The sequence below is a fragment of the Dreissena polymorpha genome, chromosome 12 (genome assembly GCF_020536995.1).
Source record: "Dreissena polymorpha isolate Duluth1 chromosome 12, UMN_Dpol_1.0, whole genome shotgun sequence".
Classification (NCBI taxonomy): domain Eukaryota; kingdom Metazoa; phylum Mollusca; class Bivalvia; order Myida; family Dreissenidae; genus Dreissena; species Dreissena polymorpha.
In genome coordinates, this window is record NC_068366.1 from 4285505 (window position 1) to 4410000 (window position 124496).

Genomic DNA, 124496 nt, shown 5'->3' on the forward strand with positions numbered 1-124496 from the left:
TGATTAAAATTACTTGAAACATTGGTTAGTAACTTGTTGGTGCTTTTTTGGTGTATTATGGCATATGACTTAGGGCGTGTGTGCATGTTTATCTATTAAATGTATCATGTATGAAAAATTTAGGTTTTCATTTACGTAGTAGTTGTGTATTTTATTAAAGTGACGCATATTACATCGACAATCATTGGTATTTACAGCAATAATACAATCAATATTTTTATTAACAAATATGTTTACAAAAAAATTGTACTTCCCAGCCATATAAATGGCTTACGAGTCACTAAGTTGATATTTTATGGGTGTAGTCATAGAATCATATCAATATTGTGCAGGAACGATCACTATAATAAAAATCGTGATCTTGTTTAAAGTATAAACATTGATAGTTTAGATCAATAATTTCTATAAATTATTTACAAGTTGACTTACACTGATAGTATTGCAAGTCCATGTAAAACACCATCTGTTACTCTTGTGTTTTCAGATTCTAATTATCGACATAAATTTACATAAATGAATACATGCTATGTATGTACATTAACTGTGATCAAGTAGGCTTGATAATTCATTTTCCAAATTCGTAATACAATCATTTTCGGTTTATATTGGATGATTCATATTGAAAAGGTAAGTCTTCAATAGTTGGTTAAATTACATAATTGTTTTTATTCAAATCTATATATTTATAAGATAATGTTGTTTTCTTTTTTGGTTCAATCGAGCGAAGACATTCATGAGTTGTAGTCCATTTTCATCCTTTTTTAAAGTTTATGATCACACATTTCCCGTGGAGTTGTTTCCGAGTACATTTTGTCATCCAATTTTAGATCAAACTTCATTAAAATGTTTGTTTAATAATACAATCTTTCTTCAGCTCATTATCAAGTCAATTGTTCCAAGAATGTGTAATAATGGTCTTTGAATGATTTGAGATTGACATGTCATTCAATATTCACCAAAACGCAACCAACCTCTTTAATACGATATCCACGATATCCTAGTAATGCCTTCGATTTATCAAACATTTTCCTTTCAAACATTTTCATTGGAACAATCTGACATGGGCAAAAATACTAACAGTATCATTGTATTTGAACGGAAAATGTTTGGCAGAGTACATATAAACATTGTATAATATAAATAAGTCTATATGTAGTTTTATTATGTATTATTTTATATATATACTACAATTACTACTATTAAATTACCGTGATCATGACAGGCCTATGCCTTAATGTGGTGATACCGTACAGTTCGTAAAATGATGTTGCATTTTGGGACAATTAAAGTGGCCACCATCTTGTGTCCTCAGTTTTTGTTTCTGCTATTCAACGAAAGGTGAGTTAACGATTTGAAACCTCAAAATGGCACCAATGTGTCGCATGTTTTGTGAATACATATAATCATAGGCAACTAAACTGACCGGATATTCGACAGGTGTGCCGCTCCTAAAATTATTAAATTAATTTGATATATTTGGATGTTGTTTCTTTCGCCCGCAATGTTCTTTTGTCATCGCACCCAATTTTTTTTACAAAAAAGCTCCTTTTTTATTAATTTTGCTTAAGCCTAGATTTTGTCACTTCTGTTGGGCTGTTTTATTTGTTGGAAGATTGATTAAACACATGGGAGAATTAAGTCGTTTTTTTGTGTCTCAAAGTAAACGAAATATATGTTTTTCTTCTAGTTGCTCGATATATGTTTGTTTCAAATATGTTTTCAGATTAAAATCGTTGTACTGTGTATATGGAACTACGTTCAATGGGTTCATTTTATGGCAATTGGCAAGTTTGGTTGGTGGTATAAAGCAAGTAAAAAAACACGAAGTGCACACACACACGAACATGTCGAAATATTATTAATCTTTAAAAAGTCGTGTGATTATATTTAATTTGCTGAATATACTAATTGTGGTCGGTTTGCTCAGATTGTTTCCTAAGATATGTGTGGATAGGCCGACAGTTCTAACAGCTAACAGAAAGGCAGAACTCAAAATCTTCATACACTGACCTTCGCTTGTCATTCACGAGCTACAGTTGAAACTACACAATGACACAAGTCATGAATAGTTTATAACAATCGCAAACACAATTTATGGGCAATCACTGAGTTATATCACAATTGCATTACGAGGAAATAATAGGAAATATATAAAGATTGAATACACTCGTCAACAATGTTCAATTATTTATGGATGAATTCGTAGACTATTTGTTATCCTGCGTTTCCCACTCGTCTCTGGTTATATCAAAATATGAATCAAAATGATTTTAGTGTACTAGCAAGCTCGAACATATTTGTTGTTGCATTATCTATGTTTAAATAAACTATACATAGGCAAATGATAAAAGGAATACTGATAAAGTTGCCAGCAGGGATGATCAGGGGGTATTTAAGAGTAAGTAGTTTTGAAACAAGATCCAAGTTATTGTTTAACGTATATTTATAAATAGTATATTCCCCAAGCAGACTGCGATAATGGCATTAATATTAAGTGTTCATTTTATGATTATACCGCTCAATGTTCCCATTTTGAACGATTGCAGGATGTATGTCTACTAAAATGTATAGACGGAAGACAAACTGACTTCTTTTTGTGTTCTATATTATATAGTTCCTTAAAAATATTGTTTTATTTGATTGATTACAAGGAGGTACTAAAACAGTCACAGATAAAGCTAGAGACACAGAATAAAACGAGTTTTTTGTTTAAATATCTGTAAAGATAATCCTTTACTAGACTATTATATTAATGCAACAACGGCATTATATATATATATATATATATATATATATATATATATATATATATATATATATATATATATATTTATTTATTTATTTATATATATATATATATATATATATATATATATATATATATATATATATATATATATATATTTATTTATTTATTTATTTATTTATATATATATATCATATATATACTTCAAAATAAACACCCTTGAACATTTTTACATGATTTTGTCAAGCAACGACAAATTGCTAAATTAAAAACCAATTTCTTTCGTGTATAAATAAAACATTTTACATTTCAACAAATTCTCTCGGGGTATTCAAAACATTAATTATGCACTTTCATTACGCTTCAATAATCAAGTTCATTTTGAAGTCGCTTTATATATATTGCAAATCGATGTTTATGCCCATTTAAACCGCGATCGGAATTATTGCGCTTCGCCTCGTAAATTAGAGATGAACAATCTTTAGAGTAGATCTCTTAAAAGGCAGTTTTGTTGCTAATGTAGTATCAGTAATGTATTTTCTAGATTACTTTTAAAGAATGTGTTTTCATCAAGTTTTTCTTGTATTAAACGCTATATCTCATGGATCAAAACATTCCAGAAACGATTTCCGGCCCTAGCCATGGAACCTCTAAGCATTGGACTTCAGATTTTAAGTCTGGAGCATTACCAAACTAACCTATAGATATAATTAGTAGAACAGCATATAAATATCATTATATATTTTGAGTCCCGTTGGAAAATATTGGTTAGATCTTAACATTTTTAATCTGTTCATGTAATGAATGAACCTTAACATTCTTAAGTGTTTTTATGAAGTTTCATACTTATCAGCAGCAAAGATAGACCATGATATATAATAATCGGCCATTAAATGAATTGTCTTCAAGTTAAATAAAACAATAAATCAAGTTATTCACAGAAGTCAGTGAAAACGTATAAATGTATGTCTGGGTATGTACATATTCATACATAAATACTTTAATCAAAACATACTTTAAAGTACTTCAACGCAAGTCGCCGTGGTGTAATGAAAACGGTGTCCGGGAGGTCACATGTTCGATCCCCACCGTGCGTTCTTTAGATCTCCCCCGAAGACACCAAGCACTGAGTCGAGGCCCAGGAAACGGACTCGAGAGCATTTATATAAGCCTTAGGCTTTCGATGCAATCGAGCTAAAATAAATAGGTTTAAACAAAATACTTTAATCAAACACAAATCATTCACATCTTGTAATATTAAAAATAGGAATTGCGAGCACAATATTAAGAAGTATAACATATATAATGGATAACAAGTTAAAGCAACGACAAAAAGACAAATCAATTAATGACCAGAACCTGGTCAATGAAGGATTGAGATGAGCATGTATGGTGTATATGGCAGTAAAAGATTATCAATGCACATGGCGGCAATAATCAATCAGTTTATTTTTAAGTCTTGGAAAGAGAACCTTGGAAAAACGGAGCAGTAGAACATTTATAAATTACAACTGGTTAATTAGATCAAACTATAAAGACGCTTTGAAGTTATGTTACAGGTATCTTATTGGTTACAATAAAACACAATTTAATATGAACAAGTATTATTTCCAGAAGTTCTCGAACAGTTAAATGACTAATTGTTTGTTCTCCTTATGAATCGTTGTTTCATACTGATAATAATGATATGGTTATACGAATTTTATAAATTTACATTCTACCTGACTAATTATATTATATACCATAGTAAAACTCATAGCAAAACCTTGTAATGTCTTGCCAAGGACTACCGGTACTCTTCTATTAGACACTAACCTGTGTATCAAAATACTTGTTATGACCTCAGCTATTTCAAATAAATGCCTCTCTCCATTAGGATTGAAAGCATTCAAATGCAACGCGAACCAAAAACTTCAAAATTCCCTTATGTCACAAAGGCATTATGTATTCATTAGTTCAAGTTGCATTTGAATGCCTTCAATCCGAAATGTCTTCAATGCGAATCGGGTCGTAATTCTCACAAAACATGTGAACAAAGCGAAACAATACCTAAAATAATGGAGACATAACAAATATGTATGCTTTTCTTACTCTAAACGTTCTCTGAGTTGCCTATTTTTACTTAATATATTTATTAATGAGTTTATTATAATATCTTAGGTCATATAATATAGAAAATGAGTAGACATTAATTTTGTTTAACAGTTGGTTCAATGTTACCACCTTGCATCTTGGAAAAATGAAAATATTTAAATTTCTCATGTATTAACTCATGTCGATTTCAAATGTTAGTTCTTAACTTTTTTTAAAACAAGGTCAACTTTGCTGAACGCCTCAAACAAAAATATTGCCAATATAACTTGGACTTACTGCTAATCATGAATTTTATTGAGCTTGTTCGATTGAACATAAATGACATTGTATATATTTGTGTGATATACAAATTTAAATATCAGTGTTCTTTTGAATAATAACTTATAACGACACATTTGAAAACCATACGAGATCTAGCTGTATTTGTTAGTTACCATTATATTATTATTATATGGTTATCTATACCAATGTTGGCATTATAATTTTCATAATACAACTATACCGGTTTCCGATTGTGCTTAGACCGAGCAAAAAGTGGGTAAAACAAGCTATATTGCAAAAATTTACAGGGGCTGATAGTAAGTCTCTTGTATATTGTTATAAACATACTATCGCAAATGTTCTGTTTCTGGCGTTTCGCTAGTAGAAAGCAGAAAATACTTTCATTTACTTTGGCCATGGCGTTACAAAGAAAATGAAAATACAGAATTAAGTTCGCAAAATAAACAAAACTTCGTTAAACATAAGGATTTTCGTGAATCAAGCAGAGCATGGGAAAAGGTTTTTACACAAAACGGTATGGTCTGAATGTGTGCATATGCATTTACGAATCGATTGCATTATCACAATTATAATTATCTAATGAATAATTCGCATTGTTTAGTACAATCACTTCTTACCCTTAGCCGTGATTGTGTCGTAGAGTAAAAAAAATAATCGCATAAAATCTAGACTATATTTATTTATTTTAATCTGAGGGTTTAAATATAAATTCAAATACATTTCACTTGTCAAAGGGCAGTAGCACAAACCGTTTAACCAAAACCTTGTATAGATAATAAAGGTCACAGTTTTCATCCAATCTTTATGAATTTTGGTCAGAATGGTCATCTTGATGAAATCTGGGTTGGGATTGTATTTGGGTCATCTGGGGTCTAACACTAGGTCACTAGGTCAAATAATAGATAAACCTTGTGTAGACAATAGAGGTTCCCCGCCCTTTCTAAATCAGGCCAATGGTATTGACCTGCTGGTATTCTTTATTTTTAAACATTTTTTTAAGAGAGTATGACGTTAGTCCACAATTTACATTTCTCAGTGTCTTAATATAACCATATTTTATGGCAGTTCTTATTATAAGAAATGACGAGGCTGCCCAGTAACCTGATATTGTTGGCTGCATTGCACCCTCTCTCTTCCCCTTTGACACCCCACCCTTTCCCCTTCAAACTCGAAGAGCCATGTCGGACTGGAGTGCACGGTGCAGGGCCTTATACCTTGCATAACCCTTATTTAGCCCTATTCAGGGTAATACCGTATTATTGTAGATTTTGTTAATATTGCTATTTTTCCATCATAGCAATTTTTGTACCTTAAAATACATTAAATCTTGTTAAAATTGCTATTTTTTATAGCAAATTTCCTAATATTTGTGTGAAACTGCTATTTTATAAAGCAAATTGCTTTAACATTTTCTTTCTATTGCTATTTCTACATCATAGCAAACTTTGTATTACATTAATCCTTGTTAAAATTGCTATTTTATATAGTAAATTCCTTATTTTATGTTAAATTGCTATTTTGAATGGCAAATTGCCTCGGTTCTGTGTTTAATTGCTATTTTACGTAGCAGATAAGGTACTTCAGTACTATTTCCTCTATTGTTATCTCCAATATATTAATAATATTGGTTGGATAAGACCTTTTTGTTGGTTTTTTCCTGCATTTAGGTAATATCTGGTCTTTTTACCAATTTTATATCATGCTTTAAAAATTTCCTTCAATTGTATTCAAACTATTTTTCATCTACCGTGCACTCCCTCTGGTCTTGGGGAAACAACCGTTGTAGACCTCATCCCCACAATTACCTCCCTTAGTTCAACCTAGGGCCATCACCCCTGCTGGCTGTTTCCCTATTCACTCCAGCCTACACTTCCAAATCTCTTCTTCTTTCAACCTTCCAGGGTGGCAACTTGTATTATGTATATATAAATGCATATAGTACTGAACATATTGTAAATAATGTACTGTTTGTACCAATTTAGTTGTTTTGTCTCCTTTTTAACTGTAAAGCACATTGTTTTACTCATGATTTTTATGTGGCCCTATAAAGGTGACAGGTTGGCGACACGGAAGTTATTACCCTTATTATATAAGGGTTTTTACAAATTTCACTTTTAAATATTGTTTTAACGCCACTCTGGGGGGACTTCTCTTCTCCATAGCCCAATCCTCTTTAAGTCCCATGCAGACAGGGTCTTATGTTGGAGCATTACGGCTATATTCCTTGTCTGCAAGTGTTTAATATTGAGCCACATACATAGATATATACACAATTACAATTACAATTCTCCATATAACTGCATGTCTACATGGAAATGCTCTTTTCATATGAGAGCTATTCAACCAGGCTCTAACTTTCCTACTAATTAATGTTGTAAATAGTCATATTTTCCCACTGCCTAGATCTTGTTGTATGACATTAAATTTAAACCTTAAATATACACCTAATTTTGATACTTTATTATGTATGTAAATACATAGTGGCAATGTTAAACCACTTTGTGATCTGAAAAATCCTTAAATATTTTTTTATTATTATTTGTTTTTGTTTTACAAACTTATTACACATCCGTGTATTCCTTTTCTTTTCTATAAACATTATATCAAAAGTAATCCTATTTGGATTTTGACATTTAAAACACAGATCACAACGTTTCAAGACTCCAACAACCCATTGCAGTAAATACTGAACAATGGGTCTAGTAATGATGATACCACATATAATAAATAGTATGTATTTTCACCATCAATACTTATAAAAAATGGGCTATTCCTCTCCTCTCTATTTTCAACACAAACAACATACATATAATAATATAAAAATAACAATTATATTAATATAACATCTTCATTGTGGTTTAATAACATATACCAATCATATTAAATTCAAATAGATACAAGTATTAATGGATGTATTTATTCCTTCTTGTTTCATACCTTCCCTAATGAAATTCTGATTTGTTTTTATTTTAAAAGTGCAAAAGAGCAGACGCCATACAATATGATTGGTTGTCTCTTTCACGTCTGTGCGGGAGCGGACGCCATTTCAAAGTCGTTCTTTGTGTGAATTTTACATCTCAAAACGGATTGACCTACTTGCGTATAATAACACTTATGGCCGGCGACACGAATTACCTAAATCTACCCAAATCTACAGAAACCTTCCCAAATCTACTAAAATCTACATAAGTCTTTGTAAAAAGAATTATCTTGCATCATGTTTGTGTGATGGGTACTAGGTGAATATTTGATTAGGTTCCATTTACTGTCCATATTCAACAATTGTCTAAATGGTAGACATTAACAGATATAAGTTTCATAATTACAATTTTAAATAATATGTAAACAATATAAGATATTATAAGAGTTCTTAGCAGATCACAGGCTTAAAGCAGTTTTATGCTTTGTCGAAGCAACTAACCCTCAATGTATTTTAGTAACGGTGTGTTGTTCGAATTCTTAAAGGGTAATTTTCTTGATTGTTTTATAAAAGAATGTCAAACGAAAATAAAAACCCCAACCATATGGAGCTAAACATATTTAAACTTAACTTAATAACAGTTACATTTAGTAACTTTATATGCAGACTATTTATAAATGGTCAGTTATGGCTCTGTCCGTAATTGTCATCTACCGCACGGGAATGATACGGGGATACAAGTTTTTCCGAAAAGTAAACATTCTTTCAACCTTTTACGTCATAATTAAGCAATTAACAGAGCATGAAAAATGTGAAAATCATCAAAAAGTAAGTAAAATATTGAATGTACTTTTATTCAGTGTCAACACCGTTCTTCCATTTTTTTTGCTATTTCCACTTCCTGTTTTTTTATGATTTTCCAATATTATGTATTCTTAGATGCCACAAAATAATGTGTGCGTAATGTGTTTTTGAGACAAGTAGGATGCTGTTAGTGGATGATCAAATGTCTGAATGGCATCACCGTTACAGTCCACACCGTCACTCTGAATGAGTAACGGTGATGACAACTTCGTAACGATGTGCACAAATATATACACACATTATTTTGTGAATAAACTTCGTTTTCATATCGCCGATTGTTTTTCAAACAACATCGCAAATTTTACATGGAATTTATCAGACAAAAATGGAGAATTAATACAATTGGAATCAGTTCTGTCAGAATTCCCGAATGTCATCAACGTTACGTTTCACACCGTTACGCTGAATGAGAAACGGTGTTGACAACATCGTAACGGTGTGGAGAAATTTATACAAACAATATTATGCGAATAAAGTTCGTATTCATATCGCCGATTGTCTTTCAAACAACATCACAAATTTTAAATGGAACTTATCTGACATACTTTCTAGTAAAAAACACGATGCGAATAAACAAGAATATGAAAGTATAAGATAATCTGTCCACACCGTTACAAATGTGACAACACCGTTACGCCGCATAAAAAGAAGACTTTTATATACATTAAGTTTCAACAAAAACTGCAAACGTGTTTTAACATCATAAAGTCTTCAACAAGGTGTCCAATCAAAGAAGAATTTAGTATATAAACATGTACCCAAATATTTGATAGAAATTCTTAAAGTTGTTAAACGTAATTAAAATGTGTAGTTACACCGTTACGCACTTAATGTTCTGATAAAGTCACTGACGATTTTGAATTGATGTAATAGCCACTCATGATCACTTCATACTATGAAACAACGCCAAAAAATCATTTAAATTAAGTTGAAATAAAATAATATTATCAAACAAGTAGTCATGTCCGTAACGGTGTTCTCTTCACAGCTTTTGACGTGCGTCAAATAAGCAATCGCGATCTGGGTCACATTAGGTCGTGCCAAGCTTAGATTGACGTCCGTCTGACATGTACCTAACTGATAAACGGTCTGTCGACACTGCTTTACTAATTGTGTTTTTGAATATATTTTTTTTTATTTAGAATGGAACCAAATCAAATATTCACCCTAGTACTATTGTTTTGTGTTACGCTTCATCTTTACACGAGACAATGTGTAAGTTTCTAATAATGGGTAGATCTGGGAAGATTTGGGTGGATTTAGGTAATTCGTGTCGCCCTTGTAAAATAAGATTACAGTGTTAGTAGTGCGCATTGATCTGAGCTTCACTGAACTAAGGTTATCACTGTTTGAACGTATTCATTATTGCAAATCAAGGTTAAAGTAATTTTATTGAATATTGGTTTTAAATCTTACCCAAACGCTCTTAGTGAACTTTGATTATGCGATGGTGTTAAGGAATTTGTATTTTTTTATTAGCGCCACCTCAATGTATTTTTTGGAAGGTGATTGGTCACGAAGATCCGTGTACATTTTTAGACACATGTATCTGTAACGCGTGCTAAATAAAAATGAATTTTACAAGAACAAAATCGTGAGAGTATATTGTCGCCTATTTGTCCACTTGCATATCCATCACACCTTCTTTTCAGGGCTAAAATTACCTATGGATAAGACCACGGCGTTTCAATTTAATGATTTGTTTAATATTTAAAGGATCGTGACATTTTCATAATTCAATGAATAAAACAAGCGCCTTCCTGTATAATATATGTCGTTTTTAATTGGTAGACCAGACAGCGATAGTATTTTCTTAAAAAAATATTTTTGATCATTCTGTAAAAAATAAGTTTTATGTTGATTATTTATTCATGATTCGATACATGGGAAAAAGAATCTGGTTCTGCATGGTAATTTTGCATCATTCTGAAAGAAGCGTTTACTACTCATAGAGGCAGGAAGAAAGTGGAACAATTAAATATAAATCCATTAGAACAAAAGATGAAAAGGTTCTTATTTATCTTCTTTGGGACCATTTTTCCAATGTTTGTTTTGTTTCTCTTTTGTGTCGTTGATGTCGATAATGAAGGCCAATAAATATATAATGTAGTTAAAGTTGGCTCCAATTAAACGAGCATGGTCGTTTGATGGTTAAAATATTGCGAATGCGTAACTAAGGCTTATACGGATGCGTAGTAGTTGTTATGCTATGCATCTAAAGAGTATATTGAGATCATTTCAGTGTGCCAACCCAATTAAACTATACGAATCTTGGCTTTATTGCACTTTTTTAGATTGATATTCGTTATATGCGTTATATATAATTGTCCCAAAAATAGTGTATTCAATATACTGAAACTGCCAGTTTATATTTATTCCTGTTTCGGCTATGTCATTGTATTTGTCGAATCTGACACGAAACGCAAATTGCTAGTGTCCTATTATCTGGGCGTAGGTACATTATGTTTTGTAAAGATTTATCAAATTATTTTAAATAGCGCACGTAGGATGCAAAAAGGTGTGTGCTTGTTATTTGCTGTGCGGTTCCACTTACCGATTTTTTTAAATGCCCAAAACACTAGCGTAAATGTAATTACCCAACTTTTGAAATAAACTTATCAACTCATATATTGTATAAAATTGCATCAACTTTTCACATACATTCTAAAGGAAATATTACATGTGGGTGCAATCATTTCCTCTTAAATGTTAAGTTTATAATTATAACAATGTTCATTATTGTTTAAAATATTTATATATATAAGATTGTTTAAGTTTTTTAAAACCTTCTTTAAAATATCATTCAAAGTTATTGTTTTTTTCTAACGAGGCTTTGTTTTCTGGCAAATTTTTTTCTATTGAAAAGCTTGCATGGAAACTCCTTGCGTGCTCAGCGTTCCGATATTTGCACAAACAAAAAGTCATTTTGAAATAGCATATATATTTATTATTTTGCGCTGTTAAATAATGCTCAACATTCAACAGTTTTGCGCCATAACGAAACGTAAAATATAAAAAAAAAAATCCAGGGTTTTGTATGCTGGATTTAATTCAGAAATAATTAACTGCCATTCAAATTGTATAGGATGTATTGATGAAATTTGGTAACGTCCTCGTAAACAGTTTACCTGCTACGTGTTGCCGGTATTGCACGCCTCTGCATGTGTGCTCTGTTTACTATCCATACATTGTAAAGGCCTGTAAATCAAGCATTACGGTACGTGCACAAACACATAACATGTCTCGAAAACCGAAACTATGTTTACATGCTATTGAATAATAAATTAGATTTTACCTTTCGATAAACACCCATTACCCTTTCCCGGATCTCTCAGCTTTCTACAAATCATATGACACGATAAATTAACAATTTAGGGATATAATAGCTGTATTTAAATACGGATTTTGACTGTGGATGCATATAGACTAAACCATATGCGATTGCAAACATGTTCATGTCTAATATGATGTGCCATACTAAAAAATTGACCAGTTGCTGAACATAATGTTGTGTTTTTATTGTAAATAAAGGCGGACTTGTTGCATCCTTTGACGTACTTACGAATTGCAAATAAAACTGGAAGAACAATGTGCCGTTGAAATATTGCGGAATATTTGTGCGGTAAATACAACATATGTATTCAGATGTATAAGGCTAATCGCTCTCATTAATCCATTTATGCCTTGCGCCTAGAACAAAGGCCTTGGCAAACAGCGTAGACCCAGATTAGACGCCGCATGATGCGGCGTCTCATTAGGGTCTGCGCTATTTGCTTAAATGAATTTTTGTAATAAATATCATAAATATAGAAATAAATATAATCGACATTCCTAATTTTGGAAATGAATTGATCCAATTTAGAAGGATGGGAGAGTCCACTAGGCATAAATGGGTTAATCTGGCTTATAGTGTTGTCCCTACTTGAAACGTATTTTGGAAATGTTTAGAGGAACAAGGTTTTATTTTCTTCTAGTGATAAAATTATTAATGTTTGTGATAGTCAAATAAAATTTAAACTACAAACAGACCTTTATTGTACGAAGCGATTTTTATGCTTTCCAAACATGTACTTTGAATTATTAGCCGTTGCGTAACAATGCAATATTTTGGCGATGTTTTCACACTGCTTATGTTTTTGCGGGCGTTAAATGAAATTAAATAATGTACTTGGATCAAGGATGTTTACTTCTTAACTATCTCATCGAGTAACAAGTATATAGTGTTAAATCGTAGCGCTAAACACGGCGAAGTTTTTCTGTTTACCACGCTTAATCGATATAAGATGTTTAAGAGTTAAAACGTTAAATGCAATTCAAAATGCATAGCCATACAATGCTTGCGAATTAACTTTCATGTTTGGCGGTAGGCTGCTCCTTATTGGCAAGTGTCCAAATCGTACGTGCTTCGGAACAGATAAACAGAACCTATTCAGATTCAGGTTACTCCTGTAGTCGTTAAACTTTAGAATTGTAATTCAATCACATGCTATAAATGGACAATAACTCGCTGGCGTATTATTAATGACATGCCTTTTAATTTAGAAACGTACTTCTAGTCTTTGTTCACATAATCAGAAATGAGCTGGCGCATACAAGGGAAACATTATACTCAAGGATAAAATATTACTTGGCTTTGTAATTAAACGTAAACAAAATCCAAACTTTGTTTATTGGAAGGACATTAGTGAACACAATTCAACCGCACCTATAATGCAAAATATATCTGTTTAAACAGCTTGTATAAGTTGACAATACATAAATAACACATTAGGAGAGAGTAAAACGTCCTATTCTACCTCTAAAGGTACACAAACATGTGTTTTTAATAAATATCAAAGTCTTCTGTATTTAATAGTAATGTTAAAACAGGAGTATTACTGAGATGGTGCCTACATACATGTAGATTGCATGTGTGGGTTTAAGTAGAGTATACACTCGAGACAATGTGTAATTTCCTAATAATGGGTAGATTTGGGAAGATTTAGGTAGATTTGGGTAATTCGTGTCGCCCAGTTTTATCAAGTCTCTCATGGGCGAAGCCATTGTTGTAGAAAGTGATCATTTCACATCGAATATATCCTTCGAATTCCATCCATTGTTGTCATTAGCGGAGATTTAGTGAATAAAAATTCATATCATAAATGACAGCTTCTAAATAGCGAAACAGGCCAATTTATGCAGTAAGAAAGTTTTGACTCGAGACTCTCATGGGGGCGGCCATTGTTGAATGTTGAAACACGAACGACAACTCTGCTAGGAGAATGTTATCAATGAAAATCAACGAGGTCGAGGTATTTCGATTAGAAAAATCGAGTTATCTCAATTGGACTGGCTCGGTCTTGTACATAGGTCGCCATTGTGAAGAATTTTTTATGGTTATCATACCTTAGACGATGCTGTTCCAGCATCGTCAATTATTCAATTCTATATATTTATTAAATAAATGTTTCTTGTTGGTTCAATCGAGCGCATACATTCATGAATTGTAGTCTCTTTTTCTCTTTGTTTTGAAGTTTATCATCACACATTTCCCGTCCAAACATTTCGTACATTTTGTCATCCAATTTTGACCAAACTTCATCGAAATGCTTGTATAATAATACAATTTTTCTTTAGCTTAATAGCAAGTCAATTTTTCCAAGAATTTCTTATAATGGTCTTTGAATAATTTGAGATTGACATGTCATTCAATATTCACCGAACGCCAATTAACATACTATAATATGATATCCATGATATCATTGTAATCCTGTTTGATTTGTCTTTTAAACATTTTCATTTAAACAATCTGACGCGGGCAAAAAGAAACACAGTATCATTGTATTTGAACGGAACATGTTTGTCAGAGTACATATATACATTTGAGATATAGATAAGTCTATATGTACTTTTATTATGTATTATTCATAACTCACATACATATTTCCTAATTTACCGTGATCATGACAGGCCTATGCCTAAATGTGGTGAGACGGTACAGTTTGTAAAATTATGTTGCGTTCTTTAAATTTTTAAGTTGCCACCATCTTGTGTCCTTCGATTTGTGTATCTGATTTTCAACGAAATGTGAGTTTATGATTTCTAACATCATAAGGACACCCACGTGTCGAATGTTTTGTGAATACTTTTAATCTTAGGCGACTGAACTGACCAGATGTTCGACAGTTTTGCCGCTTCTAAATTATTTAACGAAATTGTATATTTGCATGTGTTTTCGCCCGCAATGTTCTTTTTTCCTCGAACCCATTTTTTTACACAAAAAAGCTTTTTCTCTATTCATTTTGCTTAAGTCTACATTTTGTCACTACTGGTGTGATGCTTATTTTTTGTTGGAAGATTAATTCAACAAAATTGCAGAATTAAGTGGTTTAAATGAAATATAAGTCGGTTAAAAATAATTGTGCAGATTAATATCGGTGTACTGTGGATATGGAACTACGTTCATTGGGTTCATTGTATCACAATTGGCACTTTGGTTGGTGGCATAAAGCAAGTGAAAAAATGAAGTGCAAACAAACGAAAATGTCAAAATAGTACTAATCCTTAAAGACTCGGGTGATTTTATTTAATTTACTGAAGATAGTAATTGTGTTCGGTCTGCTCAAATTGTTTCCTAAGATTTTAGTGGATAGGCCTTTAGTTCTAACAGCTAACATAAAGGAAGAAGAAATCTCACTGTGCACTTCGCTAGTCATTTCACGAGTGACAGTCGAAACTACACATTGACACAAGTCATGAATAGTTTATAACAATCGCAAACGCAATTTATGTGCAATCACTGGGTAATATCATAATTGTTTTACGAGGACATAATAGGCAACATATAAAGATTTGAATATACTTGTCAAAAACGTTTAATTATTTATGAACGAATACGTATTTGTTATTCTGCGTTTTCCACTCGTCTCTGATTATATCAAAATATGAACCAAAATGAATGATTTTAGTGTACTAGCACGCTCGAACATATTTGTTGTTGCATTATCTATGTTAAAATAAACTTTACAAAGATAAATGATAAAAGGAATACTGGTATAGTTACCAGCAGGGATGATCAGGGGGTACTTAAGGGTTAGTTGTTTTGAAACAATATCCAAATTATTGTTTAACGTATATTTAAAAAGAGTAAATTGTACCCTCAAGCGTACTACGATAATAGCAATAATATTAAGTGTTCATTTTATGATTATACCGTTAAACGTTCCCTTTTTCAACGGTTGCAGGATGTATTTCTACTCAATTGAACAGACGGAGGACAAACTAACTTCTTTTTGTGGTGTATATTATTTTTAGTTCCTTAAAACATGTTGTTTTATTTGATTGATTACAACGACATACTAAAAAAGTTACATGTATAGCTAGAGACACTATTAACATGTGAAATCAATCGAGGAATAAAACGAGTGTTTTGTTTAAATATCTGTACAGTTTATCATTTACTAGATTATTATATTAATGCAAAAAACGCTTAATATATTTATGTTGTTCCTTTTCTTATTCCTTTGTTTAACACAAGAAACTGAAAAGTTTATGTGTAAAAAAATATGTTCTGTTCTGTTCTATATTGCTTCGTGAAACGGTTGTCATTGCTGTTGTTGTTGTTTTGTATATAGAACAATCAGAAAGCTTCCTGTGAAATGAGTTAAGAATGCGTGCTTCTAAGATTCACTTCTAAATAAACACCCTTTACTGTTTTGTCACGCAACGGCAAATTGCTGAATTAAAGCGAATTTCTATCGTGTATAAATTACACAAAAATACATTTAAACAAATTCTCTCGGGGGTTTCACAACATTAATTTTTGTTTTCAATACGCTTCAATAAACACGTTCCTTTTGAAAACGATTTATTTTTAAACCGACGCTTATGTCCTTTAAAACCGCGATGGGAGATATAGCGCTTCGCTTCATAAATTCGAAATGAGATCTCTTAAAAGGCAGTTTTATTGCTCATGTATTATCAGTAATGTAAATCTAAATTACTTGTAAAGCATGAACTTTCATAATAATTTTTTGTATTAAACATGGATAAAAACATATCAGAAACGATGTCCGGCCCTAGCCATGGAACCTCTTGGCATTGGACTTCAGATTTTAAGTCTGGAGCTTTACCAAAATAGCTTTAACAAATAATTAGTAGAACAACATATAAATATCATTGTATATTTTTAGGAGAAACGATTGGTTTAATCTTAACATGTTTACATCTTTTTGTGGCATGAATGCTCCTAAACATTCTTAAGTGTTTTTATGAAGTTTCATACTTGATCAGCATCAAAGACCATGATATCCGTTATGAAATTAATTGTCTTCATACAAAAAAATAAGAAATCGAATAAATCACAGCAGTCCGTTTAAACATATTAATGTATTTATGGGTATGCACATGTTCATAAATATATACTTAAATCATACACAAAACATCAACATCTTGCAGTTATAAAAAATAGGCGTTGTGAGCACAATATTTGGTATAACATATATAATGGACAACACGTTATAGTAACGAAATAAGAGACAAATCAATTAATTGACCTGATACTGGACTATCAAATATCAAGATGTGCAGTTATGGTGCACTATGGCAGTAAATGATTAACAACGAACATGGCTGCAGTAATCAATCATCAATCTGTTTATTTCAAAGTCTTGGACAACTAACCTTAAACAACGGAGCAGTAGAGCATTTATAAATTACCGCTGGTCAATTAGATAAAGGCGCTCTGCATTTATGTCATACATATCTAATTGGTAACAATAAAACACAATTTAATATGAAACAATATTATATCCAGAAGTCCTGAGACAATTAAATGACTAATTGTATTTTCACCTGGTTAATCCTTGCTAATTATCTTGTATACAATAGTAAGAATCGTCATTGCCAAGGACTACTCTTCTAGTTGACACTGCCAACAATCATGTATACACGAGATCACAGCAAAGATGAACCGAGAGCGTTCTCTCTTAATTAACATGTATATGTTCATATGTAATGACTTGTGTATCGAAACACTCGTTATGACCTAAGCTATTTCAAATAAATGCCTCTCTCGATTAGGATTGAAAGCATTTTAAATGCAGCGCAAACCAAAAACTTCATAATTCCCGTATGTCGTAATGGTATTATGTTTTCATTAGTTCAAGTTGCATTTGAATGCCTTCAATCCGAAATGTCTTCAGTGCGAATCGAGTCGTAATTCTCACAGAACATGTGAGCGAAGCGAAACAATTCCTAAAATAATGAAGAAATAACAAATATAAATGCAATCGTACTCTTAACTTTCTCTGAGTTGCCTATTTTTACTAAATATATTTATAAATGAGTTTATTTTAATATCTTACGTCTTATAATATAAAAAAATGAGTAGATATTAATTTTGGTGGCCAGTTGGTTTAATGTTGCCACCTTGCATATTGGTTATTATGTTATTATGTTATTATTAAATATTATTGAAATACATTTACAAATATCTTGCAGTTTTTGCCGATATCTGAAGGTATAAGAATCAGTCCTTGAATACGTCTGAAATCGGTGACACAATTTCACGTTGTGTGAAAAATAACCATTAACAATGAATGCAGTAGATACCGAATTTTTTAACAAGAACACAGGCTTATTAAATCAAGTTTTCCGATGTACTTCGCATTGCCATAAGCATCATAAAAATCTGTCTATTATGCACAAGTTGAAATTCTTTAGAAAATGTTTTTTTAAAGTTATTTGAAATAAAACACCGCGTACCGTCTTGTATACATCAATTAAGGTTAAAAGAGGGAACCCCATAAAGTCACGTGATCCTGCACCCTGGTAACGGCTGGATATGTTGTAATACTAGGGTGGTGTTATGTTGGCGACCTACACGCCGGTTATCAGCTACCATTAATCAGAACCGGTCAGTACCAAGTGTAGTTTTGTATAGTTTTGGAATGCTAGGGGAAGAATTGAATCTTGAGTTTTAGGAACATATAGGTCATAGAGTAACATACTATAATATGCATTTACATGTTCATTTCAGGTGCCAGTTACATTTTCCTTCAGGCGCTATCTGAGTAGTTATCACCAGGCAACATGAAGCAGGCACATCTTCTACTTGTCGGCTTGGCAGTCCTGGTGTTTTTCGGTGCAGCTTACATTTATGGTCTCGATAAACAGACGCTCTCGCCCGTTGAAATATTTTGGGTAAATTACAACATAACAGAATAAAGAGTGATTTATTCATACATCTATTTAAGCCCATTTCCTTATTCAATCTCTTTGTATCTTATGAACATATTCGATCTAAACACCGATTTTTCTCATACGATGATGATTCTAGTAAATGTATATATTGTTTTTGGTTTCGTTAAATTATCGATTTTAAATTCATGAGTGATCAGAAAAATTCAAGTTTGGATGAGTTGCTCAGAAACGAGTTAAAATCTTGTTTTCTATGATAACGATTGCATAAACATCGATTATCTATCGATACTAACACATTTTCTTTCTATTTCATTGTTTCCCCGTGTGTTTACATAAGATAAAACGAAAGAGTTATGCTAAAAATCTTCGCTGTTATGATTTCGTCATGACATAAAAAGGCATCATTTTACAGTGAAACAGTTTAAATTATAAAGACGTTAAACGTTTATATGTCATGGTTTGAAAGAGTGAACCTCAGGTCAGATATAACCCTATAAACTGGCGGAAAGCATAATAACTATTAATAATAATCCAGAGAATTATTATTAAGTTTTTAAATTCTCCCGAACTAACTTTTTAGTCTTTTTGAACATTTCGATAACAATTGTAAACACTTTATATCTATGATTATATGGAAAACTACTATTCATAGTCTTATGAAATATAAACAAACATATTAATCGCTGATGAATAAATATCTAGAATAAAATGAATGTACTAATAAAACATTAACAAAAAAAGTTGTATAAAACCAAGCAATAAACAGATCAAACATGAATAATGGTACACGTAATTGGTAAATGTTTTCAATATTATCCACGCTATTTATTGTGTTGTAGTTTTTTCATTCCAACAAATTATTGGGGCTGTCAGTATGTCGATTTAACTGATTAAGTTCCTCAAACATCAGATACGACTGTTGGCTTCCATTGTCGATAAGTTAAGGAATGCTTTTAAACTGTGATGATTTTAGATGCAGAAAGATAAACAGAATGCATTACCCAAAGCAGAGGAATCACGTGACTACATGATCCCGAGTGACGTCGAGCTGAAGAACATGTCTAATACGCAATGGAAGCAGATATATTGGAAGTATGCTCGTTATTTTCAAGTTGATTAGTTACAATAATTACTTATGTCTATTACAATCCTGTCGATCTGGGTTGAGTTAGTTTGTATGTTCTGGAAAAAAGTCAGAACAGGTGCAAGAAAAATGAACACTGCTTCTGTTGAAATTGTTTCCCAAACACTATATATAATTAGTATAACATTTAAAATTGTGTATTGTTCTTATTATATTGTCCGTATTAAGCTTACCCCTTCCCTGATGTTTCTTTTCGGAAACAAGTAGCATTGTAAAAGTTATACGATGGTTCGTTGCTTGATTAAAATCGTATTTAGCCCCTGCATTCATGCATTTCCACTTTAAGGATTGTGAACGCATAAAGTCATTATCACTTTAAGGATTGTGAACGCATAAAGTCATTACCACTTTAAGGATTGTGAACGCATAAAGTCATTATCACTTTAAGGATTGTGAACGCATAAAGTCATTATCACTTTAAGGATTGTGAACGCATAAAGTCATTATCACTTTAAGGATTATGAACGCATAAAGTCATTATCACTTTAAGGATTGTGAACGCATAAAGTCATTATCACTTTAAGGATTGTGAACGCATAAAGTCATTATCACTTCGATTTAAGGAGGAAAGCAAACAGACAGCCAACTACGGCGTAGAAACGTGCATACAAGGTTGTAGTAGATAGTCATAAGAAACGTTAAGGCCGATGTAAGTACAGCAAACAGACAGCCAACGACGGCGTAGAAACGTGCATACAAGGTTGTAGTAGATAGTGATAAGAAACGTTAAGACCGTTGTAAGTACAGCTAACAGACAGCCACCGACGGCGTAGAAACGTGCATACAAGGTTGTAGTAGATAGTCATAAGAAACGTTAAGACCGTTGTAAGTACAGCTAACAGACAGCCAACGACGGCGTAGACACGTGCATACAAGGTTGTAGTAGATAGTCATAAGAAACGTTAAGACCGGTGTAAGTACTCCGAGGAACCTGTAAGGTCTCCAGGAGATGAGGCATATTTTGCTCTCTTGTCCGCTACTTCTTGTATTGCCCTCCATTGAATGTTCTCGTTTTGTAGGTATATAAACCGCCTTCAGACGCTGTGCAAGGACGTGGTCCGGGTGGGGAAGCTGAAGGACGGGGAAAAAGAGATATGTGCTGACGAACGCTACAGGCCGAGAGCTCCATGCATCATATACTCGTTCGGGTGGGTGCACATTATTTTAATTTTACAAACATACGCTAATAAGGTTATAGCACAGAAGGGTGTAAATTTAATAATCATGTGTGGTGTCGACTCATAGAGTATCGTAATTCAAGCGGATGAACAATTATAATGTTCCTTCACGGATGGATGTACATTAATACTCTGGAAGATTGTATAGTGTGTATACATTCAGATGTGTGCATATTATACTCGTTTGGCAGTGTGTACATTAGCATAAACACTCATTCTAATTAGTGCAGCATTTGCGTATGGTATATGCATAAACAAATGTACAATTTAATCTTCAAGAAAACGAAAACAACTTATAATGATATCAAAGTATAAACACACGAAATTCTTAAATAGGCGAGCGCAAATCAGGACGTTCATTATGACACATTATATATATTCATTCGATCTGATATTAAACAAACATATATCAGAATATTTGCATGAAAAGGAGTTCAACATAATAGTATGATGCAATTCATATTCTCAATAAATGTCAATTCTATTTCAGCATAAACAATGACTTCTCGTTTGACCACGAAGCAGTAAAAATGTTTGGATGCGATGTGTTCTGCTTTGATCCGAGGTAAGAATGAGTATTTGTTTAGGGATAAGGCACTGAATACTCAACGCAACATTGTATATATATGTATATATACTGTAAAGGAGATAAACATGCACCTTACACGGCTTGCATTATGTAACGAATTCTCCAAACTAATCAAACATTAAAATACAACTATTGGTTACATTATAGTATATTAATAAAGAATGATATTCATTTAACAAAATATTTGCAATTACATGGCTTTTAACTGAGCGAGTGCGTGATGATACAACATTGTAAATATATATATTTGACTCGAGTTATCCCCTCGCAATAATTTTATTAACTGACCCGTATCACTGAATAGTTGTCAATTACGCGTAACTTAACGTGACTTGTTCACAGATTATTGTATTCACAATGATCTCTTAATTGCTGTATGACATGGATATATTACTTAAACCATTTGAAAAATCTGGAAGTTTCATTTGAGTACTATTTAATTTTAGTTTTTATTTAGGAGCTTTGTAAATTATAATTATGAACATTAATAAGCTCGTTTAAAACATCAAATTTAAAAACGGTTATAACTGTAGCATAATAAACCGTTATTTAAATACAATCACTTTGTTTAATGGAAACAACACATTCAGTATCTCATGTTTTGTTGGCAGCATGAAGATGGAGTCGAAACGCATTTCAGACCATGTCTGGTTTTACAATTGGGGACTTTCTGGAGAGAATACGGTCGACAAGCAAGGCTGGAAGATGAAAACTCTGAGAACCATTAGAAATGATCTCGGACACTCGAATGTAAACAACATCTTATCGGCAAAGTGTAAACTAACATACATGTATACTGAAGTTAATCATTGTGTTGGTTGTGTATGCACTACGGAAAATGTCAACAAAAACATACAAACAAGATAAACAGCAGCAACTTAAATCACATAATGCGCATTAACGAGATATCGTCTGTTTACAATAACTCTTTAGAAACTAAATGGTTATTATATGTTAATTTGTATTTTAGAATTTAGTTGTCTGAAGTTAAAATAAAAACAAATAAACTTGACAAAATTATACATCTCCAATAGCAAAAGATTTATTCATTTAATATTATTCGTATACGTTTTATCTGAAATTTACTGTGACACAGAGACGACGTCCACTGTTCGTCAACTATTTTCTTCCTAAGAAAAAGCGATTTGAGAAAACGAGATTTTAAGTCGAGAGTACGATATTCTTATTTAAAGGATTCAATATAAAATAATTGCCAGTAATAAAAAAAAACAGTATTTTCTAATAATATCTTTACTATTTAATGAGAATCAACTTAATGATTGTTCTTTATTTAATTATTAGTAAGTTAACACATGATTTTTGTTTTGCATAGAAAACAATTGACATCCTAAAAATGGACATAGAGACGTTTGAATGGAATTCCATGCTGCAAATGATTCCCGCAGGAGACCTCGATGACGTCAGACAGTTTGCTGTTGAGGCACACTTCATGCATGGTAACATTCCAGGAAACTCGCAGTTATCTGCCCTTAGACAACTGTATGACAGAGGTTTTCGGATATTCATGAGGGACAGAAACCTATATTTTGGGATAGAAGGGTCTATGACAACATTGAATGAGATTTCATTGATCAACGTTCTCTACAGTTAGGAGACTTGAAGCATGGTAATAAAAATAAGTTGAATTATGGTGTTTTGTTATTTGTTTTTTTATATCATATACATTTAGACACTCATATTCATATTGTTTCTAACAATATTGTTTCTAACAAACGATTTACAATATCGTGTGTATATTGTTTTATTCTGAAATATGTGTTAAATTTATTATAATTGTGTTGGCGGGAAAACCGTTTTTTTTTAAATAAACAATGCCACTTGGTAATCATTATCGAGTTTATATTAAGTATTTTTAGCACGACACGAAATATTTAAGTGACGTATATCATGTATTAATCGTATATCATGTTTTATTGTTTAAAGCTGTTTTTAATATCGACACTTTTGTCCAGTTTCTTTGTTTTCATTTTTACCGCCTTCATTCATAAAAATCATTATTATTGTAATGAACAGAACAGAAAAAATATTGTATTCACTTAAGCATATTTTAAGCTCAACTTGATCCATATTATAATACATCAATACATGCGTGAAAAAAAAGAGTAATTAAGATAATAATTCACTATGCTTGAGAGTGGCCTGTGTTCATTTAAACAATGAATTGAGGATAATCAAGCGGTCGAACACGCTGTCCCGCGTGATAACGCCAGATAACACAAGGCCGCGAGATAACACGTTATCGCCCGTCGTCTTGCCTTGATGAATTCAATGTTGTGCAGTGTTCTAGTGTGATATTTTAAGTAAAATGCAATACAACCAATATATTATTTTAAGTGTTATCAAACCTTGTAAAACACGAGGATTAGTTGCCCAAAGGCAGTATATCTACTCCTCGAAGTAAATCCGAACAAACAAAACTAACATACGACTGCAAGAACCAGATCGATCTCTGATATAAGGGTACGATATTTGCACATTTCACTCTGTGTATCTATTTTGTACATTTTATTTTAATATTTAGCGTGAAAAAATACACAGATAAATGTGTCTTTTTTAGCTCTAACTTTGAGTTTGACATTGACCTCTAACCAATTGACATGTAAATTGAGGGTTATATACTTGCTTATAGTAGTGCAATTTTTTAGAAGATGAATACCACTTTATTATGGATTGTACATTATATACTGATGCAAAAAAAGCTAATTTAAAACTATGTTATTACGTAAGACCAAATATGTTAAAGTGTATAGATTTACTGACCGCTTAAAATAGTGATATTGTGAAGAATTTAGCTATGTTTATTTATAAGGCATGGTCAATAAGAAATACTTATAATACATATTACGATTAGGGTATGATTTTAGTATATATTTATGCAACGCCTCTCGCTGTATATTGTCTTCTCTAAAATACCCACTACTTTTTTTTTGACGATGTAACGGTTTTTTGTTTTTTTTTTAATTTGAATGACCTGTGACTTTGTTTTATGAACATTGTATTGACATTTCATGTAAACTCATGGGCTTATTGTCAACTGTATTATCAAATAAACTGTAAACTGTACTCGCTTATGGTAGTGATCAAATGCACAATATTACATAGCATCCATCAACTTGTATATATGATTAGATGCTGCCTGGAAAGGCACAACATGACCATGAGGGTGATCTTGGCCTTAGTACGACAAACAGGGGTCTTGTGCGTGACATACCATCGATCGATATTGAACAAGGTTTTCCAACATGTTTGAAATCCAATTTCCATTGCATCGAACAGAACAATTATCATTGGTTGAGATGAACTTCAATCTAGAATATTACTGCTTTTTCAAAGTGCTTGATATCATACATTTTTTATGAACATGTTAACATCTTCTATACATTATTGTACATCTCCAGTCATTAATAACACAATATGACAAAGGTGGACAGAGGTGGAGAATAATGAATGCAATTTAATGTGACGCAATGAGACTAATTATTCGATAGTTTCCGTATAATGAGTTCCAATTGTTCCGTGTATAACTCTAGAGAGCCAGTAATGCAGAGATGTGATATTTCATCCTTGCAGCTGATTTCTTCCCTTTCAATGTAAAAAAAAATATACAAATAGTTATAGACTTTACTTGATCTATATATAAATGAAGAGTTTGGTTGAATCTTGTAAGGAAGGTAGGGCATTTTCCTCCTCTCAAGTGGTTCTTTTATCATTCATCTGTGATGGGAAAGTAAAGATCAGTAACTTTTAAAAAGTTGAGAAATTTGCCAAATCTTAAAATTCCTGGGAGCGTATAGCCATGCGTAAGCAGTACTTTTGCAGCGAACCTCAACATCGGTTCCATCGACTTTCTTTTCAAATGTATGACCAAAAAATACTTCAAATCGTGTATTTCATTAGCATCTATTTACATGCTATGAAATGCAGTTTATGCTGTTAGCTGTTCTGTCCAATTAACCTTTTTGTAAAGTGAGGCTTTAACAAAAAGGTGAAACAATATCATTCGACATGCACATGATGTAAATTTGTTTAATTTCTAACCAACTTATGATGCTCAAGCCGCCAATAGCATCGTACACACAGGCCAAAATGTTTCAATTTGTCGTATCCTTCAACATATTTGTTTCCCTTAGCTCTGTTTATGCTTCTTTTCAGCCGGTTAACCTTCTGATAGTAATTTCATCAGGGTCGTAATGTGTATCTTTTTATATCGGGATGCTTAATATATGTTTTTAGTTTTAAACCTTTCCATATAAACGATAACCAATCTACTGACAGGTTTTTTGCGTTCATTTTAGATGTAGTTGATAACAATATGGTATGATGTGTACCCGTTTCGACGTCGTAATTTGTTATTGTTAAGTACTATCGTCAGCTGGCAAAACACTATTGTGATGTTATCATCTTTCACACACAACAAGAGAACTATAAAGGATTCGTAAATCATCATTCAACAGTATGTTCTTGCTTCTATAGGTATAGTGTTTTATATATATTATATGTTGTCACTCCTTTAACAGGGTTAATCTGATGAATCCAGATGCACAACCATAAACAATACAATGTGATAACATTTGTCAAACATATCTGAAAATATGCAAGGAAACTACATGTCTGCGTCAGATTATCCAATTGTTCAACATCATAGATCAGACCATGTTCCAACAGCATAGATCAGACCATGTTCCAACAGCATAGATCAGACCATGTTCCAACTGCATAGATCAGACCATGTTCCAACAGCATAGATCAGATCATGTTCCAACAGCATAGATCAGACCATGTCCCAACATCATAGATCATACTATGTTCACGGGCCAATATCATAGATAAGACCATGTTCACGGGCCAACATCATAGATCAGACCATGTTCACGGGCCAACATCATAGATCAGACCATGTTCACGGGCCAACATCATAGATTAGACCATGTTCACGGGCCAACATCATAGATCAGACCATGTCCACGGTCCAACATCATAGATAAGACCATGTGTACGGGCTTCGTGGCTGATCATGCCGTTTCAATATTGTAGGATTTTGTGTGGCAACGATACATTTGCCATCTTGAGTAGATAATCAAACATCGTATTGCATACTTACGTTTTATATGTGCACACTTTAGAGGTTTGCGTTTGCACATAAAGAAGAAATAATAACACATTATGTGACACCCATGCTTATTATTTATCAAGTAAAATAAAGGTAATAAATTACTTACGCTAACTTAAAGAGCATTGTCATTTTCGTTATTGTCCGTCATTGGTATGCTATGATGCCGCAATTTTTGCATTTTATCGCATTAAAAGAACGACATGTTCACTTAGTCATGAGACCTTTCTCATAACACAAAATAGCTAACCAAAACACGCAAGTATCTGTAAATAGGCCTCCGTAGATTGTGTACATTTACCGGGTCAGTTAAATCAGTGAATATTTAATGGGTCTGATGCGTTCTGCTATACATAGGGACATGGACAATAAAATAAAAATGAACCACGGATTGATCAAGTGACAATCACCATAAAATGGTGTGCATTGTTTTACTGTAATATTTTAAGTAAAATGCAATACAACCAATACATTATTTTATGTAGTATCAGACCTTGTAAAATATGAGTATATTCCCAGAGCAGTATATCTACTCCTCGAAGTAAATCCTAACAAATAAAACTAATCATACGACTGCAAGAACTAGATCGATCTCTGATATAAGGGCACGATATTTGCACATTACACTCTGTATGAATATTTGTACATTTTATTTGGAAATTTCGCAAGAAAAATAACACAGGTAGTTTTTAATTTTTAACTTTTAAACTTTGAGGGTGACATTGACATTAAACCAATTTACATATATATTGAGGGTGATATACTTGCTTATGGTAGTGCCATGTTTTAGAAATGACTACCAATTTGTTATGGATTGTTCATTATATACAGATGTAAGGAAAATTATTTAAAACCATGTTATTACTTAAGACCAAATATGTTAAAAGTTTATAGATTTTTAGACCGCTCAAAATAGTAATATTGTACAAAAAATATCTATGTATATTGATAAAGCATGGGAAATAAGACATACTTATAAAACATAGTACGATTCTGGCATGATTTAGTGTAAATATTTATGCACAACATCTCGCTGTATAATGTCTTCTCTAAAATACCCAATATTATTATTTTAACAATGAAACGATTTATTTTTTATGATCAAATTTGAATGACCTGTGACTTTGTTTTATGTATATTGTATTGACATTTCATGTTTAATCATGGGCTTTTTGTAAACTGTATTATCAAATAAACTGTAAACTGTGCTCGCGTACGTCAGTGATCAAATATTACATAGCATCCATCAACTTGCTTGTATGCTTAGATGCAGCCTGGATTGTAATGTGTAACCAGGGTATTCCGTTATTAATTGACCAGAAACTGTTCTATCAAGGATTGAGATGAGGATGTATGGTGTATATGGCAGTAAATGATGATCAATGCAAATGGCGGCAATAATCAATCAATTTATTTTAAAGTCTTAGACAACCAACCTCGGAAAAACGGAGCAGTAGTGTATTTATATATTACCACTGGTTAATTAGATAAAACTATGAAGTCGCTTTGCAGTTATGTTATACCTATCGTATTTTCTACGATAAAACACAATTTATTATGAACACATATTATTTCCAGATGTTCTGGAACAGTTAAATGATTAATTATTTGTTCCCCTTATGAATCGATGTTTCATACTGATAATAATGCTATGGTTATACGAATTTTATAAATGTACATTCTACCTGGCTAAATTATATTATATACAATAGTAAGAATCGTCATAGCATAGCTTTGTAATGTCTTGCCAATGAGTACTCTTCGAGTTGACACTGCTTACAATCTTGTGTACATGAGATCACAGCAAAGATAAACTAAAAACTTTCTCTCTAGATATACTATATATGTTCATATGTAATGACTTGTTTATCGAAACACTCGTTATGATGTCAGCTATTTCAAATAAATGCCTCTCTCGAATAGGATTGAAAGCATTCAAATGCATCGCAAATCCAACACTTCATAATTCCCCTACGTCATAATGGCATTATGTATTCATTAGTTCGCGTTGCATTTGAATGACTGCTAATCGAAATGTCTTCAATCCGATTCGAGTTGTAATGCTCACAGAACATGTGAACAAAGCGAAAAATGCCTCAAATAATGGGGAAATAACTAATATATTCAAAGTTGCAACTTTGCATCTTGGTAAAATGAAAATAGTTATATTTCTCAAGTATGAACTCATGTCGATTTCAAATGTTAGTTCTTAACTTGATAAAAAAAAGCAAGGTCAACTTTGCTGAACGCCGCAAACAAATATATTGCCAATATAACTTGGACTGACTGCTAATCATGAATTTTATTGAGCTTGTGCGATTGAACATAAATGACATTGTATATATTTGTGTGATATACAAATTTAAATATCAGTGTTCTTTTGAATAATAACTTATAACGACACATTTGAAAACCAAACGAGATCTAGCTGTATATGTTAGTTACCATTATATTATTATTATATGGTTATCTAAACCAATGTTGGCATTATGATTTTCATAATACAACTATACCGGTGTCCGATTGTGCTTAGACCGAACAAAAAGTGGGTAAAACAAGCTATATTGCAAAAATTTACAGGGGCTGATAGTAAGTCTCTTGTATATTGTTAAAAACATACTATCGCAAATGTTCTGTTTCTGGCGATTCGCTAGTAGAAAGCAGAAAATACTTTTATTTGCATTGGCCATGGCGTTACTACGAAAATGAAAATACAGAATTAAGTTCGCAAAATAAAAAAAAATTCGTTAAACATAAGGATTTTCGTGAATCTAGCAGAGCACGGGAAAAGGTTTTTAAACAAAACGACATGGTCTGAATGTGTGCATATGCATTTACGAATCGATTGCATTATCACAATTATATCTAATGTATAATTCGCATTGTTTAGTACAATCACTTCTTACCCTTAGCCGTGATTGTTTCGTAGAGTAAAAAAAATAATCGCATAAAATCTAGACTATATTTATTTATTTTAATCTGAGGGTTAAAATATAAATGTAAATACATTTCACTGTCAAAGGGAAGTTACACAAACCGTTTAACCACATGCATGTTTTACTAACATTATAGTTATCTAACCCTGGTTCGTGATCCACTTGCACGAGTATTTCAAAAGTTACCATTGTTGACGTATTTCTTATGTTTTGGAGGAAATAATATGAACATGATATGGAAAATGTCAATAAAAAAATGATGATTGTGATGGTGCTGACGTTGACCATGATCATGATGTACTATGAAATGAAAATTTTGATAAGGAATATTCTAGATACTAGCTATATTAGAAAACAAGAAATACATTTGATATGAATGGCAAAAATCAATTGTTGCTATGAGTGTTTAAGAGCACCATTTTCGCCTTAATTTCTGAATATCTTTTTGTGTTTGTTTAAGCTCTGAAGTAATGCAGACATTAATATAAGAATCATTAGGGGTTTCGGTAATCAGATGCCAGCTTTTACATTAAGCCAGGTTAAAATTCCGATAACTACCAACTACTGTTCTTTACCCCAGCACCTCGGGCATTGCTTGTCAGAGTGAGAAAATAAATATCCTTTGTTAATAAAGACAACAATGACAAAATGATCTGTTGCTACCCTTCATTTTCTTATATTAAAACCATCAAAATGTAAATTTGCACAAAAGCTTACTGCATGAACACTTCTAGTCCATATAAACGGACTCCCAGAGCCTTTGATCATTTTTAATGTGGCGGCTCTGGGAGTCCATATGTACCCCTTCATAAACACAGGTGCAATTCAGCGCAGCGAATCCGTGCGCTTCACTAAACAGACGTCGTTCGAGACAGATTGAGATAAATAATGAATAAACTTCATTAACATGTTAAATTTACCCTCATGAACAAAGTCCTGGTTATGGTATTACGTGTTGTCCATTGTTATGCCTCTGGTTACTTGTAAGAAATGTTTGTCCCAGCAAGTAGTCGGTATAGTCTTTGATCACAAAGTGACTGTAATCTTTTTATTCCCAGGAGGCGAACTAAGATGGCGGATAGATTTTAGCTGTTGTTAGCCCGATGTGGTGGAACATTCTAGCAAGCCACTTAAAAATCATTGACAATGAGGACTGTTTTAGATCAAGACTTAAAACTCATTTGTTCAATGTTTTTCACGAATGACCAATGTGCAGTGTTTGCGAAGCGCAATATAATATTTTTACAATAATTTTTGCGCTATATAAGTGACATGTATTTGTATTTGTATAATGGCAACCTACGGACATTATCCTTTGCATGCACCCTAAAAAATACGACAATGTTTTAACACACTATTCTCGTTGACATTTTATGTTGAAATTTGAAACAGTGTATTCTGTGTCAAATATTTGACATCGTTATCGACTAAGGCTACATCACATAACAAGATGTGCAAAAAATTGGTGTAGTGCGACCTTAAAAACCGATAACGACGCTTTAAGTCGGCAACATGTGACAGTGTACCAATATGGTGGAAAGATAGTACAAACGATAAACGAGGTCAATTAAAAGCAATTATTTCTTGCTTTAATGGTACCATTTGCATGAGTTTGTGGTAAAGACAGGTAAACGTTGATAACTTTTCGCAGTTTCAGGGTTCCTTAGCCCTTGCATTGGTGATCAAAATGTGCACCTTTGGAATAGACGACGCATTGCAACTCTCAGCAACCCTTTGAGTTATACAGCTTAGAGTTTAAGTATTGCAACTAACCTACGTACAGCTCGAAGGGTCAGTTGCTGGGAGTTGGATAATTGCAACTAATCACATTCTATGTTGAAATTCTTTTCAGACTGGCCTGTGTGTCATTGGCGGAATCAGCATTATCTACATTGCAAGAAGTGTTCTAGTTTTAATAATTAAAAAACCTTGTTAACTCTCTACAAGTCTCTGAATCTGCATACATAACAATTAAAGTTTAAGACGTGTAAAATACCAGAATTCAAATCTGAAAAATATTTCATGTTTTTGTTTTACTTAGGTCTTAGAGTCCTACAATATCGAAAACCTATGGCTGAAATTTTACTGAATACATTCAGTAATAGTTTTGTCTACGGGAAGGAATTGTTGCTGTGGATGATCGTAAAGAAACTAGGTTTTGGTAGAAATATAACTCTTGTCCTTTTTTTACTATGAATTATACAGTCGTAACATTTGTTTTCTTTTCAACTTCTTTTTAACGGCTATACGAAGGAATGTCTTTCAAATTTCCATAGTATAATGGCCTTCGTATGTAGATGATCATAAAGAAATGAATTTCGGTAGATTTCCCCTTCTCAATATTTTTAAATAAATGATGTGTTTTGATAAAATAGATACTACACTGAATAAAATATTATTTATTAAGTTTGTTTATATTCAAACAACATAATATAATTCTACTCCTGCACACAAATAATGCTCTGGTTAGGCGAAACTAAACAAACGTCTGATGAGACAAGTATAATAGATTACATCAAATGTGGGAGGCATTGACAATGTAATAAATATGCAGAGTTGACAAGTTTTGTCGGGAGGATGGTATGATAAGAGTTAAAACTATCGGGTCAGAGTCTCCAATGTGATTGTGAATTAACGGCATAATAAAAGAAGAGTTTAATTTCTCTTAGAGATCTGCTTACTTTCCATCAACCGAACTTTGTGCCACTCCTTATAAATTAAAGTATTGCACGAGTCCGTTTCCTTGGTGTCTACGGGGGAGATCTTAAGAACGCTCCCACAGTGGGGATCGACCCCGTGACCTCCCGACATGAAAACAATCTAATATTTATTGTAATATTTAAATAAAAGTGTATTCTTAATCGAGCCGAATGATTAAGATTTACACTTCAAGAAAATAAACAATATCAAGGTTTTTAAGTATGCGACTGATGAATTCATAACATAAAACAGTAACAAAACGCCACATGTATACTATACTAATGTGTTATACATATACTTAAAGAGATCTTTTCACGCTTTGGTAAATTGACAAAATTGAAAAAAGTTGTTTCAGATTCATAAGTTTTCGTTTTAGCTATGATATTTGTGAGGAAACAGTAATACTGAACATTACCCATGCTCTATTATAGCCATTATATGCATCTTTTGACGCTTTTAAAACCTAAAAATTATAAAGCGTTGCAACGCGAAACGATTGAATAATTTGGAGAGTTCTGTTTTTGTCGTTAAATGTTGTGGAACTACGAAGATTGCTTATATAAGGTATAAAATACGTCACAATGTGTACTCGGCGGAATAGCTCAGTCGGCTAAAGCGTTTTTACTTCAGGACTCTGGCAGGACTCCAGGGGTCACTGGTTCGAAACCTGCTCCGGGCAATGTTCTTTTCCTTTTTTAATTTTTTTCTTGATTTTTTACTGGTGCTTTTACGATCCAATGTTTACATTTATCAATATAAAGCATTTAATGAATAAGTTAAAAAAAATGCCAAAATCTGTGAAAAGGCCCCTTTAACATGAATGAACTGTAACAGCAACATGCATGTAACGTTCAACGTATCTTATCAATGCTTTAATTAAAATGGTATGGCATCGACATTTATTATAAAATGATTGTATAAATACATCATTCACAACAAAAATGGCTTATATTAATGGATAAACATTATAATTGCTTTATATATGGAATAAATTGCTCCTACGTTTCAAATATGAGGCTACTAAATACTATGCTAATCTTCTGGGGTGATATTTTACAAGGTTAACAAATTTATCACAGTCTCTCATGTTCATAAATTCATCACTTGTGAGAATTTCACTAAGATAACATAGTCTTTTATCCTGGTATAAGGGACACTTCAATACAAAGTGCATTTCATCTTCAACTGAAGCAGTGTTACATAGTTTACAGAGTCTCTGTTCTGGCGCCTCACCAACATACCGCCCGGTTTCTATGCGGAAGTGGCAGCATACCACATCTGAGCTGTGCGAGAAGAGACCGCTCATTTCGCTTTAAATTCAGATACGATTCCTTTTCAAAGTCAGTCTTAAATTGGATGTACGTTCGTAATTTGGAAACCTGAGTTACTGGTAAGCACCAGTCAGTTTTATGAAGTTCAGTGATGGATTGTTTGGCTTCTTCTATATTTATTAGTTGACGGCTAGTGAACTAATAATTTAATCCAATTTTTGTCATAATATCTTTAACTTCACTACACCAGTTATTTTGACAACGGATGTAGTCCATATTGAATACTTGTTTGGTGATTCTATTGTCATCGAGTAGCACGAGTCTATTCCACATTCTTAACATGTTTAACCATCTTCTATAGTTGGTCGGGATTCAGCCAATATCACCGGTAATTGCGAGTATGGGCGCAAATCTGTGTACGCCCAGATAGTATCTGATCGCACGATGCTGTACGTTGTCAATTGCTTGGTATTTCCTATAACCCCAAACGCCCGAACAGTAATCCATTATTGGCACAACGCAGGATTCAAACAATTTTTGGAGTGTATTTAACCCGAATTCTTTAAGGTCTCGTAGTTTTACTATTATCTTGCCAAGGGCTCTTCCGGCGCTTTTTCCTAGAATATCCGCATTTATTGAAAAGTCACCTCTGCAATGGAATGTCACGCCTAGATATTTGTAGCTATCCACCAGTTGTAAAATGTTTTCACCTATTTTAAATGAAACGTCGGTACATGCTGCACGGCTTCTGCGGAAGTGAATGCATTTCGATGTTTCAGTATTTATGAGCACGCGCCAACGTCTACACCAGTCACGTAACGTGTCTAGGATGCGTTGTATGTCATTTTCTGTCTTTGCTTTACAAACAATATCATCGGCATATAATAATAATGACACCTTTTTCCCGTCTAGTTCAAGGTCAATGTCAAGGTCATTCACCTCTTTAATGAGGTCATTGGCGAATATTGAAAACAGCGTCGGCGACGACGTATCACCCTGGTTCACTCCGGTCTGGCACGTGAACCAGTCCGTTAACTTGTTATTGACGCGGACACTAGCCGTCGAATGTTGGTAAATGTTTTTAATTGACGTATATATTTTGCCATCAATGCCGTTTAGTAGCAGTTTGTAACGAAGCATGTCAATGCCGATGAAGTCGAAGCATTTACGCAAGTCATTGAAAGCCGTAAATACCGTCGTATTATTACGTATGATGCCGTTAAGTGAAAAAACGTGGTCTTCGCATGAACGATTACGCCGGAACCCGTTCTGCTCGTCTTCAATGATTTCATTTTCGTCCATATACCGTGTCAATCGTTTATTAATGAATCCGGTATAAAGTTTGCTCACACAGGATAGCAGACTTACTCCTCAGTAGTGCAAAGGAATCCGCGGATCAGATAACGGGTCCTTAAAGATAGGACAAATAATTGACTTTCTCCAAACAGAGGGAATGATGCCAGTGTCGAAAATTAGTTGAAACAGTTCTTTCAGCGTAGCGATAATTGCGGGGCATTTCAGCACAAAGTATGGTATTTCATCATAGCCGCAGGCGGAACGGGATTTAGCTTTGATTACTATGTCGTTTATCTCATTTAACGTGATATTACCGTTAAGGACGTCCGGCGTGTACAAGGGGTCATTTATGTTGTTTTCTATTAGTGTTTTGTGAATTTTTGCTCGGTTATAATGTTCACTATTAAATTCACTATTGTCCGTGCCGTTGTATAAACTTTCAAAGTCTCGCTTCCATTTTCCAAGAACTGCATCTTCGTCACGCACAACGTTACCATTATCATCGATAATTTCACAGGGGATTGTTTTATCACTTCGGGGGCCAAGCTTGTTAATCTTATCCAAAACCTCATTTGGGTTACTTGTTGATATAGATTCTATTTCATCCGCTTTTGCCTTTCTTTACGCGCGTTCTGCTTGATGTAAAGATTTGTCGAAATTGTCCCGTGCATGTATGTATTCTTGTCTCAATGTCGTTTTGACTCGCTGATTATCGCTGCATCTTAAAAAATCACGTTCCCGTTGACGTAATAATTTCGGATAGAGTGTCATTCCAGTACGGTTTCCTGGTTTTTATAGCGTTTACTAGTCGATCGCGATTCATATTTTGGTAATGTTCTGTTCATTTCGTCGGTTATTGCTTCACATAGGTTGCTATATATGGTATCCATCTCGTTTTGTATTTCTCGGCAAGTTTCAATTCTTGTGACACAGTCAATAATAGATCTATCCCGGAAAAGCACGAGTTTAGAAAAACCCACTAATCACCCCGGTACAAACAACGCTGGTCCATTAAATCAACCAATGATAGCTTACTTTAAATTATAACGGTTGATATGGTTTGTGATTTTGAAAGGATTATAAATGGGTCATGTTTATTTGTACCAGAAGATTAGTGGGTTTTTCCAAAACGTTGCTTTTTCCGGGATACATATATTGCCAATCTCGCGATATCGCTATCCATGAAATCATCTGGAACGGTTCTCACTTTGTACCGTTGTCGTCTGACCTCCTGACAAGCAGACGAATGATGACCCTCATTGTTTGGATACACTGTGTGGAATTCCGTTATAATTGCTGAGTGATCAGGTAACCGTGATCTTTCACCCAGTAGCCCTTGTAATCCGCAATTATCTACAATATCTTGCATTGGAATAACTTTAAATGAAATGCACTTTGTGAATTGGTCGTGCGGACCACAGATATAATCTACTACCGCTCTACATCGCCGGGAAATTGATGAACTGTATTATGTTTTATATTCCATTACATTTTATGACAAACATAAATTATTTATCATCTAACCATTTAGAATAAAAACAAACACATTTGTTTAGGTGTCATGACAAGCAGGGTATTTGTATCTGACAGGGCTTTCTACACATAAATGCAAGAAAAAAATCTTCTCGCGATCGTATGTGTTCAATGAGCAACATATATCGACCCAAATGGCACCGCTCAGTTGAAGAGTCTCGAGACGTCAGTAAACGTTGCGACATCCTTCTCATATATTTAAGAACTGAACCGATACTAAATCCATTATGTAGAACACGTCGTTATACGTATCATTAAACATGCTCATGCGTTACATGTGAATAATTGAATATTATTAATACCCATCACACGTCAAGCCTAAACTCAAAATCATACAATTGCACAATTTAACTACACAATTCAAAATCACAAGCCCAACCAAGGATGCCACGGCCCTAACAACCGCCCGTCCGCCGTCGATGCCCAAAGCCCACCGAGGACGCCCCCTATGCCCATCCACAACGCCTATTTGCGAAAAGTACATAAAGTGAAGCATTAGTTTTGATAAAAGCAGCTGCGATAATTACAAGATTTATTCATTACCATCAATTAAGAGAAGTGCACATGACTTCACGTACACCCCAAACAATAATCGGTGGTAACGAACGATTCAGGTGTAACCGCGAGCGGGATACGCAACCCTACTGCTCATTGTTCCTATTTCTTTTAATGGCAGGGGGACATATGAGGACCCATGGCTCAAGACCGGTGTCTAGGTGCCTTCATCACCTCCTGAACCCTCTAATTTTAGAGAAATCTACAAATAATCACCTGTTACTATATCGTAAACGTTAAGTATTCTTTTTAGAAAACCATGTAAATCTAATGGTAAAATGTCCGGAACCAATGCCCCTTTCTATCTCAAGTCAGTCATCCGTCTGCTCTCATAAAAATCACTGAAACAGATAAAACATAATATTAACATCAACACACAAACAGAGCATAACTAAATAAAACGATTTAAATCAAGTCTTCGCTCTACCCTGCTTGCCTGTCGAATGACTAAACCTACAAATCTGTGCACGAGGAAATCATGGTTTCCGCACCATTGGACATATATCACCTTCAAAAACCTGTATAACCAGTTTATTCATTCACACAACGATAATAAATACATTCAATAATTTAGATGGTTTTCATGTCGTATGCGGTGAGGCGTTAAATGTGATAAACATATTCGATTGGCGGTAGGAAATTGTTGCAAAACAGTACTTTCACACCCGGATGAAACAACATTTGTTACTCTTGTGTTATGACATTGTTATTATTTACGCACAATATAGCATTTACATAAATGATTTGATTGTGTGTGTGTACGTTTACTGTGATCCAGAAGGCTTGATAATTCATTTTCCAAATTCGGAATACATTCATTTTCATTTTATATTGGATGATTCATATTTAAAAGGTAAGTCGTCAATAGATGGTTTAATTACATAAAAACAATTATTCAAATCTATATATTTATAAAATACTTTTTTCTTTGTTGGTTCAATCGAGCGTAGACATTCATGAGTTGTAGTCCATTTTCCCCTTTGTTTTGAAGTTTATCATCACACATTTCCCGTGGAGTTGTTTCCAATCATTTAGTATCGATGGAAATCATTATGGGTGCGCTACCTTAACGCCGTTAACGTATGTAATTGATTTTGTCAGGAATGTAAAAACTGTTACAAAACATCACTTTGTTTTAAAAAGTAATCGAAAGCTTGAAAGTGCATGTTTATCGATAGGATACTGCAAACATCCGCTTTGATTAAAATTACCTCAAACCTTAAAGTAAATTTTCGTGTCCTTTTTGACGATGCTGGAACAGCAGCGTCCAAGGTTTGATAACCAGTAAAAAAAATCTTCACAATTGCGAACTATGTAAAAGACCGAGCCAGTCCGATTGAGATAACTCGATTTTTCAGTTAATTCCCTTGGCATTCGCCACTGCGTAGGAGATTGCTCGTTGATTTTCATTGATAACATTCTCCTAGCAGAGTTGTCGTTCGTGTTGATAAAGGTAAATATTAATAGAACAGCATATCCTGGGGAAACAGATTCAATAAGTGTATCAGAACGTTAATTTCAAATTAGTAATTTTACATCCATTTTATTTTTATGGACCAATGAAACAACTATATATTTTCTCTATTTTGTTTGATATTTGTTCTCGATTAAGTAAATAAATTGCGAATAAAAACATGTAAAATTAACTTTTTACGTGATCACAAAACTAAAGAATGCGAACGATTTCGAACCTGCAAATTGTAAACGCTGCACTGCTGTGATATATATAGATAAAACAACACGTCTTCGCGTAATTGTCTGTCAAGCTAGCGCAGTGGTAAAGACGTTCGCTTTTTCACCTTTACGACACCGGTTCGATTCCCGCTCCCGGCGAAATGTTATATTTTGTATGTTTTGTGGTCACCATTCCTGACAGGTTTTTTTGCCGGAAAATCTCATCCCCCCGCAGCATTTGACCATATAAAAAATTAAAAAGTATTTCAGTACAAAACAAATAGCTGGAAATTGCAGCTATCATTCAAAATTCGTCCCAACTGTCGTCAATCTAATCGTATTAGGTAGGAGTGCTGGACACACTCCGGGTCCAAACATTATGCAGCCTCAGCGCGGAGGTAGCTCATTACCTTGGAAAAACACAAATACACACACTGGGTGCAGCCTAGGCGCGTATAGACTCAAACAAGGCAACAAACTCAAGTGCGGGCACAATCATTTACAATTTACATATTGAATACGATATTCTAACAGAAATCACACAACCACCTAAATGTACATACCATGTTTGATATTTCGTTCGATTGTTAGATTTCAGCATATACATGTATAAGGTCCTTTCGCTATTAGTTAAGGTTCATGTAGAGGCTTCATTTTGAAAAATGTGGGACCCCAAGCATTGAACTCAAATTTGACTAAAGGAAGAGTGCCACATTGAAAATGTATACATATATGCTTTAAAGGATGTTTTTCCTTCAAACTGCTACCAATTTTGTACATCAACATATCAAACCATCCACAAAATCAATCAAAATACAAAGCGATTTTAACACTAAAATATACATTATTTTCAAAAATCTGAATCATGTTTATTTCACGTATTTCGGCGGAAAATTATATAACTAGTGAATAATATCGACATTGACGAGGGCAAGTTACGCTTAAATAGTAAAAAAAGTTTACATATCTAGAAATATCAAAACTCGAACACATGTCATTTCATCACCATGGGGGCAGCCATTTGTAAATTCATAACATAGAAAGAAACATGCTAAAAACTAACTCATCGCCTAATTGACATTCCTAACGGTTGACGATGACAAATGCATTGGATTGTAATCTTTCCGTTGATGTTTGCAAACTGCACGATCAGACCTCATAAACACTCAAAAGAATAACTATGTAAGAAGCATTTCACCAATATTTACAATTGTTGTCGAATCACCATACTTATATTATTGCGCATAAAATAGTACGCTTACAGACTGACAGAAAGATCGATACGTAACTCCGTTAAATTCATCACGGTATACTATTCTATTGATAATATATAATAACACATCGCTTTAACAATCTAAAAGGAGAAATAATTGTTTTAAACAAAGTTTTTAATAACGAAAGTGAAAACAACGGAAGTTAGATGGATATTCTGTGAGATGCACTTCGGCTCCAGAAAAAACAATACAAATAAACTAAAAAAGACGTGTGGGGGACAATTTTCAGCTGGAAAATATTTGAAATAAGGTAAGTGATGATATCTCTACGTGGTCATTTCTGTAATTGAGTGCGATCTCTTGCTGATTAATGTTAATAGTTGTTTTACTTGTTGCGAACCAACTGTCAAAATATGTTTGTGTTTTCTCAGGTATGTGTATACACATACCCGGTTTTCTCACTACTGCACGTGGTTTCGACCGATTTGTTTTACACGTTTTTCTACGGAGCACAGCGAGGGCCACGCTTTCAAAATGGGTAGAAGTAATCGAAATATAAAATCAATCGGTTTGCCAATTTCTTTATAATTCTTTACAATTTTATATGTCGTCTGCAATATATTTCAATTTTAGATGGTTTAAATTTGCAATTTGGTTGAGAGGTAAATAACAAAATTGTTAAGCCTTTGAAAAAGAATTGTGACTCTTACTATCCACCATCCCTGGATTTTTAAAAAGTAGTTACGTTTTAGTTATTTTTAGAACTTTGTTTAGGAAATTTATCCAAAATAGGCAGTTGAATAAAAACTCATTTGTTGTTTTATGACAATAATTTTCTGTGAAATGTTGCTAACTTGACCTTGTATATGTATATAGCTTTGTATTTATTCAACTTAAGGTAGTGCATATCCTTCCTAACTTTAGATTGAGATTTTGTAAATTAGTGTAAAAATGTATTGGTTTTAAACCAAAATATGAATAAAGCACACAAATATTGAATGTCAAAAATGTGTTTATGTTATTCTATCCGTCTTTAGATTTAAAATGATATATAGTTTGACCATATTGTACCACATTGAATGAAGAAAAACCAAAGCGAATTTTTAATTAATTTTATCCCTCCCATGAACCTTAACTTATCCATATGTTCGTGGGCGAACTCGGATAGTCAAGTGCTCATACGATTGAGCTCACATGGTCCGGCTATGTGCTCATACCTACTTTCGAGAATCATCATGAATGTATTGTCATACTTAATGAACAAGAATGTGACACGCCTCCCAGTTTCGCTCAATGGGTCAAGTTACCCACGGGTACTACTTCCCCGTACCCCTAAACTTTTTTTCGTACCAAAAATGTTTCGTACGCAAATTTTTTCGTACAAAATTTTTTTTCGTTCCCAAAATGTTCGTACCCAAATTTTTTATCGTACCCAAATGTTCGTATCAACATACACAATTGTGGTGATACAGATAAACTTAAATTGATGTTTTATATCCATCCTCTTCAAAAGCATCGTCACACCAGTACTGCCAGTACTTTGATTTGGTGAATTAGGCATATGACTGAGGGCGTGTGTGCATGTTTATCTATTATATGTATCATGAATGAATGAATTGGAAGGTTTTCATTTAGGTAGTAGTTGTATATTTTATTAAAGTGACGCATAGTACATCGACAATCATTGGTATTTACAGCAACACTACGATCAATATTATTAAAAACATATATTTACAAAACAAGTTACTTTCCAGCCATATAAATGGCTTACGAGTCACTAAGTTGACATGATACGGGTGTAGTCGTAAACCATATCAATATAGTGCAGGAAAGATCAAGATAATAAAAAGAGTGAAATTGTTTAAAGTATAGACATGGATAGTTTAGATCAATAACTTATGTTAATTATTTACAAGTGGACTTGTAATCATAGTATTGCAAGTTCATGTAAAAATAAGTAATACCATTACACTGGTAGTATAATTTACATATTGATGTGTTTTTTATGTCTTTCGGATATACGTTTGTGGCGAGTAGGGCTGTAACGATACACTCTAATATTCGAATTACTCGAATACGGCTGTGGACGTATCGTATTCGTTATTCGCCACCTCCTGAAACGAATATTTGATGAATACAAACAACGTGGTTCCGAGTTTGAAAGTTTAATCCTCTTTTCTTACCTTACACATGAAGGTTCATACAATAAACCCCTATATTTAAATGATGTTATCCTTATTCCTGCGTTTTTCATCATGTTTACCCCACCCACTATGTAACACAGTGTGATTATCAACAAAAATGGCGGGCACCGGTTGAATATTTACGACATTGAATTGAAAAATCTTTCGATGGTAGTTTACTGTTTATTTAGGTAAATACGAGTGATTTGATGCTCAAACATACACATAAAGGATAAGCAGATGGAATTTCTTTTGTGTTTATCTTTACGACAATGATTGTGCAGTTTATCAACAAACATGGAGCCTAGCAAAGAGAATGCTATTGATTTCGTTGACCCGCCTGCCAAATACACATCGTTTACTAAAACAATTTTATTGGTACTAGTCATGTTTTCAAAACTGTGTTCAAAGTTTAAGCAGTTCTATTCAATGTTTTGTTATTTCAAAGTGTTATATTTCATATTTTCAGTATGCAATGATACTCAAGTAATCAAATTAACAAAAACATGTACTCATAGTTTCATACTATATAATGTCACGTATAGTTGTCAGTATTACTTTTGTTCATTGAAATTCATATCCACTAATAAATATTCGTATTCGCCATCCTGTATTCGTGATACGTATCGTATTCATCCCCTGTTGTATTCGTTACAGCCCTAGGCTGGCGAGGCGTGAAATTCGATAAACATATTAACGTAATGCTCGTCGATTTGTGGTAACATCTTGTTTCAAAACAGTACTTTCACGTCCGGGTGAAACACCATTTGTTACTCTTGTGTTATGACATTGTAATTATTGACGCATAATATTGTTTTTACTTAAATAAATACATTTTATGTGTGTACGTTTACTGTGATCCAGTAGGCTTAATAATTCATTTTTCAAATAAATTCGGAATACATTCATTTTCAGGTTATAGTGGATGTTAACAATGTTTTACTATAGCAATATAAGGAAATATGCCCCACCCCCTGGCAGCCATGTTTTTCAACCAATTGTAACCATTTTCGAACTGATCCAAGATATCATTGAGACTTATATTCTGGCCAAATTTTATGAAGATTGGAATTTAAACGTGGCATCCACAGAGTTAACAAGGCAAATGTTGACGGCGCACGACGGCCATAAAGCGATCACAAAAGCTCACCATGAGCACGTTGTGTGATTACACTCAATGCAATCATATTTTTCTCACAGGCTTTGCCATTGACCTTTATAGTATGGATGGCTTTGTTATTATTTATTGCTATCATGTACCTGCAATATTGTGTGTATGTTAACAATACACAAAGCATATGACATAAATAGATTAATTGAGCTTATAATAATCTGGTTACTATAGCCAGGTCATTTAAGGACTTAAAAAACATTTTTGTTGTCCTGATTTCATGAAGACTTGAGATATTTATGAACATAGAGTTTCAAGATATGGGATTATCCACAAATAAAAAATATTTTTAATCTGTGTTATGCAGGCTCTTTTTACATGACTGTCAAAGTGAAATTTCCATGTGAAAAGGATGTCAATTTTTGTCATTCAACCATTGTGTATAAAGAACGGTTCTGCATATAATGTGCCATTTTGATAGGAGATGACCATGGTGACAGAGAAAAGGGATATGCATTTGAGATCTGGTCAGGACTCCATATAAAAGTGGCTATATTTAAAAATGTTTAATTACCACATGACCACGGACTCTAGTTCTCCGTGACATGACTAAGGTTCTAAATTAATCTAGTATGAACATTTGAACTATATCTTTTTAAAACAATTAAACAATAATATCTGATGTACAAATTTAATCTACCAATGTGTTTAGATACTACTTAACATATATTTGACCGTATTGAATGTAGGAACTAGTTAAAATATCCATTAGAAAAAGAGATCAGGATATGAAATATTCATTGCCTGAAGCAAAGACCCTGGAGCTATGTTTTATATCTTTAAACACACTGATTAAAGAAGTAAAACAATACATTGATACAACGGTGGTAAAATCATCCCCTCTGAACAATATGGTGCATAATTATGTATCATATCTTTTTATCTGGATCTGGGTAGGTACACAGCAGGATGTTTAGGTGTGCGCGCTGCGGGAGAGATATAGGAGTTACTTATATTTTGGATTTAATTTAATTCACTGAAATTCATCACTGAAGTTACAGTATGATCTCATTTGATATAGATCCACATGATTGTATCAAGAAAAATATATTAAAAAATTATCAGTATTAATTCACTGTCTGGATTTCAGTATCATTAAAATGATTTCAGTAAAGTCTATCATTCATATGCATCAATTTTGTATATATCAATATAAGTATACTACATGAAAACATGTTTGAAACAAGGGCTGTTTGTAAAACATGCATGCCCCCATATGGTCTGTCAGTTGTTGTGGTAGCCATTGTGTGAATAAATTTTTTGGCACTGAGACCTTGACCTTTGACCTAGTGACCTGAAAATCAACAGGGGTCATCTGCGAGTCATGATCAATGTACCTATGAAGTTTCATGATCATAGGCGTAAGCTTTCTTGTGTCATCATTCGGAAACCATTTTACTGTGTCAAGTAACCGTGACCTTTGACCTAGTGACCTGAAAGTCAATAGGGGTCATCTGCGAGTCATGATAAATGTACCTAAGAAGTTTCATGATCATAGGCGTAAGCATTCTTGAGTTATCATCCGGAAACTATTTTTCAAAGTTGAGTCACTGTGACCTTGACCTTTGACCTAGTAACCTGAAAATCATAAGGGGTCATCTGCGAGTCATGATCAATATACCTATGAAGTTTCATGATCCTAGGCATAAATGTTGTTGAGGTATCATCCGGAAATCATTTTACTATTTCGGGTCACCGTGACGTTGACCTTTGACCTAGTGACCTGAAATTCAATAGGGATCATCTGTGAGTCATGATCAATGTATCTATAAAGTTTCATGATCCTAGGCAAAAGCTTGGGTTATCATCCGGAAACTATTTAACTATATCGGATCACCGTGACCTTGACATTTGACCTAGTGACCTAAAAAGGGGTCATCTGTGAGTTATGATCAATGTATCTATGAAGTTTCATGATCCTAGGCATAAGCGTTCTTGAGTTATCATCCGGAAACTATTTTACTATTTCGGGTCACTGTGACCTTGACCTCTGACCTAGTGACCTGAAAATCAATAGGGTTCATCTGCGAGTCATGATCAATGAACCTAAGAAGTTTCATGATCCTAGGCATAAGCGTTCTTGAGTTATCATCCGGAAACCGTTTACTATTTCGGGTCAACGTGACCTTTGACGTAGTGACCTGAAAATAAATGGTGGTCATCTGCGAGTCATGATCAATGTACACATGAAATTTCATGATCCTAGGCATAAACGTTCTTGAGTTATCATCAGGAAACCATTTTACTATTTCGGGTCACCGTGACCTTTCTCTTTGACCTAGTGACCTCAAAATCAACATGGGTCATCTGCGACCCATGATCAATGTACCTATGAAGTTTCATGATCCTAGGCATAAGCATTATTGAGTTATCATCCGGAAACCATCTGGTGGACGGACATACGGACCGACATGTGCAAAACAATAGACCCTCTCTTATTCGAAGGGGGGGGGCATAATAATACTGTAGCATGAACCAACAAGGGAGGCAACTTGTTATGTCACAATTTGGCAGTGTATAAAAAGTGGTACTTAATTATCTCGCTAAACATGGGTCTAAATTACGTTTAAAAGCTATTTTCTGATTGGATGAAACAGTCCGAAATCATCCAATGAATAAAGTCGAGATATTTATCTTGCGGAACATCGTCGCTGTTCTTCGAAAACCGCGTAAGTCAAATTTGGCGCAAAATGTTATTTGTTTTTATAAGAATGGGGGGTTCGCGGGTCATTTTCTGCGAAAATACTGGATTTCATATCCAAATGGAAGGCATAGTTATGAGCACGTGAGAAAATCCTGTTCACTCATTTGTGCACTAATTGTTTCTGTAAAAACTGCGTAAGTCAATGTTTCCGACTTTAAAAAAAAAGAAACATTTTTTAAATATTTTTTAAAGTTTTAAAATATGTTAATTTAGATAGTCTAAATTAAAATGGTTTTTTTTGCCTATTGAAAAGTTGTAAAAATTGACCTACGCGGTTTTCGAAGAACAGCGACGACATGCAATAGCATGCCGCATGCAAGCTATTTATAAAGTAAATATCGTAAATCAAAAAGGTTCTTATGTTTTTTTTTTTCGCGGTCATAGACAGTGTTCCTGACTGAAAACGATACAATATTACTTTTAAATCATTTATGCATTAGTTTTAAGCAAGAAAGAGGTAGAATATTAGTGTAAAACATAGTTTTGTTTATTTAAACTTGTGTCTGCTACAATTTAACGAGTGGTTACGCAAATTACCGATTGTACAGATGTATCGACAGACATATGCAAAACGAAAGAAAAGCTTGCATATTTCAAGTTTATCAGTCTTGAAATTACCTATTAATCAAATGAGAATCGAAATTATTAAAATATAAACCAGTTATGTTCATTAACACCAAAATCTTTGGGCACAACCATCATATTTTTGGAAACCGCGACATATTGTTTTTCGGAAACCGACGATCGGCAATTTTCATAACCATATGTAAAATTTCATCACTGACAAGTTTCGTTTCTAATGTTTTTCTCAAATATTCTACCACAAAATTATTGTATACCATTACACAAATGAATGACAAGTAATAATTCCTTGATTTTGGGGAGGGACACTGTCTATAAATGCTTATAAAAACGCATTAAGGCTAAACTTAAGTGCATAAAATATTGAAAAATAAATCATAACTCAAGTGTAGGCAAGTGTTCGTTTTATCCGATATATTCATTCATCCACATTGCTCAGACACTCAATAATATTGGAAATTATGACGAATATCTGATAAAACTTGCATTATTTATTTTTGTCTTTAAACTTCCATTTCATAAATGTTTTTTTTTTATAGACGTCGTCAATTATAAATTGTATATAGATTTCTCTAATGTTTGAAGAACATTTAGGCAAATATTTCTCATGTAAGATAAAATGCAAATAATTAATAAAATATTCCCTTTTAATCAGTATGTTGGTTTGTCGGTCAATAACAATATCACTTTGAACAGTGAATTATTTAAAAGTTATAACAAATATTAAATGTTCTCCGAACAAATGATTCATAACACATATAACAGATTGATAGGAAGATATGAACAAATCAAGGTTGCTAGGTTGCCCGCCTAGAATGGTCCTGTAAGTATGGAAGTACTTGATATATAAATTTATTAGCATGTCGGTGTTGTAAAGACATAAAATATTTTATGAATGTCTCAAAGTGTAGAATTATTTTGCATTTAGTAAAAGAAAGGCAACATATAACCCTTAAGTGGCTGACAAGAACTTGTGGCTTAATACAACTAAAAAGAGGCATTATGCTTCTTAAAAATAAAAGTAAACATCATTATATATAAATTTTCTGATCAAAAGTGTTATTTTTAGTGAATTGGCGAAATACATTTTCAAGAATAAACAATATAATTATAAAGGTTTTGGCGAAGTGCATCATAATATTATCATAGTACCAGTTTTGGTCTAAAATCCAGTAACATATTTTTAATTTCATAACCCCTTGTTGCAAAAAAAATCATGAAAAATAGAATTTTCAGAGTAACCTGTTAAAATAAAATAAAATAAATGCTTTATTAGACCCTAGATATTATTTTTGCAATCATTTTTCATCAATTACAAATGTTTGAAAAAAAATATTGTTTCACGCTATTCATTCTACCAATTTTTTGTCAGAAAATTAATCACATTTTTTAAAAATGCGTTACCCCTTGTTGCCAAAAAATTCATAAAAATATATTTTTCAAAGATATCCATAAAAAAAAAAGCAAATGCCTTCTTAAACCTTAAATATTTTTCCTTCAAGCATTTTACATTAATTATTTATGTTTGAAATAAATCATTGGTTCATGCAAAATACTGTTTGATATACTGTAAATAATGTAACTACACATCCAACTAGTGAGTCCATCAAACTGTTGCAACCGAAACACCTGGTGTGCCAAGGCACCAGCCGAAGTCAAATGCCTTCTGACTTAGTGCATTTTACTATTTATATTTGTATGCATTTGTATGTGTTTGAAAAAATGTATAATCTTAAATGACATCTTCAGACCATGCATGTCCTAGATTTCGAAATCCAGGCCCTGGTCTGACACATTGGTAAAATAAACGTTAAACTGTTACCAGGCTTCTGAATTAAATTAGCCAGGTCACAGGAAAATAGCAGTCTAATCAGTATCCAATTAAACTATATGTCATTGTCCGAAAACAGCTCTTAAGCAAACAGCTTTCAAGAAACTGCAGGCTGAACTGGATCTAAACTGACCACAATCGCCTTTATGTCTCTTTTACTGGGATACAGACACAGTTCATTTAACTTTAAAGGGATCTTTTCACGTTTTGGTAAATTGACAAAAATTGAAAAAAGTTGTATCGGATTCGCAAATTTTTGTTTTAGTTATGTTATTTTTATGAAACAGTATTACTGAACATTTACCATGGTCTAATATAGCCATTATATGCATCTTTCAACGATTTAAAAATTATAAAGCGTTGCAACGCGAAACGATTGAATAATTTGGAGAGTTATGTTGTTGTTGTTTAATTGTGTGAAACTACGAAGATTGCTTATATTAGGTATAAAATACGTCAACCATCTATACTTGGCAGAATAGTCGAGCAGGCTAATGCGTTTTTACTCCAGGACTAAGGGGGTCACTGGTTCAAGCCCTGCTGCGGACTACTTTTTTTAAGAATTTTAATATGGATTTTTAACTGGATCTGTTAAGATCCAATGTTTACATTTATCAATATAAAGCATTTAATGACTAACTTCAAAACATGTCAAAATCTGCGAAAAGGCCCCTTTAACATAATATCTACTCCTATGAATATGAGGTCGATATACATGGACTTAACGGTAAATTACGTCTAATTATTTGGACTATAATGATATCAACTACTTAAATAGAAAGAAAAAAGAATTCATACAAACAAGTAATTTGAGTTAAGAGTTTGTAATTAATGTTGTATTTCAGGACAGCTTGGTGATATGCAAATCCCATATGACATGTTGATATCGGGTATCATAGCCATTAAAAAAGTCGCAAAATGCTCGAAAAAAAATATTATAAAGCAAAATGTGACTTAAATTGATAACTAAAAATACCAGTATCATCAGTATGCCAGTTTTGCCTTGTCAAGCTGTCGAGATCCGGAAAGTGCTTCATTCACATCGAATATATCCTTCGAATTCCATTTATTGTTGCATTACTAAATAGCGAAACAAGCCGATTTAAGCTGTAATAAAGTTTTGACACGAGTTTTATCGGCGACACAAATTACCCAAATCTACCCAAATCTACCGAAGCCTTCCCAAATCTACCAAAATCTACATACGTCTTTGTAAAAGGAATATCTTGCATCGTGTTTGTGTGATGGGTACTATTGTTTTGTTTTATGCTTCATCTTTACACGAGGCAATGTGTAATTTCCTAATAATGGGTAGATCTGGGAAGATTTGGGTAGATTTAGGTAATTCGTGTCCCCCTTGTAAAATAAGATTACAGTGTTAGGGAATGCTATCGTACAGCAATGTAATGTCCACCTATAACCGATGCATACTTTGGGAATTATAAATTACATATTTGTTTACCTATATTCACTATCGTAACGGCGGTTAAATTATAATGCACAAGACTCAATAGAGATAAGGGTTGATCGTCTCATCAAATTATTGTCTGCACTCACTCATGGAGCAGTGTTGCTCTGCTCAAACACCGAAAGCGCTCGCGTGCCGCCAGGTGTTCTGAGCCTCGAAACATAAACTTCTCTCTATTCAACGCTAACCTTATATATAATTTCTGAAACGGATACTGTGTAGGCCACTGTCTGCGATATTTTCTACAAAGAAACTTAAACTCAACAAAATATTTGCTTTGTCAACGATTAAAGTAATTTTCTTTAAGTTGTGTTTGTACGTATTTCGTTTTACCTTGCAGTCACAGATAAGCCGTGAAAGTGAAAGCACTTATTTCCAATGTTGTCCTTTGGTTTTTGCTGAAGAGAAAGAAGCAGAAGAGACAGTAGTATGATACAAGGAATCCGGGTGCGATACCCTAGCTCTTTGCAAATAGATCCCTTGGTTCTTTTACGTACTCAGTGTATAGCACCGATACACGCGAGAATTACATGGGTTTCATACCAGTACAACTCTAGTTGGGTGGAAAACACTTGAAGCATTTCTGAAATTCCCAGTGCCCCGGCTGGATATTGAACCGGGGACCTCTGGAATGTTATACAGAGTGTTACCACTCGACCACCGCACCACCCTAGTTGTGGGTGGCAAGTAGTGCGTATTGATCTGGGCTTCACTGAACTGAGGATATCACTGTTTGAACGTATTCATTATTGCAAATCAAGGTAAAAGTAATTGTATTGAATATTGGTTTTAAATCTTACCCAAACGCTCGTAGTGAACTTTGATTATGCGATGTTGCTATGGAATTTGTATTTTTTTTATAAGTGCCACCTCAAATGTATTTTTTGGAAGTTGATTGGTCGCGAAGATCCGTCAATATTTTTAAACACATGTATCTGTAACGCGTGCTAAATAAAAATGAATTTTACAAGAACAAAATCGTGAGAGTATATTGTCGCCTATTTGTCCACTGGCATATCCATCACACCTTTTTTTCAGGGCTTAATTTATCTATGGATAAGACCACGGCGTTTTAATTTAATGATTTGTTTAATATTTAAAGGGTCGTGACATTTTCATAATTCAATGAATAACACAAGCGCCTTCCTGTTTAATATATGTCGTTTTTAATTGGTAGACCAGACAGCGATAGTATTGTCTTTAAAACAAAATATTTCTGATCATTCTGTAAAAAATAAGTTTTATGTAGATTATTGATTCATGGTTCGATACATGGGAAAAAGAATATGGTTCTGCATGGTAATTTTGCATCATTCTGAAAGAAGCGTTTACTACTCATTGAGGCAGGAAGAAAGTGAAACAATTAAATATAAATCCATAAGAAAAGAACATGAAAAGGTTATTTATTTAATATCTTTGGGACCATTTTTCCAATGTTTGTTTTGTTTCTCTTTTGTGTCGTTGATGTAGATAATGAAGGCCAATAAATATATAATGTAGTTAAAGTTGGCTCCCATTAAACGAGCATGGCCGTTTGATGGTTAAAAAATATGCGAATGCATAACTAAGGTTTAAACGGATGCGTAGTAGTTGTTATGCTATGTATCTATATAGTATATAGAGATCATTTCAGTGTGCCAACCCAATTATGTGTTTTTTGAGTTGTGTTATCAAGTCTCTCATGGGCGAAGCCATAGTTGTAGAAAGTGATACATTCACATCGAGTATATCCTTCGAATTCCATCCATTGTTGTCATTAGCGGAGATTTAGTGAATAAAAATTCATATATCATAAATGACACCTTCTAAAAAGCGAAACAAGCAGTAAGAAGGTTTTGACTCGAGACTCTCATGGGGGCGGCCATTGTTGAAACACGAACGACAACTCTGCTAGGAGAATGTTATCAATGAAAATCAACGAGGTCGAGGTATTTAAATTAGAAAAATAAATTATCTCAATTGGACTGGCTCGGTCTTTTACATAGGTCGCCATTGTGAAGAATTTTTACCATACCTTAGACGATGCTGTTTCAGCATCGTCAATTATTCAATTCCATATATTTATTAAATAAATGTTTCTTTGTTGGTTCAATCGAGCGCATACATTCATGAGTTGTAGTCTCTTTTTCCCTTTGTTTTGAAGTTTATCATCACATATTTCCCGTCCAATCATTTAGTACATTTTGTCATCCAATTTTGACCAAACTTCATCGAAATGCTTGGATAATAATACAATTTTTCTTTAGCTTAATAGCAAGTCAATTTTTCCAAGAATTTCTAATAATGGTCTTTGAATAATTTGAGATTGACATGTCATTCAATATTCACCGAACGCCAATTAACATACTATAATATGATATCCATGATATCATTGTAATCCTGTTTGATTTGTCTTTTAAACATTTTCATTTAAACAATCTGACGCGGGCAAAAAGAAACACAGTATCATTGTATTTGAACGGAAAATGTTTGTCAGAGTACATTTATACATTTGAGATATAGATAAGTCTATATGTACTTTTATTATGTATTATTCATAACTCACATACATATTTCCTTATTTACCGTGATCATGGCAGGCCTATGCCTAAATGTGGTGAGACGGTACAGTTTGTAAAATTATGTTGCGTTCTTGAAATTTTTAAGTTGCCACCATCTTGTGTCCTTCTAAGTTGCCACCATCTTGTGTCCTTCTAAGTTTCCACCATCTTGTGTCCTTCTAAGTTTCCACCATCTTGTGTCCTTCTAAGTTTCCACCATCTTGTGTCCTTCGATTTGTGTAACTGATATTCAACGAAAGGTGCAAACAAACGAAAATGTCAAAATATTTCTAATCCTTAAAGACTCGGGTGATTTTATTTAATTTGCTGAAGATAGTAATTGTGTTCGGTCTGCTCAAATTGTTTCCTAAGATTTTAGTGGATTGGCCTTTAGTTCTAACAGCTAACATAAAGGAAGAAGAAATCTGACTATGCACTTCGCTAGTCATTTCACGAGTGACAGTCGAAACTACACATTGACACAAGTCATGAATAGTTTATAACAATCGCAAACGCAATTTATGTGCAATCACTGGGTAATATCATAATTGTTTTACGAGGCATAATAGGCAACATATAAAGATTTGAATATACTTGTCAAAAACGTTTAATTATTTATGAACGAATACGTATTTGTTATTCTGCGTTTTCCACTCGTCTCTGATTATATCAAAATATGAACCAAAATGAATGATTTTAGTGTACTAGCACGCTCGAACATATTTGTTGTTGCATTATCTATGTTAAAATAAACTTTACAAAGATAAATGATAAAAGGAATACTGATATAGTTACCAGCAGGGATGATCAGGGGGTACTTAAGGGTTAGTTGTTTTGAAACAATATCCAAATTATTGTTTAACGTATATCTAAAAAGAGTAAATTGTACCCTCAAGCGTACTGCGATAATAGCAATAATATTAAGTGTTCATTTTATGATTATACCGTTAAACGTTCCCTTTTTCAACGGTTGCAGGATGTATTTCTACTCAATTGAACAGACGGAAGACAAACTTACTTCTTTTTGTGGTGTATATTATTTTTAGTTCCTTAAAACATGTTGTTTTATTTGATTGATTACAACGACATACTAAAAAAGTTACATGTATAGCTAGAGACACTATTAACATGTGAAATCAATCGAGGAATAAAACGAGTGTTTTGTTTAAATATCTGTACAGATAATCATTTACTAGATTATTATATTAATGCAAAAACCGCTTAATATATTTATGTTGTTCCTTTTCTTATTCCTTTGTTTAACACAAGAAACTGTCAAGTTTATGTGTAAAAAAATTATGTTCTGTTCTGTTCTATGTTGCTTCGTGAAACGGTTGTCATTGCTGTTGTTGTTGTTTTGTATATAGAACAATCAGAAAGCTTCCTGTGAAATGAGTTAAGAATGCATGCTTCTAAGATTCACTTCTAAATAAACACCCTTGAACATTTTTACTGTTTTGTCACGCAACGGCAAATTGCTGAATTAAAGCGAATTTCTTTCGAGTATAAATTACACAAAAATACATTTAAACAAATTCTCTCGGGGGTTTCAAAACATTAATTTTTGCTTTCAATACGCTTCAATAAACACGTTCCTTTTGAAAACGATTAATTTTTATTGCAAACCGACGCTTATGCCCATTAAAACCGCGATGGGAGATATTGCGCTTCGCCTCATAAATTCGAAATGAAATCTCTTTAAAGGCAGTTTTATTGCTAATGTATTATCAGTAATGTATATCTAAATTACTTGTAAAGCATGATTTTTCATAATAATTTTTTGTATTAAACATGGATAATAACATATCAGAAACGATGCCCGGCCCTAGCCATGGAACCTCTAAGCATTGGACTTCAGATTTTAAGTCTGGAGCTTTACCAAAATAGCTTATACATATAATTAGTTGAGCAACATATAAATATCATTGTATATTTTTAGGAGCAATTGAAACAATTGGTTAAATCTTAACATGTTTACATCTTTTTGTGGCATGAATGCTCCTAAACATTCTTAAGTGTTTTTATGAAGTTTTATACTTGATCAGCATCAAAGAAAGACCATGATATCCGTTATGAAATTAATTGTCTTCATACAAAAAAAAATAAGAAATCGAATTAATCACAGCAGTAATTTTAAACATATTAATGTATTTATGGGTATGCACATGTTCATAAATATATATTTAAATCATACACAAAACATCAACATCTTGCAATTATAAAAAAATTGGCGTTGTGAGCACAATATTTGGTATAACATATATAATGGACAACACGTGATAGTAACGAAATAAGAGACAAATCAATTAATTGACCTGATACTGGTATATCAAGTATCGAGATGTGCAGTTATGGTGCACTATGGCAGTAAATGATGAACAACGCACATGGCTGCAGTAATCAATCATCAATCTGTTTATTTCAAAGTCTTGGACAACTAACCTTAAACAACGGAGCAGTAGAGTATTTATAAATCAACACTGGTCAATTAGATAAAGGCGCTCTGCATTTATGTTATACATATCTTATTGGTTACAATAAAACACAATTTAATATGAAACACTATTATATCCATAAGTTCTGAGACAATTAAATGACTAATTGTATTTTCACCTGGTTAATCCTGGCTAATTATCTTGTATACAATAGTAAGAATCGTCATAGCAAAGCGTTGTAATGTGTTGCCAAGGATTACTCTTCTAGCTGACACTGCCAACAATCATGTATACACGAGATCACAGCAAAGATGAACTGAGAGCGTTCTCTCTAGATATACTTGTATATGTTCATATGTAGTGTATCGCAACACTCGTTATGACCTAAGCTATTTCAAATAAATGCCTCTCTCGATTAGGATTGAAAGCATTTTAAATGCAGCGCAAACCAAAATCTTCATAATTTCCGTATGTCATAATGGCATTATGTTTTCATTAGTTCAATATAAAGAAGTGAAACTCCAGCTGCTGGAGCAGTATTGAATTTTCATTAAAAACAATTAGTTGGTCCTTTATTTAAGGCAAGTGACCGATTGCCCAAACAGTACAAAACAGCACAATACAGCACAATACAAACCAACATAAACACAAAATATGAATAAAGCTGGGGTCACCGCCTTGGAACGGTCAATGCAAAGCAAGTTGCATTTGAATGCCTTCACTCCGAAATGTCTTCAGTGCGAATCGAGTCGTAATTCTCACAGAACATGTGACAAAAGCGAAAAAATACCTAAAATAATGAAGAAATAACAAATATATATGCTTTTCGTACTCTTAACTTTCTCTGAGTTGCCTATTTTTACTAAATTTATTTATAAATGAGTTTATTTAAATATCTTAGGTCATATAATCTAGAAAATGAGTAGACATTAATTGTGTTTGCCAGTTGGTTTAATGTTGCCACCTTGCATATTGGTTATTATGTTATTATGTTATTATTAAATGTTATTGAAATACATGTATAAATATCTTGCAGTTTGTGCCGATATCTGAAGGTATAAGAATCAGTCCTTGAATACGTCTGAAATCGTTGACACAATTTCGCGTTGCGTGAGAAAATAACCATTAACAATGAATGCAGTAGATACCGAATTTTTTAACAAGAACATAGGCTTATTAAATCAAGTGTTCCGATGTATTTCACATTGCCATAAGCATCATTAAAAATTGTCTATTATGCACAAGTTGAAATTCTTAAGAAAAATATTTTTTTAAGTTATTTGAAATAAAACACCACGTACCGTCTTGTATACATCAATTAAGATTAAAAGGGGGAACCCCATAAAGTCACGTGAGCCTGCACCCTGGTAACGGCTGTATATGTTGTCATACTAGGGTGGTGTTATGTTGGCGACCTACACGCCGGTTATCAGCTACCATTAATCAGAACCGGTCAGTACCAAGTGTAGTTTTGTATAGTTTTGGAATGCTAGAGGAAGAATTTTATCTTGAGTTTTAGAAACATATAGGTCATAGAGTAACATACTATAATATGCATTTACATGTTCATTTCAGGTGCTAGTTACATTTGACTTCAGGCGCTATCTGAGTGGTTATCACCAGGCAACATGAAGCAGGCACATCTTCTACTTGTCGGCATGGCAGTCCTGGTGTTTTTCGGCGCAGCTTACATTTATGGTCTCGATAAACAGACGCTCACGCCCGTTGAAATATTTTGGGTAAATAAAATACAACATAACAGAATAAAGAGTGATTTATTCATACATCTATTAAAGCCCATTTCCTTATTCAATCTCTTTGTATCTTATGAACATATTAGATCTAAAAACCGATTTTTCTCATACGATGACGATTCTAGTTAATGTATGTATTGTTTTTTGGTTTCGTTAATTTATCGATTTTAAATTCATGAGTGATCAGAAAAATTCAAGTTTGGATGAGTTGCTCAGAAACGAGTTTAAATCTTGTTTTCTATGATAACGATTGCATAAACATCGATTATCTATCGATACTAACACATTTTCTTTCTATTTCATTGTTTCCCCGTTTGTTTACATAAGATAAAACGAAAGAGTTATTCTAGAAATCTTCGCTGTTATGATTACGTCATGACATAAAAAGGCATCATTTTACAGTGAAACCGTTTAAATTATAAAGACGTTAAATTTTTACATGTCATGGTTTGAAAGAGTGAGCCTCAAGTCAGATATAATCCTATAAACTGGCGGAAAGCATAATATAACTATTAATAATAATTCACTTTCAGAGAATTATTATTAAGTTTTTCAATTCTCTCGCACTAACTTTTTAGTCTTTTTGAACATTTCGATAACAATTTTAAACACTCTATATCTATGATTATATGGAAAACTACTATTCATAGTCTTAGGAAATATAAAAAAACATATTAATCGCTGATGAATAAAAATCTAGAATAAAACCAATGTACTAATAAAACATTAACAAAAAAAGTTGTATAAAACTAAGCAATAAACAAATCAAACATGAATTATGGTACACGTAACTGGTAAATGTTTTGCATATTATCCACGCTATTTATTGTGTTGTAGTTTTTTCATTCCAACAAATTATTGGCGCTGTCAGTATGTCGATTTAACTGATTAAGTTCCTCAAACATCAGATACGACTGTTGGCTTCCATTGTCGATAAGTTAAGGAATGCTTTTAAACTGTGATGATTTTAGATGCAGAAAGATTAACAGAATGCATTACCCAAAGCAGATGAATCACGTGACTACATGATCCCGAATGACGTCGAGCTGAAGAACATGTCCAATACGCAATGGAAGCAGATATATTGGAAGTATGTTCGTTATTTTCAAGTTGATTAGTAACAATAATTACTTATGTCCATTACAATCCTGTCGATCTGGGTTGAGTTGAGTTGAGTTCTGGAAAAAAGTCTGAACAGGTGCAAGAAAAATGAACACTGCTTCTGTTGAAATCGTTTCCCAAACACCCTATATATAATTAGTATTGCTTTTTAAATTGTGTATTGTTCTTATTATATTGTCCGTATTTAGCTAACCCCTTCCCTGATGTTTCTTTTCGGAAACAAGCATTGTAAAAGTTATATGATGGTTCGTTGCTTGATTAGAATCGTATTTCGCCCCTGCACTCATGCATTTCCACTTTAAGGATTGTGAACGCATAAAGTCATTATCACTTCGATTTAAGGAGGAAAGCAAACAGACAGCCAACGACGGCGTAGAAACGTGCATACAAGGTTGTAGTAGATAGTCATAAGAAACGTTAAGACCGGTGTAAGTACAGTAAACAGACAGCCAACGACGGCGAAAGAAACGTGCATACAAGGTTGTAGTAGATAGTCATAAGAAACGTTAAGACCGGTGTAAGTACGCCGAGGAACCTGTAAGGTCTCCAGGAGACGTAGGCATATTTTGCTCTCTTGTCCGCTACTTCTTGTATTGCCCTCCATTGAATGTTCTCGTTTTGCAGGTATATAAACCGCCTTCAGACGCTGTGCAAGGACGTGGTCCGGGTAGTGAAGCTGAAGGACGGGGGAAAAGAGATATGTGCTGACGAACGCTACAGGCCGAGAGCTCCATGCATCATATACTCGTTCGGGTGGGTGCACATTATTTTAATTTTACAAACATACGCTAATAAGGTTATAGCACAGAAGGGTGTAAATTTAATAATCATGTGTGGTGTCGACTCATAGAGTATCGTAATTCAAGCGGATGCACAATTATAATGTTCCTTCGCGGATGGATGTACATTAATACTCTGGAAGATTGAATAGTGTGTATACATTCAGATGTGTGCATATTATACTCGTTTGGCAGTGTGTACATTAGCATAAACACTCATTCTAATTAGTGCAGCATTTGCGTATGGTATATGCATAAACAAATTGACAATTTAATCTTCAAGAAAACGAAAACAACTTATAATGATATCAAAGTATAAACACACGAAATTCTTAAATAGGCGAGCGCAAATAAGAACGTTCTTTATGACACATTATATATATTCATTCGATCTGATATTAAACAAACATATATCAGAATATTTGCATGAAAACGAGTTCAGCATAATAGTATGATGCAGTTAATATTCTCAATAAATGTCAATTCTATTTCAGCATAAACAATGACTTATCGTTTGACAACGAAGCAGTAAAAATGTTTGGATGCGATGTATTCTGCTTTGATCCGAGGTAAGAATGAGTACTTGTTTAGGGATAAGGCACTGAATACTCAACGCAACATTGTATGTATATACTGTAAAGGAGATAAACATGCACCTTAACCGACATGCATTATGTAACGAATTCTCCAAACTAATCAAACATTAAAATACAACTATTGGTTACATTATGGTATATTAATAAAGAATGATGCTCATTAAAAATATTTGCTATTACATGGCTTTTAACTGACCGAGTGCGTGATGATACAACATTGTAAATATATATATATATTTGACTCGAGTTATCCCCTCGCCCAAAATTTATTAACTGACCCGTATCACTGAACACTTGTCAATTACGCGTAACTTAACGTGACTTGTTCACAGATTATTGTATTCACAATGATCTCTCAATTGATTTATGACATGGATATATTACTTAAACCATTTGAAAAATATGGAAGTTTCATTTGAGTACTATTTAATTTATGTTTTTATTTAGGATCTTTGTAAATTATAATTATGAACATGAATAAGCACGTTTAAAACATGAAATTTAAAAACGGTTATAAATGTAGCATTATAAACCCTTATTTAAATACAATTACTTTGTTTAATGGAAACAACACATTCTGTATCTCATGTTTTGTTGGCAGCATGAAGATGGAGTCGAAACGCATTTCAGACCATGTCTGGTTTTACAATTGGGGACTTTCTGGAGAGAATACGGTCGACAAGCAAGGCTGGAAGATGAAAACTCTGAGAACCATTAGAAATGATCTCGGACACTCGAATGTAAACAACATCTTATCGTCAAAGTGTAAACTAACATACATGTATTCTGAAGTTAATCATTGTGTTGGTTGTGTATGCACTACGGAAAATGTAAACAAAAACATACAAACAAGATAAACAGCAGCAACACAAAACACATAATGCGCATAAACGAGAAATCGTCTGTTTACAATTACTCTTTAGAAACTAAATTTTTATTATATGTAAATTTGTATCTCGGAAGTTAGTTGTCTGAAGTTAAAATAAAAAAAAATAAACTTGACAAAATTATACTTCTCCAATAGCAAAAGATTTATTCATTTAATATTATTCGTATACGTTTTATCTGAAATTTACTGTGGCACAGAGACGACGTCCACTGTTCGTCAACTATTTTCTTCCTAAGAAAAAGCGATTTGAGAAAACGAGATTTTAAGTCGAGAGAACGGTATTCTTATTTAAAAGATTCAAAATAATTGCCAGTAATAAAATACTAGTAATTTCTAATAATATCTTTACTATTCAATGAGAATCAACTAATGATTGTTCTTTATTTAATTATTACTAAGTTGACACATGATTTTTGTTTTGCATAGAAAACGATTGACATCTTAAAGATGGACATAGAGACGTTTGAATGGAATTCCATGCTGCAAATGATTCCCGCAGGAGACCTCGATGACGTCAGACAGTTTGCTGTTGAGACACACTTCATGCATGGTAAAATTCCAGGAAACTTGCAGTTATCAGCCCTTAGACAACTGTATGACAGAGGCTTTCGGATATTCATGAGGGACAGAAACATAATTGCCGGGATAGAAGGGTCTATGACAAAATTGAATGAGATTTCATTGATCAACGTTCTCTACAGTTTGGAGACGTGAAGCACGGTAATAAAAATAAGTTTTATTGGGGTGTTGTGTTATTTGTGTTTTGATATCATATACATTTAGACACTCATATTCATATTGTTTCTAACAATTTTGTTTCTAACAAACAATTTACAATATCGTGTGTATATTGTTTTATTGTAAAATATTTATAAAATTTGTTATAATTGTGTTGGTGGGAAAAACGTTTTTTTAAATAAACAATGCCACTTGGTAATCATTATCGAGTTTATATTAAGTGTTTTTAGCATGACAGGAAATATTTAAGTGACGTATATCATGTATTAATCGTATATCATGTTTTATTGTTTAAAGCTGTTTTCAATATCGACACTTTTTTCCAATTTTTTTTGTTTCCTTTTTACTGCCTTCATTCATAAAAATCATTATTATTTTAATGGACAGAACAGAAAAAATATATTGTATTGTGTCCCGCGTGATAACGCCAGATAACACAGGGCCGCGAGATAACACGTGATCGCTCGTCGTCTTGTCTCGATGCATTCAAACTTTCGTTAATGATATATCTCTGATATAAATGAAATTACCTTTTTAATCTCTTATTACATTATATTATTGTAATATCTTTCGTATTTTATGTGTATTTGTTTGCAGTTGTGTACTAAAATGGGTTAAAAAAAGTAATTGTTTGTAATAAATATTGTGGTTTGTATGGGTAATTTGTTTTTTATTAAGTAGGAATATGCATGAACAAATTTTTTTAACATATTACATTAATACTACAGAGTGAGTAACAACCCAGCGCAAAGAGCTATTTTGGGTTCATGACTAGTGTGAGTGGAGAGTGTATAAGCTCAAAGCGAATTCAGATCACGACAGTTCAACACTTCTGGCGCGGATATACATAGGGACATTGACATAGGAACTAAAAATGGTTCACGGATTGATCAAGTGACAATCACCATAAAATGTTGTGCAGTGTTTTAATGTGATATTTTAAGTAAAATGCAATACAACCAATATATAATTTTAAGTGTTATCAAACCTTAAAAAACATGAAGATTAGATGCCCAAAGGCAGTATATCTACTCCTCGAAGTAAATCCAAACAAATAAAACTAACATACGACTGCAAGAACTAGATCGATCTCTGATATAAGGGCATGATATTTGCACATTTCACTCTGTGTATCTATTTTGTACATTTTATTTTTATATTTAGCGTGAAAAAATACACAGGTAGTTGTGTCATTTTTAGCTTTTAAACTTTGAGTTTGACATTGACCTCTAACCAATTGACATGTAAATTGAGGGTTATATACTTAAGAAATAGTAAACTCCACTGAGGTTCCTATGGCATTATAGTGACCAGCCAGGCAGCCACAAACCGTATATGGACCGAAGACGTAGACTGAGGTCCATATGCAGTTTGTGGCTGCCTGGCTGGTCACTATAATGCCATTGAGATCGAAGTGGAGTTTACTATTTCTTATATTACACCGAAGAGTTTCCCCTTTACCAGTGTACAATGTTGTACGATTGTTTATGTTTTAAAATATAAACTGAAGATTTTCGCAGGAATAATAACGTCATTTTGATAAAAAAATGACGCCATTTTACAGTTAAACAGTGCAAATTTAGTGGTGTGTAACCCTGAACGGTCCATATACAAATATAGTGACCGGTCCATATACTTTTAGGTTCCTCTATGGCATTTTACATACTGAAACCGGTCATATATATATAGAAGGACCAATATCTCTGAGGTGTAATATTTGCTTATAGTAGTGCATTTTTTTAGAAGATTAATACCACTTTGTAATGGACTTTACATTATATACTGATGAAAGAAAAGCTCATTTAAAACCATGTTATTACGTAAGAGCAAATATGTTAAAGTGTATAGATTAATTGAGCGCTCAAAATAGTAATATTGTAAAGAATTATGCTTTGTTTAGTTATAAAGCATGGTAAATAAGAAATACTTATAATACATATTACGATTAGGGTATGATTTTAGTATATATTTATGCAACGCCTCTCGCTGTATATTGTCTTCTCTAAAACACCCACTATTTTTGTTTTGACGATGTAACGGTTTTTTGTTGTTTTTTTTTAATTTGAATGACCTGTGTCTTCGTTTTATGAACATTGTATTGACATTTCATGTATACTCATGGGCTTATTGTCAACTGTATTATTAAATAAACTGTAAACTATAAACTGTACACGCTTATGGTAGTGATCAAATGCACAATATTACATAGCATCCATCAACTTGTATATACGATTAGATGCTGCCTGGAAAGGCACAACAAGACCACGAGAGTGATCTTGGCTTTAGTGCGACAAACAGGGGTCTTGTGCGTGACATACCATCGATCGATATTGAACAAGGTTTTCCAAGATGTTTGAAATCCAATTTCCATTGCATCGAACAGAACAATTATCATTGGTTGAGATGAACTTCGATCTAGAACATTACTGCTTTTTCAAAGTGCTTGATGTCATATATATTTTATGAACATGTAAACATCCTCTATACATTATTGTACATCTCCATATAACAGTCATTAATAACACAATGTGACAAAGGTGGACAGAGGTGGAGGATAATTAATGCAATTTAATGTGACGCAATGAGACTAAGTATTCGATAGTTTCCGTATAATGAGTTCTAATTGTTCCGTGTATAACTCTAGACAGCCAGTAATGCAGAGATGTGATAGTTCATCCTTGCAGCTGATTTCTTCCCTTTCAATGTAAAAAAAAATTATACAAATAGTTATAGACTTTACCTGATCTATATATAAATGAAGAGTTTGGTTGAACCTTGTAAGGGAGGTAGGGCATTTTCCTCCTCTCAAGTGGTTCTTAAATCATTCATCTGTGATGGGAAAGTAAAGATCAGTAACTTTTAAAAAGTTGAGAAATTTGCCAAATCTTAAAATTCCTGAGAGCGTATAGCCATGCGTTAGCAGTACTTTTGCAGCGAATCTCAACATCGGTTTCATCGACTTTCTTTTTAAATGTATGACCAAAAAAAACTTCAAGAAAAGGCACATCAAATCGAGTATTCCATTTGCATCTATTTACATGCTATGAAATGCAGTTTATGCTGTTAGCTGTTCTATCCAATTAACCTTTTTGTAAAGTGAGGCTTTAACAAAAAAGTGAAACAATATCATTCGACATGCACATGATGTAATTCGTCATACTGCGGGGTTGTTATAAATTTGTTTAATTTCTAACCAACTTATGCTGCTGAAGCCGCCAATAGCACCGTACACACAGGCCAAAAGGTTTCAATTTGTCGTATCCTTCAACATATTTGTTTCCCTTAGCTCTGTTTATGCTTCTTTTCAGCCGGTTAACCTTCTGATAGTAATTTCATCATGGTCACAATGTGTTTTTTTTTTATATCGGGATGCTTAATATATGTTTTTAGTTTTAAACCTTTCCATATGAACGATAACCAATCTACTGACAGGTTTTTTACGTTCACTTTAGATGAAGTTGATAACAATATGGTATGATGTGTGCCCGTTTCGACGTCGTAATTTGTAATTGTTAAGTACTATCGTCAGCTGGCAAAACACTATTGTGATGTTATCTTTCACACACAACAAGAGAACTATTGAGGATTCGTAAATCATCATACAACAGTATAGTGTTATATATATATTATATGTTGTCACTCCTTTAGCAGCGTAAATCTGATGAATCCAGATGCACAACAATAAACAATACAATGTGATCATATTTGTCAAACATATCTGAAAATATGCAAGGAAACTACATGTCTGCGTCAGATTATCCAATTGTTCAACATCATAGATCAGACCATGTTCCAACAGCATAGATCAGACCATGTTCAAATATCATAGATCAAACCATGTTCCAACATCATAGATCATACCATGTTCATGGGCCAACATCATAGATCAGACCATGTTCACGGTCCAACATCATAGATCAGACCATGTTCACGGTCCACCTTCATAGATCAGACCATGTTCACCGGCCAACATCATAGATCAGACCATGTTCACGGTCCAACATCATAGATCAGACCGTGTTCACGGGCTTCGTGGCTGATCATGCCGTTTCAATATTGTAGGATTTTGTGTGGCAACGATACATGTGCTATCTTGAGCAGATAATCAAACATCGTATTGCATACTAACGTTTTATATGTGCACACTTTACAGGTTTGCGTTTGCACATAAAGAAGAAATAATAACAAATTATGTGACGCCCATGCTTAATATTTATCAAGTAAAATAAAGGTAATAAATTACTTACGCTAACTTAAAGAGCATTGTCATTTTCGTTATTGTCCGTCATTGGTATGCTATGATGCCGCAATTTTTGCATTTTATCGCATTAAAAGAACGACATGTTAACTTAGTCATGAGACCTTTCTCATAACGCAAAATAGCTAACCAAAACACGCAAGTATCTGTAAATAGGCTTCCGTAGATTTTGTACATTTACCGGGGTCAGTTAAATCAGTGAATATTTGATGGGTCTTATGCGTTCTGCTATACCTAGGGACATGGACATAGAAAATAAAAATGAACCACGGATTGATCAAGTGACAATCACCATAAAATGGTGTGCATTGTTTTACTGTAATATTTTAACTAAAATGCAATACAACCAATACATTATTTTAAGTAGTACTAGACCTTGTAAAATATTATTAGATTCCCAGAGCAGTATATCTACTCCTCGAAGTAAATCCTAACAAATAAAACTAACATACGACTGCAAGAACTAGATCAATCTCTGATATAAGGGCACGATATTTGCACATTACACTCTGTATGAATATTTTGTACATTTTATTTGGAAATTTCGCAAGAAAAAAAAACACAGGTAGTTGTGTCATTTTAAGCTTTTAAACTTTGAGTGTGACATTGACATTTAACCAATTTACATATATATTGAGGGTGATATACTTGCTTATGGTAGTGCCATGTTTTAGAAATGACTACCAATTTGTAATGGATTGTACATTATATACAGATGTAAGGAAAATTATTTAAAACCATGTTATTACTTAAGACCAAATATGTTAAAAGTTTATAGATTTATAGACCGCTCAAAATAGTAATATTGTAAAAAAAATATCTATGTATATTGATAAAGCATGGGAAATACGACATACTTATAATACATAGTACGATTCTGGCATGATTAAGTGTATATATTTATGCACCGCATCTCGCTGTATAATGTCTTCTCTAAAATACCCAATATTTTTATTTTGACAATGAACCGATTTATTTTTTATGTCCAAATTGGAATGACCTGTGACTTTGTTTTATGTACATTGTATTGACATTTCATGTATAATCATGGGCTTTTTGTATACTGTATTATCAAATAAACTGTAAACTGTACTCGCTAACGTTAGTGATCAAATATAACATAGCATCCATCAACTTGCTTGTATGCTTAGATGCAGCCTGGATTTTAATGTGTAACCACGGTATTCCGTAATTAATTGAACAGAAACTGTTCTATCAAGGATTGAGATGAGCATGTATGGTGTATATGGCAGTAAATGATGATCAATGCACATGGCGGCAATAATCAATCAATTTATTTTAAAGTCTTGGACAACCAACCTTGGAAAACGGAGCTGTAGAGTATTTATATATTACCACTGGTTAATTAGATAAAACTATGAAGACGCTTTGCAGTTATGTTATACCTATCGTATTGGCAACGATAAAACACAATTTAATATGAACACATATTATTTTCAGATGTTCTGGAACAGTTAAATAATTTATTATTTGTTCCCCTTATGATTCGATGTTTCATACTGATAATACTGCTATGGTTATATCTACCTGGCTAAATTATATTATATACATAGAGAATAATAGGTTAGTGTTGATTATAGATCAGGTTTATCATGCAAGGCTTAGAAAACAAAAAGCACGAGCCTTGGCGAGTGCTTTTTCGTTTTCGTGCCGAGCATGATAAACCTGATCTATAATCAACACTAACCTATTATTCTATTTATCCCACTTTTTATTCAGTAAGCCTTTTTATTTTAACAAAATTAGTTTTCATGAGTGTTTGTCGTACTTTGATAATGACTGTAGTGTAACCAAGGTCAGTGTATTACTCCGCGTTCCAAAAATAACCGCTGATCAAATTGTCATTTAAAAAAATCAGAATATCGTTCTGTGACAAAGAGTCGTGCGTTACTAATAACAATTTTATTCAGATTGAATTGCAAATCTAAAAGTTTTATAACATTAATATAACATTTAGTTGTTATATACAAGGAACTACATTTGTATACAACGTAGCCTAACACCACACACAATTCACTTTCGATGTTCAAACTATCAACTAGAACACGAGGTGCAAAACATTGCTTATTTGTTGTAATATGTTGTTATTGCGTGACGAAATAACAATAACAACTTGGATTTAATCTAATTATTCACATTAAAATTTTGAATGTGGAAAGTGGCACCAAAGAATTGTGAGGCAAAGTTGTTCGAACGAGAGAAAAACATTTGCTGGTGAAGTGACTGGGTGGGACGAACATCAAGATCAACTTGTTCAACGGTAGACGGTGGCTGTGTAGGCTGCATTTCGACCATAGTTTCTGTGCATGAAGGTTAACAAGAGGAAGCTGTTTGGTTGTTACATTTACTGGACTGAGCAAGAATGTTGGAACACTTTTGCAGCTGTTCAACAGATATGGTGGAATAATTGGTTATGAACTGGACATTTTTGTGCCCTGTTATGGCCATGATTTCAGTGGGTGGAATGTTTGCATTTCGAAGTTTTTGGACCAGGAATTTGCGAACTGAGTGGTTGGTTATTCTCTTGTGCTCGGGAAAGCCGGCGTCTTTTGCCATGGCCTTCAGCATATGACCCAGCGTGTGACACCCAATTGTTGACGCAAGAACCACTGGGATGCAGTGTCAATTGTGCGTGTTGCCAGGTAGAAAGGGTGCTGATCTGAAGAAAAATTAGATGGACGCATATTCGAGTACAGCTTGTAAATTAACACGGGATTTCTTGGTCCAGAAGTGCCGTACATCTTGGGAGACACTTTTCTTATGTCAGCGATGTTCTCCCCTGTGCGCGTTTTCGTTTGCCGCTCGTTCAACTCGAGATACTCGACACCATTCGAGTCTACACGGAGGCGGACGTCTCCCCACCTAACATAATACAAGAATCTTAATTTAATGTCAGATATGAACAGTAATAAAATACAGCATTTAAGTTGAAGCGGATGTACTTTGTGAATTGGGTGAAAAAATAATATGAAAACTTGATACATATTTTGTGTGTTTGTGTGTTAATAATGTTTCTAACCGCAAATTGTATTGCTCCGTTGTTCCTAGCAAGCCAAAAGGAAGGCAGTTGTTCAACCAGATTGTATTAACAAGGCCTTCGGAGACTCGGTGCCAAGGATCCCCTTCTCCCAGAGCAGATCGATGTCGGTATCACTCAGCGGATGGGCCTCCCTAGGACGGTTTCCCATACCCTAAATTGGTGATTTATATTTATTATACTGTTTCATTTAACTGTTCGACTATATTTTTTAATTTAAATTTATTTTTTTAGTATTCTATCTTTCGTAGGCTTACAGTATTACTTTTAATGTGACTTTTCGACTTTTATTTATTAATTGCAACTTTATGTCGACAGGGTATTAGTTTCGTACAGACTACACTTGGGATTTTTTCCCAATTTTGTCATAAATGATACGTTTTCTGTTGAATATGTTATTTAGCCAAATTTCTTTTAGTTATAACCGTTCATCTAAATTTTACCTGTTTCTTAAGACTTTTTTTCTTTGCATTGTAGGTGTCCCTTGTGAGTGCAAATTGGGCTCCAGTCCCTGTCATGACTGAACATCCATAGCGATGTCGTTTCAGGTACCTGTCAACACTAGCAATGATGCCACGGAGTGAGCTTGGTTCAAAATCTGTGCCATTTGACTTTTTAAGGGACAACAGGAAAGTGGCCAAATACTCATCAAGAAGAGTTGGTTCTATGTGGTGGATTTCTTTTGATTCAGCTTTTGACATTAGAAACCTTTTAAATTTGTTTATGTCAGACAAGGTCTTCGCTACAGTCTTTTTATTTTCATTTTGGACAATGAAATCACCAACATCAGTGAGGTTAACATCTAAGAACTCTTTATTCTCATGCAGATCTAAAGTTGGGGGGGAAGACATTGCTACTGGATGGTGCGTTACTACTGGGGCTGGTTTCATTCTCAATGGTCAATTCAATTTCATTTGTGAACAAAATAGATGGATCAAACCCATATTGTTCCTGAAACTGGCTTAGTATTAATTCCATTTCAGTTGCTTGTTGCTCATGTTCATTATTTAATTCATCCCAAGTTAATGAGAAATTAACTTTGTCAAATTTGTCAGACATTTTGAGGGGTTTACAATTTCGCAGACGATTGTGTTCTATAGTCAAAGGGGAGCAACTCGAACTGACTCCGTCAAAGGGGAGCAACAACAACAGAACCTATTTGCAACATAGATAAATTTACCTAATACTAGAAGTTTAGTGACAATAAATGACAACAAACACGTTTTTTCTACTTGCATTTGTTTTAATGTCATTAAGATTGACAAACATTTGAGATTGTTTTTATTATTGATGCACTTGGCAAATACAGGTGACGAGGTGCGTGGGAAAAAGTAGTCTCGGTTCGGCAGTTGATGACGTCATTTCGTGCCATTGATTATAGCCTTGCCGTTGATTATAGATGAAATTTAATAAACGGGGCTTTAATCAACCGAATTCGCTGTAAAGTGGGATAAAATGGTTAGAATCGTCATAGCATAGCTTTGTAATGTCTTGCCAATGAGTACTCTTCTAGTTGACACTGCTAACAATCTTGTGTACATGAGATCACAGCAAAGATAAACTAAAAACTTTCTCTCTAGATATACATGTATATGTTCATATGTAATGACTTGTTTATAGAAACACTCGTTATGACGTCAGCTATTTCAAATAAATGCCTCTCTCGAATAGGATTGAAAGCATTCAAATGCATCGCAAATCCAAAACTGCATAATTCCCCTACGTTATAATGGCATTATGTATTCATTAGTTCGCGTTGCATTTGAATGACTGCTAACCGAAATGTCTTCAATCCGATTCGAGTTGTAATGCTCACAGAACATGTGAACAAAGCGAAAAAATGCCTCAAATAATGGGGAAATAACTAATATATTCAATGTTGCAACCTTGCATCTTGGTAAAATGAAAATAGTTAAATTTCTCAAGTATGAACTCATGTCGATTTCAAATGTTAGTTCTTAACTTGATAGAAAAACAACGTCAACGTTGCTTAACGCCTCAAACAAAAATATTGCCAGTATAACTTGGACTGACAGCTAATCATGAATTTTATTGAGCTTGTGCGATTGAACATAAATGACATTGTATATATTTGTGTGATATACAAATGTAAATAGCAGTGTTCTTTTGACTTATAACTTATAACGACACATTTGAAAACCATACGAGATCTAGCTGTATATGTTAGTTGCCATTATATTATTATTATATGGTTATCTATACCAATGTTGGCATTATGATTTTCATAATACAACTATACCGGTTTCCGATTGTGCTTAGCCCGAACAAAAAGTGGGTAAAACAAGCTATATTGCAAAAATTTACAGGGGCTGATAGTATCTTGTATATTGTTATAAACATACTATCGCAAATGTTCTGTTTCTGGCGATTCGCTAGTAGAAAGCAGAAAATACTTTTATTTACTTTGGCCATGGCGTTTCTAAGAAAATGAAAATACAGAATTAAGTTCGCAAAATAAACAAAAATTCGTTAAACATAAGGATGTTCGTGAATCTAGCATAGCACGGGAAAAGGTTTTTAAACAAAACGGCATGGTCTGAATGTGTGCATATGCATTTACGAATCGATTGCATTATCACTATTATAGCTAATGAATAATTCGCATTGTTTAGTTCAATCACTTCTTACCCTTAGCCGCGATTGTGTCGTAGAGTAAACAAAAATAATCGCATAAAATCTCGACTATATTTATTTATTTTAATCTGAGGGTTTAAATATAAATTTAAATACATTTCACTGGTCAAAGGGAAGTAACACAAACCGTTTAACCACATGCATGTTTTACTAACATTAGAGTTACCTAACCCTGGTTCATGATCCACTTGCACGAATATTTCAAAATTAACCATTGTTGACGTATTTCTTATGTTTTGGAGGAAATTATATGAACATGATATGGAAAATGTCAATAAAAAAATGATGAGTGTGATGGTGCTGACGTTGACCATGATCATGATGTACTATGAAATGAAAATTTTGATAAGGAATATTCTAGAAACTAGCTATATTAAAAAACAAGAAATGCATTTGATATGAATGGCAAAAATCAATTGTTGCTATGAGTGTTTAAGAGCACCATTTTCGCCTTAATTTCTGAATATCTTTTTGTGTTTGTTTAAGCTCTGGAGTAATGCAGACATTAATATAAGACACACTAGGGGTTTCGGTAATCAGATGCCAGCTTTTACATTAAGCCAGGTTAAAATTCCGATAAATACCAACTACAGGTCTTTACCCCAGTACCTCGGGCATTGCCTGTCAGAGTGAGAAAATAAATATCCTTTGTTAAAAAAAAAGACAACAATGACAAAATGATATGTTGCTACCCTTCATTTCTTATATTAAAACCATCAAAATGTAAATTTGCACAAAAGCTTACTGCATAAACACTTCTAGTTCATATAAACGGACTCCCAGAGCCTTTGATAATTTTTAATGTGGCGGCTCTGGGAGTCCATGTGTACCCCTTCATAAACACAGGTGCAGTTCAGCGCAGCGAATCCGTGCGCTTCACTAAACAGACGTCGTTCGAGACAGATTGAGAAAAATAATGAGTAAACTTTATAAACATGTTAAATTTACCCTCATGTACAAAGTCCTGGTTATGGTAGTACGTGTTGTCTATTGTTATGCCCCTGGTTACTTGCAAGAAATGTTTGTCCCAGCAAGTAATCGGTATAGACTTCGATCACAAAGTGACTGTAATCTTTTTATTCCCAGGAGGCGAACTAAGATGGCGGATAGATTTTAGCTGTTGTTAGCCCGAAGTGGTGGAACATTCTACCAAGCCACTTAAAAATCATTGACAATGAGGACTGTTTTAGATCAAGACTTAAAACTCATTTGTTCAATGTTTTTTACGGATGACCAATGTGCAGTGTTTGCGAAGCGCAATATAATATTTTATCAATAATTTTTGCGCTTTATAAGTGACATGTATTTGTATTTGTATAATGGCAACCTACGGACATTATCCTTTGCATGCACCCTAAAAAATACGACAATGTTTTAACACACTATCCTCGTTGACATTTTATGTTGAAATTTGAAACAGTGTATTCGGTGTCGAATAATTGACATCGTTATCGACTTAGGCTACATCACATAACAAGATGTGCAAAATATTTGTGTAGTGCGACCTAAAAAACCGATAACGACGCTTTAAGTCGGCAACATGTGACAGTGTACCAATATGGTTGATAGATAGTACAAACGATAAACGAAGTCAATAAAAAGCAATTATTTCTTGTTGTAATGGTACCAGATGTGCATGAGTTTGTGGTTAAGACAGGTAAACGTTGATATCTTTTCGCAGTTTCAGTGTTCCTTAGCCCTTGCATTGGTGATCAAATTTTGCACCTTTGGAATAGACGACGCATTGCAACTCTGCAACACTTTTAGCTATAAAGCTTAGAGTTGAAGTATTGCAACTAACCTACGAACAGCTCTAAGGGTCAGTTGCTGGGAGTTGGATAATTGCAACTAATCATAATCTATGTTGAAATTCTTTTCAGACTTGCCTGTATGTGATTGGCGGAATCAGCATTATCCACATTGCAAGAAGTGTTCTAGTTGCAATAATTCAAAAACAGTGTGATAACTCTCTACAAGTCGCATGTACAGTCCATTCTTCACCAAACTTGGAAAGGTAATTTGTTCTAATGATATCTCGTCTAAATTTCAAAAACTGTTCCGGTTCCTTGAAAACATGGCCATCAGGGGGGAGGACTAATTGCCACATTTATTAGCCAATCTTCATTAAATTTGGTCAGGAAATTTGTCCCAATCAACTCTGGGCTATGTGAACTAAAAAGGTCACTTGATTAAATTTAAAAAAAGCATGTTTATACCATAGAAGTCATTTTCATTATTGCCTAGTCTTCATGAACATCGGTAAGAACAGTTGTTCTAACGATATCTCAGCCGAGTTCAAAAATAACAATAGGTAAAGAAATTAAATATTTATGTTTCATATAGTGCTTACGTTATTTTGGTCTCCTTCCTTTTGTTCCTTAGATCTCAGGTAAGCGCCTTAGGACCCATGGCCTTCTTAATGGGATACTAACAGTAAAAAAAAACATGAAATATTTTTTTCAGATTTGAATTCTGGTATTTTACACGTCTTAAACTTAAACTGTAATGTATGCAGATTCAGAGATGTATGTTTTGTTTCAAAGGTCATATGAAAAATTAACTTACGGGATGTTTTCATATTATAATACCATATAAATATTGTTCAAATCTATATCTTGTTAGGTTTAAAATTGCAAACTTTTCCCTTACATGCCCTTGTATTTCAAGATAGAATACTTTCCTTCCCAGAGGAAAGAGGTCTGAGTTTAAATCCCAGTGGTGGCTTCAGAGGATGATTTATTTTTTGAAAAATGAGTATATTTGCTCAACTTTGTCCATAACTTAACCAAATAACTCTGAAAATTTCTTTAAAAGAATAAAGTTTCTAAAAATTCAATTATGCAAGAAACTTTATAATTTGAGGGTATAAGACAGCAAACTTGGAATGGACATCCATTTAAGTTTTTTTAAAGTTAATACAACGATAAATGCATACAGGAACACATATTTGAATGAATAGGAATTGAAATAGTTTTGTCAATAAACTACAGTCACAGTACTAAATATGCAACAAACATAGGACATAGTCAATTAAATACTAATTGACTATTTAAAATAATTGTTTAAGCACGGTTTGTTTATCAGAGATTTATGCACATGCGGTTTTATGCGAAATTTGGAATTTTTCTCGTTTGACTAAGCAGTATGTGCTTTGGAGCTGGAATCACGTAGTGTTGGAAAGCTGGTGTTTCACGTCCAGACGGTCCTTGCTTCCGGAAAGCTGAAAATTGTACATCATCTCCCCACTCATTCCATCCCGCGAAACCCTTAAGGTGTCGCAATTTTAGTTAAATTAATAAGAATTAAATTTCCTTCTGAGAATAAGGCTATCGCTGTGTTATGCTTTGAAACAGCAGAATGGTCGGGTAAATAATGTCAAAACATTGTGTTGTTTAGTTAGATAAAAAAAATCCATGAATAATACCTTGCTCGCTTTCCAGCGATAATTGTTTTCCCATTTTTCTAGCGGGACAATAAAACAATCTGTAATATATATTGGTCTGTAGCCAATTGTATAAATCTGGATAAATCTGGTTAAATCTTATCCAGCGGATAACTTGTGGTTATCTTCAATATTATGATATCTTTTTTGAAGATAACCAAAAGTTATCCGCCGTATAAGAGATATCCAGATTTACAATTGGCTACTGGTAATTAAATATGGAATTTAGATTTTACGAATATGTATCATTGTTTTGATAAATATTCACTACATTGTAAAATTGTAAAAAGATTGCACATAAACCATGTCCACAGTAAGCTTATATATATTCCGTTTCAGAATAAATAAATGAACGTCATGATAACAATTTTATTAGAAATAAAAGTTCACATATAAAAATGGAACTTTAGATCCGATGTTACTTATACTTTAATACTTAGTAGGAAAACCACCGGCAAAATAATTTCACGTGTGACCCTGAACCAATACACTACATCATTATTCCATTCATTACAAAACATTGTCGCCAGAGACAGTTTCCTTATAGTTCAACCTTTGACCGGGTTTCAAAATGAGCCCACATAATTTCTGTCAGTGATGGACTTCGTAAATAAATTATTTAATTCCTAAAAACATGGTCACCAGGGACTGTTTTTGGTAACATTATATACGTAAACCAAAGAAAGAAGTCCGTTACTGCATCCAACCACTTTGCATCTCCAGATTCTGCATTCGCAAGCAAAATAGCTCCGATCGGATGATAAATGCGCCACAAAAAAACACCGTGACGAAGTACATCGGTATGGTCCGTTGCAAAAAACGACCAATCAGAAGATGTCAAACCTATCGTAATTTTTTTTATTTTTTTTATCACCAGGGACTGATTTTTGAATAGGCACGGAGATAGCGGCGATGAAAATCTGCTTGAAATAAACCACTGAATGTATGTATAAGCAATTTTACACATTTTTTCTTTGGTTAACCTATACCAATGCCCTACAAAAATATATTTAAGCATACCAAACCATTGTGGCAGTCGTAAGTCGCGGAACGCAAACGTCAAGGGGTTCGGAATTTCTCCTTTTATGGCAAAGAAAACCTAGATTTTTTTTAAAGCAAACACAATATCTCGTTCAGTCTTTATTTCATTTAAACAATGTCTTCATGTTTGTTAAACATCTCTTAATAAAAAATCATATAATTTATTTACTCATAAAATATGTAACAGTAGTGTTGTGTTTCCTTTCTTTAGAATAATTTTTCGATAGAAGACGACGATTGTGTGGTCTACTTCAATTCCGTCTCCGCTTCCTTCACGCTTTGCAGAAGTCACATTCGGCCCCGCAAATATCACAAATCTCTGATCCTCGTATGGCTGCAGGCACATAGAACTCCGTCACTTGTTTGGCTGAAAGAAAATATCAGCGGCGTTCTGGAAAAACTGAACTTAATGCAAATGCGTTACGTGTCGTCTCACATAAGCTTTTGGAGTCCGCACAGGCTATTCACGGACGACATTTCCCGCTTTTATGGAATTTTTCGTTTAAAGAAAGTTTCTTTCTAAGCGAAAACCCATTTTAGGCGGAAAGTGTCGTCTCTGATTAGCCCGCGCGGGCTACATGGGCTAATATGGGATGACACTTTACGCACATCCATTTAGCCTAGTTTTCGAGAAAGAGGCTCAATTTAAGCATTTGTCAGTGTTAAATAATAAAACACTGCTGAAAATTCCAAATAATTAACGATAAATCACTGGACAAACTACCTTACGGAATTCAATATGCTTAGTGATCTGTTCTTATATAGCTTCTTTGTTACTCTAATCAAAATAAATTATACGTAAACATCCTTTTTCTAATATACTCATTATTAAAGCGATTACTAGCTTTGTGTTTAATATTTTTATTTCACGCGTTTCGATAGTATAGCGCGAAATATTTGTCTTACGCGAAACGTTACTGTTTTACAGTAATAAAATGATGGTCAGTCTTGCACGAGGATCTCAAACATACGATTATGTTGTGTAGAGTTCATTCTACCAGGCGTCTTCAGACAGTGCGGACCGGTTTTCATTTAATTGCATGTGCTAATACAAATTGTTGTTTTTTTTGTTGTGTTTGTATATGTTTTGATTTTTATATGAAACCAGACACGTGAATGAGGCTCGACATTCGTATTGTGTTCCGACAATTGGAAAACGAGCACATGTTTCCAGCGATAACCGTCTCTGGTTTTTCCTGGCCGGTCGGTTTCACATTTTGTAGTCATAATCTTGCCATTTATGTATTCAATGTTGAATTCGGCTGCACAGTGTCCCGTCAATTAACGTCTTGTCTGGTATTGCAAACACGAGTTTGTTGTTTTTTTAAGGCGAAACAGAAGTGTAGTAAAGACCAAATAAGTTTACGTAGCCAGTCGCCAGACTAAGCAAGTAGTTCACGTTTTCGTGTCAGGGAAATAATCTTAGTTGTATTCGACACTTACTTAATCAAATTGCATCAAAAAGGGTGAAAGACAAAATATAAACACAACACATGATGGTGTTGCCATAACTTTGGCTATAGTGTTCTTTATATATTCATTAATAGTCGATATATATAGCATATTTGAATACACATACCTGGATTATAATAATCGAATATTCTAACGGGAACCGGCTGAACCCCGGCAACCATCCCGGACCTGTGGAAGGTCAAGGTCGAGCACGTGTCTTGCGAGGAAATCTGGAACGTTGATAACATTCATTGATAATAAACCTTTTAATGACAAATATATGTGATTTGCCTTTAAGTGACAAATATGTGTGATTTGCATTGTAATGACAAATATTTGTGATTTGCCTTTGAATAACAAATGTTTGTGATTTGCCTTTTAAAGACAATTATGTGTGATTTGCCTTTTAATGACAAATGTTTGTGATTTGCCTTTAAATGACAAATGTTTGTGATTTGCCTTTTAATGACAAATGTTTGTGATTTGCCTCTTAATGAAAAATGCTTGTGATTTGCCTTTAAATGACAAGTATGTGTGATTTGCCTTCTAATGACAAATGTGCGTGATTTGCCTTTTAATGACAAATATATGTGAAACTTGATTTTTACACATACATATATATACAAACCACAAACTACGTAACGCGATTATTAACAGTATGTCGAAAATAAAAAAACTAAATCGCGATTTGCAAATATTATAAAACAATTTCTCGCCTATGGGTATGGCTTTTCTTTTTACAATATAACTAATTTCCTTACAGCTGTATGTAAAATTACCTCATCGAAGTACAAAACGACCTTTCTTGACTCTAATTCTAGCCGCTTATGCACCGGTACAGACACCACACTGACCACATCCGGGTAGAAACCGGAAGGAGTTCCCACCTCCATTACGGCCATCGAACTTTTCCCATTCTCGAGCCATCTGGAGTGAGAGCATTTCATGTTTCAATTTTATAAAGGACATATTCTGACTAGGGTTACCGTACTTAAATATTTGCTGTCATTCTGGTATTTTGGTGCATACACGTAATTATCAATTTAAAATAATAATGTGAAACCATTCATTTTCGTCGGCATGAAATTACGTGGGTTTCCTAAAAATGACGTTTTCATTAACATGTAAATTTGTGGATTTCTGATTTTTGAAAACAAAAATATAAGGATTTTGCGTCGATGATTTTCCGCTGTGTTTGTGTTAAATTCGTGTATCGGTCAACCTACGAAATCGACGAAAATAGAGGCCCACGAATAATAATGAATTTTATAGTAAATTGGCAAAGCATGAAGAGGTATGTATATTTCCCGAAGACCAAAAGTACTGGCTCAGTATCCAGAAAGAGCATAATAAGTGAGGATAAACTTAAGTAGATACAAACTTTCTGTTATATCTTATGTTAGAACATGGCTGAGTAACGTATATGTATAAGCATTTTTGTTCATTAAAATGTTTACAAAAGACGTTTGCTATGTTACCGTTTTATTCACATAAAAAAATTGCCATTTACATAAAAAAAAGGTTTTTAAATAAAAGAAAAACACAATTATGGTTCGGTTAGTGCGGCGGTATCGAAGCAATGGCATTATTTCCGGGACATTGATAAGCTTCAACTTTTAAATCAGATTCAATTGGATTAAATACAAATAGAAATAACATAACATATTAATATGAAATTAAATACACTTTCGCAAGAAGCTCGTCAACACGTCAAAACTAAATATACATGTTCATAACAGTACTGATTTCATTTTTTATTTAGTTGTTGTTATATTTTCATATGCGAAAGAGAAACTTCTCTCAAAAGTGAAACCTTCCCATGACATAAAAAACAACACATCCAAATATTCACTTACTTGGAGCATGCACGAATTTCAAACTCGTTAAGCGTTTCCCTTGGAAGTGACACTATGAGCTCAAAACTTTGCTTTTGATCGTCATCGTCGATATTGTAGGAAACTTCCACCTGCAGTTAAACCAACATTTGAGCCGCCTTCTGGGACAATGGGGTTAAATGGATGTGCGTAAAGTGTCCGCACAGGCTAATCAGGGATGATACTTTCCGCCTTAACTTTATTTTAGCTTAGAAGTGACTTCCTTTAAACAAAAAATACAATAAAAGCGGAAAGTGTCGTCCCTGATTAGCCTACATGGACGGCAAAGGCTAATCTGGGACGACACTTTACGCACATGCATTTAGCCACGTTTTCATAGAGCGAGGCTCATTTATTTGAACACTTTTACACACGCACTTACCAGGTAAGCATACACCACGGGACATATTTAAGATAAATATCAAGCATTCTGAGATACCCAATATAGTTTTACACTTAGAAACATGGGGGCACATTTTCACGGGATAAAATCGAACAAGCCACGAACCTGAACGAGGGCCATTCCTTGTCCATTTGCAGTTATGGTCACTTCTCCAACATCCTTTGGTAACTGGCAACACACCATACACACATTAGGAACATATCTAACATTATGATTACAAATGATATTGGGTTTTATTGAGTTTGTTGTTTTGCTCATTTTTTTAAGGTTGAGCTACAAATATTTAATTATACAATTGTACACGTGCAGTTACGTGTTAACATTAACTATTGTGGTTTGTGGGAACACCACAAGTGTTGAGTCAGACTGCCTGGTCATGGTTAATAATTTTTTTTATAGAATCACATACTCTGAGTACCGGTAATATCGATGGTAAAAATTAAGCATACCTTTTACTACAAAGCTACCAAAAGTCCAAAAGGTAGTCTTAATAGCGAGGTTTCTGTATCATGAATAACTCGATGAATGTTTTCCTAAAAGTACGTCTTTGTTATCAATGTCACAACGGAGGTAAAAAAAAATAGGGAAACTCTATTGTGTTGTTTGAAAAAAAAGCTATGCCCGTATTGTTTGCTGCTTAGAAATGTTCATGATCTTGCACCAACAGTAATGGTTTCTACAACCAATTAGATAAGTCAACAGTCAATCGCGTAAACCTAACATAATATGGTGGTAATCACACAATAAGATCCCTTGCCCGTAGTGCGCTTTCAGCCATGGCTTATCTCTTTCAGTGCTGGAACCGAATTTTGAAGGCCATTGCAAACAGTTTGGATCCAGATGAGACGCCACAGAACGTGGCGTCTCATCAGAATCCAAACTGTTTGCTATTCTGATAGTATTCTTTGAAAAAATCGAAAAAAATGCTAATTTTAGAAATTCAGCAGACGACATTTTAGCAGACGACAAATTTCCCAGCATGCAAAGGATTAAACTCACCTCACGCGTTTGCAGAACTCGAGCGTTCAAGGTGGTTATTGACAGGGTCTCGCTCACACCTGTACCCACAATGTTGACATTTAAGTTGAATGAATCTGAGAAGACCAGAGCGGCCATTTCAGCAAAGGCTTGCAGAGCGACGACAGTGTCCTGCAAAAAAAGACGTACTTTAAAGTGTTTGTAGATTGTGCAGACTGCACAGGACAATCTGGGACAACACTTTACGCACATGCATTAAGACCTATTTTCTCAGAATGAGGCTCAGGTTCCAGATCGCTAAAGTATCGTCTCTGATTAGCTTTCACAGTTCGCATTGGCTAATCAGGGACACCACTTTCCACTTTTCACTGGATTTCGTTTAGAAAAAATAAATCCTTTAAACGAACAAAAATCCATAAAAACGGAAATGCATTGAGCTCAGTTTTCTCATAAAGAGGCTCAAATACTGAAGGTGTTAGCAAGCCGTCACAAATAAAACATGAACTGCGTAAATATGTTCATTCATTCGAGGAAAACGATCTAACGTGCATTAATCGTATGTATGACTGCAACATATTAGTAAAGACGGTGTTACCATTTGATGTTAATCTGATGTTTCACTGGCAGAAAGAATGTATTGTATATTAACAAAGGGCAAATGCTCCCCTTCTTTTAATTTTATCAATGGTGTTATTTAATCTCCACAAGAGGGACAGTGTTTATGGCAAAATTCACGCAAAATTAATGAACGGTCTTGAATGAAGTCGACGCGGTTGTAAATAAGCCAATTAGTTATCATTCGATGTTGGTGGTAATCAATACCATTTCTTCAATCCACGATGTTCTGGTGGACTTAATTATTAGGAGATTGAGATGACTGGGGAGCTTTCGAGAATATCATTGAGCCTCGCTCCGTGAAAGGGGGGTTTAATTCATGTGCGTAAAGTGTGGACCGATATTAGCCTGTTCATTCCGCACGGGCTAATCAGGGACGACACTTTCCGCCTAATCTGGCTTTTCGTCATGAACAGGCTTCCTCCAAACGAAAAATACAATATACGCGGAAAGTTTCGTCCCTGATTAGCCTGTGCAGACTACACAGGCTAATCTGGGACGACACTTTACGCACATGCATAACACCCCCTTTTCATAGAATGAAATTCCCTTGTATTAACTTTTACACAGGAGACGTTGCCTCGCCAACATTAAGTTGACAGCGATCTTAATTGTATTAATATAATAAACTATTTGTTTTGATTACAAAGTCCTCCATCATAGGTTCAATATTGACAGCTATGAAGTCACACAATACCACTTTATACTAACCTGCGTCGACGAGAAGCCACCTTCGGCGTTCCGTTGTGCGGTGATCCACTTGAGTACCGGAAGTCCGTTCTGTCGGTCGGTCTTGATGGCCAGCGACAGCAGGACGTACGACGTGAGCTCTACATCTACCGCAGCGCCCTTCCGGTTCTCCCAGGGCTTCGCACTTCCGGTCGTAGTGGTAATCACCCGTTCCCAGTGTTTCGTACCCGCTAGAAAAACATTAAAAACCACATATATTGACCATGTATGTTTACGCCATTTGGATTGCTCTTATTAGTTTTTTTCACAAAAACAATTGTAAATATTCGGAAAATATTGGAAAAAATACTACTCGTAGGGTTACCAAACATAACACAATAAATAATGACATAACAAATAATATGTTTGAATCGTGTCATGCGAAAATAACTATTATGCCATATTCGCGAAGTCTGATCATGAGCTACCCTGAGCTTACGAGACCACGAAACTCTGCGTGACGTTGCGGACAGTGTATCTTCTGACCCGACTGCTCGAATGCGCAGAGTGGTCCGGCTGTACTCTGGTCGCATGTGGCAAAAATACACATTTTTGCATGACGCGGTTCAGTTGATAAGGGTTTTACCATCAACGATTGCTTTAGATTCTAGTTTGGCCAGAAGCTGATCCGCCTTCAGACGTGCAGCCAACTGTAAGGCGTACAACACCAGAGCCTGTTCGTACGTGTCTGTCAGTGCGTCAGCCTTCCCTTCCAGATACGCCAATGCCTTGTCCTTGGAGGCGGAAATGACGTCAGCCACCTTTCAAGTATCATTCAGAGTTCAACAAATTAGACTTACCTTTTTACATTCAACAAATGTTCCCAACATAATACTCGTTATGACATTGAGATTCAAAACATTTATCATAACAACAAAACAATATGAGCAAATTCGTAACGTGGTCATACCAACAAACCAGGTTTTCATTGTTTTCCAAAAACAACTACAATGTATTTTCTTAAATTACATTAACTGTAAGATCCCACGCTAGATTTGCACGTAATATACAACCACATACACTTACAGCACACTACCTGAATTTATTAAGCGAAATCCCTTTTTATGAAAAGTGACCTTCACCGCAACAGAAAGTAACACTCCATGCATGCTTTTTATTTCCAAAAATTTCACCACGATCATTAAATGCAAACACCATTTATTTACCAGATATCTATTGTTTGACGCAGCCGAAACGTGAAAGCTCTACTTTTATCCCATCATCAGACGTGCATTGTCGAAATAAACCACTGTGGAATAAATTTTCCTCTATTTCAGCAGTGCTGAAATAAAGCTGTCACGCGCGGCGAAGAATGTTCATATTACTCGGAATCAACTAAAAAGTAATCATTTTTAGTAAAATCGAATCAGATTCAACAAAACAAACAATTTGATACCAAGATGTAAATATTTTTAACACAAAGTGCAACTCAAAAAGCAAATAAACATTATTTACAAATATTAAGTGCGCGTAATCGTGACGTCATTATTAACACGTCATACGACACAATGCAAGTTGTTTCACGCTAAAGATGCAGTTGTTTAGTGTCTTTTTTTTCAATATTTCTTAAAAATCGGGGACGAAGAGGTATGATAAACAGAAAAACAGGTTAGTTACTGATCTTTTTGTAATGTATGAGGCTCGACACGATTTAAATTATGAAACAATGTTTGCTTAAAATATCTTTGGGATTTTCCGTCTAGTTCGATTTTCCTATTCTATTTTTAAAGAAATAATTTACGACTAAGAAAATTGATGGGATAAATCGAATACTAGGTCGGTGCCGAATAAAGCAAAGTTTATCTTGCTCGGCACGAAAATCTGAACCACTCGCCGAGGCTCGTGGTTCAGATTTTCTAAGCCTCGCAAAATAAACTTTGCTTTATTCGGCACCGACCTAGTATTCTCTATTTATCCCATCATCAGACGTGCATTGTCGAAATAAACCACAGTGGAATAAATTTACCTTTATTTCAGCAGTGCTGAAATATAGCTGTCACGCGCGGCGAAGAATGTTCATATTACTCGGAATCAACTATAAAGTAATCATTTTTAGTAAAATCGAATCAGATTTAACAAAACAAACAATTTGATACCAAGATGTAATATAGTTTTTACAGATAATGCAACTCAAAAAGCAAATAAACATTATTTACAAATATTAAGTGCGCGTACTCGTGACGTCATTATTAAGACGTCATACGACACAATGCATGTTGTTTCACGCTAAAGATGCAGTTGTTTAGTGTCTTTTTTTCATTATTTCTTAAAAATCGGGGACGTAGAGGTATGATAAACGAAAAACAGGTTGGTTACTGATCTTTTTGTAATGTATTAGGCTCGACACGATTAAAATAATGAAACAATGTTTGCTTAAAATATCTTTGGGATTTTCCGTCTAGTTCGATTTTCCTATTCTATGTTTAAAGAAATAATTTACGACTAAGAAAATTGATGGGATAAATCGAATACTAGGTCGGTGCCGAATAAAGCAAAGTTTATCTTGCTCGGCACGAAAATCTGAACCACTCGCCAAGGCTCGTGGTTCAGATTTTCTAAGCCTCGCAAAATAAACTTTGCTTTATTCGGCACCGACCTAGTATTCTCTATAATGTACATATGAGCCGCGCTCTATGAAAACCGGGTTTAATGCATGTGCGTGATTATCGTCCCATATTAGCATCTGCAGTCCGTAAAGGCTTAGGAGGGACCACACGTTCCGCCTCGACTGGATTTTACATAATAAGAGACTTCCTTTTAAAGAACAATGCCATAAAACCGGCAAGTGTCGTCACTGATAAGTCTGTGAAAAATGCACAGGCTGATCTCGGACGACACTTAACGAACACATATTAAGACCTTTTTTCACAGAGCGCGGCTAAAATACAGTTTAGTGCCCACCTGTTGCGCGGATCGCGCCTCTAACATAGCGGTCACGACATACGCAGTCAACGTGACGTCACCACCGGCGGAACCGCCCTGAAATAGACAGCGTGGTTTCTTAAATTGAGTCTCGTTCTGGGAAAACTTCGCTCAATACATGCGCGTGCAGTGTCGTCCCAGATTAGCATGTGCAGTCCACACAGGCTAATCTGGGTCGACTTTGCTAATTTTTACTTAATGCGTATTGAACATCAAATATTTATTATGATGACATCTTTCAATTTTAAATAAAATCGCTTTTCATAATTAGAGGAAGTTCGCTCAACAAACATAAAGCAATTTTTGCGGATCGACCGACCGACATCGCAACCAACCCACGGACCGACCGACCGAAAACGTGGCTCCTGCATTCCACAGTTCAAACTTCATTTGAACGACGTGTCGGTCAATCACACGCAATACTAACCTGCATGTCCTTATGGATTACGAGACCGGGCTCAGCGAAGGATCCATCCGGGCGCTGTTGGGCTACCAACCACGTTACGGACTTGGAGATGACGGCGTCGTCAATAAAAATGTAGGGTTTCGCTTGGACGAACGACTTGACGACAAACGCCGTGAGCCAAGTGCTTCCGGATTTGTCACTCTCCCCGAACGCGCTGAAGGAGCCGTCAGAATGGCGGTAGGTGAGCTCACGTTGATAGCCTGAAGTCGTAAATCAAATGAGTGGCGTTTTATGAAAACTGGCCTTAATGCATGTGCGTAAAGTACCGTCCTAAATAAGCATATGCAGTCCGAACAGTATAATAAGGGACGACACTTTCCGCTTTATTGGAATTTTTCTGTCAAAAGAAGTCTCTTCCAACGAAAATCCAGTCTATGAGGAAAGAGTCGTCCCTAATTAGCCTGTGCGGACTGCAGGGGCTCATCTGGGACGACACTTTACGCACATGCATTAAGTTCAATTTTCCCAGAACGCGGCTCAGGTAATGATGTCCATTAGAGAGACCTATTCAAAGACTGAAATATTGATCATCACTAAAAATAAATCATTTTCATGCTTGATATTATTATGAATTCATACATTATTTGATAGGAGAGTATTCGTAGCCTTTCAAAATGGCGATTGTATCACAATTGTTTCTTTTAATTAGTTTTTTAGAAATACAAACATGATTGAACACCGCAACCACCTCTTAAGCATATCACGCATCAATTTTAAAGACTATTCTATGTTCTAGGGATACACTGAACATGCTGAGGTAATTAATACAAAGTGTTCATACCCTGCTCCATAAATTCCTTAGCCTTGTTCATAACAGCTGTGTCAAGATTATTCGTTGCTTGGAGATACTTGACAATAAAAATGTTGGGCGCGAAATTCAGCATGTTTTGTTCCCCACATCCAGTGGGTAGTCTGATGAGTTTGTCCAGTCCGTTGATGCTGGGGCCCATAAGGTCACCAACCGCCGTGACCTTAACCCTTCCAGAGCCGGGCACAGTTCGGAGTGGATACTCCACGTTGGTTTTCTTGGTCTGGGTCCCTTCAGTTTTCAGGTCTATCACGAACGGGACATTGTATTCTCGCGGTGAACCTTCGGCCTGTGTGTGCGAAAAATGCTAGTGAACAAAATAGAGTAAACATACGAAAATATAAATGAGCCGCGCTTTGGGAAAACTGGGCTTAATGCATGTGTGGAAAGTGACATCCCAGATTAGCCTGTGCAGTTCGCACGGGCTAATCAGTGAAGACACTTTGCGCTTTTAATGTTTTTTTCGTTTAAAGGAAGTCTCTTTTTTAGCAAAAATCCAGTCAAGGCGGAAAGTGTCGCTCCTGATTAACATGTGCGGACGGCACAGACTAATCTGGGACGACACTTTACGCACACGCATTAAGCTTCGGTTTCCCAAAATGAGACTCAATTATAATCTGACGACGACTTATTATATGTCAAACCGGCAAAAAATAACTGAGGTTAAAACATAACTATAATTGTTATCTTCGTTTGATATCCATATTTTCTTTTGATAACGGTACAATTTAGTATTATCGTTAATTTTCAACAGCGGATAACGCTTTCCTTCATATATAAAATGCTAGCAACGTGTGGATTGTTTTCACCCTACCTCCACAAGAAGGAATTGTTTTCACCCTACCTTCACAAGAAGGAATTGTTTTTACCCTACTTACACAAGAAAGATTTGTTTCTACCCAACCTCCACAAGAAGGGATTGTTTCTCCCTACCTACACAAGAAGTGATTGTTTTTACTCTACCTACAGGTTACAGTATACTAAATAACCATTTCAGGCTGTACTCTCTAAAAAAATATCATAGTTGATTCGAAGGCATGTTGTACACTTCAAACTATTGTTCTGGCTTAATCTTTTGGAGAAAATAGTAGGACGTGAATAGGTGCTCACTACTAAATCCCTGAAATATGATAAACGTAGATACTATAGAAAAACAATGCACTGAAAAAGGTTACATTCCACTAAAAAACGGCCGGAAAAAAAGTTGCAAAAACAGTCGATTTTGACTTTTGACAAGTTCTTTCTTGGTTTCGTACATGACATATCTTTTTTATTGCACAAATCGACTCCGCTTAGAATGGCCTTTAAGAAAATGTATGGTTATGGGGGTCTCTATGTGCAAAATGTTGCATTTATTTTCGCTTAAAGATGTCGCTTTAACATTGAATTATATAGGGAAAGAATTAAGTATATTGTGACCTACACAAGAAGGGATTGTTTTTACCATACCTCCACAAGAAGTTTCTTGACCACGTGATCGGCCATCATGGTGGTCTGGGCTCGCACAGAGATGTCGATGAGACCGAGTTTCGTTGGAATTATGGGGAAATACAAGGCAGCCACCTCGTCTGGTTTTGCCTGAAATTAATTATTCGTTTGTTTGTCTTAATCATCCGTTTAACAGTATTTCTGTCATATAATGGTTGTCGGTCAACATCTAAGAAGTTTTGGGGCCGAGGCCCAAGTGAAATCACGCACGCCGCGCATTGACAGTTAGGCGCTCTGACCAATAAGCTATAGCGAAATACATATGTGCCGTGCTCTTTGAAAACGTGGCTTAATGCATATGCTTTAAGTGTCGTTTCTGATTAGCCTGTGCAATCCGCACGGGCTAATAAGGGACGACATTTTCGACCTAAACTGGATTTTCGATTAAACAAAAAAATCCATAAAAGCGGAAAAAGACGATACTTTACAAAAACTAGCATTTAGATCTGTTTTCACTAAGCGAGGCTCATATGTAATTAATGCATATGTGATAGACATTACTCTCTACACATAACCAGTACGATACTCTTTAAATGAAAAGGCGGCCGATGATAATCATAATGATGATGCCGACGAGGGGGGTGACATATTTCATTAATAGTGCTAAATCGTGAACAAAAATTAATACATGAAAATGTCCATAAATCACAGTAATGCCTCTGGTTTTATGACGATGATGATGATGATGATGATGGTGGTGGTGGTTGTGGTGATGGTGGAGGTTGTGGTGGAGGTGGTGGTGGTGATGATGATGGTGATGGTGGTGGTGATTGTGATGATGATGATGAGGAGGAGGAGGAGGATGCGGATGAGGATGAGGATGATGATGATGATGATGATGATGATGATGATGATGATGATGATGATGATGATGATGATGATGATGATGATGATGATGATGGTGATGATGATGATGATGATCATGATGATCATGATCATGATGATCATGATGATGATGATCATGATCATGATGATCATGATGATGATGATGATCATGATGATGATGATGATGATGAAAATGCTGCTGCTGCTGATGATGATTATGATGACGATGATGATGCTCATGATATTGTTTTCAGATTTTTTACCGTGATGACCCGGGTTTGATCCTGAGAGACTGTAGTCTGGCTTGTACCGGAAACCACGAGGTTGTCGAACTCTTTACTCCTCTCTAGGGTGACGTAACTCTGAATTAAATCCAAAGAACGTTAAACTCTAGCATAATTATATAGACAATCCCAGAATCAATTAATTGACCGCCGCCATATTGGCTATCACGTGACCTGCTACTGAAAACGGTACTGAAGAATTTGGCAGATTACAGCGTAATCATAGTGTACACCCGCTTTATTCCAATAAATAGTACTTAATGACTTCGCACAGTAGGATTGAAAACAATTGAAACATGAAATCAAGTGTCGATTTGTTAAACATCGTTAAGCAATATAAGTTAAATAAGAAATATACACGATAGATTTTTAAATATGTGTCTCTGCAACAATATTCAGTGACAACACGTAATGTTTAATGACAAGTTTGCTTTTTAAGCATACCTTTCAGTAATACCTTTGTATAAAATTTAATGATTCCTTTATGGAATAAAATTATTCAATGAAAATTATAAAGTTTATAGAAATATTATAAGTCTGAAGAAAACGTTGTGATCTTAGCGTAAATAGTGCCGAAAATATTATTTGACGAAACTTTGAAAGATTTCAGACCGAGGTTGAAAAATTTATTGAAAGGTAAATATCTGCCTTTGTTTAAGCCTGTTTTATTTCTTATAAATTTAATAACATCTAAATTCACGATAAACATGTTCAACATGAGAAATATGGAGCCTTAAATAAACTTGAATAGTTCCAATTGTGTTCTGTTGATTTCCTCAAATTGGGTCTTAAATAAATTTTCGTAATACAGTAAATTTACGTTAAAAAATAAAAACACGAAAAAAATAAGTGATTTTACTTCGTTTATAACGGATGATTGATGTCAGTAAGATAAAGGTCTTGAAAAAACAACACATCAGCGATAAAAGAGCGAACGAATCCGTTAAATGGGAGGCGATGTCCCAAGTGTGGATTAAAAGCGTTTATATGGGTATGCCCGTGACACCACATGTCTGCACATGTGTATATACCGTAATTAAGATAACATATCACGTGTCGCCTTTAAATAACATGTTAAATGACAATCAAGACCTTATTCTTGCCAGGGACCTTTACAAAAAGGTCCCTGTGTTCATGAGTTTTATTACTCTTAAATGAATGCAGACAAACCTTATTTCTACTAATTACGTAATACCTTATCTTAAAAAAACACGAACGATTATTTGACTATCTGATCGATAACAGAGACTATTTAAATCTGCAAATGTATTCGATAAAATCGTTTCGCCTTCTTGTTTTGTTCAGGGACCTATACAAACATATATGTCCCTGTGTTTTTCTTCAGTACCGTTTTGGAGGCGCGCGCGAGTATTCAGAGGCGGGTAATCCGGGAGGTATCGATTTCTGGGATTGTCGTGATAATACACGTTTTCGAGGGCATGATCATCTGCGGGAGCTCGAAGGAACGGATTTTTCGAGCGCCCGCAGATGATCATGTCCGAGAAAATGTGTATTTTCGCTATTATTTCATAAACAAATCACACATACCAAAATAAATTAAAATAACATTGAAAATAGTATGTCTTGTTCATTCGACATCGACAAAATAATTCGATTTTTTTAATATGACGTCATACGGTTCAGGGTTGTGTTTTACATATTCCTCACTCGGTCATCATCAGAAATGACGAGGCTTTACCTTCGGATAGGCAGTTTTGGATTTAAAATGTGTTTAAACAGTGGATTAATGCACATTTGAAATGCATCCGCGCAAAGTAAGAAATGAGGAATTATTTTGGAATTTAACTGGTCGTGACGTATATATAAATCGTTAAAATATGTCATTGTTTTCTTAGATGTTTCTTTCGTACAGTCTATCTTATTTCGTTCCAACTAAATTTTCTAAAAATTAATATTGCCAACATATTGTCACTGAAGTATTTTAAGCATACAGCAGGAACGTTGAAAGTACATAAACACTTACATTTACAGCATAGTCTTTTGAAAGTGTTGAGTAAATAACCTTAACTTCAATGACGTTTCCAATAAAAGAAAGCTGTTGTCAAAAGAGTGCAGATGGTATAATTTGAAAAGTGGATTGAAATATTCATTGCCTATATCCCTGCATGCATAAGGAAACTGGTGCTTATTCAGTTCCCCATTTATGCTTAGAAAGTCGTCGAAGGCTGGAGTTATTATTAAAACAAAGTTCATAATGACTTCATTGAATCCACTAAGGGAAGTAACCGCGCGTTGACCAGTTTATGGATATGAATCGCCTTGTTAATACACGATTTCTCCCGTTCAAGCCCACCTTTTGCCAAGTTTCTGCACCCCGCCAGAGGGCATTATAGATGAGGTTTATGCAATAATGACAATTGTTCCCCTCTTCGTTAATAATATAACGCTTTATAACAACAACAACGCTTGTTTCTCTTTGATGTTTTCAATACTATTTAAATGATAGAAGGGTTTAGCTTACTAATTATTTTCTATATATCACTAAATATAAAGTAAATAACATAAACTGCAATCGCAGTTTCCGAATTGAAAAGATATTACGTCTTTCGTGTTTTATCACATAAATTGCATGATCCAAGTTATAAACCAAAATTGAAGGTACACATAACAAAAACAAACGCAACTCTTACAGTGACAGTATTATCATATTTAAGTGTTTGAGTTATTGTGTCATTGTATTTTCATGAATAGTCATGTGGCATTTGACGTCTCCACAAATTAAGGGGCATGTCGATAGGGGGCTAAGACAGGCGTCAGAGAAATAGGCCTAGTTCTATATGTATTGTTAACCAATTGTTTCCATTTTTGAATGCACATTATATCGCAGATGGCACACTTACGGCCTGCTGTAGTGGACTGTAGTTATGAATGTTGACCTGTAGGATGATTTTCTCTCCTCGGATCACGGAGTACGGCAGATTGACGGACACGAAAAACGGCAGAGAAACTTGAAGCTACAAATGACCAAGCGCACAAGGTAAGTATTGTTAGAGCAAACAGAAACGACGTCAAACGAATTGTTTTTGCACTATAATATGAGCCGGATTCTGAAAAAAACTGGGCTTAACGCATGTTCGTAAAGTGTCGTCCCATATTACCCGTGCAGTCTACACAGGCTAATCAGGGACGACTCGTTCCGTTTTTATGAAATTGTTCGTTTAAAGGATGTCTCTTCTAAACGAAAGTCCAGTCTAGGCGAAAAGTGTCGTCCGTGATTAGCCTGTGCAAACTGCACAGGCTAAACTGTGATGACACTTTACGCACAAGCGTTAAGCCCAGTTTTCCAAACACGATGCTCATATAAATTTACAATCGGCTCACCTGTGCAAACTGCTCCGAGATACCAAGCCCTGACTGTGGATGCACAGCGAACGCTGTATTTATAATGGACTCACCTGCGCAGACTGCTTCAAGATACCTAGCCCTGTCTGTGGATGCACGGCAAACGCTGTATTTACAATGGACTCACCTGCGCAGACTACACCAAGATATCCATCCCGGTCTGTGGGTGCACGGCGAACGCTGTATTTACATGGACTCACCTGTGCAGACTGCTCCGAGATATCCATCCCGGTCTGTGGGTGCACGGCGAACGCTGTATTTACAATGGACTCACCTGCGCAGACTACACCAAGATATCCAACCCGGTCTGTGGTTGCACGGCGAACGCTGTATTTACAATGGACTCACCTGTGCAGACTGCTCCGAGATACCCATCCCGGTCTGTTGTTGCACGGTGAACGCTGTATTTACAATGGACTCACCTGTACAGACTGCTCCGAGATACCCAGTCCTGTCGACGGGTGCACGGTGAACGTTGTATTTATAATGGACTCACCTGTACAGACTGCTCCGAGATACCCAGACCTAACTATGGGTGCACGGCGAACGCTGTATTTATAATGGAGTCACCTGTACAGATACTCCGAGATACCCAGCCCTGTCTGTGGGTGCACGGTGAACGCTGTATTTACAATGGACTCACCTGTACAGACTGCTCCGAGATACCCAGCCCTGTCTGTGGGTGCACGGTGAACGCTGTATTTACAATGGACTCACCTGTGCAGACTGCTCCGAGATACCCAGCCCTGTCTGTGGGTGCACGGTGAACGCTGTATTTATAATGGACTCACCTGTGGAAACTGTTCCGAGATACCCAGCCCTGTCTGTGGGTGCACGGTGAACGCTGTATTTACAATGGACTCACCTGTACAGACTGCTCCATGATACCCAGCCCTGACTGTAGGTGCACGGTGAACGCTGTATTTATAATGGACTCACCTGTACAGACTGCTCCGAGATACCCATCCCGGTCTGTGGGTGCACGGCAAACGCTGTATTTATAATGGACTAACCTGTACAGACTGCTCTGAGATACCCAGCCCTGACTGTGGTTGCACGTCGAACGCTGTATTTACAATGGACTCACCTGTACAGACTGCTCTGAGATACCCAGCCCTGACTGTGGTTGCACGGCGAACGCTGTATTTATAATGGACTCACCTGTACAGACTGCTCTGAGATACCCAGCCCTGTCTGTGGGTGCACGGTGAACGCTGTATTTACAATGGACTCACCTGTACAGACTGCTCCGAGATACCCAGCCCTGTCTGTGGGTGCACGGTGAACGCTGTATTTACAATAAACTCACCTGTACAGACTGCTCCGAGATACCCATCCCGGTCTGTGGTTGCACGGTGAACGCTGTATTTACAATCGACTCACCTGTGCAGACTGCTCCGAGATACCCAGTCCTGACTGTGGGTGCACGGCGAACGCAGTATTTACAGTCGACTCACCTGTGCAGACTGCTCCGAGATACCCAGCCCTGACTGTGGGTGCACGGTGAACGCTGTATTTATAATGGACTCACCTGTGGAAACTGTTCCGAGATACCAAGCCCTGTCTGTGGGTGCACGGCGAACGCTGTATTTACAATCGACTCACCTGTGCAGACTGCTCCGAGATACCCAGCCCTGACTGTGGGTGCACGGCGAACGCAGTATTTACAATCGACTCACCTGTGCAGACTGCTCCGAGATATCCAGCCCTGACTGTGGGTGCACGGTGAACGCTGTATTTACAATCGACTCACCTGTGCAGACTGCTCCGAGATACCCAGCCCTGACTGTGGGTGCACAGTGAACGCTGTATTTATAATGGACTCACCTGTGCAGACTGCTCCGAGATACCCAGCCCTGACTGTGGGTGCACGGCGAACGATGTATTTATAATGGACTCACCTGTGCAGACTGCTCCATGATACCCAGCCCTGACTGTGGGTGCACGGTGAACGCTGTATTTATAATGGACTCACCTGTACAGACTGCTCCAAGATATTCAGCCCTGACTGTGGATGCACGGCGAACGCTGTATTTACATTGGACTCACCTGTGCAGACTGCTCCGAGATACCCAGCCCGGTCTGTGGGTGCACGGCAAACGCTGTCGCTACCCATGAAGTGATGGTATCGGGAACGGTCTCGTCAAAGTTCACCACGCCCCCGGATCTGAAGGGACCAGGGGCAGTTAGTTTAAACATATTTATTTCTTTTGGCAAGTACAATATATCGATATACACAATACAATAGATATCAGAAAAGGATTGAAACGGAAGAAAAAATTCTTATCCATGTAGTGTTTCTCTCCTTGGGATTGTATTTACACATAACTGGCAGTGTATTAGGAACAATACTACTTAGTTCATGCTTAACATGGGAAATATGAGTGACAAACAAACAAATGTTTTGAAAGAAAATGGAAAAACAATAATTATAAAAAAAACGTAAGGAAAACAATAAGGAAATAAGGACGAAGGTTGTTGATGCGAGGACTTTAAAACAACAAAAGCTAATCATAACCGGATTGTTAAGAGAATCGCCGGGATGCTTTTATAAATTGTTGAACATGTAGACTAATTTCAGAGTTTATAATTTCGTTAAGATGTGTATTACTGAAAAGAAGAATATGAAGCTCAACTTTGCTGATTATTCTGGAGAAACTGTTCATTAATGTAAAACGTATTGCGTTAAAATGAGGACATACGAGCAAGAAGTGGTAATTGGATTCAATATCTCCACAGGAGCATAGTGGGGATTCGATGGTGTTTTTCGCGTAAAGGTGGCAGTTGCGTTCAGTAAATCAAAAACAAAAGCAGTACGACTGTTTAGTTTAAACGTTTTTATTTTAGCTCGATTGCATCAAAAGCCTAATGCTTTCGAATACGTGTCCTGGGACCAGCACTTGATGTTTAAAGAACGCTCCCACTGTGGGGATCGAACCCGTTACCTCCCGATCGCTAGGGGGACACCATATCCACTACGTCACGGCAACCTTATTGAAGTCGCCCAAAATAAAAATAAACACATTAATATCTGATGAAAATAAAAAGTAGGAATGTAGATACCATTGTCTTTTCGGTAAACCTGTTGTCACGCGTAACGAAATGCCATTAAACAATGTGGAATGTTGTATTCAAACATAACTGATATTGTTAACTTTTCGAGGAACACTATTGCATCGGAGGAAAATCCGTTAACGTCGTACATGAAACGTGATAGGATGTAATTGCAATACGTTAACAAAAGCGACGTACGGCACAATTTGGCTTTTCCACAGCCACGTCTCTGGAAATAGCTTTCTCGTCTGTTGCACAGGCGCCAAATCCTTTGGTGCGACAACAATATCCGCTTTCGGCAATGGCGGCATGGGTCTCATTTGTTCGATCATTGGACCACCGAAGCCTCCAAAACTTGAAAACATCCCTCCGCCTCCGATTGCGCCTCCGCCTAAAATTGCGCCTTCGCCTCCTAGCCAGCGCCCGCCCCAGCCTCCGCCTCCAATTAAGCCTCTGCCTCCTACCCAATTCTCTGGCATTGGTACTGGTTCAGGAATATCTGTTCAAAAAACACATTATGCACATTTTAAGAAGGTTAATTGATTGTAAGAGGTCACTAACATGTCTGCCACCCTATTTCGAATTACATTGTTAGAGACGCGCTCCGAGAAAAGGGGGTTAAATGCATGTGCGTAAAGTGTCGTCCCAGATTAGCCTGTGCAGTCCGCACAGGCTTATCTGGGACGACATTTGTACGCCTTAACTGAATTTTCGCCAAGAACAGTATTCCTTTAAACGAAATATACAATAAAAGCGGAAAGTGTCGTTCCTGATTAGCTTGTGCGGACTGCACAGGCTAATCTAAGAAAAAACTTTACGCACAATCTGTACACCCCCTTTTCACAGAGTGCGGCTCATTTTAATTTATGAGATCGATAAAAGCTATCAGATTATTGGTACAATACGTTGCTTTTGAATAACTGATATGAGCTCTGCATTATAGTTACATTTAAACGAATGTATTGCATTAAAATATCTCTATTTTCTCAACGTTACATTTTTTATAGAGTATGAAAGTGGTAGTGAAATGTTGACAATACTCGAACAATGAGTGACGGACAGAATACATTAGAATACAGACAAACAAGGTGATGACTGTCGGGCTCCAGGAAACATTGCGGGCAATAACTGTTGTATTTACATTTTCAAAAACTTACATTCGTACACTGTAGCGTCTGTAAGAACGACAACCCCGGATTCCTGAAATTATACGCATCTTGGGTTTTCATACTTAAACATTGCGCCCGAACGAGAAGGGTCTGTTGAACTGTATGCATGTCTTTGCTTCATAAAAATGTAACCTTTGTAACAAGAACAAATAGTTAAAATTATTGTAAAAAAACTTAGGGACGGAACACACAATCCAAACACGTTGTGTATGTATTTGCTTCATTAAAATTTAACTTTTGTAAAAAGAAAACACAGTTACAATTATCGTGACAAAACCTTAGGGAACACACAATCCAAACTTATGTTGTGTTGCTTACGTCAATAACGTCTTTGACATCTTCACCGCCGACCGGAAGTGGCCACCGCCAGCAGAACCAGTCACACATCGGGAAATGATCACCTGACGAGGACTTCAGAGGCTTCAGTGAGTAGCCGTGTAAATCTTGCACAACCTTGAAATGTTTAATATATTTGATATAGACTATAAGAGTCGCGTCATGCGAAAATGGGTGTTATGCAAGTTACAGACCAGTCTGCGAATTCGCTGTTTTTTAACGCAAAGTTTCGTGAACTCAATCGCGGACGGGAAGCTCCTAACCAGACTGCGCGGATGCGCTGGCTGGCCGCATGACATTAGACCCATTTTTGCATGACGCGGCTCATAATTAAATAAATATAAGTTATTTTGGTTAGTAAATTACAGAATATGGTTCATTATATTAGTTACAGAAACATTAACACAGTAAGGTTGTTGGTTTTCCAATCGGGTTTTTATCATTTGGCGACAAACTTCATATTATATTCACTTAGAAATATGTATAGACACTTTTATGATTAAACTAATTGCCATACAGATCGAAGAGGCGATCTTTTTGAAAATACTTTCATCCTCAACATATTCATAGTCATTGAAAGCGTAAAATGTAATTTGTAATATACACTGCTATTTTCTACCTGCAAACAAACTACAATTTAATAGGAGTGAAGTACAGATTAAATACGAATTCAGAATATGAATGTAGTCCCTTTATGGAAAAAACACTCTTAAATACAAGATCTTCTATTTACACCTGTGACTGGGTTATATCGTTCCCCGTTCCCAGTAACAGAACGCTCTTGTCGACGGCTAGCACGTTGACGTTAGAACCGACGTCAGCGGAGACACCGAAACGTATCTTGTCCGACGGTGATGCATCGGTTTTGTTGAAATTTACAACAACCTTTTTTAAAACAAACAATAACATACAGATCACACAGATGTTAAGTGCGCGCTCTACAAATTATGTACGAAAATAAGCATGTTTGAAAAGAGACTATGTTTATACAAGTTCACCGGTACATTTTATCAATTCATATAATCCCACGTGACGAGATGCATCGCCAGGTCTTACCTTATTCATGAACGCTCCATCCACATTGATGGATAGAGCGTCTGCCACCAACTCCCCGTCCGCTCTGACGTACATCACCAAGACTTGAGATTTTGGCGCCATGTCATGTGTTGCTTGTAACATCAACGTTTTAACGTCTCCATTTACAGGGATGGCGCCACTAGTAATGAGTTGTCCACGTGCGTATATCTAAAGCGGAAACATTGCGGAGTCATTAATTGATAAAATATAATAATTATGATCCTCGCTCTGTGAAAGGGGGGTTTAATGCATGTGCGTAAAGTGCCGTCCAAGATTTGCCTGTGCAGTTAACACAGGCTGATCAAGGACGACCCTTTCCGCTTTCATGGTATTTTTTGTTTCAATTAAGTCTCATCTTAGCGAAAATCCAGTTTAGGCGGAAAGTGTCGTCCCTGATAAGCCTGTGCGGACTTTCCGCACATGCATTTAACCCCCTTTTCACAAAGATAGTCTCATATGAATTATACTTCTAAATGTATTATGTTTTATCAATGTATTGAATTCGGACATGCTTTTCTTGAATGTTGTGGGCATTGTTTGAGTACCTTTCCTGACAGAAATTTACCAACAAACTTGATGGTGTGAGTCAATTTCCAACCGTCCTATTTAGAGCTTCACTTTAATACTTTGAAACTGTTAGTTAGCGTACCAGTCTGAAAGGTAGATAAGTACCTTTTTCGGAAGTATGTGCTAAAGTTGGTTTTCAGGTGAGGTCACATTTGTCCCTGGATAACTGAACTCAGATAAATTGCAAGTAAATTTAGCAGTCCTTAATTATTTCACTTTTTAATTATCTATAACTCCATGAAATCGTATTTTACTGCGCAATGAGCAATTAATGAATATACTATTGTCCCGTTAAGGTATATGGCGGAAGCTTTTTCTCCCACTGAGTTTAAAATAGACGATTTAAGTGAAAAGTGCTCGCGTTTGTTTAAAACTTCTAAAAAAAGTGGGATGCTGTACATTAACAAAAACAACAAACTTTTCGTGAATTGTTCACGGAACCTACCACAAAACTATATTAAGCTACGTGTTTACTCAAGTCTTACCTGATACATAACATCCTTGACTGATTCGGTCGCTTTAATTGCTATCTCAATAGGTTCGCCAGCCTGTAAAATAACGTGCATAAATTAAATGTTTATCATAATTACATACGTAACAGTGGCGCAATAACGAACAAGACAACAACATCAACTGATGATTGATATAGCTCATCCTGTTTCAACGTTTTGTAAAAATAAAGACATATGTACGATTGGTATTTGTTACATTTGCGGCATGTGAGAACCGGATCTAATGTGTTGTTGTTTTCTTGCGTGAAAGCTTTTCTCATTTAGGTGATGCATTATTTCCGTTTAAAATATGAAACAAACATAAACATGTTGACAACGTCTCTGTGGTTATCTGAATTCTTAGAAACGAACACAAATATTATCAGAACAGTTACATCAAGCCCAACGAATTTTTCAATCGCTAATTAATAACAATGTGTCGTAAAGCTTCACAATTTTAAGTAAAAAAGGTTAAATACTTTTAATCACAGCTAGTCGTATATTGTTTTATTAAAGAGAAAACGGGGTTAAATGCAAGTCCCTAAAGTGTCGTCCCAGATTAGCCTGTGCAGTCCACACAGGCTAATCAGGGACGACACCTGCCGCTTTTTTTAGTCTTTTCTAAACAAAATCCAGTCTAGGCGGAAAGTGTTGTCCCTGATTAGCCTGTGCGGACACGAACATGCATTAAACCCCGTTTTCCCGGAGCGAGACTCATATTAAAATTAAACAAGATGTGTTTCTGAAACACTATGCCCCCCATATATTTAACCTTGAAGGATGACCTTGACCTTTCACTACTCAAAATGTGCAGCTCCATGAGATACACGTGCATGCCAAATATCAAGTTGCCATCATCAATATTGCAAAAGTTATGGCCAATGATAAAGTTTGACGCAAACAATCCAGGCAACCAACAAACAGACAGGACAAAAATAATTCGTCCCGCAGTATAGACTGGGAGACATAAACAAATTACCTTGGCTTTATTCTTCACTGATCGCAACTGTAGAAAGTTGTCGCTGGGAGAGTGTCTCTTTTTTAAAGTTTTTGAGGCTGTTACTGTTTGCAACTTTGCCTGAAAATGTAATTTTAAATCAAATTCATATATAAACCGTCATCATTAATTTATATTATGAACCACATCAAAGTTATAGTGTTTTTCCCAGGCCATTTTAGCGTGGCGAAAAGCCACGCCGCCCTCCCGGATCGCCACTCTGCCCTTGTCAAAGGCAAATTTCGCCACGCGCCCTTTTTTTCAAAGGCAAATTTCGCCACGTGCCCTTATCGATAACATCTTTATTGCCTTATGATCTAACTTGGTCCGCAAAATCAGCTTCCTTGATTGTCTGTGACGCTCTGACTGTGCTTGATTTACTCGCGAGACGTCAACGTCTAATCGACTATATAAATTGAGCAGATTTAATCTATTACAGTGCTCGATTTATAGGTAGGTCTCTGACTGCTCCAAAGCGGGGAATTAGTCATGCGTGAATAACCCCGTGTCAGTATCAATCGATAATGCGGAAGGCTATGTTATACCAAGCGCACTTTTCGGTCGGCAATGTGTTCTCCTCCACGATAAAATCATTACTTCGGGACTTTTGATGAAAAACTCGATGTTATTCTCGTGGCAATTGTTTATATCATGCATTATTCAGTTATATCAAAACATATATTTTTACGCATAATTGCATTTAAAATCACAAACACATTTATTCTTAACGTTTTCGTCTTTAAGATAATTAGATCTAATTATTCAAATAATTACTGAGACGTATACTAATTTAACAAAATGCGAATCGCGTATACGATTTAACATTGCTATGCGCACCTGTCGCTTACATCATTTGACATTTTATCAACATGGCGGACTATACAGAATTAAATTGTGACTCGGCAAAAATGGCAAATAACGTCGTAAACGATCGAATTAACAATGGAGATTACACATTAAGAAGGAATTAATGAAATGTCTGTGATAATCAACGATGCATTAAAATGTTATAGATACATGTAGCAACAACATTATTTATTTATTTGTAATTACTCGGTGGATGTATGTCACGGAAACGAGTGTTTGCATATTGTTAGCGATCAATTTACTCGCAATGTTATTTTAAATTACTGTCAAGATTATTGTTAGAAAATGGGATAAGACAAACATGGTTTCATTTATATGTTAGTGGATCTGTGTATAATCAGATTCATATGCATATATTGCTTTATTATGTTTGTCGTGCTGTACAGTTTATTGAAACAGCATGGAACTTAAATGTACATTGCAAGGTAAATATTTTAATATAAATCATAGTAAGTTAAATACATCTATTACCGTTAAATGTGCTTGTTTATATTTTTTCCACAACTGCCTCTGATGCGATTACATGTTTCTCCCTAATTCAGGTATTCACGGAACGTTTTTGCCCTTTTTTGCCTAAACTGCGCGCTAAAATGCCCTTTTTGAAAGTAATGCGCCATGCCCCTTTGCCCTCCTGGGAAAAACACTAAGTTACCTAAATAAGAAACTGCTTGGTTCGAAAACTACCAATAACATGGGGGGAAATTCAATTTGATAGGATGTTACGTTTTATTTACAATAACATGTTTTGTTTACAAAATCTGGTTTAGTTGTGAGATGTAAACCCCTAATGATTTGCATAGACCTTCCATATGCAGAGACACCAGTTTTATTCATGTTATATTTGAGCCTTGCTCTGTGAAAAGGTGGCTAAATGCATGTGCGTAAAGCGTCGTCCCTGATTAGCCTGTGCAGTCTGTACAGGCTAATAAGGGACGACACTTTCCGCCTACACCGGTCTTCCTTCAAACGAAAAATATCATTTAAGCGGAAAGTGTCGTCCCTTATAAGCCTGTGCAGACTGCACAGGCTAATCTGGGACGACACTTTACGCACATGCATAAAATAACCATTTCAAAGAGCGAGGCTCATGTCATGTTTGTTACGTATTTTGTGCTCCATACATTGTTGTTTTTTTACAGTGACGAACTGTTTGAACATTTGTCACGTGTCAATAACGAAGGACATCGTGTTATAATTTCTCTCCTGCTTGTTCAACTGAAGTTTTACATTCTTTATATTCCCATAAATATTATTATCGGAATGCTGAACATATCAATTCTGTCTTCATTCAAACCACGTGAAAACTGGACAAGAAACTGATTTGAATATTGCACTTCTTACTTGGATTGTGATCTTTTCTATCCGTTTATCGACGAATACCGGAAACTCTACCATGCCGTCCGCTAGAACGCTGTACAACACCGGGGAGCGCTCTGTTGGCACCAGCTGCCCGACGGGTTGCCGCTTTGGACGCGAGATACTCCGCTGAACGGCTTGCCGCCGCCGGCGTGACATCCCGGAGAAAGGAGAGAACCAGGGATCCCCAGGCCCAGGGAAACGGGGAAAGGGCTTCGGAGGGAAAGAGGGAAAGGGTTCCGGTGCAGTATGTGTCTGTTTCCGGAACTCTGTCACCGTGACCTCGAGTTGACCTTGAACACTGCTCGGAGCCGTGTCGTCTTGTTGTGATACTTTAACCTGAAAGCCATTCCGTAAATTGACATGAGTTGTATTTGTTTTATCAAAAATTGTACGTTAGTCAACTTAAATTAATACCTTGTTTGTTTGTTTTAATTTTGAGCGCTTTCACAAGTTCTTTAATCGTGGCCGTAAAATTTGGCCTATCCAGAGCCCCACTGATTGTATATTGCATTATGGATATAACAGAGCGGATCAGAAAAATGGTTAAGATGCTCAAGATGAATTCAACAAACATGTAAATCGTTTTTGTTTCAGATTTTTGTAAATTTTGTTTTGTTTGAAAAAGTGTTTGTTTTTCAAAGGCATGCATTTTTCTTTGAAAAGTTAATGTATAACTTAACAGAACCCATTGAACATACCACAGCTTCATACGTCATCCCAGGTTTAAATGTATCCGGAAGTGACGCAGGAAACTCCAGCTTTAGAGGCTCCTTGTAGAATCTCACTTCCTGTGTATCGCCTTGCTTCATACGCGTCAAACTTTCGGTGACATTTGCCTCGAACACAAGTATGGCACCATCTAGACGCACTCTCAGCTGCTCCAATCGAGATGTAGCGATTGTAAAACTCGCTTTGCCATCAATCTGAATTTTGTTGTTTAATTTTTATTTTTGAATAATTCATCACCTCAAAATAACGAGAACAAAGAACCCGACACGGTAAAAGTTTATTGTTTATGCAAATGGAAAATGTGTTTGCAAGTTCAAAAAAGAATAGCAAATACGTTTTCTTTTATGCCAACTTTTTTGTTGAGCTTCCTTGCTTTGATTACACCATTATTTAACACGGACAAACGTTGTCGATCCCCCGTTGACGTACTCTTATCGACATATATAAGCAAACACTATTTAAAGACCATTTTGAAACGTTCTTTTGCTTTTAAACATTTCCACGTTCTTCAACAATACATTTCTAAACAAATCATAAAACAAATTGATACGTTTTCAACTTACGGGCAGTTTCATTTCCAAAGTTGTGCTGGTTTTAACACGCTGCCCGTTTTTCCACTCGAACTGTTCAGGTTTGGGGCTCACTCGTAGCTCCACATCCCCTTTGACGGGCTTGCCAAATGTGTACCTGCAAAGAAATGCGGCCATGTCATTTATTTAGCCGCGTTCTGGGAAAACTGGGCTTAATGCAAGTGCGTAAAGTTTCATTCAAGATTGTGCAATCCGCACAGGCTAATCAGGGACGACACTATTTGCCTAGACTGGATTTTCGTTTAAACGTTACTTCCTTCTCACGAAAAATTCCATAAAGGCGAAAAGTGTCGTCATTGAATAGCCTGTGCTTACTTCATGGTATTTTTCGTTTAAAGGAAGTCTCTTCTTAACGAAAATCCCGTTTAGGCGGAAAGTGTCGTCCCTGACTGCACAGGCTAATCTGAGATGACACTTAAGTACATGCATTAAGCCAAGTTTTTCTATAACGAGACTCATATATTTATCACACTACACAAGTTGATATGTAAACATGGACATTATAAATCATATTATACATATTAGTTAATTGCCATCAATTACGCTTGCAGTGTCACCAAAGACGTGTATTCATTTTGACATTTAACATATTTCTACTAAATTATTATTCTCGCTTTAAAATAACATCACTCATCCGAAAAAGACGGTCGGAACCATTAAAATTTGAATTGTTCGTGTAATTCAAATTCTGATGAATTATTATAGTTTGTATGTTTATACATAAATTTTGAAATTACTCAAGCAACGTAGCAGAAGTCAAGCTTGCTATGGCTGTTGAGAAAAAAGTTTAAATTACTTACTTTGCTTTTATGTGTCCACTAAATTCCTTTTCTTCCGTTCGTCCAAAGCTTGGCAAATCAATCTCAACTTCAAATTTTGGTAGAACTGTAAGAAAAGATAAATACGGTAAAAAATGATAAACAAGATAAGTGTTACAAAAACAGGCTAAAAATACGTAAGGACAATTTCAATGGCATTATTTGTTAAATATCTACCTTTTGAGGCAAATACAACCATACTATCTTCGTATACTAGTACACAGAGAGGGTATATACTATCAAATAAACTCAATTAAAGAATCGACATACCATACTCGTCCACTTTGAATGTTTTTTCTTCGTAGAGTCCCTAAATTTAAAGAAACATCATTGGGACATGAACAATTCAACGGTTGTGCTAAGGACGACGACACACACAATTTAGTCGTATTCTGAGAAAACTGGGCATACTGCATGTGCGTAAAGTGTCGTCCCAGATAAGCCTGTGTACTCCGCTAAGGCAAATCAGCGACGACACTTTCCTCTTTTATGACATTTTTCGTTTAAATGAAGTCTTTTCTTAGCAAAAATCCAATTTAGGCGGAAAGTGTCGTCCCTGATTAGCCTGTGCGGACTGCACAGGCTAATCTGAGAGGACACTTTACGCACATGCATTATGCCCAGTTTTCTAAGGACGACGACACACACAATTTAATAATATGCAATCATTTATATTCGTCGGCATACAATTTCGTTTTTTAAAGACTTTTTCGAGGACAGGTAAATTCGTGTTTGTGTTTAATGCGTGGATCGGTCAGCCCACGAAATCAACGAAAATTAAAGGCCCACGAATAATAATGATTTTATAGTATTCGTTTCTTTATTTACTTTCCTTAATTTACATGACGGTTTCCGAACAATATCGGTGATAAGATTTAGTCACAGATCCAAAATTAGTAACAAAAGCAAGTAGTACATTCAAGAAACTATATGATGTTAATGTAAGTGTTTCGATACCTCATATGAGAGCAGTTTCGCCTTCAGTTTCCACGTGCCGAGCACGGGTGCCTCCGACATCACCTGATGTTGGATGTAAACTCCCCCTAGTGACGTCACTTCCGCGGCAGCCACGTGCCATTGGTTGATCTTGTTATCCTTTGGATCCTGATAGTATACATAGATGCAATAACTTAGCCCTATGCCACTCCGATGCGCAATTTGGCCTGTGTGTAGTCCATTAGAAAATCAAATTAACCCTATGAGCGCTGGAACCGGATTTTGAAGGCCTTTGCAAACAGTTTGGATCCAGATGAGACGCCACAGAACGTGGCGTCTCATCAGGATCCAAACTGTTTGCTATTCTGATAGTATTCTTTGAAAACAAGTGAAGAAAATGATCATTTTAGAAATTCAGCAGACGACATTTTAGCAGATGACAAATTCCCCAGCATGCAAAGGGTTAAATTGTTTCCGTATTTTGCAAGAAGAAGAATCATACTATTTATGATAAAAAAAAACTGTGGATATCAAACTACTGTTTTTTGTATAATACTCAATGTTACTCATTTTTATCACGAATACAAAAGTAATGCTGTTATATATTAAAACGTACATATAATTCCACGTGGAGTTTATCAAAGACAACACGAAGATCTGCCGTGACTCCGAACACTCTGAAGTGAACTGAAATATAAGAAAGCATTATGTTACATATTTCAGTGCTCAACTATAATGGCGTGGTGCAAGAATTGTCAAAGACAATAGTTCTTTCAAGCTATAAGAAAAATTGTGAGAAAATCCGAGGCGAGATAGTTTCAAGTTCCTACATCCATCGTGCCATTTGAATATGGCAGGGGCATCACACGATGTTTATATGAGCCTTTTTTTCGGGGGGGGGGGCGGGGTGAATTTGGCTAAATGCATGTGCTTAAAGTGTCGTCCCAGATTAACATGTACAATCCACACAGAGGAATCAGGGACGACACTTTCCGATTGTATGGTATTTTTCGTTTAAATGATGTCTCTTCATAGCGAAAATCCAGTTTAGGCAGAAAGTGTCGTCCCTGATTAGCCTGTGCCCAGGCTTATCTGGGACGACACTTCCCGAACATGCATTAAGCCCAGTTTTCCAAGAACAAGGCTCCTATAAAAAATACATGCTTTTTCGGGGAAACTTTGTTAAATTCTGCACCTATTGACTTAAAGCAAAGAGCTTCGAGCGCTGCAAGCAGTTTTTCAAAGTGACGTCACTGATAATAGTACAGCATGCCAACTGAGATTCAAAGCTTTGACACGTGTTGACTTAGGTTCATCTGTCAACTATGAACATCAATGTACAATGAATTTACTTGCTTATTTTTTATCATGCATCTCTAACGACAAAGAATGCAATAATCACCGTTAAACTCACCAATAAACAACGCACACAGTACTTGGGGAGTCGCGATTCTGACCTTACGCCCTCGAGGTTTGTTTTCAACGGATCAGCCCTTCTTTATTAGTAAAATTTACGTTTTTACGTGACCGGAAGATAAGGAAAAGTATGTTTATTTCTAGTAAAGCAGAACGACCATTTTGCAATAAATTTTAAAAAGTAAACCGTCGATTTTAACTTGGTAAGCCATACCGGTTTGTCCAGGTTTGTATACAGCCTTGTCTGTCTGTATGTAGACAGATGTCACTTTAGGCTCTAGCTTTACGTCCTTGATTTCGTTGAAAGTCAAACCTCCCGTTCCTTTGACCTCCAGGCGAAAATATCCCGGACTCACACTTTTTGGAATCTGCATTTTAGTAATTGGTAGATTTTGTGTTAATAAGACACATACTTTTTTACGGAATTATTCAAGAGGGCCCTGGGTCGCTCACTTGACTTTAAAATACCGTAATAATGTGTATCAATATTTAAGGTAGTTCGCATGATTTTTATGTTTGAAGTTAAGCGCTGACAACGAACAAAGACTGTACACACTTATCGACTTTCCAAAAGACCAGAATTCCGTGAAAACTGATGACTGACTGTTGCAATGTAATTCATGTAATTCTGTTATTGCCCTTGTAAAACATATTTTTGACAACTTCTTGCTCAGTTGATCTTACAACAATGAGTGTGTATTATAACTACATATACAACGTTACGTGTGCACGATACGCAGAGAAGCATCCGTTCAAGATAAATAAAGTTTATAATCATTTATAATTATATAAACAAAATCACAACTCTTTAAGTTATAATCTTCCTGTGCACATACAAAGGACAGTAATACGGATGGACATGATTACAACGAAGTTTTATTTACAATACGTTCAAACAATCTGGATTACTTACCGTTAACTTGACCGTAAAGTCTGAAATAAAAAAGGGTTTTTAAAACAAATCCATCACGTAGCACTAAGAACAAAACACCCCCAGTATTACGTACAAAACTCTTTATGAGAAACTTACGTGCAATAATAGCTTTTGCGTGTTTAATGTATGTGTTTTTACTTTTACATCAAATTATTTCAAAATCATCGTGTTTAGATGTTTTGTTTCTAATAAAAGTTCGAACGTGTTCTAATTAAAAAAAATCTTGCGAATGTAATAATCACATTTAATTGAAGTGAAAAAGAGAAACATATCAGTGAGGTACGCCCTTCTTGTAATAGCAGTCACTTGTCTGGGATACTTTATTAAAATGTATAAATGACATAATATTATAAAATAAAAAAATGAACATGATTTCACTGTGAAAGCGGGAATGTGCTAATGATTCTATTTATTTTGAGCCTTTGCGCTGATGATATTAAATGTTACGACATAGAAACTTACACATTCCCTCTATATGAGACGCGCTCTGGGAAAACGGAGCTTAATGCATGTGCGTAAAGTGTCGTCCCAGATAAGCCTGTATGGTCTTCACTGGCTAATCTGGGAGGACATGTAACGAAAGTATATTAAGCTCCGTTTTCCCAGAGCGTGACTCATATGCTTACCATTTTGGTCGTTAACGGTGACAGAAGAGACTGCTACAGTCTCATATCCGGTAAAAAAAATATAGCCTGCTACAGACTGCATTCCGGACAGTTTGACCTCCACGTTCACCGGGGTCAGCACTGACCGCAGTAGTTGACCATGAACACTGTATGTCTGACCGGGACGGAAAGCGTTCGGCGCTACGATCAGGTACGAACTGGAATAGGAGCAAAGGAAAGCTGTACATGTATAAAATCGATGTTCCGCTGATACAAATTTATTTGAAGTATTAAAGAACGTGGTAGTTTATATGGTTATGAAATAGCTTGGTTTTTTTGCAAAGTAAAATGTTGTAGCATGAAATAACAAAAATATTTATAAAGCAGAAACATGAAGTGACAATAGTAATAAAGAGCAGAAACATGAAAGAACACAAGTAATATATAGCAGAAACATGAAATAACATAAGTTGTATAGAGCATCAACATGAAATAACAAACAAACAAACAAACAAACAAACACGTCTTAATGCCGAGCTAAGCCTTTATTTGTCAGTCAGCATTCCGCTGAAACATGACTGGCATGAAACATGACATGAAATAACAAAAGCAATATAGAGCAGATACATGAAGTGAAAACATTATGATCACCAGTGTATTTGATTATATTTGCACATGATGATGATCACATTTGAAGTTGTCTTAAGAAAGTAATGTTACCACGTCATGCGATTAAAAACTGCGTTGTTACAGAATAATTGCACTGCTGCTTTAAGAGACTTGTTTCGGTCCTCTATTTTGAATTTACAAAATAATAGTTGTAGAAAAATGTGCACCCGAACAATATTCTGTAAATGTTGAGACTTACTTTCGACATTCAGCTTTCTGTGACGTCACCAGCAATATCCATGCAACAAGTATACCGCGCTGTTTAGCTACATATAGAGAATACTTGGTCGGTGCCGAATAAAGCAAAGTTTATTTTGCGAGGCTTAGAAAATCTGAACCACGAGCCTTGGCGAGTGGTTCAGATTTTCGTGCCGAGCAAGATAAACTTTGCTTTATTCGGCACCGACCTAGTATTCGATTTATCCCATCAATTTTCTTAGTCGTAAATTATTTCTTTAAACATAGAATAGGAAAATCGAACTAGACGGAAAATCCCAAAGATATTTTAAGCAAACATTGTTTCATTATTTTAATCGTGTCGAGCCTAATACATTACAAAAAGATCAGTTACCAACCTGTTTTTCGTTTATCATACCTCTACGTCCCCGATTTTTAAGAAATAATGAAAAAAAGACACTAAACAACTGCATCTTTAGCGTGAAACAACATGCATTGTGTCGTATGACGTATTAATAATGACGTCACGAGTACGCGCACTTAATATTTGTAAATAATGTTTATTTGCTTTTTGAGTTGCATTATGTGTTAAAACTATATAACATCTTGGTATCAAATTGTTTGTTTTGTTAAATCTGATTCGATTTTACTAAAAATGATTACTTTATAGTTGATTCCGAGTAATTTGAACATTCTTCGCCGCGCGTGACAGCTATATTTCAGCACTGCTGAAATAAAGGTAAATTTATTCCACAGTGGTTTATTTCGACAATGCACGTCTGATGATGGGATAAAATAAAATACATATGAATCGCGCTTTGAGAAAACGGGGTTAAATGCATGTGCGTAAAGTGTCGTCCAAAATCAGCCTGTACAGTCCGCACAGGCTTATCAGGGACGACACTTTCCGTCGTTATTATATTTTCGTTGAAAGAACGTCTCATTTCAGCAAAAATTCAGTTCAGGCGGAAACTGTCGTCCCTGATTAGCCTGTGTTGACTGCACTGGCTTGTCTGAGGCGACACTTTACGAACATGCATTAAACCCCCTTTTCAGAGAGCGAGGGTCATATTTAGTAGCCAAATTAACATTGATGCGATATGACCAATATGTAAAGGGTTGAACACAGGGTGTATGCTTAATATTCAGTTATGCCAAACAATGATATAGTTAAGAAATAAAATTAGATTTAAAGTTCGTTAATGTTAAATAAACAACACTTCTGTGTACATGTAGATCTAATTGGTTAAATTTAAAATACAAATGCGTTGGCCTGGATAGTTTAATAAACGAGCATCGTATTTCAATCGTGTTGTTGATCAATTAACATCATTTCGATTCTAACATACGCATTGTTGATCAATTAACATCATTTCGATTCTAACATACGCATTTTTGATCAATTAATATCATTTCGATTCTAACATACGCATTGTTGATCAATTAACATCATTTCGATTGTAACATACGCACTGTTGATCAATTAACATCATTTCGATTCTAACATACGCATTGTTGATCAATTTACATCATTTCGATTCTAACATACGCATTGTTGATCAATTAACATCATTTCGATTCTTACATACTCATTGTCGATCAAAGGGATTTGTTCACAGATTTTCGTTTTATTGATTAAAAAAAATATGTTTACTGACGAATCTATAATGTTTTAATAATATTAACTAATTATAAAAGCAAGAAAAAGTTGAATACAAATTATAATTTATCCGTACCCGGTATTCGAACGCATATTGTAATACCCAACGTATTTTCAAAATTATCGAGGTAAAGCGTTACAAACGCTTTATTATTTTACCAATTTCTGATGATGATTATGCGTTAATTAACCAACATGAAAAAAATCTCACTCAATTGCGTTTTATCGCCTGTTTAATGATAATGCATACATTATTTTTTGAATATATAACAATTAGTTTTAAAATGGTCATTTTACCAAACTGTGAACAAGTACCTTTAAGCCCCTGTCACGTTACAATGTCTTATGCGGTTGGATGTTTATCTCCACATTACAATCATAGCATTATATTTCGTTTGATTCAACCTTTTATTCGCTCTTTATATATAATAAAAACCTTGAATAAATAAAATTTAAAATTGTATTTTATGGTTACATAGTTATTATAAACTTAAGTAAATTAAACGTACGTTAACAATCACGAAAACATTAAACTGTATGTCCAAGACGGCCACAAAAGCTGTTAATAATTATGATAAATAAACGCAACGTATTAAAAAAATACATTCGTTTTACTGTCATCTTAAAGTCTTATACGAATTTACTGAAAACTAGAAAACATGTTACGTACTTCCACTTTCAACCATATCGTATGCTTTAGTTTTTGAGAAACAATGGTTATTAACTTCACTTATAAACCTGTCAGAAAAGGATATGCAACTGTTTACCACGAAATCGCCTGAACCGTGCAAATAAACGAGAGCGCTGCCTTGTACGAGTGACGTCATCTATGATTCAACTAATCATCTTCTGTTATCAATACCAATAACAAATGGTTAACAAAATATTAACTGTAAAATAAAGCGTTTGCGTCCTTTATGACAATGTAACTGTCAAAACAACAAACAACGGCGTACCAACTGCAGATTGAAGTATGCACAGTGTGATTGATGGTGCCTGAATCATATTTTTATTCATTGCACGCAAGAAATTTGAAGTGTTGTTCAGATTTGTAAACGCCTAATCGTTTCTACGGATACAATTTTAAGACCCCTTATTTATCAATTCTTCATAAAAAATTTACGTAGACCAGAGAAATGTACTTGCGATTCTTAAATACCACGAAGACCAGAGGGAAAACACTACTAATAAATGTTTTATTAATTGCATACTAAAATTAATACTGGAGACCATAAATATCAAATATTATTTAAATTAACATGTATTGAAAACAAAAAACATCACAAATATTTTATCCTCCTGTCATATGTTTATAATGCGGTTATGAAATTGTGAAATTGCGATGAAATTTCAAGGTCGCCGTGGCGTAGTGGATGTGGTATCCGCCTCGCAACCAGGAAGTCTCTAGTTCGATCCCCACTGTGGCGCCGTTCTTTAGATTTTCCCCTAAAGACACCAAGTACTGGTACAACCCGGGAAAAGCACTCGATAGCATTTCAATAAGCCTTAGGTTTTCGATACAATAGAGTTTAAATAAAAAGGTTTAAATCAAATTGCGTAAATTGTACTATGTATGCTACGACAGGTCCATGAAGTTGGCTGAGTAATGGGTATTGAGAATTCAATACAGAGCAAAAAATGAATGCCTAGCTGGGTATTTGAATTTGTACTCGAACTTGAAGGAGTATCGAGCCAGTGAATCCCAGATTGGGATTGTGTATTTGCACTATTGCGAATATCTACCAAAGGTTCAATAGTCGGCTGGGTATTAGGTATTCAAAGTAATGAGAATATCGAGCCAAGGACGAATACCCAGCTGGGTAATAAGCATTCAAACTTATGACGAATACCTATTGGTTATTCAAATTTTAGCGAATATCGAACCAGAGACAAACACCTAGCCGTTTATATTAGCATTCGAATTTTATCGTATATCGGACAAGGTGTTTAAGTACTCGAACTTAACGGGTAACGGGAGAATACCCAGCTGGGATTTATGCTTTCAAACATATTTGCAACATCGAATCATGGACGAAAACCCACCTGGGATGAACTTGTTTCGGGCCAAGATTTTAATAAAGGTGGATATCCGGGCGGTGTTCAACTGTACATGCATGCCAATGGCGTTATAAACAGTGAATGTTTGGGCACATTCAATGGCTCTTTTCTGACAAATAAGATTTATGCCCCGGTAGCGACCGAACGCACGGGATGACCTAGTTGTTTTTATTAGGGCAGGGATCAGATTGTTTCTCAGGTAAATAATTACTTTTATTGTATAACTAGTTAATTACATATTATTTTCACATATATGTACTATTTTTGCATTTTGTTGCAGTCGTTATGAATAATGCGTTTATTGTATTTATTTTTTTATAGACGACTCGCCGTACCTACTCTACGTGTATGTGTATTTTTCTATCGAATTTTCAATATATACATTCTTGTTCTTTTGTATATTGATTTAATATTAGTTTCGTAGAAATTACTTTTCCTAACATTGGAGAATGGTCAAATAATAAAATAATATATACACATTTAATCTGCGTTCAAAATAAAATCCTCGCAGAACACGAACCCCGAAAATGGCGCCCAAGATGGGGCCATAGGCGCTAGCAAGTTACGCTTGCAGTTCTCCATTAAACCTGTCCGTGGGTTCGACGGGTTCAGTTATACACTGTTCTCTGCGACTCGAATTCGAGGACGAATTCCAACTTGGCAGGGGAGAATGTAACGGTACCGAACTAAAGCGGTGAAAAGACGTGTGGCGGCCCGGTTAGCTCCGTCGTGAGAGCAATCGCACTGCAAGCGAGGTGTCCCGGGTTCGAGTCCCGAACTGGCCACACATTTTTCACCACCCGGCGACAAATGCTTCGTAACGAACCTACCCTGGCTGCTGATAATCCGAGTCCTAATCTATTTGTATCGCATTAAAGCATGACAAGTATTATTGCCTGATTTCTAACACGATACGTTTAGCTAAATAATTCAATTAATATTTAATTTTAATCCTTTTCGACTGATTTTATTCCATATTCCCAATTGTCTTTATTTTATATTGAAGTTATATGTTCAAAGTCGGAAATGTGAAAATGGTCTGTTATTAAATCCAATTTTGATGGCATTTTTTGAAACTTTGAAAGTTTAAACCACAGTAAAAAAAATTAATATCCAGCTGCAATAAGTTAATACATAGCGTCTGAAAACTGATATCTCCATATACTACTCATTCTTGAAACGCCACTTTAAAACAGAACTATTTTCCCTGTTTGATCTTCTGTTTTAAATAACAACCTAATCAACAGCGATGAACGTATCGTGGCTAATTATCAAATTACTGGAGAATGTGCTCGATCCAAATTTTTATTTCAACCGATTGTTCATGTTATGACTGGAAATTCAAAGTTTCATTAAGAAGAGCAATCTTATACACTTGCATCGCATAGGTTCTAATACCGCATCAATTCAACCTTTAATTTTGCTAAATTTATTGAAGAAATTTAGTTGTCTTTAGAAATGTTGATTAAAAAGTGGTGCCAAACGGAAAATGCGAACTCCACTTGGTTCCATTTCCTAAATCTTTACATGCCTTAAACGGGATCTATTTTGTATGAATGGAAATACACAAGTCAGCATACGAAAGTCTCCGCAGTTTCTTTTGTTGTCTTCATAAACGACGAAACGTGTCTGAAGCATAGTGTATTTCGCCTAAAAAGGCTTTTTTAAAGTTTGTTTTTGCAAATTAGCTGCATTTTGTTGAGTAACAAAAAAATGTAGCCAATTTGTAAAAACAAACTTTAAAAAAGCCTATTTAGGGAAATATATCAGGAAAGAGTGAAACTTGTTCTGTGTCAATTTATATTTTTGCCTACTGGATACGAACATTAATTGTCATGTTTACATTTAGCAATGTAACTATGTTTTAAACCGTTTATATATTGAGAAGCAATGGCCTTGACCATATGAACTTAAGTGTAAAAATCCTCTAATTGAGTCGTGTATAAACAAAGACCATACTAAACGTACTAAATATATTTACTTTTATCATTTTGTCATTATGTAATCTGGCAATTTAACGTGGCAGTCCACCAAGGGGAGCTTGTCATTAGTCGTTGCCATGTCGCCGTTTGCTATATTATGTCGCCGTTTGCTATATGTTGTCGCCGTTTGCTATATGCTGACGCCGTTTGCTATATGTTGTCGCCGTTTGTTATATTGTGTCGCCGTTTGCAACATTATGTCGCCATTTGCTATATTATGTCGCCGTTTGCTATATTATGTCGCCGTTTGCTATATTATATCGCCGTTTGTAGGGTGCTGTAAATTCACAGAAATTAAAAGCCTTTTGTGTGGGTCTCATTTTGAATACGTTTTATATCATCAGACTCAACTAGACTAGGTAAAAACGTTGAAGTAATTTAATGTATTGTTTTCGCATTGTTTACTAGTTCACCAGGCGCAAGACCGACTAAATCAACATAATATATAATGTTAGCTTCTTTCGTAAAATAAAAAAGGACATCGTACTCGTGTGTTGGCACTATTTAAAGGGTGCCAAAACGAAAAAACACAACAATAACAAATATTTGCGCTATAACGATTTTCTTTTGTGTTTTTGCGACCTTAAAATCCGCGAGCTCGCCCACACGAAAGAACAACACATGTCATGATTGTTACGGCAGGATATTTTGTCATACTAGGGTGGTGTTATGTTGGCGACATACACGCCGGTTAACAGCTACCATAAATCAGAACCGGTCAGTACCAAGTCTAGTTTTGTTTAGTATTGGAATGTTATGGGAAGAGTTTTATCTTGAGTTTTAGGAAAATATAAGTCATATAGTAACATACTATTATATGCATGTACATGTTCATTTCATATGCTAGTTACAGTTGACTTCAGGCGCTAGCTGAGTCGTTATCACCAGGCAACATGAAGCAGACCCATCTACTCAGGCCTGGTGATTTTCGTTGCAGCTTACATTTATCGTCTCGATAAACAGACGTTCTCGCCCGTTGGAATGTTTTGGGTAAATAAAATATAAAATAAAAGAAAAAGAGCGATTAATTCATACATTTAGTAAAGCCCATTTCCTTATTCAATCTCTGTTCACTGTATCTTAGGAAAAACACTGACTCGACGAGTACGATGACGATTCTAGTAAATGTATATATTGTTTTTGGTTTCGGTTAATTTTCAACTAATGAGTGGTCAGAAAAATTCAAATGTGTATGAGTTGTTAAGAAACGAGTGAAAATCTTGTTTTCTATGATAACGATTGCATAAGCATCGATAAAATCCATCGATACCAACACATTTTCTTTCTATTTCATTGTTTCCCGATTTGTTTGCATAAAATAAAACGAAAGAGTTATGCCATAAATCTTCGCTGTTATGATATCGTCATGACATAAAAAGGTATCATTTTACAGTGAAATGTTAACATTATAAAGACGTTAAACTGTTATATGTCATGGTTTGAAAGAGTGAACCTCAAGTTAGATATAACACTATAAACCGGAGAAAAGCATCATATAACTTTTTATATTAATTCACTCCCAGAGAATTATTATTTAAGTCTTGTTAAATAAACAAAACATACTCATCGTTGATTAAAAATCTGGAATAAAATGTACTGATATTATTATAAATAAGATTTGTATTAAAACAAGCAATTAACAAATCAACAATGAATAATAGTACATGTAACTGTTAGATGATGTGCATATTATCCACACTATTTTAGTGTTGTGTGTGTTTGTTTTCGTTCCAACAACTTGTTGACGCTGTCACTATGTCGATTAAATTAAGTTCCTCAAACAACAGATACGACTGTTGGCAAACATTGTCAATAAGTTAAGGCATGCTTTTAAACTGCGATGATTTTAGAGGCAGAAATAAAAACAGAATGCGTTAGCCAAAACAGAGGAATCACGTGACTACATGATCCCGAGTGACGTCGAGCTGAAGAACATGTCAAATACGCAATGGAAGCAGATATATTGCATTGGTTGTTTTCAAATTGATTAGTTGCAATAATTACTTATGTTCATTACAATCCTGTCGATCTGGGTTGAGTTTATAAGGTCCGGAAAAAAGCAGGACATGTGCATTTGTGTATTGTCCGTATTAAGCTTGCCCAGAATGTCTCTTTTTGTAAACAAGTAGCATTTTAAAAGCTTTATTATGGTTTGCTGTCTTATAAGGATCGAATATTGTCCCTGCACTCATGCATTTCCATTTTAAGGATTGTGAACGCAAAAAGGCATTATAACTTCGATTTAAGGAGGAAAGCAAACAGACAGCCAACGACGACGTAGAAACATGCATACAAGGTTGTAGTAGATAGTCATAAGAAACGTTAAGACCGTTGTACTTACGCCGAGGAACCTGTAAGGTCTCCATGAGGCGTAGGTATATTTTGCCCTCATGTCCGCTAATCTTGTATTGCCATTAGTTAAGCGGGTTCTTTTTGCAGGTATATCAACCGCCTTCAGACGCTTTGCAAGGACGTGGTTCGGGTGGTGAAGCTTACGGACGGGGGAAAAGAGACGGACGAACGCAACTGGCCGCGGGCTCCATGCATCATATACTCGTTCGGGTGGGTTCACATTTTTTCATGTTGGTTAATTAACGCATAATCATCATCAGAAATTGGTAAAATAATAAAGCGTTTGTAACGCTTTACCTCGATAATTTTGAAAATACGTTGAGTATTACAATATGCGTTATGTTTCGCTAATCGGCACGAAAGGGTGAGTGGCGAACTGGCAGCGAGTTGGTTTTTACTACCAGAGGACCCGGGTTCGAATACCGGGTACGGATAAATTATAATTTGTATTCAACTTTTTTCTTGCTTGTATAATTAGTTAATATTATTAAAACATTATAGATTCGTCAGTAAACATATATTTTTTTTAATCAATAAAACGAAAATCTGTGAACAAATCCCTTTAATGTCCGTTATAAAATGGCCTATTAACAACTCGAAAATGAAGTTTTGACGCTACAAAAGAAGAGTTCGTATAGGATTTGAAGAATATTATTTCTGGTCATGTTCGAATAGAAATAATTGTATTTGATCAACAACGTGTATGTTAGAATCGAAATGATGTTAATTGATCGACAATGAGTATGTAAGAATCGAAATGATGTTAATTGATTAACAATGCGTATGTTAGAATCGAAATGATGTAAATTGATCAACAATGCGTATGTTAGAATCGAAATGATGTTAATTGATCAACATTGCGTATGTTACAATCGAAATGATGTTAATTGATCAACAATGCGTATGTTAGAATCGAAATGATATTAATTGATCAACAATGCGTATGTTAGAATCGAAATGATGTTAATTGATCAACAATGCGTATGTTAGAATCGAAATGATGTTAATTGATCAACAACACGATTGAAATCGGATGCTCGTTTATTAAACTATCCAGGCCAACGCATTTGTATTTTAAATTATACCAATTAGATCTACATGTACACAGAAGTGTTGTTTATTTAACATTAACGAACTTGAAATCTAATTTTATTTCTTAACTATATCATTGTTTGGCATAACTGAATATTAAGCATACACCCTGTGTTCAACCCTTTACATATTGGTCATATCGCATCAATGTTAATTTGGCTACTAAATATGACCCTCGCTCTCTGAAAAGGGGGTTTAATGCATGTTCGTAAAGTGTCGCCTCAGACAAGCCAGTGCAGTCAACACAGGCTAATCAGGGACGACAGTTTCCGCCTGAACTGAATTTAACCCCGTTTTCTCAGAGCGCGATTCATATGTATTTTATTATGTAGCTAAACAGCGCGGTATACTTGTTGCATGGATATTGCTGGTGACGTCACAGAAAGCTGAATGTCGAAAGTAAGTCTCAACATTTACAGAATATTGTTCGGGTGCACATTTTTCTACAACTATTGTTTTGTAAATTCAAAATAGAGGACCGAAACAAGTCTCTTAAAGCAGCAGTGCAATTATTCTGTAACAACGCAGTTTTTAATCGCATGACGTGGTAACATTACTTTCTTAAGACAACTTCAAATGTGGTCATCATCATGTGCAAATATAATCAAATACACTGGTGATCATAATGTTTTCACTTCATGTATCTGCTCTATATTGCTTTTGTTATTTCATGTTGATGCTCTATACAACTTATGTTATTTCATGTTTCTGCTATATATTACTTGTGTTCTTTCATGTTTCTGCTCTTTATTACTATTAACACTTCATGTTTCTGCTGTATAAATATTTTTGTTATTTCATGCTACAACATTTTACTTTGCAAAAAAAACCAGCTATTTCATAACCATATAAACTACCACGTTCTTTAATACTTCAAATAAATTTGTATCAGCGGAACATCGATTTTATACATGTACAGCTTTCCTTTGCTCCTATTCCAGTTCGTACCTGATCGTAGCGCCGAACGCTTTCCGGCCCGGTCAGACATACAGTGTTCATGGTCAACTACTGCGGTCAGTGCTGACCCCGGTGAACGTGGAGGTCAAACTGTCCGGAACTGAGACTGTAGCAGTCTCTACTGTCACCGGATGTGAGACTGTAGCAGTCTCTCCTGTCACCGTTAACGACCAAAATGGTAAGTATATGAGTCACGCTCTGGGAAAACGGAGCTTAATATACTTTCGTTACATGTCCTCCCAGATTAGCCAGTGAAGACCATACGAGCTTATCTGGGACGACACTTTACGCACATGCATTAAGCTCCGTTTCCCCAAAGCGCGTCTCATATAGAGGGAATGTGTAAGTTTCTATGTCGTAACATTTAATATCATCAGCGCAAAGGCTCAAAATAAATAGAATCATTACCACATTCCCGCTTTCACAGTGAAATCATGTTCATTTTTTTATTTTATAATATTATGTAATTTATACATTTTAATAAAGTATCCCAGACAAGTGACTGCTATTACAAGAAGGGCGTACCTCACTGATATGTTTCTCTTTTTCACTTCAATTAAATGTGATTATTACATTCGCAAGATTTTTTTTAATTAGAACACGTTCGAACTTTTATTAGAAACAAAACATCTAAACACGATGATATATTTTCTATTTTGAAATAATTTGATGTAAAAGTAAAAACACAAACATTAAACACGCAAAAGCTATTATTGCACGTAAGTTTCTCATAAAGAGTTTTGTAGATAATACTGGGGGTGTTTTGTTCTTAGTGCTACGTGATGGATTTGTTTTAAAAACCCTTTTTTATTTCAGACTTTACGGTCAAGTTAACGGTAAGTAATCCAGATTGTTTGAACGTATTGTAAATAAAACTTCGTTGTAATCATGTCCATCCGTATGACTGTCCTTTGTATGTGCACAGGAAGATTAAAACTTAAAGAGTTGTGATTTTGTTTATATAATTATAAATGATTATAAACTTTATTTATCTTGAACGGATGCTTCTCTGCGTATCGTACACACGTAACGTTGTATATGTAGTTATAATACACAATCATTGTTGTAAGATCAACTGAGCAAGAAGTTGTCAAAAATATGTTTTTACAAGGGCAATAACAGAATTACATGAATTACATTGCAACAGTCAGTCATCAGTTTTCATGGAATTCTGGTCTTTTGGAAAGTCGATAAGTGTGTACAGTCTTTGTTCGTTGTCAGCGCTTAACTTCAAACATAAAAATCATGCGAACTACCTTAAATATTGATACACATTATTACGGTATTTTAAAGTCAAGTGAGCGACCCAGGGCCCTCTTGAATAATTCCGTAAAAAAGTATGTGTCTTATTAACACAAAATCTACCAATTACTAAAATGCAGATTCCATAAAGTGTGAGTCCGGGAAAATTTCGCCTGGAGGTCAAAGGAACGGGAGGTTTGACTTTCAACGAAATCAAGGACGTAAAGCTAGAGCCTAAAGTGACATCTGTCTATATACAGACAGACTAGGCTGTATACAAACCTGGACAAACCTGTATGGTTTACCAAGTTAAAATCGACGGTTTACTTTCTAAAATTTATTGCAAAAATGGTCGTTCTGCTTTACTAGAAATAAACATACTTTTCCTTATCTTCCGGTCACGTAAAAACGTAAATTTTACTAATAAAGAAGGGCTGATCCGTTGAAAACAAACCTCGAGGGCGTAAGGTCAGAATCGCGACTCCCCAAGTACTGTGTGCGTTGTTTATTGGTGAGTTTAACGGTGATTATTGCATTCTTTGCCGTTAGAGATGCATGATAAAAAATAAGCAAGTAAATTCATTGTACATTGATGTTCATAGTTGACAGATGAACCTAAGTCAACACGTGTCAAAGCTTTGAATCTCAGTTGCTGTACTATTATCAGTGACGTCACTTTGAAAAACTGCTTGCAGCGCTCGAAGCTCTTTGCTTAAAGTCAATAGGTGCAGAATTTAACAAAGTTTCCCCGAAAAAGCATGTATTTTTTATAGGAGCCTTGTTCTTGGAAAACTGGGCTTAATGCATGTGCGGGAAGTGTCGTCCCAGATAAGCCTGGGCACAGGCAAATCAGGGACGACACTTTCCGCCTAAACTGGATTTTCGCTATGAAGACACATCATTTAAACGAAAAATACCATACAATCGGAAAGTGTCGTCCCTGATTCCTCTGTGTGGATTGTACATGTTAATCTGGGACGACACTTTAAGCACATGCATTTAGCCAGGTTCACCCCCGCCCCCCCCCCCCCGAAAAAAGGCTCATATAAACATCGTGTGATGCCCCTGCCATATTCAAATGGCACGATGGATGTAGGAACTTGAAACTATCTCGCCTCGGATTTTCTCACAATTTTTCTTGAAGCTTGAAAGAACTATTGTCTTTGACAATTCTTGCACCACGCTGAAATAGTTGAGCACTGAAATATGTTACATAATGTTTTCCTATATTTCAGTTCACTTCAGAGTGTTCGGAGTCACGGCTGATCTTCGTGTTGTCTTTGACAAACTCCACGTGGAATTATATGTACGTTTAAATATATACCAGCATTACTTTTGTATTCGTGATAAAAATGACTAACATTTAGTATTATACAAAAAACAGTAGTTTGATATCCACAGTTTCTTATCATAAATAGTATGATTCTTCTTCATGCAAAATACGAAAACAATTTAAACCTTTGCATGCTGGGAAATTTGTCATCTGCTAAAATGTCGTCTGCTGAATTTCTAAAATCATCATTTTTTCACTTTTTTTCAAAGAATACTATCAGAATAGCAAACAGTTTGGATCCTGATGAGACGCCACGTTTTGTGGCGTCTCATCTGGATCCAAACTGTTTACAAAGGCCTTCAAAATCCGGTTCCAGCGCTCAAAGGGTTAATTCTAATGGACTACACACAGGCCAAATTGCGCATCGGAGTGGCATAGGGCTAAGTTATTACATCTATGTATACTATCAGGATCCAAAGGATAACAAGATCAACCAATGGCACGTGGCTGCCGCGGAAGTGACGTCACTAGGGGGAGTTTACATCCAACATCAGGTGATGTCGGAGGCACCCGTGCTCGGCACGTGGAAACTGAAGGCGAAACTGCTCTCATATGAGGTATCGAAACACTTACATTAACATCATATAGTTTCTTGAATGTACTACTTGCTTTTGTAACTAATTTTGGATCTGTGACTAAATCTTATCATCGATATTGTTCGGAAACCGTCATGTAAATTAAGGAAAGTAAATAAAGAAACGAATACTATAAAATCATTATTATTCGTGGGCCTTTAATTTTCGTTGATTTCGTGGGCTGACCGATCCACGCAAAACACAACCACGAATTTACCTGTCCTCGAAAAGTCTTTAAAACAATTGTATGCCGACGAATATAATGATTGCATATTATTAAATTGTTGTCGTCGTCCTTAGAAAACTGGATAATTGGCATGTGCGTAAAGTGTCGTCCCAGATCTCCTGTGCAGTCCGCACATGCTGAATCAGGGACGACATGCCGCCTAATTGGATCATCTTGCTAAAAAGACTGCATTTAAACGATAAAATGTCTAAAAGAGGAAAGTGAAGTCGCTGATTTGCCTTAGCGGACTGCACAGGCTATCTGGGACTACACTTTACGCACATCAGTGAGTCAATGCTCGGGAAACAACGCGGTTAATGTGTGTGTCCGTACAGGCTAATCAGGGGACACTGTTTTCGCCTAGATGATGTTTTCTTTAGAAAGACTCTAAAAAAATCGGCAGGTGTCGTCCTTGATTAGCATTGTGGACGCCCTCCTGGCTATATACGGACGAAACTTTAGGGACTTGCCATTGAACCCCGTTTTTTCTGTTTTGTAAAACAATATACGATTAGTTTTTCCTTGAAAGTATTTAAACTTTTAAATTAAGAAAATTTTTTACGTAAAATTGTGAAGCTTTACGCCACATTGTTCTTACTTAGCGATTGAAAAATTCGTTGGGCTTGATGTAACTGTTCTGATAATATTTGTGTTCGTTTCTAAGAATTCAGATAACCACAGAGACGTTGTCAACATGTTTATGTTTGTTTCATATTTTAAACGGAAATAATGCATCACCTAAATGAGAAAAGCTTTCACGCAAGAAAACAACAACACATTAGATCCGGTTCTCACATGCCGCAAATGTAACAAATGCCAATCGTACATATGTCTTTATTTTTACAAAACGTTGAAACAGGATGAGCTATATCAATCATCAGTTGATGTTGTTGTCTTGTTCGTTATTGCGCCACTGTTACGTATGTAATTATGATAAACATTTAATTTATGCACATTATTTTACAGGCTGGCGAACCTATTGAGATAGCAATTAAAGCGACCGAATCAGTCAAGGATGTTATGTATCAGGTAAGACTTGAGTAAACACGTAGCTTTATATATTTTTGTGGTAGGTTCCGTGAACAATTCACGAAAAGTTTGTTGTTTTTGTTAATGTACAGCATCCCACTTTTTTAGAAGTTTTAAACAAACGCGAGCACTTTTCACTTAAATCGTCTATTTTAAACTCAGTGGGAGAAAAAGCTTCCGCCATATACCTTAACGGGACAATAATATATTCATTAATTGCTCATTGCGCAGTAAAATACGATTTCATGGAGTTATAGATAATTAAAAAGTGAAATAATTAAGGACCGCTAAATTTACTTGCAATTTATCTGAGTTCAGTTATCAAGGGACAAATGTGACCTCACCTGAAAACCAACTTTAGTACATACTTCCGAAAAAGGTACTTATCTACCTTTCGGACTGGTACGCTAACTAACAGTTTCAAAGTATTAAAGTGAAGCTCTAAATAGGACGGTTGGAAATTGACTCACACCATCAAGTTTGTTGGTAAATTTCTGTCAGGAAAGGTACTCAAACAATGCCCACAACATTCAAGAAAAGCATGTCCGAATTCTATACATTGATAAAACATAATACATTTAGAAGTATAATTCATATGAGACTATCTTTGTGAAAAGGGGGTTAAATGCATGTGCGGAAAGTCCGCACAGGCTTATCAGGGACGACACTTTCCGCCTAAACTGGATTTTCGCTAAGATGAGACTTAATTGAAACAAAAAATACCATGAAAGCGGAAAGGGTCGTCCCTGATCAGCCTGTGTTAACTGCACAGACAAATCTTGGACGGCATTTTACGCACATGCATTAAACCCCCTTTTCACAGAGCGAGGATCATAATTATTTTATTTTATCAATTAATGACTCCGCAATGTTTCCGCTTTAGATATACGCACGTGGACAACTCATTACTAGTGGCGCCATCCCTGTAAATGGAGACGTTAAAACGTTGATGTTACAAGCAACACATGACATGGCGCCAAAATCTCAAGTCTTGGTGATGTACGTCAGAGCGGACTGGGAGTTGGTGGCAGACGCTCTATCCATCAATGTGGATGGAGCGTTCATGAATAAGGTAAGACCTGGAGATCTCGTCACGTGGGATTATATGAATTGATAAAATGTACCGGTGAAATTGTATAAACATAGTCTCTTTTCAAACATGCTTATTTTCGTACATAATTTGTAGAGCGCGCACTTAACATCTGTGTGATCTGTATGTTGTTGTTTGTTTTGAAAAGGTTGTTTTAAATTTCAACAAAACCGATGCATCACCGTCGGACAAGATACGTTTCGGTGTCTCCGCTGACGTCGGTTCTAACGTCAACGTGCTAGCCGTCGTCAAGAGCGTCCTGTTACTGGGAACGGGGAACGATATAACCCAGTCACAGGTGTAAATAGAAGATCTTGTATTTAAGAGTGTTTTTCCATAAAGGGACT

General features: G+C 35.2%; 3 protein-coding genes across 4 annotated transcripts; 2 read left to right on the plus strand and 1 right to left on the minus strand.

Annotated features, from left to right (window-relative positions):
* Window positions 1-12274: 12274 nt before the first annotated feature.
* Window positions 12275-62395, plus strand: LOC127853843 (probable methyltransferase-like protein 24). Its single transcript, XM_052388638.1, has 8 exons — window positions 12275-12528; window positions 18925-19088; window positions 20062-20180; window positions 21252-21380; window positions 21901-21975; window positions 22611-22749; window positions 23333-23626; window positions 61830-62395. Exons 2-7 carry the CDS (start codon window positions 18978-18980, stop codon window positions 23609-23611), a joined length of 852 nt encoding a protein of 283 aa, XP_052244598.1. The 5' UTR covers window positions 12275-12528; window positions 18925-18977; the 3' UTR covers window positions 23612-23626; window positions 61830-62395.
* Window positions 38093-61830, plus strand: LOC127853845 (probable methyltransferase-like protein 24). 2 transcript variants are annotated; one of them, XM_052388649.1, is made up of 7 exons: window positions 38093-38274; window positions 56799-56962; window positions 57949-58067; window positions 58724-58852; window positions 59373-59447; window positions 60076-60214; window positions 60790-61830. In XM_052388649.1, the coding sequence occupies exons 3-7, from the start codon at window positions 58003-58005 to the stop codon at window positions 61075-61077; spliced, it is 696 nt and encodes a 231-aa protein (XP_052244609.1). In that variant the 5' UTR covers window positions 38093-38274; window positions 56799-56962; window positions 57949-58002; the 3' UTR covers window positions 61078-61830. The 2 variants fall into 2 exon arrangements, with proteins under 2 accessions (XP_052244609.1, XP_052244610.1); XM_052388650.1 differs by lacking the exon at window positions 38093-38274 and having other exon boundaries at window positions 56469-56962.
* A 13247-nt stretch (window positions 62396-75642) lies between the features above and the next one.
* On the minus strand, window positions 75643-106542 carry LOC127853829 (CD109 antigen-like). The gene is made up of 30 exons (XM_052388617.1): window positions 106383-106542; window positions 105369-105439; window positions 104774-104920; window positions 104087-104126; window positions 103799-103883; window positions 102972-103095; window positions 102378-102602; window positions 101662-102015; window positions 99436-99534; window positions 98451-98513; window positions 97378-97566; window positions 97057-97206; window positions 96304-96438; window positions 95974-96016; window positions 95015-95315; window positions 93812-93929; window positions 91261-91374; window positions 88379-88477; window positions 87252-87380; window positions 85776-86091; window positions 84956-85194; window positions 84508-84585; window positions 82193-82367; window positions 81589-81797; window positions 80284-80433; window positions 79390-79452; window positions 78864-78973; window positions 77787-77934; window positions 77135-77237; window positions 75643-75922 (listed from the first exon to the last, which is right to left on the minus strand). The coding sequence occupies exons 1-30, from the start codon at window positions 106540-106542 to the stop codon at window positions 75828-75830; spliced, it is 4332 nt and encodes a 1443-aa protein (XP_052244577.1). The 3' UTR covers window positions 75643-75827.
* Window positions 106543-124496: the final 17954 nt, after the last annotated feature.

What these genes read in the sequence shown, in the direction of transcription:
- LOC127853829 (XM_052388617.1), bottom strand. Translation starts at nt 106,542, where the DNA reads ATGCAGATTCCAAAAAGTGTGAGTCCGGGATATTTTCGCCTGGAGGTC. An exon ending in ATCTAAAGCAATCGTTGATG is followed by an intron (nt 81,798 to 82,192) that starts GTAAAACCCTTA and finishes ATGTTTTTCTAG; the next exon opens with CGGGTACGAAACACTGGGAA. An exon ending in GAGTTCTGCAAACGCGTGAG is followed by an intron (nt 79,453 to 80,283) that starts GTGAGTTTAATC and finishes GTGTGTTGCCAG; the next exon opens with TTACCAAAGGATGTTGGAGA.
- LOC127853843 (XM_052388638.1), top strand. Translation starts at nt 18,978, where the DNA reads ATGAAGCAGGCACATCTTCTACTTGTCGGCTTGGCAGTCCTGGTGTTT. An exon ending in CGCCCGTTGAAATATTTTGG is followed by an intron (nt 19,089 to 20,061) that starts GTAAATTACAAC and finishes TGATGATTTTAG; the next exon opens with ATGCAGAAAGATAAACAGAA. An exon ending in GTGTTCTGCTTTGATCCGAG is followed by an intron (nt 21,976 to 22,610) that starts GTAAGAATGAGT and finishes TTTTGTTGGCAG; the next exon opens with CATGAAGATGGAGTCGAAAC.
- LOC127853845 (XM_052388649.1), top strand. Translation starts at nt 58,003, where the DNA reads ATGATCCCGAATGACGTCGAGCTGAAGAACATGTCCAATACGCAATGG. An exon ending in TGGAAGCAGATATATTGGAA is followed by an intron (nt 58,068 to 58,723) that starts GTATGTTCGTTA and finishes CTCGTTTTGCAG; the next exon opens with GTATATAAACCGCCTTCAGA. An exon ending in TGCATCATATACTCGTTCGG is followed by an intron (nt 58,853 to 59,372) that starts GTGGGTGCACAT and finishes ATTCTATTTCAG; the next exon opens with CATAAACAATGACTTATCGT.